Source organism: Xenopus laevis, chromosome 6L (assembly GCF_017654675.1).
Source record: "Xenopus laevis strain J_2021 chromosome 6L, Xenopus_laevis_v10.1, whole genome shotgun sequence".
In the NCBI taxonomy this organism is placed as follows: Eukaryota; Metazoa; Chordata; class Amphibia; order Anura; family Pipidae; genus Xenopus; species Xenopus laevis.
Genome location: NC_054381.1, coordinates 95,973,153 through 96,117,331, shown reverse-complemented (window position 1 = coordinate 96,117,331; position 144,179 = coordinate 95,973,153). Strand labels below are relative to the sequence as shown.

At 38.3% G+C, this 144,179-nt stretch overlaps 1 protein-coding gene across 2 annotated transcripts; it reads left to right on the top strand.

Annotated features, from left to right (window-relative positions):
- The first annotated feature begins 57,604 nt into the window (after nt 1-57,604).
- On the top strand, nt 57,605-142,422 carry nedd9.L (neural precursor cell expressed, developmentally down-regulated 9 L homeolog). 2 transcript variants are annotated; one of them, XM_041566294.1, is made up of 8 exons: nt 57,605-57,692; nt 91,524-91,713; nt 126,923-127,339; nt 136,182-136,286; nt 137,442-137,534; nt 137,693-138,817; nt 141,264-141,353; nt 141,434-142,422. In XM_041566294.1, exons 2-8 carry the CDS (start codon nt 91,711-91,713, stop codon nt 141,941-141,943), a joined length of 2,343 nt encoding a protein of 780 aa, XP_041422228.1. In that variant the 5' UTR covers nt 57,605-57,692; nt 91,524-91,710; the 3' UTR covers nt 141,944-142,422. The 2 variants fall into 2 exon arrangements, with proteins under 2 accessions (XP_041422228.1, XP_018123281.1); XM_018267792.2 differs by lacking the exons at nt 57,605-57,692; nt 91,524-91,713 and adding an exon at nt 118,677-118,965.
- Nucleotides 142,423-144,179: the final 1,757 nt, after the last annotated feature.

Here is a 144,179-nt window from a genome sequence, read left to right as displayed (position 1 = left end):
CAACATAGTCATTCATTCAAAAATATTCCCTGCCCCAGTTTTGTTTACAATTTAGATTACCTATCACCTGCTTATTAACCCTTTAAGTGCCAGAAGAATTGACCATTTTGGTTACGCGAAATGCCAGACGTTTTTGAAACATTTTGTGCTCTCTCACTTTAGGGGCATTTTCTGAGGGGAAACCTATAGTTTACCTAGGAAAACTATACATTGTTTTTTTCGGGAGAAACTGAGCTTTCTAAATCTGTCTGAGTTTTCATGTATTTCCAGCTCTGTAAAAAGATTTATAGTACTAAATACAAAAAAAAAAATGAAAAATTACTGTTTTTCACAATATATGAACTTATACCAGAAAAATCTTTCATTTTACGCATGTAAATCCAACTGATTTGGAAAGCCTCATGTCTCTCGAACGTGCCAATACCAGATATGTATAGTTTTACGCAGATTTAGGACATCTGTTCAGTAAAAACTCCCAGCAGTATATTACCGAATTTTGAAAGCTGAAGGCAGAAAATGGCATACTTTAGATTCCAAGGCCACAAAATCCTGAAACAGTCGGTTTACCCCAGAAAACCATATATTTTTGGAAAGTACACATTCTGCCGATTTCAAAATGGGTAACTATGGGGCAAATTCACTATGATTCGTAGTTGCGCCAGGCGTAACTTCGCCGCACTTCGCCACACTTCGCCAGGCGTAGTTTCGCCAGCGCTTCGCAAATTCACTAAAATCCGAAGTTGCGCTCAGGGGTAGTGTAAGGTTGCGAAGTTGCGCTAGCATTGATTCGCTAAGCGAAGCGAAGTTACGCTAGCGATGGTTAATTTGCATACGGCGCCAAATTCAAATTTCAATGGAGGAATACGTAGAATCACTACAAATGCCTGGGAAACCTTCAAAACATCAAATAAAAATTTTATTTTGCCCTACACATGTGCCCACTGTATAGGTAAGTTGCCATGAGTCAGGATATGTAGTTTCGATCTTTTTCAGCCTATCACCCATAATGTAGAAAACACGCCAGCGTTTTTTGGGACTTAGAAAAAATTTTAACTTTTTATGAAGCAATCCCTATCTACTCTATTGCGCTTCGCCTGGTCTGAGGTGGCGAAGGAAGTCTAGCGTAAAAGGTAGTGTTCAGTACACTGCGCGCGTTAGTGAATTTGCGTAGTTACGTCCCTAGCGAAAATTCGCCAGGCGTAAGGGTGCGAAGTAACACTAGCGAATCTACGCCAGCATTCGTTAGTGAATTTGCGCAGTAACAAAAATGCCAAACACAAGCAAAGTAACGGCGCTTCAGCGCTTAGTGAATTTGCCCCATGTCTCTCTACTCCTAACTACCAAACATCAAAGCTTGTCTGAACGTAGCGGTTTTTATATAAATTTTTCAAAATGTTGAAAAATCATTTCAAATGTTTTATTTTGCTGCTCCGCATATCACACACTATATAAGATACCAAGAAAAAGCACCCTGAATATGATTGCCAGGGGTCCACTGAACAGTTTGATCCCTATTGTGCATAGGTTTACCAAAGCACCTGGCATTTAGAGACCAAAATATGAAGTTAGCACATCCAAATTGTCCAGGACTTTACTTCAGCTACTGAAAAATCAACACATTGACTGCATTTTTTGTGGGGTAAAAACACAGAAAAATAGATTTACCCACCAAAACCATATATTTTTGGAAAGTACACATTCTACCAAATCTAAAATGGGTACCCATACCTTTCTGCTCCAAACTACTGAGTCGCAAGGCTTTCCCAAAATTGTCTGAAAATTGCCTCAAAGCTTCAACTTCCCAGCGCCATATCACCCATGTATCATTATGTACCAAGAAAAAGCACCCTAAATATTATTGCCAGGGTTCCTCCAAACAGTTTGGTGCCCATTGTTCATAGGTTTACCAAAGTATCTGGCATTTAGATGCCCCAAATTGAAGTTAGCGCATACAAATAGTCCTGTGGGTAACTTCAGCTACTGAAAAATCAACACATTGGCTGCATTTTTTATGGGGTAAAAACACAGAAATATATGTTTACCCCGCAAAACAATATATTTTTGGAATATACACATTCTACCGAATCTAAAATGGGTACCCATGCCTTTCTACTCCAAACTACTGAGTCGCAAGGCTTTCCCAAAATTGTCAGTTTTGGTGAAATATCTGAAAATTGCCTCAAAGCTTCAACTTCCCAGCGCCATATCACCCATGTATCATTACGTACCAAGAAAAAGCACCCTAAATATTATTGCCAGGGTTCATCCAAACAGTTTGGTGCCCATTGTTTATAGGTTTACCAAAGTATCTGGCATTTAGATGCCCCAAATTGAAGTTAGCGCATACAAATAGTCCTGTGGGTAACTTTAGCTACTGAAAAATCAACACATTGACTGCATTTTTTATGGGGTAAAAACACAGAAATATATGTTTACCCCGCAAAACAATATATTTTTGGAATATACACATTCTACCGAATCTAAAATGGGTACCCATGCCTTTCTGCTCCAAACTACTGAGTCGCAAGGCTTTCCCAAAATTGTCAGTTTTGGTGAAATATCTGAAAATTGCCTCAAAGCTTCAACTTCCCAGCGCCATATCACCCATGTATCATTACGTACCAAGAAAAAGCACCCTAAATATTATTGCCAGGGTTCCTCCAAACAGTTTGGTGCCCATTGTTTATAGGTTTACCAAAGTATCTGGCATTTAGATGCCCCAAATTGAAGTTAGCGCATACAAATAGTCCTGTGGGTAACTTTAGCTACTGAAAAATCAACACATTGACTGCATTTTTTATGGGGTAAAAACACAGAAATATATGTTTACCCCGCAAAACAATATATTTTTGGAAAGTACACATTCTACCGAATCTAAAATGGGTACCCATGCCTTTCTGCTCCAAACTACTGAGTCGCAAGGCTTTCCCAAAATTGTCGGTTTTGGTGAAATAGCTCAAAATCGCTTCTAGAGAATTCACTTTTACCAGCTTGTCTCCCTCATAGCATAAGGTACCAAGAAAATACATCCTAAATATAAATGTCAAGGCTCCACTGAACAGTTTGATGTGTATTTTGCAAAGGATTACCAAAGTATCTGGTGTTTAGAGGCCCCAAAATGAAGTTAACGCATACAAATTGTCCTGGAGGTCAGTTGAAAAAAAGCAACACATTTACTACAGTTTTTGCAGGGTAAAAAACACAAAAAAATACATTGACCCCCCAAAACCATATATTTTTGGTACACATTCAGACGAATCCAAAGTGGGTAACCATGTATTTCTACTCCAAACTACTGAGTCGCAATGCCTTCCCAAAATTGTCGGTTTTGATGAAATAGGTGAAAATCGCTTCAAATCTTTCACTTTCTGGTATCTTATGTCTCGCATAGAATAAGGTACCAAGAGAGAACATCCTAAATCTGATTGGCAGGGGCCTACTGAACACTTTGATGCCCAATATGCATAGATTTACCAAACTATGTGGCATACAGAGGCACCCAAATGACAGTAGTGTATATACAGTACATTTTTATGGCTTACGCTCTGGCTGCTGCAATATAAGCACCCAGTATGTGTATTTGCACCATAAGACCCCCTAACAGTATGGAGACCCTAGAAAACCATATATTTTTAGAAAGTACACATTCTGATGAATCTAAAGCAGGTAATTACATCTTTCTACTGCAAACTAGCAAACTGTAAAGCTATGCTGAACGTAGCGGTTTTTTTTTTTCAAATTTCTGAAAATCTTCACAAAGCTTGATTTTAGCCCAATATATGCCCCACATTTCGTAACGTATCAGCATAAAACATCCTAAATATGAATGTCAGGGGACTACTGAACACTTTGATGCCCAATATGCATAGATTTAACAAACCATGTGGTGTACAGAGGCACCCAAATGACAGTAGTGTATATAAGTTTTCATTCCTGACGCTCTGGCTGCTGCAATATAAGCACCCAGTATGTGTATTTGCACCATGAGACCCCTAACAGTATGGGAGACCCTAGAAAACCATATATTTCTAGAAAGTACATATTCAGACGAATCTAAAGCAGGTAATTGCATCTTTCTACTGCAAACTACCAAACTGTAAAGCTTTGCTGAACGTAGTGGTGTTTATCAAATTTCTGAAAATCGCCACAAAGCTTGCATTTGCCCCATTATATGCCCCATATTTCATAACGTATCAGAATAAAACATCCCACATATGAATGTCAGGGGTCTACTGAACACTTTGATGCCCACTATGCATAGATTTACCAAACTATGTGGTGTACAGAGGCACCCAAATGACAGTATTGTATATAAATTTTCATGGCTGACGCTCTGGCTGCTGCAATATAAGCACCCAGTATGTGTATTTGCATCATAAGACCCCCTAACAGCATGGAGACCCTAGAAAACCATATATTTTTAGAAAGTACACATTCTGATGAAACTAAAGCATGTAAAAACATCTTTCTACTGCAAACTAGCAAACTGCCAAGCTATGCTGAACGTATCGGTTTTTATCAAATCTTTGAAAATCGTCACAAAGCTTGCATTTTACACCATTATATGCTCCACATTTCGTAACGTATCAGCATAAAACATCCCAAATATGAATCTCAGGGGCCTACTGAACACTTTGATGCCCAATATGCATAGATTTACCAAACTATGTGGTGTACAGAGGCGCCCAAATGACAGTAGTGTATATAAATTTTCATGGCTGACGCTCTGGCTGCTGCAATATAAGCACCCAGTATGTGTATTTGCACCATAAGACCCCCTAACAGTATGGAGACCCTAGAAAACCATATATTTTTTAGAAAGTACACATTCTGATGAATCTAAAACAGGTAATTACATCTTTCTACTGCAAACTACCAAACTGCAAAGCTATGCTGAATGTAGCGGTTTTTATCAAATTTCTGAAAATCGTCACAAAGCTTTATTTTACCCCATTATGTGCCCCACATTTCGTAACGTATCAGCATAAAACATCCTAAATATGAACGACAGGGGTCTACTGAACACTTTGATGCCCAATATGCATAGATTTACCAGACTATGTGGCGCACAGAGACCCACAAATGGATATATAGTAGATACAATTTACATAGGCAAAACAAAATAACACAGAACAGTGTGAAATGCAAATAAATCACTAAAATCTAATAAAACCACAAAAATCAATGCTTTTTTTTTCACACTAGTGTAATCGGCCGCCAGAATTACCGTTTGAATATTTTAGCTGGGCCAAATCGATTATACGGACAGAAACAAGTGAACAACACAAATGCAGAGCTGAAAATGCAATAAAATGGCTAAAAATTCAATAAAATGGCTAAAAATGCACCAAAATACCCAAAATTGCAATATAACCACCAAAATAACATACAAAAGTTATTGCACAGTACGGTTAGCGAATACGCTATTCGGAACGGCAATAAAACATTTTTTTAGCCAAAAAAGAGACGATGCGATAAGAAAAAAAAAAAAAAAAGCCACAAAGCCATATATGTACATATGCGTGTGCACAACGGGTAAATTGCATGTTATTCGGCGTGTGCGCTTGTGCAAGTGTACATGGGTGCTGTGAGTGTGTGTGACCCCCCCAATCCCCAAAAATCTATGTGTGAGTGTGTGTAAGTGTGAATGTAAGTGTATATTACTGTAATAAGTGTGTGTTGGTGTGTTTGTGTGTTTTTGTGTGTGTAAATGTTACACTTACCTGGGGTAGATGCATCAGATCGATGATAAAGGGCTCCACGCAGCAGATCTCCAGCTCCAACGGTCATCAGGCGGGGGGGGGCGGAGCTGGGCGGAAGTGAAGTGCAGGCAGCAGCAGGACGCATAGGAAACGCGTCCCTGCTGCTGCTTTGGGGCCCCTGGGCTATCGCGCCCCAGGGGCCACTCGATCCCCTGCTCTACTCGTTGCCTAGGGGCAGGGGATTGTGAAGGAACGGAGCGAGCGGCTCTAATAGCCGCTCCTCCGCTCGCAAACCCGGAAGTGCTGCAGAACGTAGAATCTACGATCTGTGGCACTTTGGTCCTTTGATCCACAGAACGTAGATTCTACGAAATTGCACATTTCTCACAGTCAATTGCAAAATAACAATCCCATTCATTAAAGGTATTTTCGTCAAAGGACACTCTTTGCAGTTCCATATAGTTGTGATCGGCACTGGTCAGTTCTTTCTGCTGCCCATTCAGAATCGAGGACAGGTTATACGGTTGCCAAATGCCGGAAAATACAGATTTAGAAAATATCTAGTGCAATTGCATCTAATGTATGACAAATTGTGGACGCAGCTTAGTTAATCTTAACTTAATTACGTTAGATGCAGCTTCTGTGTCAAGTGCAGTGGTGCTCGAATTGTGGACAAAAATGATGATGCTGATTGTGGTGGAAAATGGCCCTTTGTTGTGTGTGGTAAGTAAATAATGAACCCTAAAGTCTTTTGGTTGCTCTATTAAGATATAAAACATTGGGTCAAAAGTCAGTATTAGTTCAGTAGGTGAGGGTATATTGGTTCTAAGAAAAAGTACAAAGAACAAGGAGTTCATTCAGACCCTGCTGCAGCTGAAACTAATCCCAACACAATGCTCTGAACAGCTTAGAATTTCAGAAATATCATCTCTGTTGCCCCAGAAAAATTGCTATAATTTATATCCTTGTGTAAAGTAACCCTTATGTACAGGACTTGGAAAAGCTGTGTTTAAAATATCATGTTCCCACTTTACTCCTTCTACTACAATGATGTATTGTACCATATGTCTGAAATGTGGTGACAACCTACTCACATATTAAAGCCAAAAAAATATACATGTTAGCAATTTACATGTTATTGAACCTATTGCAGGAGGCATGAAAAATACTAACAAGCAAAGACAAAATAACTAATAGCAACCTGTTGTTTATGGTCTGGTGTAATAACAATCATTCAAGCAAACCTATAAAGGAACAGTAACACTACAAAATGAAAGCATTTTGAAGTAATTCAAATATAGTGCACTGGTAAAAGCTGTGTGTGTTTGCTTCAAGACTACAATAGTTTAAATACAATGGTGTTTTATTTGTTATCTTCTATGTGACGTGTGCCTTTTCTCCTTTTTAAGCTTGGATGGCTGCCCCCATGGCTACACAGCAGCTTGTTTAAATAAACTATAGTAGTTTTTCTGAAGCAAACACACCGGTTTTACCAGTGCAGGGCAGCTGTACATTATATTTAATTACTTTGTGTGTTACTGTTCCTTTAATTGGCTAATATGGGCTACTGGACTGGTGCAAAGAGTATATCACTGTGTGAGATATTTATAAATAACTGCTGAAAAACTCCCTTATACTAGAGAAGCTTTGCACCTCAGTATATGTCAGTGTGAATGAATGTTATGAAGGCAGTCAGCTGTGGCAAGAGCTAGGTGTCCTTGTTGGCTGTGGTGCCGCAGGCAAAGAACTGTCCATTCCTCTAATGGAGCTTCCTTAGTTCTAGTTCACAGTGTCTGAATGTGCTTCATTACATTAGTTGCTAAAATTGTTATTAGTTTATGTCTATTGACACATGGCATTTTTCTGTGTGTGTGTGTCAGTATCACTGTAACTCATGTTTCAAAATTGATTTCAGTCCAATAATGGCAGACCCCATTTTCACGTTTAAAATATTTTTATTTGATTTTCACAATAAACGATAAAATCAATAAGACAACATATCATAAAAACATCATAAAAAAAGAAAGAAAAAAAAAGGCCCATTGTCCTCGGGAGTGTCATATTACCCAACAAACAATCTTTTTACAATTGAAGGAACTGAGATATTTGACTTCTAGTACTGGAGTCACAGATCTCAATGTAAGGAGACCATATACGTTTAAATGACTCTTTGGTATTATTTCCTTTTGAGACCCCATTTTAAACAGAATAAAAATTCTACGTATCTATTCATAAAAAGAGATACAACATCTTTACTTGCCCCTTCTCTATTCATCCTTATCCAAAGCATGTATTACTGTATGTTGCCTTTGGAACTGCAGTTCGCTTCCATTGCTTTGACTTAAAGGAACAGTTCAGTGTAAAAATAAAAACTGGGTAAATAGATAGGCTGGGTAAATAGATAGGCTGGGTAAATAGATAGGCTGTGCAAAATAGATAGGCTGTGCAAAATAAAAAATGTTTCTAATATAGTTAGTTAGCCACAAATGTAATGTATAAAGACTGGAGTGACTGGATGTCTAACATAACAGAACAGAATACTACTTTTCAGCTCTCTAACTCTGAGTTAGCAGGGACTTTAAAGGAGAATTCAACCCGTAACTAAAAAATACCCTACCCTCCTACCCTACGTACACCCCTCCCTCCTCCCCACCAGCCAAGCTGCGCCCTTCCAAGGGGAAATGCCGCTAACATTTTACTTACCCCTTGGTGCAGATTCAGGGATCGCAGTTCACCATCTTCCGGGTCTTCGGTAAGCTGAGACTGAGAGCGCAGTTGGACCAATTTACCAGTTTTTGACAACTGCGCATGTGCCGAAATGGACGAAAACTGCTGAAGTACCGGAAGAAGACATGAAGACCCAGAAGATGGCTGCGGTGAACTGCGATCCATGAATCTGCACCAAGGGGAAAGTAAAAAGTTAGCATGCATTTTCCCGGGAGGGGGGGGCAGCTAGGTTGGGGGGTAGGGATTTTTTAGTTACGGGTTGAATTCTCCTTTAAGGGGGGCCATAACTGTTCAGAGAGCTGAAAAGCAGGAAGTAGTGTTCTGGCTATTATGTTACACACCCACTCACTCCAGCCTTTATACATTACATTTTTGGCTAACTAACTATATTAGAAACATTTTTTTTAATTTTGCACAGCCTATTTACCCAGTTTTTATTTTTATACTGAACAATTCTTTTAACATTTGCATTAACATTGCAATAGGAGCGGTACCTTCTAGTAATACTAATGCTCATGTACAGAGGGCCTCACTCAGGGTAGCAAGATCCAGCCTCCCCATTACAGTACTGCTTCTTGTCACTTTAATTCACATTTGTTCTGACATAGATCTTATCTTAAATATATGGAAAGCCATAAACATACACTTTACAGAGTTTGTTAAAGCTTTTATCAGCTCTTTTAATGTAAAACAAGACATTAATCTGTTAAGTGCTTAAGGTTAGTGGTTGTCAGGGTTTTATCTAGTAGATGCATGCAATCCATTTTATAAACATGCTTGCTAACTGAAAAAATACAATTTTGGCCCATAAAACATTAATGATAATGCTACATATCATGTATATACCACTAATAAAATACCCACTATAGTAATCAATGTTTCATTACTGCAGTTTTGTGCCATGTTTTAAAATAGCTTTATTTGTATATTTTCTATATACATTATGTCAGAGATTGTAAAGTCAATTACAGGTTATGGAAAGGCCATCTCCCATAGACTCCATTTTATCCAAATAATCCAAAGTTTTAAAAATGATTCCCTTTTCTCTGTAATAATAAAATAGTATATTGTACTTGATCCAAACTAAGATATAATTAATCCTTAATGGAAGCAAAACCAGCTGATTGGGTTTATTTAATGTTTACATGATTTTCTCGTAAGGTATGAAGCCATCCAGTAATTTGGAGCTTTCTGGATAACGGGTTTCGGGATAACAGATGTAATATCACAAAGTGCAAATGAAATGCATATTTCCTGGACACTGACCAGAGTGTTGTTATGCCAGGAGAAAAGCTGTAATGGGCACAGGCAATTTGTTTCAATTCAAGAATACACAGAGTTATATATTAGAGCATTTCTTTTCAGTGACTACAGTATAATAAACCACAAGACTTGGTTTGGAGGCACGTGGATATGTTGTAAATTTAGACGTCACTCCAAGCCACAGATACAGCTTAAATGAACAATACATTAATTATTAAATATTGCTTGTTTCCTTGATATTAATCTCATCTGACAAATATTTGCTGGTCTCGTGCAAAACTCCTAGCAAAGCTAAGGTAGCCTTATTATTTATTATATTTAAGCCACAAAGATCTGGATTGCTCTTACTAAACACTTCCAAACCCTCTAAATTTCCAGTGGCTGGTTTGGTGGAATAATATTGTGAAGTTGTTGCTGAAAAGCCTAATTTTTAAAAATAACTAACAGATGTATATTGACAGATTGGTCTGAAGCTGTTGACTCACAGATTTATACGTGCATCAAAAATCAGAGCCCATGTCGTAACGTTGCTGATTTTGATTCTCATTACAGCTTCCCAGAATTGGTTAACGTCATCTTTCCTAATATGTATTCCCTGTATCAATTTAAAACATGTTCTTTTAACTAAAGTTAAAATTACCTGGAAATGTGACATTGTCCATCGTCACATTCAATACCATTAATATGTCCCTGCAGATTTCATATCTACAAACCTATTGACCTTTTTCATATATCCTCTCGTTTATGAGCATGGGTCACCCTTTCAAGTTTGCACATACAGAATGTGAATAATCTTCTCACTAAATGACAAATACACATAGCATTGCCAATGTCTGCAGTTTTGCCACTCCAGCAACTCTTATAATGGAGTGTAGGCCAAAGAGTGACAGCCCTCAAGACTGTAGGAGGTTCAAGGAGTTGTAGTTCATATACATTTGGAAAACCTCACTAAAGGAGAACATTTTCCCTAGTCCAGTAAACCATAGCAGCTATCATTCCAGCCACACTATGCAATTACAAATAGTAACTGTGGTTACTGAAGAAAGGCAAATATTGCCCCTATTACTACATTATCCCCACAACTAGCACAGTACAAACTAATGGTGCTCTATAACAGGGGTCCCCAACCTTTTTTGGACCGGGGGTGGGGTTGGCAGGTTGTGGGTGGGGTCAGGGAAGGGGTCGGCGGGGGGCCGAGTGGGTCGGCGTGGACAGAGGGGGTCAGCAGCAAATTTGGATGCACCAGCATCCAATTTTGTTGCGCCGGCGTCCAATTTGGTGCGCACCGGCGTCCAATTCGTCGCGCCACGTTTTTGTGCACTGGGCTCGGCGGCCCAGTGCAGGAGTGTCCACAGCCTGCTTCTGGGCTGCGGCCTGGCGGTTGGGGACCCCTGCTGTATAACATATGATAGTTATATACAATGTTTATCTACAAAATAATTACATTTTTTGTGACAATATTTTTTATCAACTAACTGTGAGTTAGAACAATGACTGTAGCTTTTTATTTCCTGTATGTTTTGGCAAACTAGAGAAAATACTTGTGAACAATCCACATATTACATGTTAGATACAGAAAATGACATGACCCTGAAATGTCTTTGTTCAAACTCTGACCAGTTTAAGGGTTATTGTTCTACATGTATGTCGTATTAGCATGATTTGGTGTATTTGTGACTCATTCTTTCTTTAAACCAACATATCCCTTACATTTTGTACTGTTCACTTCTGCATTTTCTTGGTGGTTTGTGGCCTATTTTCTGTTTCCAGATATTTGCTTTTGTTCACAGTGGCTGCATTCCCTTCCTTGCGAAATTATATAGCACAGCAACACAGTGGTGTTGTGGAGAAGACTGGAATGTAATAGGTCATGCTCTGGAATTAAGCTGTGGCAGTTTTTTTAGATGGGATGTGTATAGATGTTTTCTCTTTTTAATGACAAGGCTGAAAATGCAGGATTGGAATATATACTGTATATCTTTTGTGACGTAAATAGAAAACAACTGAAATCTCTACAAAAAATTCCCAAGGGAATAAAAATGTTTTACTTTTTCTCAGTCATTTCCACTGTATTTCTATCATTCGGTCTGTTTTTTTGAACCTTTGCTACCTATCAAAATAGGATATTCTCTGCTTTTCAATGCATACTTTCTGGCAAAAAATATAGCTCAAATATATTAGAATGGTTGCAGTAACTGAATGGTTGAAACATTAGATCATAGAGGGCCTCCACTCCTCATGCATCACTACATCACATTATTTACCCACCATGTCATTTCATGGTATCCTCTGGAACCTGAAATACTTTACAAAGACTTTCATATAGTCAGCAGACAGTTTTCAGGCCAAATCTGAGGATCCAGAACAAGGAGGAAAGCCATATATTTAGCAGACCTGGATTTGTGATGAGGCCACAGAGGACCAAGCCTAGTGTGGCACACATTTGGAGGCAGCTTGAATTTTGGTCTAGGTGCAGGAACAGTAACAACAAAAAAATTAAAGGTGCCCTGTATTGAAATCCGTCACTGGAAAGATACAGTATCTGCTATATGAACCCTGCTACTCCTTGTTACCACAATTGAATTATTCTACTGATCAGGATACTGAAAAATAACTATATTTTCAAATGAAGAATGTAGCTGGCAGTGCAAGAATTGCATATATCCAATGGATAATCATTTTGGTACTATGATAGAAATTTTACAACACTGGTCCATTTCAGCAGTGGTATTACTAGAAGTTATTGTGCCACATGTTGAATTGTTTGTAGGCCCTTCCAGACATCGGGAAAGATTATCTGTTTTCACAAATGTATATTCAAAGAGGGCATCAGTCAGGGAGTCACTGGAATCTCATATTCCTTGGCCATCCAGCAGCCATGGGGTCTGTGTGTCCATATTGTTACATCTCTGGTACTAGCTCTTTGCTCTCGTTGTGTCTCTGCAAAGCAGCCATTGTACACATGGGGGGGGGGGTATAATGTGTTAACAGAATTTTCTCCAAGCCTAGTAAGCCATAGCAAGCAAAGAATTATTTTCTTTCAGACAGTAGACCACTAAATGCTTCCCACTGATTGCTTGTTATGGGTTAGTATAAAGTTAGTTAGTAAGCCTGGAGCTATTATATAATCTCCTTCTCCAACAGCTTCTTGTATCGGACATAAAACATGAAATTCTTCTAACCATCATGAACAAACACTAAATAAATCTTATTCAGTTAGCTTAGTATCATCTTAACAGAGAATGTTGACTATGGTTGACATCATTTCTGGAAAAAAAAATTCCAGTCTTCCTATATTTTTATCTCTTTGCTTGCCCTATTAATAACACTGGGATCATGCGTTATTTAAATACTGACAGGTGGCAACCCAAAGTTTCACTTCTGCCCTACAGTGACATCACTTCCGGAGTTGCGGGTCTCTCGGTTGTGTTAAATGCACATGTAGTGTAGGTAGGGTCAGGTAGCAGGGAAGGGGCAGGGAGCATAGTGGGTCAGTGGTCTAGGATTTTTTTACAAATAAAAATAGGTAGAAGGTCTATTATACCATTTTAGCTACAAAAGCAGTTGCTTTTTTTTTTAACGCATTATTATTTCTGGACATTCCAAATACAAATTAGAAAGCCAAGAGCTATTAAACAATTAAGTCCCAGCTTCTCATTCACTGGAAAAAAAAGGTTCATTATACTTTTTGCACAAATGTATTCCCGGATTTTCTTAGACCAAATACAGTGCAGTAAACCCCAGACTGGTTTGTTAAATCATTTGTCAAACTGAAGAATGAAATGGCCTGGAAACTGCCAAAATTAGAACTGCATGTTCTCTGCCCTGGAACATTGCTTGGCTGTCTATTTATGTCTGAAATGTTTTAGTGTGGAGAATTCTTTAAATTAAATCCTGAAAGTAATGTGTGCAGTGTAGGGAAAACAGAAACCTGTATGGATATTTAGTGAAATATATTTAAATACATATTGTAATACAAGATCTGTTTTCTACAGATTCTGTCATCATAAATTTTTGAATTGCTCTATATAGATGCTGCTTCTTAAATGAAAATACAGTCTTGGACCATTTAGTCACCTTCTTCTTTATGAAACATTGCAGTATTATTAAATACAAATATATTTGTCTATTAGAGTTAGGTAAATAACATTATGAAAATAGCAAACCATGATTATGAGGTTGGGTTTGGAGCCTAACTCCCAAATTCTTTATAGGAAGTTTTTTCTAGCTGCAAACATTTTATGCTTGAATCCTAAATGTATTGTATGAAATTAGGGCCTCCTACCTCTATTTTTTTTATATCTATTTATGCATTCCAAATTAAGATGTTCATGGAACAAATACAACATTTCCTTGTGAAATGTAATTCCTTTAACCTCTTTCTGTGAAATGTTTCATCATAGAGTTCCCTAAGAAGTAAATAAAATAATAAAGTAGTATTTATAGACACTAATGAATTCAATTTGTAAATACATGTTTAGTTCAGAAGAGTAAGTCCCCACAGACCCTTTTCTAACTGATTGCAATGAACATGCTTTTAAAATTAAAAACAGAATCTTATCAAACCTTTTTCAGTCAAAATGCACATAGCGTAACATATATACAAAATAGCTAGCAATAACAAAGTAACCAGAGCAGACTTGTCCTGGCAGTTTAGCTGTTTCCTAATGCATTACACCATACATCTGCAAATATTGCCACAGGGGCCAAATACTGTAAGGACTGTACTTTCCCAGACACAGGAATTGTAATGCACAATTGAGAAAAATAAATATTAATTTGATTGAAATCTAAAAAATACATGACTGGCAAGAAGAAAACACATATTCAATCAAATACTGGCTACTATCCACCTGGCTTACTCTATGGTTGTACTTACGACGTACACAATATATATTGTAATATTAGATGGTTATTATTACATTCCTTGTTCCCTTTCAAATTGCATGTGTTAGCTAAAAATCATCAGAAAATGGGCCATTTGCCAAGAAGAATTGATCTCATGTTTTGATTATGTCCAGTCACACCATGACCTGAAGCCTATTGATATAAAATAAGTGCTTTCCTTTCAGATATTAAACTAATGGGCCAAATTCTATCCAGGCATCATGGTTCAGATGATGAGGTTTAGTATAACGTATGCCAAAATAAAGGTCATCCTAGGGTTTTGCAAACTTTTTATCAGTATTGTGTGGCCACTAGTGACTGATGTAGGGTGTCATGGAAAGTTCAACAGCATGGTATGCTGCTTCTTGTAATGGAAAAGTATTTTTTTTGGTAATATTTTAATGTATTAGTATACTGATATCTATTTAGTTAAGAGAAACATTTGTATATCTGTATGCAAGTTTTAGTATTGTAACTCTATTGCTTCATTGCCGTTTAAAAGACAGTAACATATTTATTTATGGATGCAGTAGTTGTTTATAACAAGATGGTTAACAGCCCCTATGTCTTTAATTCTCTACAAGTTCCTCACTCCCCTAGTTGCTGGGCAAAAGCCCACATATCTAGCTATACTTATTTACATGTATCTTTCTTTGGCTCTTAGGTTGATGACTGCCTCCAGCCACCCTTAAATATAGTGTTTGGCAAGGGATAACTTTTGCATTCATAAGTTTATCTGGGTGGATGTTCTGTTGAGCCTGGGATCAATAAGGTCCCAGAAGTGTTAGGCCATATAGGGGCAACCCATTTAGAAAAGTCAAGGGTCTAGCTGTGAATGGGGTCCAGCTAGTTTACAGGATAGAAACTGTTATTTCACTCTCTAGGAGAGTGAGACAGTCTGCTTTAGTTATAAAAAGCAGCCTTGTGCTCCACCCAGGAGGATAGAAGGAGTAGCTCTCCCCTAGGCTCTGCTTGCCTAAGTGAAGGGAATCAGGCTATATCTTATCACTGTTTCATGTCTACTGTAGGACCATATGAGGTATTGACAACCTAGACGGTGAACCTTGCAACTCCCCAAGCTATTGCTTTAGTGGTGCCACGTTTGCTCTATCTACTAATACTTGTTACTGTACCTGGCATCTATCTGAAAAACCTCAAAGCTTGTGAGTATTGAACCCTGTGGTGCTTTAAAATGAAATAAATAATTTGTTATTTGTTTGCAAAGAACCTCTGGCATCCTCTATTCTATTGAATGTACATTTGTTACAGTGTAGAAGTGTAGTTCAACAATATCCTGACGTGTTTTTTCCACTTAGCGAAGGCCCATCCTGCTGAAATGGGGTCTAATGTAACCCATGCTCTACCCTACTAGTAGGTTTTAGCTTGTGTAAGCCAAAACACCTTTCACCTGATGATTCTGAACATTATCTATTTAGAAAGGATAATTACTAACAAAATGGCCCCTAGATCTTTACATTTTCATATTTACTTTGAAGTATTTGCTTCTGTCTTGAAAGAAAGGTAATTATTATGGATAGTTAGGGATCCTTCAGTCTTTGAGGTGAAAAACAACAAAGCATTTTTTTAAAAAATTGCTTTAAAAGATGATGATACATTATTATCCAAACCTTATGGAGGCATAAATGAATACCCAGTTGCCTGACTTATACGACCATGGACAAATGTTTTTTTTGTGATTAAACAATAGGCAAAAAGTATTTTCAGCACAAGCACTATTCATTGAACTCCTGTTGAACAAAGGGGTATACTGCCACATACTGTATAAGGGTCAGGCCACACAAGCAGATTCAGGGAGTTCAGTCGCCCCATCGACAAATCACCTCTACTTCGGGGCGACAATTTCCCCAACTGCCTTCCCCCTGCCCTCCGCTGGCTAAAATGAAAATTGTCTGTGGTAATGCACACGCGGTGCTTCGCTTTCTGAAGTCAGCCGAAGTTGCCTCACGAGGAAACTTTGGGCGACTTCGGAAAGCGAAGCGCCACGTGTGAATTGCCGCAGTCGATTTTGATTTTAGCTGGCAGAGGGCAGGGGAAGGCAGTTCGGGGAGATTGTAACATAGTAAAATAGTAACATAGTAAGTAAGGTTGAAAAAAAGACACACCATCAAGTTCAACCTTTTAGTTTTTTTTTTGTTTTTTTTAATCTGCCTAACTGCTAGTTGATCCAGAGGAAGGCAAAAAAAAAAAACCCATCTGAAGCCTCTGCAATTTGCCTCAGAGGGGGAAAAAATTCCAATCTGACTAGTCCCTGGATTAACTTGTACTATGAGCTATTTCCCATAACCCTGTATTCCCTCACTTGCTAAAAAGCCATCCGACCCCTCCTTAAAGATATCTAATGTATCAGCCTGTACAACTGATTCAGGGAGAGAATTCCACATCTTTACAGCTCTCACTGTAAAAAAACCCTTCCAAATATTTAGACGGAACCTCTTTTCTTCTAATCGGAATGGGTGACCTCGTGTCAGCTGGAAAGACCTACTGGTAAATAAAGTATTAGCTCATAGCTAAGATTTTCCCTACCGTTTACCAGCTTAGTTGCCTTTCTCTTTATACCCTCTCTAATACAATAATGTCCTGGTTGAGTGATGGAGACCAAAACTGTACGGCATATTCTAGATGGGGCCTTACAAGTGCTCTATACAGTGGAAGAATGACCCCTCCTCCCGTGACTCTATGCCCCTTTTAATACAGCTCAAGACCTTATTTGCCCTTGATGCTGCTGACTGGCATTGCTTGCTACAGCCAAGTTTATCATCTACAAGGACTCCAAGATCCTTTTCCATAATGGATTTGCCCAGTGCAGTCCCATTAAGGGTATAAGTGGCTTGGATATTTTTACATCCCAGGTGCATGACTTTACATTTATCAACATTGAATCCACTGATACATTACTTACAACACCCTCCCCTAAGTCATTAATGAACAAGTTAAATAAAAGTGGACCCAATAATGAGCCCTGAGGGACCCCACTAAGAACCTTACTCCAAGTAGAGAATGTACCATTAACAACCACCCTCTGTACCCAATCCTGTAGCCAGTTTCCTATCCATGTGCAAATGACTTCATTAAGCCCAACCTTAGTTTAGAAAGCAGTCGTTTGTGGGGCACAATATCAAACCCTTTGGCAAAATCCAAATAGATCACATCTACTGCCCCCCCACTGTCCAGCATCTTACTTACCTCATCATAAAAAGCAATCAAATTTGTCTGACATGACCTATCCTTCATAAAGCCATGCTGATTGTTGCTCATAATGCCATTCACTTGGACAAAGTTTTGAATGTGATCCCTTAACAAACCTTCAAATAATTTGCCCACCACAGATGTCAAATTTACTGGCCTATAATTGCCAAGTTGAGAATGTAATCCCTTTTTAAATATTGGAATAACATCAGCTTTTCTCCAATCCATAGGCAACATACCAGATGAAAGTGAATCTGAGAGAATCAGAAATAGGGGCTTGTCTAAAACTGAACTAAGCTCTCTTAGAACCCGGGGGTGTATGCCATCAGGCCCTAGAGCCTTGTTTATATTAATTTTTATTAAAGCTTTATGAATCATATCCTGAGTCAGCCACTGACTAGATTGAGCTGAGCCATCAGTGCAGCTATGAAGAACTCAGACTCCTCTATTGTATAGCACATTTGCCTTTTCTGTATCTGTTACAACCATACTGGTACCATTATTTAATGGAGCAACACTCTCAACCTGCATCTTTTTACTATTAATAATATTTTAAAAAAAAATTTTTAGGGTTAGTTTTCACCTCCACCGCAATTAACTCTTCATTTCCTTTCTTTGCCTTCCGGATTGCTGATTTAAAACATTTATTACAGTGTTTATATTCATTAAATGCAGCTTCTGTTGCAACAGATTTGTAGTTTTTAAATGCCTTTCTCTTCTTTCCTATTAACTTATTTACTTCTGTATTAAGCCACATAGGATGATTCTTAGAGCTTCTACATTTACTCCTTAAGGGAATAAATTGTTGCCCTGAAGAAGAGGCGATTTGTCGCTGGGGCAACTAATCTCCCCGAATCTGCTCATGTGGCCTGACCCTAAGAAAGCATGAACAAATCTACCCAATTTATCTGAATTGTGTGAAAGTTAGATAACAAAAGTATAACACATTAACTCATCTTAAAAAGATGGTTAAAGTTTTGTTGGTGGAATCTCCTTAAGTGCAAGCAGTGATCATCTCTGGCGTTGGAGGATTCATTTATGATTAATGTTAGCTTTTGCTCGGTTTTGATAAATCAAAAGTATCCTCAGGTACTATGGAAGGAGGGGGGGAACGTGATTTACAGTATTTTACCAAACAAGAAAGGGCTTGCCTGCACAGACCTGACATAAAATGATTGTATGATACCTTGACATTAATGAATCATGGCGAATCTTGCTATTTTACAGGATTAACTGGAGTTGCCTTAATTACATATATAAAATCAATGGAGTCATATTAGCATTTTAGTTTTATATAATAACAAGGTACTAGAATCTTTACAAAATGAATCACTCTCCCTATATATAAAGGATAATGTGCTCCCTACTGTAATCTATAAAGATATTATAAGCCATGAGGAGTTACGTGACCATATAAAAGTACACAGGTCCTTCATTATAATCTGCAGTTAAATGTATATTCAGTAGGTTAGTCAAGAACTTTCTCTCTTTGCTGGTAAAAATGTGGCATAGGGTATGATTTTCCAGTGCCTTTTTAAAAATTGTGCTTATGTTAGGCTTTTAGACAAGTGACAGGCATTGTGCAAAGGGAGAAAGTTCTAGAAGAGATCACCATACCTGTATGGGGTGGTGAGAGCCCCTTAAAATGGCTTGAGTTTGTTTATATTGTTGCTATTCAGGCAATGGAAGAACTAATATAAGGATTTCATACTAATATCAAATTAGCTAATTTCACTTACAAAGACAACAACTAGTAAGTGTTTTGTTTTCAACTTTGTGATGTAATGCAGACTTTTTATCAAATAAGCTTGGAGAGTTGTAGCCAAAGCCAAGAATTACAAGTATAAACAAATACAAATTCATTTTTAAAGACCAAATACAGTATAATAAAATAACCACAATGGCCTGAAGGCTCCTGGTTGAACTTCATCTAAAAATAATATTCTGCTACCCTGTTACAATGAGTGTTTTACTGGAGTATTACTGGCCCTGTTCCAGCTTTAGGTCTGCCTGCGTACAGCATAAACAAGTGGTAGCACAACTGTAAAGTAACGTGCTAAAAATGACAGCTTTACAGACGCATATTTATGGACCCCTCAGTGGTGACATTTAGCACAAATTGGTTTGTGTTGTATTAACCCACCTTCCCTCTAATCCACTCAAGCTTGAGGTCCAGCTGGTATAATTGAGACCAGGGATAAACAAACGTTTTCAGTCCAGCAAACTACAAACTTCCACAATTATCATTATCCCTGTGAGGAGAGACATGATGGGAAATGTATTTAACAGTGCTTCATTAAGGAAGTTTGTCTATGACAATTTGCCTGGGACTCCTTTTCATGCTACTTAAGAGGTAGCAAATGTGCTTTTCACTAGAGAGCTGTTTCTCAGCCTAACACATTTCGTGCTGTTTTCCAGAAGTTACTTTTCACTGCATCACTTGTAACCGACTAGCAGTAGAGCATTATTGTTTTCCATAGAGCAAACTATATGGTCTGCAAACAATTGTATAGGTTGTCTCATAAGAAAAACAAAACATAACTGTAACCATGAACAATCAGTTTGCCAACACATTTCTTGTGGTGTTAAACAACGCCCTAAACAAACAACAAATTCACTGTACAAAGTATTACAAGGAAGTCAATAGATCGTAAAAACCAAGTGTTCAAAACAATATACAATTTCCAGAAATGTAAATGCTCAGTGAGATGGTTAGTTGGGGGGTAGCTCAATTTCTATGAACTTTGAGATCTTTGGCTTGGAACAGCGGTTAGTGACAAGTGATGTCCCCAGTTATGTCAGGCTGTCCTCCTACCTGGCAAGGTCACTGCTGCTTTGACACAGAAGAGGCTCATTTGTTGATGTTTAATCAGGTGCCACAATTGACGTAGAAAAGTTCCCTCCTTATTCTTTAATTATTTGGAGGGTTCATTTAGGAATGCAAGTGCAATTACAGGGAAAACTAATGCAAATGTTGCCCTTCTATTCATTAAAGGTGGTTTTGTGGTACTTTGTTGCACTGACCCACCTGTCATGAAGAGTCACATGCAAGTATATCTAATGACACAACAGAAAACTGGAGCTACAGCCACCCTCAATATGGAGCTAATTCCTGGGTTCCCACAATGGGCTACGCACAAAGAATCGCATGCTAAGGACTATTTAACCTGGAGTGCTGGCGGTGATGGCATTCCCACTACAAAAGTTTTATCCACAACATGGGCAGCATAATGTGCAACATCCACAATGTTGTGCTTGACTGCAGTGGGGCTGAAACTGTGGGAAAAATACTTTGAACGTTGCACTTGTAGGCGTATAGAAACCACGAAATGTTATTTGGAGGGTGGGACCATCTTTTGAGAAATATCTAGGGCCCAAGTGGCTCTTAATCTACCCCTTATTAATGACCATTCCCAGAAAATAAATATAGATTTATACTTATAGATCTAATAGCTAAAGTTTTATTTTTAACTGTGATGGTGATGTATGTTGTGTCTCCCAGAGATTAATGGATATGCAGGATTAAGTGTCATAAATTAAAAATGGAACAGGATATTAGCCAAGGAATTGCAGAGCTGTAATGGGAAAAATCACTTGAGTTTAACTTCCTTCCTAAGAAGAAGAAGGTTAAGTGTTCATGGTATCCAAATCATGAATAGAGCTGTAAGGGCAGAAAACTGTTTGGCTATAAACTGACTATAAACAGTTGTTTTTAATATCACATTTTCCATTGGCTCAAAAGTTGACAAGGGATTTCCTCAGGCTTCTTATTAATAACAAATTTAAAAAAGCAAATTAGCAATTAGAAGCTATATTAATAAACCACAAACCGCAGACAGAATTTTTCATGTACCTGCTTGTCTTAACTGACGTTGTTTTCATGAAGACACAGACAGTGTCGGACTGGGATACCAGGGGCCCTCCAGAAAACCGTGAGCCCACCAGAAAACCTTAGACAGTGGACCTTTCCAAGCTATCTATCTATCATCTATATATCTATCTATCTAAAAAGAGAATATTGTTTATTAACAATTTTTATTAACAATTGTTGATTAACACCTGTCTCAATGAAAATTATGGTACCGTTGTGACTGGATCACACTTTCACACATCTGTGAGTTTCAGCCTTACTGAAGTTCAACAGAACCATTGTGATTGGATATGTGTGACTTCACTACTCTCAAGGGTTTAAATGCAGTGGAATTCCCTACTACTTCAGCTGAACTGAAGAAGCCACTTGGATGAGTGGTGATACGTTTTCAAGAAAAACTCTAATGGGGCAAAACTCAAAAAAAATCAGAATCCAAAAATCTGCCATCTCAGACCTGCCGAGGTTGTATATGTCAATGGGAGTGGTCCTTATCCTATTCGGAAGTTTCTGCAGTCCGCGCTGGACCAAATATTTCAGGCTTTTCAAGCAAAAATCCAAAAAAATTGATCTTTTCGGGAAACAGCCTGTATAAATCGAGCAATTCAGGAAAAAACTCAGAAAAAAATAGTACGATTCGAATTTTCAATCAGTTTTATCGAGTTTGTCCCTGATTTCATTAAATCATGCTTTTTTAATAATAAATAAGGCCAAATCATGGATTCTAGTTTGGTCGGACTTTTTTATTTTACTTAATTTACTTATTTTACTTTAACTTAATACTACTAGATTCTATATATTTTCAGGTATATCTCTATTCACAATGTTAGTTTTTTTATACAATGAGCTTACAACTAAAGAAATAAATTGGCTTTAGGGCATGAAATCCTGATGTGATGATATTTGGAAAATATTGCTATTCAATGTCAACTGCACCTTTCGGCTATTATATAAATATATGCTGCATCTGCAAAAATCAGCATTTTTTTCAGGCATGAAGGGATATGTCTTTTACTTGCTTCTTTTGTAATGTGAAATTTGAGTGACAGAGACGTACACATTAAACACATTCCACAAGGCACATTATTTTCATAAGTTTGCAGATAGATTTGTTTTTAGATGACACTAGATCCTTCAAGGTTTTTGCATCAGATGGAGAAAGCTTTGGCGAACGGAACAGTGACCGATTCCGTCAGGAACTGCAGGAGATCCTGACTGGCGCTCGGAATGGAGACGCAGCAGCCGGTGGAGGAGCAGAGGCGGGAACGTCGGCGAGGCGGACAAGGCCGCCAGAGCGGCTGAGCCCCAGTTCACCCCGCAATGGCCGGCGGGCGAGGAGTCCATCCGCTGAGAGGCAGCGGAATTCAACAGGGGCGGTGATGCCGGAGGAAGTGCGCCCAGTGAACAGGTCAGGGGCTATGACAAGGGCTGCGGCTAAGAGGGCTGCATCCGGGCCCTGCAGACAGGCTAGGGTCCCGGGTAGGAGGGAACCACAGGCAGCAGCTGGGGAGCAGAACTTGGCAGCAGGGGGAGAGATGGATGGGACCAGGAGCTCAGGAGGGGGAGGAGATGGAGAAGGGGTTGCAGGCCAGAGCCAGTTGGAGGCACAACCACCAGGGCCTAGTTTGGACCAAGGCAGGCCCATGGAGAGCGCCCCAGGCAGGCTGTCACGGGGAAGGGAGTATGAGAGGACACAGCAGGCCAGGTCAAGACAGAGCAGGTCCAGAGGAAGGTCTGGCAGCAGAAGCAGGGACACGAGGAGGGTGGCTCAAGGACATGGCATCTGGAGGGACAGGGGTAGCCCAAGGAGGCAGGGTCGGCCACAGAACAGCGGCAGGGAGCCAAGGTCTGAGCTCTCTCGGAATGTATGGAGAGATGGCGACAGGAGTAGATCTGAGCACAGAAGGGCGGGCACGAGCCCACAAAGGAACTTCTCAAGGGAGAGGATGGGACATGTCAATGCATGCTGCCGCTGTGCTTCTTTATGCAGATCGCAGGACACGACACGGGAAAGTCGGAACACACCGAGTAGGGCAATGGTAGCCCATGGCGTTGGGAGGGACCAGTGTGACCATCCGGAGGAGAGTGGGAATCGGCCATCCAGGACAGTTGACACGCCGGAGGTATCAGGACATCCTCATGGATCGCCCAACACGGCCCGGGGGGGCCAGGACCAGGTAAATTGGGACAGAATGGGGAAACTCTGTTGGCCTGGTTGAGGGTTTTTTTGGCCAGCTGGGAGGATAGAATGGGGTCTCAGCAAGGTGTGGAGAGAGTTTGGGGAGGAGATCAAAGGGAAGCAGGAGCCGGACAAGGGACAGTAGCCGGGGAAGCGTCTGGGCCGTTGGTAGCAAGCGGGAGTACGGTGACGGCGGTTGGGGGCACCTCGGGTAAGTCTGCGGGGGAGGCGGACAGCGGCAACGCTGCCGAAAAGGATAAGGAAAAGGAAGTCATATTGGGAGAAGTATCCGATGCGGCACGGTAAAACTCCTATGTCTCATTCGCGGGTCCAGTGGGGGAACACTTGAAATTGGAGACTAAAGAAAAGATATGGAAGGGGGAGTTTGTTGAAATTTTTTCACTGCTCCCGTTAGAAGAGGCGGTGGTGGTGAAGGAGGATGATAAAAAGGAGGGAATAAAGGAGGAGTAAGAGCGGGCGAAAAGATATAGGAAGATTCCCAAGATTTTCGGCAATTGGCTTAGGGCCTTTTGCATATTGGCCGGGGTTATCGGGGAGAAGCACCCCCAGAAGTGTTCGGCACTTTTTTGCTATTTGGACGGTATATGGGAGGCTTTTCGCATTTACGGTGGCCTAGCGCGGTGGCGCTACGACGAACAGTTTAGGCAGCGTCTGGCGGCTAACCCTGGGATGCAGTGGGATCAGCTGGACATGGCATTATGGATGAGATTGATGTTAGCGCAGAAAGTGTCCCCCTTTCCTTGACCCGCCGGTGGGTAACAATCCAGTTCTTAATCGGCGGGTCACAAGCTTGGGTTTTGTTGGATGTACAACGACGGGCATTGCAAGTGGGGAGCGTTGTGTAAATTCAAACATGAGTGCTCAGGATGTAGTGGCACCCATCCTTACAGCAGGTGTAGCAAGAAAGGGAAATGGGGTGCAAAAGGCGCCGATACTAGAAAAGGGGAGGACCCCAGTGAGACTAGGCGCGATGCTTCCTTGGTTAAAAATGTACGCTAAACAAGACGATGCAGACTTCCTGCGGGAGGGTTTCCGGGTAGGGTTTCCGGATACCGTTTCAACCAAGGAAAGGGGGCGAGATGCATACAAATTTAAAATCAGCTTATCAAAACCCTGGGATTGTGCAACTTAAGCTGGATAAGGAGGTTGAGTTGGGCCGGATGGCTGGGCCGTTTGAGGATCCCCCATGGGATAACTTGCAGATTTCCCCTCTTGGGGTGGTTCCCAAGAGAGAAAAAGGCAAGTTCAGGATGATACATCACCTCTCGTTCCCAAAAGGGGGTCAGTAAACGACGATATCGATCCGGAGCTTTCCTCAGTGTCTTACACATCCTTTGATAAGGCCTTGGCGAAGGTGCAAGGGGTCGGCAGGTGGCTAAAATAGACATAGAGGCAGCATTCCGACTATTGCCCATACACCCTGAATGTCATCACTTGTTACGCTGTGCCTTTGATGGGAAGATATACGTTGATTTGTCCTTACCAATGGGTTGCGCGATTTCTTGTGCCTATTTTGAGCGGTTTAGTACCTTCTTAGAATGGGCGGTACGTCGGAGGACCGGCTCCAGCAGAATAGTGCACTACTTGGATGATTTTTTATGTGTCGGTAAGGCAGGCACGGAGGAGTGCGCTTTTCTGCTGGAGGAGTTGCAAGATGTGGCGAGCGAATTCTAGGTCCCTTTAGCCCGGGACAAAACGGTGGGCCCAACGACTCAGCTTAGCTTCCTCGGTTTGGAAATTGATTCGGAGGTGGGGCTGACGAGGCTACCAGAGGATAAGTTGATTGATTTATGCCAGGTGGTCAAGGGGCTGCACAGGAGGAAGAAAGCCACTTTAAAAGAAATACAGTCCTTGTTGGGGAAGCTCAATTTCGCCTGTCGGGTCATCCCAATGGGAAGGATATTTTGCCATTGACTAGGGTTGGCTATGGCAGGAGTACAGGAACAGTGGCATCACATCAGACTGTCCAATGAGGTCCGGAGTGATTTGGAGGTGTGGTAGAAGTTTTTGCAGGATTTCAACGGGACAGTCCTTTTTCAGGGTACTGACATGGCTTGTGAGGACATACAGTTGTTTACGGATGCATCAGGTAGCGGCGGTTTCGGAGCTTACCTGGGTGGAAAGTGGTGCGCGGAAAGGTGGCCGGAGGAGTGGGTGCAGTTGGGATTAGTGAAGAATTTATGTTTCTTGGAACTTTTCCCAATCTTGGCGACAACGTATTTGTGGGGCTTACATTTGGCAAATAAACGAGAAGTCTTTCAATCTGATAACATGAGGGCGGTGCAGGCAATCAATCGGCAGTCGGCCTCCTCTCCTGAGGTGGTGCGATTATTGAGAGCCTTAGTACTGCGCTGTCTGCAGATTAATTTGAGCTTCAAGGCAATACATGTCCCAGGTAAGTTGAACGTGATTGCTGACGCACTCTCACGCTTCCAGTGGGAGCGTTTTTGGCAGGTGGCACCGGGAGCAGATCGGGCTGGAACACCTATGCTAGCTGGTCTGTGGCGGCTTGGGACAAGAGACTTGGTGGGCTGGTGAGAACGTCCGTGTCGGAAAGCACATGGGCTGCTTATCAAAAGGTGTGGGAGGAATGGGATGTCCTGGCGGAGTGGTCGGGTAGTACACTTTCATCAACGTACAGGACGGATGCGTTACTGTGGTGGGTTTTTTGGAAGGTGGAAGCGGGTAAGTCAGTGGCGTGTTTGGAAAAGGGACTAGCGGCTCTAGCATTCCTTTTCAAGCTCCGGGGGTGGGAGGACCTTACTAAGGCTTTCGAACTGAGGCAAGCGCTTAAGGGATTCCGGAAAAAGGGTATAAGGGTACCTGACTCGAGGAGACCGGTTTTGTTTGAACTTTTGCAGGGACTGCAGGAGGAGTTGGAAGGATTGCTGAAATCCTCTTTTGAAGTGCGGCTATTTCAAGCTGCATTTGCGCTGGCATTTCTCGGGGCCTTCCGGATAGGTGAACTGATCAGCCCTAGTAAAACTAAACCAGGGGGCCTGGATATTCAGGATGTCGCATTGGTAGCTCGGGGAGTACGGATTTGGCTGTCAAAAACTGATAAATATGGGAAAGGGAAGCAAATTGAGTTGGGCGAGTTAGATGGGGCGCAGTTTGTCCTCGGGGTTGCCTTCAGCGATATTTGGAAGTGAGGTCAGACATGACTGGCCCCTTGTTAATACACCAAGACGGGGTTCCCTTATCCAGGTACCAATTTTTGAGGGTTTTTCGATGGGGTGTAACAAAGCTAGGAAAAATACCCGGGGAATACGGTACACATTCTTTTCGCATAGGGGCAGCCACGGAAGCGACAAGAGCTGGCCTTACTGAACAAACAATTAAGAAGTTGGGACGGTGGGAGTCCAGACAGTTCAGAAGTTACATTCGACCCCTGTTACTGTAAGGGGAGTCAGATGGGTGAAGTTTGGGGCATGCAATCCGTATGTTAAAAATTTGTTATATATTTGTTGCTGGTTGTTTTCTATCTCTTTGAAGGTCCTAAACGAGTGGTTTGGTTGCTGGGTCATTCGTACATTCAAAGGGGAGCACAGAGAGCCGCAGTTCGGAGAGAAGGAATGCAGTTGGGCTTTTTGTAGGAGAGAGTGTTGATCAAATGGTTTGGTTTCGGTGGGCTTTTATGACCGGGAGTGATGGATAAGGTAATAAGCTTGGCAAGGGCGGAAGGAAAGCCGGATGTTTTAGTACTGCATGCAGGTGGCAATGATATGGGAGCAATGAGCCAACAGGACCTTGTACATGCCATGAAGCAGGATGTGGACAAGATAAGATCACTTTTTGGTGGAGTGGTGATAGTGTGGTCAGAAATGATAGGTCGGATTACATGGAGATGGGCACGGGATATGGCTACCATGGAAAGGAGCAGGCAGAAACTGAATAAGTTGATCGTGCTTTTATTCGGCAATCAGGAGGTATCGTGGTGCGACATAAGAGTTTGGAGTCTAGACTACCTGGGTACTTTGCGGCAGACAAGGAACATCTTTCAGTGGTAGGGACAGATATTTTCAACCTGGATTTGGCTGATGGGATTGAAAGGGCCTTGATTTTACAGGTGGGGGGGGCATGTAGGGCATAAGGTTCATGCCCAAATGCCCGTGGCGGAAGTTGGGTAGGTCTGAGGCTAGGGGTGATGGTGACTGGACACTGTTAAAAGGAGAGGGAAAGGACAAAAGGAATAGCCTCAGGATTTGGACAGGTGCTTGGCAAGTGGATCTCCACAAGAGCAGCCTTTAGCTGCTAATGGGATCGGGGAGATTCCACTGAATAGTTGTTGAAGATTATTTGGTTAGGAAATGTTAGGAGATTTAAAGTTAACTTATATGTTAATAAAATGTCTGCGGCCTTTTCAATCCACAAAGGAAATGTGTAAGTGTGTTTATTGAAGGTTGTGGGTAAATGGAGGGAGGGTCCAGAAATTGACAATGCCCATGTCATGGCCTAAGCCTGTTGCAAGATGGGAATATTTGCAGAGGAAAGTGTTTCTGCACAGAAGATGGTCACTTATGCGAAATCTTATGTATTATTCTGATGCTAAATGTATATACACATTAGTGCATGAAATGGCACCCCTGCTGGCAATAGTAGACCTGAGCCTCTGCGTATTATGCAAGATCTAAATCTTCCTGCATTCAACAGTGATCGTTTTCCTCTTTCAGATCACCATCTTATCTCTCGCACACTCCCCCCTCTGCCAACCCTCAGCCAAAAATTCTGATTTTTAACACCCGTGCTGTTTATATAACTGCTCTATTTTCTCAGTTCTAGCCTCTCCTCCATCAGTGCTTCTTTTGATCCTGATTCACTTGAAAATAACTACAACTCAGTTCTGACTGCTGCTATCAATACCCATACCCCTCTGCAGCTACAACAAAGTCAGACCCGCAATCCCCGTCCCTGGATGAACTCTCAGATGTGATTTCTGCATTCCTGTATGCAAACGGCAGAGTGCATGCGGCAAAAATCCCGTACAAAAGTGGCCTTTCTCCACTATAAATTTCTTATGGCCTGCCTTGGTACTGCCCTATCCCAGGCTAAACAGGAATACTATAGTACACTCATAAATAATACTAAATCCAACCCACAAGGATCCTTCTGTTCTCTCCTGCTCTCTACATCTCTTCCCTTTTCTCACTGCACTTTCCTGGCTGTCTCCTCCACTCCTCTCAGAGCCACCTTCTTTTCACACAATCCACAACCACTGTCCACATCCACTCGTCTCAAACCCTTCTTGCTGCTTCTTACCTCTGAATTCTCTGTAAGGAGCACTAGAACATTAGTCTAGTCTTGGTACATATTGGACACACAGTATGGGGGAATGTAATAAAAGTTGTAAAGAGCAAAACAATTAGCACAAATAAGAATAAAATGTCTAATTTTGCAACATAATAGTTCCTTCCTTAAACTGTTATTACATTGTGAATTTTAATTGCGCATTGCAAATTTTAATTGCCCACTTTTAAGAAGTGCTTGAAGGTGTCTTAATCTTTTGGAGCAAATATAACAACTTTTTAAGTAAGACGTTTTATTACATTCACTGTGCACTGGCACTAACTTTAAAATTCGCAACCCTTCTTTCACTGTCGGAAGTGGTCACAAAACAGTTTCCAGGTTTACAAAAGCTAAATTAAATTCGCTCAAAGGAAAATTTGTTCGCACAATGGCACAACTTTTCGTATTGCAAATATTTTTTTCCGTTACCGACTTTTATTACATTCCACCGTCCGTATGTTAGCCACCCTACTTGTGTATATTTATTGTCTGACTTGTTCTCCCTGTGTGTGCTTGTATATATTGTACTTGTATTTATATTGTACTAATGTATTGTACAGTGCAGCTATTTACAATTAAAGTTATACATACATACATCTGTCTGGGTCAAAATTGCCTGCTTGGTTTTCCATATACCAGTCCCTGGTCCCAACATCATTTGCTCCTCCTCCCCACTGCCCCGCTCCTGTCTGGAGTTCCTGCAGCTCCTGCAGTGACAACCCTATACAGCACAAGTTAATATACTAAGTTAAGTATATTTAAGTATTTACCAATCTTAAATTAGTTGGAATATGGACTTTCCAAAACAATATGTTTTTCTGAGGTCAGCATACTGTTAGAAATCTATTTGAACTTGCTTTTTTAGATATGCTTATTTCTAGCGCAGAGCTTTGTAAATCCAGTATTGCACTATAATCGATTTTTTTACCTACACAAGTCAGGAATCTAAACAAAACGACAGATATTGTTATTGGTGTTCTTTGCGTATCAGTTTTATGTTTGAACATGTAAAATTATATTTAAAACAGATCACTACAGGTATATAGTTTTCCTAGGTAAGGATGCTCCCCCAGAAAATGCCCCTAAAGTAAAAAGTATGACAAATTGGCTGGCAGCCTGGCACTACATGCAAAGGAAGTATAAAAAGCCTTGAAGGGTTAAGAAGAGCAAATGCACGTTATTTGACCGAGGTGAACGGTCATGTAGATTTAATTAGGCAGCTTTTGCTTGAGACACATTTTTAAACCAAGTGCATCATCGGCTTACACTGTGGATTTCAGTAACTTCATTAGTGAACACAATGAGCCTAAATATAGGCGCCATGTGTTTGACATTGCCAATGTCACTTAGCTGTTATTCAGGCAACCCATTATAAACCAGCGAGTGGAAAACGCTATGACGTCCTGTGACAGGAGTGAAATGTGCAGATGTCTGGTTTCATCAAAGTTTCCTTTATCCTATTTCAGATTGCCTGCTTTATTTTCCTGCAATAGTATATGGAATCTAAAGAGGCAGGAAAAGGTTTCGTGAGGACAGGTATATTGTGTTACTTATGCAATGGAAAAATGAACAATTAACGGATATTGCAAACCATCTATGCATTTCATCTGATAGTCTTCAGAAATAAAGTATACCCCAATTTCTGAAATGATTCATTCATTCAGTTTGTTTATGTGGTGGGGAGTGTCTGGGATCAGCAAATCTGTGTGTCCAGTTATCTGAGGACATGCCGTATTGGGAGAGTTCGGTGGATCACATGACAAATCAAACTTTTCAGAAATCCATAGACCATCTTGTTTAGTCTTGGAGAGCCTGGTTTCCTGAATTATAGCTGTTCCCTTCTTAGCTCTACACACTTTAGCAATACATGTTCTTTTGTTCAGGCAAATATTTTATCAGTCTGGCACATTCTAGTCTAACATTTCACATGGCCAGTGCATGAACTGACCCAGTGCAGCATTCCATGTATAATACTTGCTTTTTAGACTTGAAAGCTAACACTTATATAGGGCTGATTATATGTATCACCCATCGTTATTTATTTACAAGTGGTAATGCTGAGAGACACTTGTAAAATTATATCAATGTTTTCATATTTAAGAATTGAAATCCTAACTGAAATCAATCAACTTTCTTAATCATGCATCTGGAATTGATAAACCACATAGGGGTTGATGTTCCAGATAGGTGTTAGAGCTCAGCTCTGCTGCTAAACTGCGCTGCACCCTAACTTTCAAAAATGCTCAGTGTAGTTTATCCACATTAAGGGGGTTATTTATGAAAGTCCAAATTTGTCTCAATATTTTCTACTACAAACTCAGATCAAATCCTTTGATTTGACTTATATGCAACCTCGACAGGTCTGAGATGACGGATTTTCTGATTTGGACTTTTCCATCCTCGGGGTTTAATAAATTCCTGAAAAATTTGTGTTTTTTATAAGTCGGATTTTATAAAAAAAAAAATGCATTTGGAGTTTAGTAAATAACCAATCACATCAATTATCCAGCACACTTGGCACATTCAAAAGCTTTTCCTCATAAGGTGCCCGCAATAAAATGTGTTCACCTCCACATACCTTCAGTTGCGAATGTATAAGAATTGCAGCACTCCAAATATGCGTTAAAACCGCCTCTGTTCCAAGTATAGCATAGCGACATTTCGGACACACAAGGTCCTTTTTCAAGCTTTTAGTAAATAACCCCTAAGATACCTTGACACATCTACAGGATCTTCTTTGATAAATGTGATAAATTGTTAATTAACAATTTCCTGCAGGGCCACCATCAGAAATCACGAGGCCCGGAAAACAAATTTTTCTGGGCCCCCTGGTTCCCAGACCCCAAGCCCCACCTCACAGTAAAAAGGCCACACAGACAACGCTAAAAACGGTAACCCCCTCCCCATAAGTTATAAAAAGCCATTGGTGGTCAGGACCCCATTATAAGTTTTTAAAAAAAAAAAAAAAAGCATTGGTGACCATGGCCCCCCTTTACAAGTTAAAAAGAAACAGTGGTGGTTAGGGGCCCCATAGAATATTTAAAAAAAGCATTGGTGGCCAGGGGCCTATATAGTATTAAAATAATACATTGGTGGCCAGGGGTTTAATAAAATAAAAAAAAACACAATGGTGTTCAGTGGAACTCACCTTAGGTTCTTCTTCAGCTTCTTCAGTTTTCTTCGACTCCTTTTGTGGTTTTGGGTCTTTTCGTGACTTTGGGGCTTCAGCATCCGCTCCTTTTGTGGCTTTGGGTCTTTTCGCGGCTTCATGACTTCAACTTCGGTTCTGCTCGTGGCTTCAGTATTTTCATGACTACGGGATCTTTCTGTGTCTTGGGCTCTGTTTGCGGCTTCGGTGCTTCAGATCTTTGGGACTTCAGCCCTTCAGCGGTACAGAGTTGTCAAGGGGGGCCCAGCTAATTCGAAAACTGCAGCACAGCCGGGTCCCCCTTTAGACCCAGGCCAGGTACAAATATACCCCCTGTGCCCCCCTGATGGCGGCCCTGATTTCCTGATTATTAGGAACATGTTCTAACAGTATGGGGCATATTTATTAAAGAGTGAAAGTAGTGCTCACATTAGTTCACTTTATTTCTGTGGGATTTTCAGGGGTATTTTTTGAACTCATACGCCTCTGAAAATCCCGTAGAAATGAATAGAGAGTAGTGGACCTTTACTGTAACTGTAAGGAGCTCTACTTTCACTACAACCTTATAAATAATAATTAGTGATGTTATGAGTTGTAAAATGTGCTTCATGATATCAACTACATCACAATATCCAGCTCGTTCAAGAACCTACTAGGAATAACTCTCTTTTGGACCTTGCAATAACTAACAATACTGAACTCATCTCTAACATTTGTGTGGGTGAGCATTTAGGGAATAGTGATCATAACATGGTCTCCTTTGAGATTCTGTTGCAGAAGCAATTCTATAAGGGAGTAACTAAAACACTAAATTTCAGACGTGCAAACTTTGACAGTATAAGGGCATCTCTGCAACATATTAAGTGGGAAATGCTTTTCACAGGGTTAAACACAGAACAAAAATGGGAAGTCTTTAAAATGCTGCTTAATAAATATACTTGTCAGTATATTCCACTTGTAAGCAAGGAATGTCGTTGCAAAGCAAAACCTTTTTGGTTCAATAGAAGCGTTGGTGTTGAGGTGGGTAAGAAAAGCCTTTTAAGGCTTTCAAGTTAGCTGGTACAGCCGAAACATTTATAAGGTACAAGGAGGCCAATAAATCATGCAAAGAAGCTATAAGGCAAGCTAAAATTGCTATAGAAAAGGATATTGCAGCAAGCAGTAAAAAAAATCCATAATTATTTTTTAAATATGTTAATAGTAAAAAAATGAAGCAGGAAGGGGTGGGACCCTTACTATCAGAGGGGGGTCAGCTGGTTGATGAAAACAAAATAAAAGCGCAGATTCTGAACTCATATTTTTCATCTGTCTACACAAATGAGGAACCAGTAAGTGAAGGTTTCCTTCTTAACAGTCCCAATTCTAGTAATACAACTAATGATGCATGGTTCACACATGAAGAAATTCAAAAGAGACTTGAACATGTTAAGATTAACAAAGGTCCAGGGCCAGATGGTATTCATCCCAGGGTAATTAGCGAGCTTAGCTCTGTGATTGCCAAACCTCTTTACTTAATTTTTCAGGATTCATTGAGATATGGCATAGTGCCGAGAGACTGGCGAATTGCTAATGTGGTGCCTCTATTCAAAAAAGGATCCCGTTCTCAGCCTCAAAACTATAGGCCAGTTAGTCTGACGTCAGTGGTAGGAAAGCTTTTCGAAGGGTTAATAAAGGATAAGATACTGGACTTCATAGCAAATCATAATACTATGAGTTTGTGCCAGCATGGTTTTATGCGTAATAGATCTTGCCAGACTAACTTAATTTCTTTTTATGAGAATGTAAGTAGAGACCTCGATTCTGGGATGGCAGTGGATGTGATTTACTTAGACTTTGCTAAAGCATTTGATACAGTGCCACACAAAAGGTTACTGGTTAAATTAAGGAATGTTGGCCTGGAACATAGTATTTGTACCTGGATAGAGAACTGGCTAAAAGATAGACTACAAAGAGTGGTGGTAAATGGAACATTTTCTAATTGAACCAGTGTTGTTAGTGGAGTACCGCAGGGCTCTGTACTAGGTCCCTTGCTTTTCAACTTGTTTATTAATGACCTGGAGGTGGGCATTGAAAGTACTGTTTCTATTTTTGCAGATGATACTAAATTGTGCAGAACTATAGGTTCCATGCAGGATGCTGCCACTTTGCAAAGTGATTTGTCTAAACTGGAAAACTGGGCAGCAAACTGGAAAATGAGGTTCAATGTTGATAAATGCAAGGTTATGCACTTTGGCAAAAATAATATAAATGCAAGTTATACACTAAATGGCAATGTGTTGGGAGTTTCCTTAAATGAAAAGGATCTAGGGGTCTTTGTAGATAACACGTTGTCTAATTCTGGGCAGTGTCATTCTGTGGCTACTAAAGCAAATAAAGTTCTGTCTTGCATAAAAAAGGGCATTATCTCAAGGGATGAAAACATAATTATGCCTCTTTATAGGTCCCTGGTAAGGCCTCATCTGGAGTATGCAGTTCAGTTTTGGACTCCAGTCCTTAAGAGGGATATAAATGAGCTGGAGAGAGTGCAGAGACGCGCAACTGAATTGTTTAGAGGGACGGAAGACTTAAATTATGAGGGTAGACTGTCAAGGTTGGGGTTGTTTTCTCTGGAAAAAAGCCGCTTGCGAGGGGACATGATTACACTTTACAAGCACATTAGAGGACATTATAGACAAATAGCAGGGGACCTTTTTACCCATAAAGAGGATCACCGTACCAGAGGCCACCCCTTTAGACTAGAAGAAAATAACTTTCATTTGAAGCAACGTAGGGGGTTCTTCACAGTCAGGACAGTGAGGTTGTGGAATGCACTGCCGGGTGATGTTGTGATGGCTGATTCAGTTAATGCCTTTAAGAATGGCTTGGATGATTTTTTGGACAGACATAATATCAAAGGCTATTGTGATAATAAGCTCTATAGTTAGTATAGGTATGGGTATATAGAATTTTAATTAAAAGTAGGGAGGGGTGTGTGTATGGATGCTGGGTTTTCATTTGGAGGGGTTGAACTTGATGGACTTTGTCTTTTTTCAACCCAATTTAACTATGTAACTATGTAACTATGTAACATGACTCTGCAAGCTTGCACTTTCAAGACTTACTTTTGGTACTTTATTCCACATACATACATATATATATATACAAATAACCATGAATATACAATGAATATCTTGTAAATTATATCCTTATAAACAGTGAGTACTGATGTCATCAGTTATAAATGGTGAGTAGTGATGTCATTTCTGTCACATGACTCACTGAAACATGTGTATTATAATAAATAAAGTACCCCCAGTTGTAAAATATGAGGATATTAGAAGTTACCTCAGAGTTCCATGACCTGTATAAAAACACTTTTTATATGGTCATGAAACTCCTCGGTAACTTATAATATCCTTATAATTCACAAGAGGGGGTACTTTATTCAATATTTATATATATATATATGTATATATGACCCTCTTCAACTGTTCAGAATCGGTTGTTTTTGTATGTCACTCTGTATGTTTAATGTATATGTCCCTTTATTGTATAGCACTGTGAAGTAAGTTGGCATTTTATAAATAAGTGGTGATAACAGTAATACTACTGGTGTTCATGCAAACATATTATTTGTATCTCTGGGTTGTTTGCAATATAAATATATGCAGAAGTCTGTGAACAAGTGGGTGAGACATGGCTCACACATGGTTTAGAACAGATCCAATTACATGCGTCATTGTGCAGATGAGGATATCAGAATATTCCACAGAGAAGCCAGTGTGTGTGTATCCTCCTTTATAGCATGACATCCCTCTATAGTGTATAGTCCCTTCTATGAATCATTGCTGCCTGTAAATCTTGAACTCACAATGGATATATCCTTCCCTGGACATGAGTCAACATACTGATGTTTTGTCTGACTCCTCCATATAATGTTTAGGGACTTAAGTGTAAAAATAGTAATTCTTCTACCCTGTCACAGCTGAAAAAAGAAAAACTTTGCAAGCATCTAAACTTCAGTTTAGAAAGTACGGTACATGTCAAACAAAATCATCACATTATATATCCATGTATTTAATTTAATTTAGGGCATTCTATAGTTAAAGGGGAGGTTTATATTTAAATTAACTTTTAGGGGGTTATTTATCAAAGGTTGAGTTGTTTTTACCACGAAAAATTTAGTTTTTGAGGGTATTTATTTATTTTTTATAATTTTTTTTTTCAATTTTTTGAGATTTATTACACCCCAAAACATAAGCTTGAATCCAAAAATACACCATCTAAAACCAGGTCATGTAGAAAGATGTTAATAACCTTTGGTGGGTTTCACTCCAAAGCTCGATCAGTTTGAGTGAATCAAGTTTTTTTCCATGAAAATTCAATAAATTTGAGTTTTCGAGTTGTTATTAACCCCGAATTCACTGATTTGAGTTTTTTTACATTCAAGCTTTTTCTTAAATTAGAAACCATTCCAGTTGTGAGTTCATTCGAGGTCTAAAAAAGCTGACAAAGCTCTAAAATTCGACCTTTGATAAATAACCCCCCAAGTATGTTATAGATAGAATGTCCTATTCCTAGCAATTTTTGAGTTGGTCTCCATTATTTATTTATTTAGTTTTAATTGTTTCCTTTTTCTTCTAACTATTTACAGCTTTTAAATGGGGGTCAATGACCCATCTAAAAACAAATGCTCTGTAAGACTACATATTTAGGGGCAGATTTATTAAAGGTCGAGTTGTATTTAACCCAAAAAATGCAAGTTTTCAAGGATATTTTTCAGTCAAAACTCGAATTTTTTGTGTTTTTGTAAAAAACTAATTTTTTAAGATTTATTATATTTATTGCTACTTTTTATTACTCTTCTTTCTATTCATGCCCTCTCATATTCATATTCCAGTCATTCGTTCAAACCAGAGAATGGTTTCTAAGGTTATTTGGACCCTAGTAACCAGATTGCTGAAACTGCAAACAATAGAGTGGCTTTATAAAAAGCTAAATAACTCAAAAACTACAAATAATATAAATTGAAAACCAATTGCAAATTGTCCCAGAATATCACTCTCTACATCATGCTATAAGTTAACTCAAAGGTGAACAACACATTCAATACTACAGGCATTACATGTATGTGAAATCTTTTCATGGTACATAATAAAAGTAAACCAATGTTTAAATGCCATTGAATTTAAAACAACAGGGATAAAACAATCAATAATTTCTGGATTTAGCCAGATACAGAATCCTCAACAAAAGATTGCTTTGCAAATTGATATTTGAGAATAATCAAAAAAACAATCACCTGTGAACAACAAATTGTTGCATTTCAGTTGTCCAGAGCTTTATTGTCTCCTGACTTTAAGGTTTGGATTTAGATCTGAATCTTCGAAATAGCCCTGGGATCCTGGCAAATGCCCAAGCTGTATTCTTGGTTTGTTGCATTGCTACATGGCAGCAGTACACAACTGAAAATTGAGCAGGATATTTCCTCTTACCACAGGACTGGAATAGTTATGTCAGGCATGTCCAAACTCCAGTCCACGTGCCAATTGCGGCCCGTTTTCAATTTTAGACTGGCCCGCAGCTTTAAACAAGGATTCACCCATTCAAGGGCAGACCCGGATAAAAATAGGCACGCAACTGACCAGCCCAAGCCAGGAGTCGTCGATGAGAAGTGCCATCTATCTTCTTGCCACACTAGCTGCGCGCAGTGATGTAATCGCACGTTAGCTCTTGACGTCACTGTATTCACAGGATTAGGCGCTAGTTCTCACCGGAGGTTGCGATTCCACCCATGTGCATTCTAATTATTCTTGCGAATGCACATCAGCATGGTCACCGACTCATCCCCCCAGGTAAAATGTTTATATAATATGCTTCAACATATCAATTAGAAAATATAATCAAATTAATTGGAGGGCTCCCTTCTGAATGGACCGTCAGACTGGATTTCACCGAGTATCATTAAGGTCAGAAAAATGGAATATAGAAATGAAAGGAATAAGAAAATAAAATATAGCCTAAATGAGAAAACAATAAAAGTTTTAAACAAGTAAATAGAAGAAAAAACAGAAAAGAAGAAAAAACAGAAAAAAGATGAAAATGGAAAAAAATGGAAAAATGGAAAAAAAGAGGAGGGACAAGAAAATAATTTTATAGTGTAGCAAGTTCACTTCACTTGACATCATACATGTGCAATCAACCTGCTTTATTTACAAAAAAGTTCCAAAGTGCTACAGTGCATTCAGAATACAGGAATGGGACCTGCTATAAAGGATGCTCAGTAACAGGGGGTTTCCAGATAAGGGATCTTTCTGTAAATTGGATCTTCATACCTAATGGTTCAAAGAATGTCAGGCTGAATGGTCGACCCCCAAACATTTTCACCTCACCAAATCTGGCCCTTGTTGCAAAAAGTTTGGATACGCCTGGGTTATGTCATTTGAAATTCAACATTTATGGGATAAGATAAAAAATTATTTGGGGCAGAGCCACTACCAGCAATGCCAACCCTAGCTTGGGGAAACATTGGAATCAGCATGGAACAGCATGATGTAATTGATGGCTATTCTGAGTGCAAACGTTAATGCTACAGATTTCCTTATTTTCTCGATAAGACCAATGCAATGGCAATAGATAATGTATCATATGACTTGCACATTAATGAACAATATAAAAATGTCCTCATGGCTAGTGATGGGCGAATTTATTCACCAGGTGCGAATTTGCGGCCAATTCCCGCGATTCACCGCCGGTGAATAAATTTGCGAAACTGCAGCGAAAATTCGTCTGCGTCAAAAAAAATGGACGCGACATCCGTTTTTTTGGACGCCAGCGCATTTCCGCCAGCGAATGTGCGCCGGCGTCAAAAACAAGACGCCAGCACCGTTTTGCGAATTCGCTAATTTTTCAGCGAATCGGAACGGTCCGAATCGTGGCTAATATGTGTATATGAATGCATATAAATAACTAAAAACAGATTACAAGCAAGCAGTGAGTTCACAAATAATGAGAAATGTCAGCTAGCAAATGCCATCTGAGATGGCTACTGGTTGAGGTTTACACAGTCCTATTCCATAAGATTTGAATCTCTGCACTTGTGCAAATCTCTAGAACTAAACCAGGGGCAAGAACACAGCCTGCCATCATTTATGGCACTGCCACAGTTGTGGAAATTTTGTTGTGGGAATCATGAGAAGGACTGGCAAACTGGCAAATTGTTTATTGTGGACTGGTATTTCTTTTGTTAGGGGGATTGAAAGGGAAGAAATGCTGGTACGTATGAGTACCAGAGAGTCCTTGAGTGTTACAAACAAGTTCTTCAGATAACTCATTAGCCAGATGAAAATAAGTGAATGGAATGATGGTTTATTGTAATGTAATTTTAATTATAACAATATGTACTGTATTTGACTCTCAGTTTAGTGAGATGAAGCATCATGGTTCCCCCAGAGCAACTGATGTGGTAAATCTTAATGGGGAAACTTTAACAAAATTACATAAAACTCTTCCATATGTTTCAGTCTGGCGTCATACCGAAGTCACACCACCATATCAGTTTCTCATTCTGGTGATTTCTACTTTCTTCCCATTCTTTTAGCGTTTCAGTTACTGAGTACCTGTCCCCCTGACCTTTTTCAATCAGGGGTACTTGGCAGCCTTCACAAAATTGCTAAAGATTTGAACTAATTTTGTTCTGCCATACTCATTAATGTCAATCAAATTACTACTGCTGTGGTTCAAAGTAATAAAGTCCCCCACATGTTAGATATATGGTTGAACTTAGGTTTATGCTGCATGCACAGCTACTTACTTAAAGGGAGCAAGTTCTCCCTTCTGATGCATGCAGCATAACTGCCACTACAAGAATTTTTGGGGAAAAATAGTATTGTTTACCCCAACTAGTGTTGCAACCTGTCTGGCCGGCTACCCACAGGCCCACACATTTCTCTGCCCAGACTGACCTTCTTCCTGCCCAACCCACCCTATTTCCTGCCCCAAACATCATAGCCCTGTCCCAAGTGATGTCACAGGCTGCCCTCTGACACAAAGGCAGGAATAAGGTTAAAGAAACCGCACCTGTACCCCCAACCAGAACGCAGGCTCTATTAGCCCCCCAATCGGGGAAAAGATGTTCCTATTAAAAGTAAGCTATACTCTTCATCCCCTTACACATTATACCTAAACAGCACAAGAGAACAAAAACATTGTAGTGTTCAAAAGATTGTTTTTGTTTGTGTAGAACATTTGGGGTTAACAGTTCCACAACACTGATTAAAACTAATTTTTATAATTAAAACCTTAAAAACAACAAGTAGTTTTGTCTAAAGTAAATGAGACACACTATGCCCTGTGCCCTGTCCTTTAAATTTATAGGCTGATAACACTATGGGGTATATTTATCAAAAAGTGAAGTAAGAGATTGCCACAGTCCTCTAGAGTGAAATTTCACCACACTCTATTCATTCCTATGGGATTTTGAAAGGCATATCTATCAAAGCATGAACTTTCACTTTCACCCATTTATAAATATTCTTTTAAAAATCCCATAGAAATGATTTTAGAGTGGCAGAATTTCACTCTAGAGCATCGGACCCCAACCTTTTTTGGCCGAGGGACCGGTGTAAAGGAGATTTTTTTTTGCAAGGACCGGGGGGGGGGGGGTCTGGTGGTCGGGGGGGGGGTTGGGAGGCATCGGGGGGGTCGGGAAGCCAACGACAACTGCGCGTCCAATTTGTAGCGCTGGCGTTAATTGCGGGCTAGGCTTGGTGGCCCAGTTCAGGACCATGGTTGGGGACCCCTGCTCTAGAAGACTGTGGTGATCTCTAACTCCACTCTTTGATACATATACCCCTATGTCTCTATCTAGTGCACCAGAACCTCATTAGAAAAGATGAGACAATGGGAGACACAAGACATAACTTGAGACATTGTTGATGTGTTAAGACATGACAAATACAGAAATTGATTTCACACTGCAAAATCTAAAAAAATACAAAAACTACTGTGTTATAACATCATTTAAAATGTACAAACCCCATAGCCTTTGGCCTTACGCATTTCATATTCATATTTCATATTTATACAAGTGCTTATTAACTAAAGCACAGGATATTCCACAGCTTTTTTGTAATATATGAGGGTAATGGCACCCATGCTATTCTGGATCAGCCTACTTTCTTAAGGAAAAAAAATCTAATTGCTTCCCATTAAGGTGAATCAAAATTACTGGTGGTATGGGACAATTGCACAACTATCACTCACAAGCATATAAGCGCTGGCCTTCAAAAACACAGAAAAACACAACTGGTACTGTACTGTATGTTCACCATTTATAGGCTGAACCTGCAATTAATTAAATCTTATGTTTGTTTTAAATCCCTTCTGCTTACAGTTTCTATCTGCCAAACTGGAAACCAAGGCTTCATTCTTGGAATGAAAACAGGAAGAAAATGATCATCTCACATTGCATTTAACTTGCACAATCTATAATTAGAATCATTACTGTAAATGTAAGTATGTTGCTTTCTTGGTAAGTTCTTATTTTGAGAGCCCACAGACCACAGGGCATGCCTCAGTAACTGTTCTGTGTGGCTACAAAGATGATGGAAACCATTACCTTTGGTCAATACTGCATATCTCTATATCCTCTGTACCTCTGTAGTTACCTGACGCACACTTTCAGCATTTTTCCTTTAAAAATACAGCTGTGTAAGCAAGATGCTGCTTGAATAGCTAGAGTTTAGAATAAAACAGCACATTTAATTGCCAGAAAAAAGGTAAGCAGAAAAAAATGGTCTGACACTCCATCATGTACCTCCAGTTACTGCTTTTAGCATTTCTCGCTTGTTACAATAACCTCCTAACAGATACTGCATGGATGTTTAAATGATGGTAATGCTGGCCACCCATAGGAAAGAAGATTAAATAAATCACACACATATGATAAAAATGGACTGAAAGGTTTAATAAGGTAACACTCTCACTAGTATTGATTCATTGGGCCCATCTCTATTTGATAATTAGCTGTATTCAATTAAAAGATAATCTCTCCAGAGGTTCCCAAGATAATACAATGGTTTAATGAAACCCATTTATTGTACTAAAGTTAGATTTCCTTATATTCAAGGTCACTTCAAATCAGGTCATTTTAGAATTTCAGTACAACAAAATGAAACTAGAATACAGCACTGTCCAACTGCCACTGTTCAACAAGCTACCTCCTGTGGCATGAGCTTTAATTACATAAGACTTGTGTGGTTTTCTTTTTATTAGGTTAGCAGCTAGCATTCATTTTCTGCCTGGTCCAGATGCAAAAGATATAATAGAGTCATACAGTAATATGTTGTTTTCTAAAATAAAGCAAAGACTCACTGAAATGTCCTAATGTGAACAATGGAAAGCATACATGCGTTCACGGAGAGATAATTTGTAGGTCTGTGTATATATATATATATATATATATATATATATATATATATATATATATATATATATATATACAACATACAATTGTAGGTTGAAGTAATAGAAAGAGGTTATTTGTTAAAGAGACTGATGGTTTAGGTTGGTCAATTGCAGGTCTGGACTGAGAATTAAAATAGGCCCTGGCATTTCAGGTACTCAGAGGCCCAAGTAGCCCACACAGAGGCCCAAACAACCCCCACCAGCCCACTAAATACTGATTTTCTATGGCACCTTATAGCAGCCCCTCTGGCATTTGCCAGAATTCACAGATTGCCCGTCCGTGCCTGGTCAATTGGTAAGGCATGGTGGCACTCCAACAGGGTGAGCAAAAATCCACCCACAGAATACCTATGCTCTCATAGTGCTCCAAAAAGTTTGCCTTTATTAATGTAAGAGAGTAAAGCAGTGCCCTCTATACTAATGATTGTAATGTCTGGGTTCAAACCAAGAGTAGAGGTGCCATGAAAGGAGTGCAATGTGCATGGCTAGGTTCTGTTATTCATAATGGTGACATTTTTACCTAATAGACAGGAGCAAGCTATGTGTATATAGGAAAAAATGTATTTGTGAATATTACAATAGCTGATAAATTCATGGATTACTGTGGGAAGCCATCACACTGTAACCTAATAATAACGCCTGACTGAGCATTTCACTAGTGTGACTGATGTAACCATAGCTGTCCTAACAAATTAAATTAAGTTTTAGACATTCTCAACTTGTCCTTCCAGAATTTGTCAAGGGCCATATTGTTTTTCTGAGGATATTTTGTTTACTGTAGCTTACTTGTAATCCTCCTTCTGCCTCTACATCCCCCCACATAATTTCAGCCTCAAACCATTTAGTTGTATGTCAGTCATTAACTTCCCTGCTAACTTAATATTCTGCTTTAAGTAATCTGTTCTCACAACAGATGTAGATCTAAACAAACAAAAATATATCCCATATTCAGAAAAAGAATTAGGAAAAACAATGACATATGACAGTTTCAGAAGGTATGACATAAGGGTGTGAAAAATTGCCAGTGGCAGTAATAATAATCACAGCCCCTCCCCCAACCTCATGTGTCAGTTTTTGCTTGCCCCATTGTTTGTTCTTCCCAGCACATTCTGGAATATATAGGCACTTTACAAATAATATATATATGTTGTCAGAAATTAAAACAAAAATAATTTCATCATTATTCATTGTTCAAAAGAAAATGAATTGTATTAAACATATTTTATTGTGTTTTACATAAACAAGCAAGATTTTAACAGTAGTCCAGTGTTGGACTCTTATGCAAATTTATACAGTTTAGGGCGTATTGACATGAAAAAATAGCGCGTTACAAATAATTGATGGCAACACCATCTAAACTGTTTTTAGACTAAGGTAAGAAAATTAAATTAAACCAAACCTAACAACACTCAGCAAATATTAAGTACTAACTGTCATACATTGCTTTGTGGGAACAGTTAGATAATTGTAGACGCAATTCATGTGGAATTAACCATTACAGTACGATTTATAATTGTAACAATCCAAGTGAACGGGATTTGCAACTGGAGTCAATCAAGTCCCAATATATAGACAAAATGTCAATAAATGCTTTCTTAAATTAAGGACACACTTGTCGATTCGGGGAGATTTAGTTGCCTGGCGACTAATTGCCTCTTCTTTGGGGTGACTAATCTCTCTAACGGCTTCCCCCTGTCTTCCGCCGGCTATAATGAAAAAACGCCTGCGGCATGGCACATGCGACGCTTCGTATTCCGAAGTCGCCTGAAGTTTCCTCATGAGGAAAAAAATAATCTTTAGAACAAAATATGTTAGTGTATTTTTAAACACTAAAGGGGTATATTTGCATTGTGCCTTTGCACGCTCTGTTCTGGCAACATGAACTCATGGGAGCTTTAGGGTAAGGCCACACTGGGCATTTTTCCCCAAACGCCTTCCTCATGAGTTTCCTTGTGAGACAACTTCGGGCGTCTTCGGAAAACGAACCGCCGCGAGTGATTAGCGTCTGCGGTTTTTCATTTTAGCCGTCACAGAGTGAGGGAAGGCGTTTGATGAGATTGGTCACTGTAAAGACGAGGCAATTAGTCGCCAGGCGACCAAATCTCCCCAAAATGCCCATTGTGGCTTTACCCTTAAGGAGGAAAAATTAGGCCAGAATAGTAAATAAATACTGATGCAAGCACTTTCCTCTTGGCAACACAAATAGAAGAAGTAAAATCAAGAGAGTGTTATTATTTTAAAGGAACAGGGGTGTCATTGATAAGCTACTCGCAAATCTGTAAATTATTTGGAAAGCTAATATAAGATCCGAACAATTGGTTTCTAAGGAATGCAGTGTTTATCAAAACTCGTATATCAATAGTTGAAAAAAAACAACTGAAATGAAAGAAGCCTATTGAGCAGAGGGAGGAGAATACAACTGGGTAAGGAAGTAACTGACATTTTAAACACCTTTTCTTCAGAGGTTACTAAAGCAGCAAATGTCAGGAAATCACTGCATAGATCTTAACAATTACAGCCAATAAACCACTTGTAAAACACAGGGGAATGTAGAAAAACAACCAAATAAAATTACGACAGATAACACATTGGATAGAATCCACCAACACCAGGGATAAGTATTTCTAATATTTATTGACACCTAAGTCAGTGCTACAAACCCACAACCCCCATTAGAACATTGCCTTGCTTGATAGGGAGTAGAAGGGCCACTGTTAAAAATAACATTGCTGTCTCCTACAAACCTACAGTAAAGCCCATGCACCACCACAAAAATGCAAATATTATTGACATTATCTAGTTATAGGAAGGGAAGTCAGTGTGGTTTTATGAAGTGTTGATTGTGCCAGAATAATATAAATTGTAACTTCAGGACAGGGCAATGTTCCACTAGATCAGGGATCCCCAACCTTTTGAACCTGAGAGCAACATTCAAATGTAAAAAGGGTAGGGGAGCAACACTAGCATGAAAAATGTTCTTGGGGTGCCAAATACCGTATATACTCGTGTATAAGCCGACCCGCGTATAAGCAGAGGTACCTAATTTTACCTAGAAAAACTGGGTAAACTTATTGACTCGTGTATAAGCCTAGACACAACTAAGACCCTTTATGCTACAATCACTACAGCGCAAACTAAATCACTGAAAATTTGTCCCCACCCCCAGTGGATTTATATTACAGATATTTTTCAGCTGAGACAAAATATACTTTCCACTAGCAATTATACACACATAGACACACATATACTTTACACACACACTCTTCCCACAAAATAATCACACACACATACTATACACACAAACTCCCCACACATATACTATATACACACACAAACTCTCTACCCACACCATCATACAAAGACACACACATATACTATATACACACACTCCCCACACAATAATGACAAGGCTGATAACATATATTAATGCAGAGCCAGGGTGTCCAACCTGTAGACTTCCAGCTGCACTATAGGAACTGCACAACATAGGGAAGCAGGTACAAGCGCAACAATAACTGGCACATGCACGGGTTGAGTGACAGGGAACACCTGGAGGGTTGCTCAGGCCTGCAAGTGAGGGAGGATCCCCGGCCTGTAGTGGTTGTTGCTACCACCGCACTCTTTTAAGCCGCTCCCTGTACTGTTAGCTTGTTTAGAAAGAAAAGGCCCCAGTCGTAGGACTTTGCTGTGCGCCTGCTCTTACCTGGGTCCCGGCGGCGCTCCGTTCATAGGCCCAGGCTGCGGGGAACGCAGGAACCAGTGGGTCGGTAAAGGTGGCGGGAGGGTAGCTGTCCATCTTCCTGGAAACTGGGAGCCTGCAATTTCCTCGCTTTCTCGCCTCCTGCCAGCCCCTTACCTCATCCCTGGGAGGCGGCAGTGGTGTTGACGCAGGCTGAGGGAGGGACGGACTGCAGGGAGAGGGGTTACCTCAGACTTTCACACTCCGTCGGATCTTGAAATTCAAGCTGCGCCCCCATGTCGCTTTATTTCCCAGCATGCATCGCTCATGGCGGCGCCTCCTCTCCTCTCTCCCCCTTGTGCTGAGAAAGTTTCTAATACCGGTAGTTCTCTGCAAATTTACCCGTGAGGCAGCTGTCTTCTGCCTTCTACCGTATTTCATCTACAATAGGTTTTTCTATCATTGTACCATACTTACCCGAGTATAAGCCGAGGTCAATTTTTTCAGCACATTTTGGGTGCTGAAAAACTCGGCTTATACACGAGTATATACGGTAAGTGCTGTTATTGGCCATTTGGTAGCCCCTATGTGGATTGTCAACCGACATTGAGACTCTGTTTGGCAGTGCACCTGGTTTTTATACAACCAAAACTTGCCTCCAAGCCTGGAATTCAAAAATAAGCACCTGCTTTGAGGCCACTGGGAGCAACATCCAAGGGGTCGGACAGCAACATGTTACTCACGAGCTACTGGCTGGGGGATCACTGCACTAGATTATTGCTTAAAATTAGGTACCTGGTTTAGAGAAAAAAGTTCCTTTTTTTATATATATAAAACTGACTAGATGACTGAGAGTAAACAGTTAACTATAGCCACACATATTCATATATGTATATATATATATATATATGACACTACACCATGCACCATACACCACTTTATATGTACCATGACTATGTTAGAAACACATTTTTGTCTGATTATTGGCACATATATGAAGACCTGCTAATCCTAGCAAAATGGGAGTATCAAGGTACTATGGATATTGGTTGGTTTGGGGATTGGTCAGGTTTGAAAATTGAATCTGGTGATTGCACCATGTCGTACTTCCTGATGTTCTGAAAATTCTGTTGTTTGTCCTATGATTGGAACAACAGAAAGGCAGCTATCCCATAAATGGCCCTTTGGATGCTCTCCATTCAATCAGCCCATGGGCGGCTTGGTAGAAGCCTGAATCTAACTACTAGTACTGACAATATTCTACATACTCTACTTTTGAAAAATAAAAGACCATTAATAACCTCAGGTGACATGCTGTCTGGAATCTGTTTGCTGTAGTACAAAATTCATGATAGTAACAATGTCTACATAAGGTGCAAAATACCTCTGAAAATCCTTACCCTTCTTATGTACATGTAAGACCAGCAAGATAGAAGACAAAAGTTTGCTGTTTGTCTTGACCTTCCCACACAATATTTTTTCTTGTAAAGGATACCTATTCCTGCGTAGTTTCTTGGGAGTTTCCAATGACACACACATGTCTGTTCCACCATTCACTTCACTTACGGTATATTATTATAGTAAATATTGCAACTACCCATCGTCTGCTTCCAACTAAGCGGCAAAGTGCACTGTCTGTGAGCTTTAGGAAAAATGAATACAAAATGCATACCATTTTTTTCTATATTTATGTAAACCATCAAAATGCCTTAAACCATAGTTGTCTAAAGAATTTTCATTACCATGTACAAATTAAAGACAAACAATGCCAAAAGAAGAGTAATGAGAAAGTCAGATTAAATTAATGGCAGTTATGGCATCTGAAGGACCTTTGTACAAGCCTTGGGCAATAAAGGCAGACAGATAGACAGAGTGAAAATAGCAATGTATGTTAGTAGAAATGACATATTCATATTTATCATATTCTGTTGAGTTTCTATGACTAGTATTTACAAGGCATAGATTCATAGCCCCCAGCAACACATTCTAAGCATGGTTTGGAATGTAACCCTTCAGGCTCAGTAAGTTTAGTATGTGTGTACTGCAGCTGTGTTCTGTGCGGACACAAAAACTGGGAGACAGTTCATCCCAAAGCATGTTTGAAAGACTGTCTTGCTTTGCACTCGCCCAGGACAGGTCAATATTATTGCAAGCGTCTATGCTCTATTTTATAGATGTTTGGGTGGAAAGATAAACATTTTCAAACGTTGACAAAAAAACACCACTGTTGTTCTCTAACAAGTGTATTGCAAATATTTAAATACAACCACCTAAGATAGACTAAACTTATTTCATAAGGCAGCATCAGCAGATATTTTTATGGATTCCACAGTTAACAACAAGAAACCTATAATATGGCATAGGTCTGTTTCAGTTAAAATGATCTGATTATTGTAAACTGATGTTCTACGAGAAATATATGCAAACTACATCCTGTAAATTATGTATTATAATGAAACCATTGTTCTAAATAAAGAATTGGTTTCCATTGTGCGTTAAAAGCATGACACAATCCAGATACTGCATATTAACAAAATATATTGATGTTTGATGCATCAGCTGTTTTTTTGGGTTGTTCTGCTATTCTAAGAGCAAGCTCTGACCTTACCTCCTGTTGTAGAACTAAGCCTGTGCAGCTCAGCACTGTCCTTAGCCGTAGGGCTGTATCATGTGCTGCTGCTACTGTTTCTATCTCAGGTAATACTTTGAAATATCCCCTTCTGGGACAGCCACTACCAGGGATCATGTAGCTACCATTGTCCAAGCACTTCTCATGTGTTATTCACCCTAGACACTATGGGGCAAATTTACTTATGGTCGAATATTGAGGGTTAATTAACCCTCGATATTCTACTGCCGATTTGAAATCCTTCTATTTCGAATATCGAAGTCGAAGGATTTACCGCAATTCGTTCGATCGAACGAAAAATCCTTAGATCGAACGATTAAATCCTTCGAATCGTTCGATTCGAAGGATTTTAATCCATCGATCAGACGATTTTTCTGCGACAAAAAAAAGATAGAAAAGCCTATGGGGACCTTCCCTATAGGCTAACATTGACATCGGTAGGTTTTAGGTGGCGAATTAGGGGGTTCGAAGTTTTTTTTTAAAGAGACAGTACTTCGACTATCGAATGGTCGAATAGTCGAGCGATTTTTAGTTAGAATCGTTCGATTTGAAATCAAAGTCGTAGTCGAAGGTCGAAGTAGCCCATTCGATGGTCAAAGTAGCCAAAAAAAACATTCGAAATTCAACGTTTTTTTTTATTCTATTCCTTCACTCAAGCTAAGTAAATGGGCCCCTATATATAAGCCGCCCAAAGTCCCCAGCATTCTCCTGGGCTTCCTTCTCTTTTCTGATGTGGTTGGTTGCTTAATATGAAAAAGTCAGATTTCAGGCAGAGCCCTCTGAACTGCTTGGAGGAACTTTGGAAGGGGATAATAAAGAATGAATAAAAAAATAATAAAGCCATTGACAGACATAACTGCCAACCCTCAAGCTTTTATTTTTATAACTGAAATCAACTAGCACAAAGGAACATGCTAAATATGCTGATATTGTTGATGTGCTAACCAAAGACATGTCGATAATTAATAATATTTAGGTGGCCAAAAAGGTTTGAATACAGACAATAGTTATATCATTATGTACAATGTGTAGTTGACCTCTACCAGTAAATTAGATCTTCATTTCATCTGCTTCTAAACTGCTGCAAAAAGATTTGAATACAATCTTCCATCTTCAAAGCATGTCAAATCAGCCATTTATACAGCTTTTGTCTTATTACAAAGGCTGTGTAATAATGGCTATCCCCAAGTGCTATCACATTACCACATGTTTGCGGTTGCTGCAGAAATAATTGCATTAAGCTTAAACTATATTTTGACAACTTCATTACCGTCTTTTGTTGAAAGTAGACAATGAAAGTTGGTCATTTTGTACTGTGTATGTAGCTGAAATGTAAAATTTAGTTGATGGGGAAGCATTAAGTATATGTATGTGGGTAGCTGGAAAAATTTAATTAAGGTGGCTCCCAAAGTAGTTTCCTAACCAGTTCTCAGACTTCTTCTTATTCAGAGCACATTAAGGTTGTTCAAATTAAATAAGATGGGTTGTGGCATCTTTGCAGTAGGATCTTGACAAACTGGCAATCTGGGTGGCTAGGTGGCAAATGAGATTCAATGTTGATAAATGTAAAGTCATGCACCTGGGATGTAAAAATATCCAAGCCACTAATACCCTTTATGGGACTGCACTAGGCAAATCGATAATGGAAAAGGACCTTGGAGCCCTTGTAGATAATAAACTTGGCTGTAGCAAGCAATGCCAGTCGGCAGCATTGAGGGCAAACAAGGTCTTGAGTTGTATTAAAAGAGGCATAGATTTGAGGGAGGAGGGAGTATTCGTCCACTGTACAGAGTGCTAATAAGGCCCCATCTGGAATATGACGTGCAGATTTGGTCTCCTGAGCTGAAACGGAACGTTAATGAATTAGAGAGGGTCCAGAGAAGGGCAACTAAGCTGGTAAAAGATATGGGAAATCTCAGCTATGAGGAAAGACTGGCCAAGTTGGGGATGTTCACGGTGGAGAAGAGGCGCTTAAGAGGGATATGATAACTACTAGACATTAAGCCCGTTAAATTAACGGGCGCTAGAACATATGTAGTCAAACATTTATAAAAACAGAATTGTTCTAGTCTAAAAAGAATTCGCCAGAGACGGTCCGTGGGGCACATGCGCAGTAGCGCAATCCCATGGACACAGAGACACTTCAACTTTATTATATAGGATGTATAAATATATAAGGGGATCATATAATAATCTCTCTAATGCTTTATTTACCATTAGGTCTTTCCAGCTGACACAAGGTCACCCATTCCGAATAGTAGAAAGGAGGTTCCAGCTAAATATTCGGAAGGGTTTTTTTTTACAGTGAGAGCTGTGAAGAAGTGGAATTCTCTCCCTGAATCAGTCATACTGGCTGATACATTAGATAGCTTTAAGAAGGGGTTGGATGGTTTTTAGCAAGTAAGGAACTATAGGGTTATGAATGATAGCTCATAGTACAAGTTGATCCAGGGACTGGCACTAATTGCCATCTTGGAGTTAGAAAGGTATTTATTCCCCTTTTGACGCAAATTAGAGATGCTTCAAAAGGGGTTTTTGCCTTTCCCTGGGCAGTTAGGCAGGTTTTATATAGACTTAAAAGGTTGTACTTGATGGACATGTGTCTTTTTTTCAATTAACTTACTTTGTAATCATGCTGATTGTACATGTGCTCCTGATTGATTATCCTGTATGATTCAGTAAGCATATTCTAAAGACATATTGTTGGGGAAACAAGGATAGGTTTGAAAAGCACTGCTTAAGTATGGTATAAACCAAAGATTGATTACATAAATAATAAGGAGTAACCTAAAGTGTAAGCAAAAAAAAGGGGCATGCATATAAAAAGTAAGCAAACATTTTGGAATTAATGTACTGTACAAAACCAGTCTATTCTACCAAGTGAGGTTTTCCATGCCTGCCTCTACATATTTTAAACAAAGGAAACCTTATTGGCTTGAGTGTTTGTTTCCTTCACTGAAGAGTGCTATTAGATATATTCTGGTGTTAGATGTAAGTGCTTGACATGCAGCAAGATTAATGCCACATACAGGCTGTCAACATTTGGATCCTGATAGGACAGGAATGCTCCATGCTGACAGTGCTGCAATCCATTTGGGTGGTGGTATGTTCAATAGCCATAGAATAGCCATATGAGTGTGATTAAATTGTTAAATAAACAGGTTTGGCTGCAACAGTTTAAAAGGGGACCCGTCACCCAAAAAAATTATTCAGAATCCTATTTTATCACATTAGCCCGACCCTCGTGGGCCCCCGCCAGGCCAGACCCTATCTACCAGTATAAAAATGTTGAGAAAAGTTTACGGCGATGCGCATGCGCACCGAGAAGCGCCGCTCGCGCATGCGCATGGCGGCATTCGAGCGGCGCATACGCACAGTGTGGCGCGTCGCAGTAGGGGGGCGGGGGGCCCTGGACCAGCAGTCCCGGTGGGCCCCGGGCCCCCCAGTCCGACCCTGCTTTAATTACACTGTATAAATTATTTGAATCGTGGTTCCTTCAGTCTGGGAATTCAAAATGATAGCAAGCATACAGCAGCCATTTTGTGGACACTGTTTTTAAGGAAAGCCTTGCATCATCTCAGAATCTTGTTTGTGCACCAGAATGGGGGACCTGATGTCCATCCCCATGCCCTGGCTACACAATTAAATGGTAAAGAGAACGGGGGAATGTGTGGAGAGCAGTGACATCTAGGAAGTTCTGAATGAAAAGTGAAAGTAATTGTCTGCCCCGCCTCTATGCCCATGGCATAGAGGAGGGGCAGACAATATTTGATTGACATCTGAGATTTTTAAATGAGCTTACAGCAGCTATGAATGCTTTAATAAAAAATATAAATTGGATTTCATGTTTAATTTGAAAAGGACTTTTACTATACAGATTTTTGTGTCTGGGTGACAGGTCCACTTTAAATTATTGAAGAACTTATTGAAATAAAATAGAATACCTAGGAGACTAAGGTTTTTATAGCACAGATGGAAAATTGTAAGTGGCTGATGATGAGGAGGTAGTTGGGATGGAAGCTGCCACTGGTTAAAACCCAAATCAGTCAAGCAGCATTCAGAATTTAGAGAGGTTATTGTATGATTACCTTATATATTTATACATAGTTATCATATCACCCCTTAAGCGCCTCTTCTCCAGCGTCAACAACCTCAGCTTGGCCAGTCTTTCCTCATAGCTAAGATTTCCATACCTTTTAGCAGCTTAATTGTCCTTCTCTGTACCCTCTCTAATTCAATAATGTCCTGTTTGAGTGATTGAGATAAAAAATGCACTTAGATGAATACTTCAAATATTTTAATTCAATATGTATCTTACACATTAGTAATATTTTATCTATAATATATGTATGCTTCAGAAAAGCACGGTGGCATTGGAAATACAGAGGTGGCCTGCATTTACTTCTTCTGCTGGTGGGTGGGTCAGGCAGGGGACTGCTAGTGCAACCTGAGGTAAGGTTCTAATGGCATAAGCACTCCTATTTATAGAGTTATACAGGGAATGCACCTCTGCAGGTGAATTCAGTGGATCAGTATGTAGAATGTGCTGGAGGTTGTTTCATCGCACTCCCTCAGGGTATGGACAAATGTTGGCTAGAATCAAAGAACATATCTCAACAGATTCATGACAAAATGCTATGCTCTCTGTTGTGAATCTGTTGGAAGGCACCCCTTCCAGTGCACCCTGTGAAAGGATGTCTTTTAACCCTTTCAAGACACTAAATTGGAGACATTTATATTGTTGTATATATATATATATATATATATATATATATATATCCAACAAAGAGGTCCGCACTCTCAGGTCTTAAAAAATCAAAAATGGTTTATTAGCTAACGGACTAACGTTTCGGCCTCTCCGAGGCCTTTCTCAAAGTACAGATAGATACAAAATGAAAGCAATAAATACCCTTGGTGGCAAGAAAGGTTAATTGGCTGACATCATCATCATCATCACTGTGCGTCAAGTACTAAAGTTTTTAAATAACACATATAAAACATATTTTGATATCACATTAAAAATTTGAGACACATTTGTATTAAAAACCCCCATTTTAACCAAATAAGGAGTAAAATCATATTATGTAACAATGTAGCAAACTGAGTTGCAAATACTTCTTTAACAACGCACAGACAAACTGGCTGTCTTGTTTATGTTACATAATATTGTAATATGAGTATAGATGAAAGGTCTAGTGTTTATAGTCCCCCAGATGCATTAACTATAAATATAGCAGAAACCTAAGAAATAAATATATACATAGTGGATGCAGTCCCGAAAACAGGTCAGGTGTCCTTGCTATGTGCTAGTTTATGCAGCACCAACCTCCCCTTCCCAGTGTGTCAATATACTTCTAACATTAACCCATCGATAGTATGTCAATAATGTATTAAATAGATAAGTGCCTGTAAGATCACCCATCATCCCACAAGTGAAAGTGTGTACTAACTCTCTCATATGCCACCAATACGTGTAAATAACCCCTTAGATTAAAGATATTACCGCTGCCCGTGTTTTCAGTATATCACAATGAGCATAATGAGCGGCTATATATACTCAAAGAAATGTGCATATAAATTTTCATATCCAGATCCTCAATCGAGATATGTATGTCATTCAAAATATAAATAACAATAAATGCATGAAAAAATGGAGAATGTGAAAGAAAAAAATAATAAAAAATGAAAAAAAATGCAAAATATATATAAAAAACCCCAAAGTCCGTAAAGTAATGTGAAGAAATCCCCAAGTCTTGTGGGCCATATTATTCAGTCCAAATATCCATAACGTACAAAACAACCATATGGTAGCCGTAGGTATAATCATCTGGGTTAATGGGGTGGCTTACACTTCTGGGCAACGGGACTTTACTTATTTCAACAGCAAACATTAACTTATTACACCTTAGCTGCTTAAGTGGTTAACACTTGTCGAATCCTGTGCAGAGGAAGAAAAAATACAATTCCCGTAGTGTAGGGGTAATTTCGTCCCAGTACACACGCACCACAAAGGTGGACGACCGGATCCCCACCGGGAGACAGCTGTCAGATGCAGCTCCACCGCACAACAAAAGCCGGGGCCCGGTAAGTGTAATATATCACAGGGCTCACCACTGAACGCCGGCTTCAGGATTTCAAATACTCACGCGCCTTTGTATAGACGCAGCACTGTAGCGAGTCATACAGACCCGTATATGTGGAGCAGTTTTCTTAGCTTGTAACACGTTGTGTGCGGTAGCCATCAATTTAGTTGTAGCGCCATCCATACAGCGGGTCATACCGGTCTATATCCAAGGTTCAGTAGCTTGAATCAATGTCTGTATATGTATATATATATATATATATATATATATATATATATATATATATATATATATATATATATATATATATAATATATATATATATATATAGATAGATATTGCTTGATGATAAGACTACCATGGTATTTTTGTTTATTAATGAGAGCCTGTTTTCATTTATTCCTTGGCTTTCTCATGGTGTGCGGCACATAATTATTTCAAGACATCAGTGGCAGACAAGTAGATCTACTCAAATAAAAAAGCAAATATATAAATGTTCCAGAATCCATGTTGAAATTCTACATTCCTACAAAGCATTTAACATATTATCTGTGATTACACCATTAGAGTCAATAAGCAAGACATATTATTTATTTATATTTTCTTCCTTTTTAAATAAAGTTACCTGTGTTCTTCTTTCCCATATCATTAATGATGTTTTAACGAGCACAGGACTGAATTAAAATGGTAATGTCATAAAAAGAAGCACATAAACCCTCTAGGCAGGATGTGGTCAACATATCCAGTTGGGCAGCAGTGCTATCAGAGATACACATGTAGTGACATAGATCTTGTTTACTTTTTTCTTAACTGAGGACATGCTGGGAATAACAGGTCGGGAATAGCAGATAGAGCCACAGACTGAAGATTGTGTATAAGCAGCTTGCTTTACTAAAAAACAAAATATATATGCAGCCATACTAACATTATGTTTAATTGTATCCAGCATTAGGCATGTAAGCTAGGAGCGATGAGTTGTATATGCAGCATAGTGAAGCAAAAATGTAACTTGCACATGTATTATTATTATGTACAGATGGTTTTGTAGGGCTGGGATTTTTAACAGAGTAACTTCCTTGGCAATTACATTAGAATAACTCTTCAAATCTAATTGTCCCTGATGTGTAAGGGTAGGGACACACTGGGCGATTTGGGGAGTTTTAGTCGCCTGGCGACTAATCGCCGCGACTTTTCTCCCCGAATGCCTCCCCTCGCTCTGCGCCTGGCTAAAATGAAAAATCGCCTGCGCTAATCACACGCGGCGATTCGTTTTCCGAAGTCGCCCGAAGTTTCCTCGTGAGGCAACTTCGGGCGATTTCGGAAAACGAATCGCCGCGTGTGATTAGCGCAGGCGATTTTTCATTTTAGCCAGGCGCAGAGCGAGGGGAGGCATTCGGGGAGAAAAGTCGCGGCGATTAGTCGCCAGGCGACTAAAACTCCCCAAATCGCCCAGTGTGTCCCTACCCTTAAGGTATGTACTAATCCTTAAAGACGTCAGTCATTAGCAACCACATAAACACATATTCTACCTACTTAATTACTAGCAAATTGGTGGATACAGCAGGCCCCACGAAAACCTTTTGGACTTTATATCAACTTCTCTTTCTCCATTGAAATTATTTCACATTGGAAAATGAATGGGAACAGCAGGCATGTGTAGAATATGAAGCAAAAGAGGAATTGGAAAACAGAAAAAAAAGTAAAAATGTTAGGTGGAACACGTAAAGTTAACAACAAGAAGCAGAATATTCCTGCAGAAGAATATGCACTCACTTGCTACTGAACTAAACTGACTATATACTGAACATTGTTATTGGCAAGGTATTTTGACTTGGACTTTCCTCACAGTTTTGCCAATATTTTTATTTTATCTTTTGCTGCAGATGTAGATGGTTAAATTATCCACTTACTTGAGGGGCACATATGAATGTAAGTGGAAGGCTTCTGCATCCTGGATGCATGGATGGCATATATATATACATATATATATATACAAAGTTCAAAGGTGCACTCCGTTTACATATATATATATATATATATATATTAGCCTATCTCTGCTAATGGTAAATGTGTCCCTTGTTCATAGCAGGAGGAGCTGTTTTGTATTTTGCACTGCAATGCCAACTTGTTATATATATATATATATATATATATATATATATATATATATATATATATATATATATATATATATATATATATATATATATTTATAAGCAAGTGCCTAGGGCATTTTAACCCTAGAACCCAACTGATAAAACTGGACCTGTATTAGAGTGAAACAAAAATCCCCCTACTAACACCATGTCATTTCAGCTGAAAAAACTCAACTGTCAACAACTTCAGAAAAATCAACTGAGTGTGAAGTTAGCTTGAGTTTTTACCGGAAGGAAAATGCTTGTGGTTAAGAGTAGACAGTTTTTTTCCCTCTAACATTCTGAGTAAATCAGCACTGGTGAGCATTACTTCTGAAGGCAAGGTGCACATGTTGTGTCTTGCTGTTAATGACTACAAAGCTGAAACCTGTATGCCACTTACAGTTTAAGTCAAAGAAAGACGTATAGATGGTAAGTGCCCCTTTGCTTCGCTTTGTGCACATTTCGAAACTGATATTTAATCACCTACTCGTTTCACTATACTGCCTCTGTCTCAGTTTCAGATAATTCATCTCCTTGCTGTTAAAGAGTCTCTTTCTCTGAAAACATTTCAGGTTGCCGACATATTGATAGGGAACGCTTCCTGGCTTTCACGAACCCTGCCTGTATTTTTATTTAAATCCTGCTGTAAAAATATGCTTCTTGTGTGGGCTTTATACAAAATCATAACAGGTTATAGGGTATTACAAAGTGTAGAGCACATAAAAGTAAAAAATTTATTTTCTGCACACACAGCCAACCTTAAGCAGAAATATACAATAATTTTTATTTTGTAAGTGTAATGGTTGCATTTTCTTTTCTACCCAATATCACCATATTGCCTGAATTTTAGCTACAATGAAAAACAAGACAAAGTCCATGAAATATGTTAAATGTTGCAGAATGTGCTTTTTGTATGTAGCAAGGGAAATTATGTTTCATATGTTTATGTGACCCACCTCCACTTTAAGGGCCTCGGTATACTAAGGGGGTTATTTATTAAAGCTAGAGTTTTACGAGTATAGTTTCACTAAAAAACTTGAATTTTTCATGATAAAAACTCAAACTTGTCAAGATTTATGCCCAGAAGCTGCTATAAGCCTGAATCCGAAAATACTCCAGATAAAACTTGTCACGGTCACGTAGAAGTCAATGGCAGACCATTTAACCATTTGAAGATGTTTTTTTGCCTTATGCCTTATGATTTCAGTATTTTTAGCCTATAACTCGATAAATTTGAGGTATTAGAGTTTTTTTCCCCAGTTGCATTCAAGCATTTTACATTCGGGTATTTTCATAAATAAGCAAAAATTTGAGTTGTGATTTCATACCTCCCAACATTTTGGACATAAAAAGAGGGACAAAAAAGTTGGTGCGCCTAGCGTGGCACAACTTTGACCATGCCCATTTTTGTGGCCACACCCCCTAATTACCACGTTCATTTTACAAAATTTGGCAGGTTATGAAAGTTTGAACATATTTCTTTGGCTTTTTCAGTTATTCACAATATCATATATCAGGTTTGCACACTCAAAAAAACCTTTTATATAAGACTCGGGTGGTATCACAAAAAATGTTTTTACTGTTTAAAAGAATCAATTTGGCAATTACAACAATGTTTACAAAGACAGTCCAGCATATATAACAGTAACATACATACAACCCAATGGTGTGTACACGACAAAAGGAAAGCAACAAGGAGCGGATACACCTGCCAAAAATGAGAATAACCCCAACGTTTCGGCACACAGCCTTTGTCAAGGGGATTCTGATGTGCAAGAAGAACGCCAAACAAATAAATACCCTATTCAATTATGCGTCAATTCTTTTTTTGAGTGCTGACTGAACTTCCGGGTTGGTGATATCACATACGCCGTCAGTTCCGCGGATGTTTTTTTCAGTAATTACAGTTTTACTAATGAAGGTGAATTGCCCTTTAAGCTGTGAGTCATTTCCCAAGGGACCTGTTTTTTTTTTTATCTTGTTACAATTACTTATTTCCTTATCTCGAAATTGTTACAATTTCTTATTTGCTTATCTTGAAATTGTTACAACAGTGGCTGTTCTGGGCTCTCTGCCAAAAGCCAATTAAGTTAGAAACTGTGTTTCTGCCTGTTCAGTGCAGAGAAAAACTGGACTTTCCAGTACAAATGGGCGACTGAGGGTTGATCTGTCAAAAGAGGGACTGTCCCTCTAAAAATGGGACAGTTGGGAGGCATGTGAGTTTATTTGAGGTAGAAAAAACCTCACAAGCTAGTCCTTTGATAAATAACCCCCTAAGATTTTCCTGAAGATTTGTGCTTAGTTCAGGGAAACATCTAGGCTGACAGATTTATATTGCTTTGTTTGCTTCGGCTGTGACTAGGCCTGAATCATGTCATTTTCTGCTATTTCCAAGTGACCAGGCCACCAAAGATCTCATATCATGTAGACTAGTCAACAAGAGTACATCACACTTTATGGCTTTGTTTTGACTTTACAGGGCTATAAGTGCACAGGTGTATGCATTACATACAAGCTATTACTGGAAAATCAGTGGCCTGTGCAAAAAATGTGTATCCAACTTTTTATAAGCTGAAGTCTCTTTACCTCTGGGCTACACTGCAGCCTGATTCTTACGCCTTCCTTTTCTATCTGCTTATGATGGTCAGGTGTAGCTCATTGTCTGCAGATCTGAACATGTCCTTCTGCAGGTGTTGATAGGTAGATACTTTCTTGCTGATCCTCCTGCCATTAAAGTTGTGGAGCAGTTTGGTGCATGGGAGGTTAATTTGTGGCTATGTTCCAGATCAATCCATTTACCCATATTCCCATTTTCTCATCTTAATAAATAGGTCATTTTGTTAGTGAAACAACAAAAACATGCATGTTTCATACTTTTATAAACATGCCCAGGCCAGATCTGTATCTGTCACCTTAATACTATACTCATGTTCCTAAATACAAAGTACATTTCTTGGGGTGTACTACAGGTATGGGATCCATTATTCATAAACCTGTTATCCAGAAAGTTCTGAATTATGGAAAGGTTGTCTCCCATAGACTCCATTTGATCCAATTTTTTTAAAACTATTTCCCTTTTCTCTGTAATAATAAAACAGTATTACATTGTAATTGATCCAAACTAAGATAGAATTAATTCTTATTGGAAGCAAAATCAGCCTATTTAATGTTTAGATGATTTTCTAGTAGACTTAAAGTATGAAGATCCAAATTACAGAAATATATGTTATGCAGAAAATCCCAGGTCCTGAGCATTATGGATAACAGGTCCCATACATGTATCTCCTTACAAATACATTGGTGACTTGAGCACTATTTACAATATCATCCTGAAAAGGTTTTGCACTTGGCCATAAGTAGGCTTTGAACACACGTAAAACTGCACTTTTTTATAAAACATTTACTGTTAAAAGTTTGATTATCAGTGGGTAAGAAATATACACATGGGAAAACTCTAGGCCTAGCTTCTATCTCAGTGTCAATTCCCTGCTAAATAAGTTAAATATGCCTTTAATCAAGGTAAAAAGTTGAAAGGCACATCTCTATGGACTGCCTCTTCTTTACCTCCATTGCTATGCATATTTGTTTGTATGCAAGTTATGGGGGGTTGTATAGTGTTCTAACAGAGTTTTAGGGTGGTCGTGTATGGAAAGAACTGCTCATTTAGTCAAGTTGTCAAAGGCTTCTAGCTACCTACCTTTGGATTTTACCTGCATATGATATGTCTGTGAAGGTTGTTATTCATCCAGGTCATGGTATCTCTATAGTAATTAGTCAAATCAACTGGATTTACTGGATTTTTCCTTGAAGATGTTTCGCTAGTCATCCAAATGGCTTTCTCAATTCAGAATGCACATGATCTCCTTTATATGAAGTATTCATGTAGAACCTAGCATACATGTAGTTCAGGACCAGACTGGTAATCTGTGGGTTTAGGCAGATGCCAGAAGGACTGCTGTAAATTGCCATGGACAGTCACTTTTTATTCATCTGGTAGGGGGCTGTTAAGGCCTCTGTGTGGGCTATCTTGATTCTCAATCCAGACCTGATGTAGTTAGACATGCAGAATTCCTATTGTGCATACGCTGATTGAAACATGGATTGCAAACCCCGCTTCTCTGTATTGTTTGTTACAAAACGCAGTTACAATGAAAGGAAATGTTTATTACTTAAAAAATCCAGCTATCCAAATTTGGATAAAAAAACAACTGGGGAAGCTGTAATGTTTTACTAAGCTGCCAATTTAATTATGATGACTAAATATGTTTAGAGTTTCATTATGTGTTGGAATTATGTGTTGTTATTAAGAAATTATGAAATTTTAACAATTGTATTCCAAGTAATTTTTAGACCTACAAAAGCCTGCTGCATTTATCAAAGTAACTAGACACGAGCCAGTATATTGTAACACTGGAAAACACTTTTTATACATTTGATTCATCATTTTCTTGGAAAAAACTTTTAGCACACAAGTGGTAAGGAACAGAACTTTCATTCAAGCCCATCTTCCTATATTTTACCAATCAGAAGTGACCCCAAGGCAATTTGATAACTTAAAGGGGTTGCTCACCTTTAAGTTACCTTTTAGTATGACGTAGAGAGTGATATTCTGAGACAATATGCAATATGTTTTTATTTAATTGGTGGTTTTTTTTTAGTTATTCAGCAACTCTCTAGTTTGCAGTTTCAGCAGTCTCATTGCTAGGGTCCAAATTACCCTAGCAACCATGCATTGATTTAAATATATGAATAGAAGAGGGCCTGGATAGGAAGTAATATAAAGTATAAATAACAAAACATTTGTAGCCTTGGAAAGCATTTGTTTTTAGATGGGGTCAGTGACACCCATTTGAAAGCTGGAAACAGTCATAAGAAGAAAGCAAATAATTAAAAAACTTAAAAATAAATAACGGAGACCAATTGAAAGGATGTTTGGCATTGTCCATGCTATAACATACTAAAAGTTAACTTAAAGGTGAACCACCCTTTTAATGGCCAGCCGTAGGACCATTTTCTTGTAGCACTTAAATCCAAAACATGGCCTGTAGAGTCTTGAGAACACATGAGAGGAGCAGGGGTGCTTCGCCAATGAGGTGAGTTGAGGCTGTCGCCTCAGGCGGCAGCGCCCCACTAGGTACCAGGGGCAGCAAAAATGCTGCTCCTGGTACTTTAAGAGCGAATTTCCGGGGGAGGGGGGGCAGCAGCAACTGCTGCTGCCTCAGGCGGTGAAGGGACCAGGATCACCCCTGGAGAGGAGTATACTGAAAGCATCAAAAATGTGCATGGTTTTGACTCCACAATGGTAATCTGAACAGTCCCTTATCAGCATTGTACTAAGATTATTAGTACGATTAACCTTGCATTTTCTCACTCAATAAAAAAAAGGATTTCAACCCTTTCTTAAAACTACCTACTGCAGTGGTCCCCAAAATTTTTTTACCTGTGAGCCACATTCGGGCCCGGACTGGCCATCTGTGGGTTCTGGCAAATGCCAGAAGGGCTGCTGTATTGTTCATAGAAAGTTACCATAGAGTGGGCTGGTTGGGGGCTATTTGGGCTGGTAGGGGGCTGTTTGGGCCTCTGCGTACTTGGAATGGCAGGGCCTATTTTGACTCCCAGTCTAGGCCTGCCCCACATTCAAAAGTACACAAGCCAAGTCCCTGGGGATGCAAAAGAAGGGCTGTGATTGGCTATTTGGTAACCCCTATATGGTCTGGCAGCCTACAGGAGGCTCTGCTTGACTTACACCTAGTTTTTATGCAACCAAAACTTACCTCCAAACCTGAAATTCAAAAATAAGCACCTACTTTGAGGCCACTGGGAGCAACATCCATGTGGTTAGTGAACAAAGTGTAGCTCGAAAGCTACTGGTTGGGGATCACTGACCTACTGTATCAGATGCTTCAAGTATCAAGTGCTTCAGTGAAATAATTCCATGTTAACACATGTTAAAATGAAAACACCTCTCTCTCTCTCTCTCTCTCTCTCTCTCTCTCTCTCTCTCTCTCTCTCTCCCTCCCTCTCTAATCTCAAGGCATGCCCTCTTGATTGATAATGGCCTAATGCAATAATGTTTCCTGTATATGTTTATCTGTAGTATCAGATGCGTCTATAAAATGCTATTTAGTTTGAGGAAGGTTTTGCATACCAACTAATCTATTTTAGTCCCATCAACTGAATTTGATGGATGTGTCCCTGACCTTTCAAATAAGCTGATCACCTTTACTTTTCCTGGAGCTTTCCCGATCCTGCAGGAAATATGCAACAGAGGTCATATTGTACAAAGTGTATGTGAAGTTTTTAAAGGGTGTGGTAACATTTAGGAGTCTTGTGCAAATGTGCTACAGTACTGAAATGTTTGGGAATGTCTAAATATGTCACTCTGATGTATTGGGCTTGTCTCTCAGGCTGAGTGTGTGAGCCCTTTCTTTCTAAAACAATGATGTACTTATAAAGTTTACCCATGCTAAATAAAGATCTCACTGCAGGTTTTGGCATCTAAATATCCTAGTTTTACTGAACACCAGTAGCGTTCGTTGAGGGGGGGGCAGGCCCTGGTGCGTGATGCGCAGCTGGGCCCCGCCCCCCTCTGTAACGCCGCATTAGCCCGCATTTCTCATTGGTGCACGGACTGCCGGGGGGCCCTGAGGGGGTGCGGGACCGCTCGCACCCCCTGCTCCCCCGGTAGTTCCGCCACTGCTGAACACATCAAGAAATTACTGGATAATTTGTAAAAAAAAAAAAAAAAAAAAAAGAAAGAATTTTAAAATTTGCAAGAGGAAAGGGTAGTAAGGCAAATAAGGTTAAGCAAATGGAAGAGAGGGGGAAAAATTATTTTTGATAAAGTAAAAAACTGTACCAAAGAGTAAATCCATTTTAATGGCTGACTGGAGGGTATTTGAAAGGCCAAGCTGTATTTCTGACAAATAATTTCAGGGTCCTGCTGAGATTCATTATTTTTCAAAAGTGTAAGTGAATTATAATTCATTAATGCATGTGTTTATGACAAGTGAGTCCAATGGCCCTGCAGCTACTATTCAGCTGTAACACTAAGCGACCAACAGTGTGACAGTTTAAACATTTATTTTGCTATTTCTCCAATAAAGACCCTACTATTTGTATAGTTCTGAGCACCTTCTGTTTTATTTGTGCCAGTGTTTAATGTGGAATGGTATGACATAATTTGGGGTTATGACTATTTCAGAGAAATAAAGGGGGGGCATTTATGATGAGCACATCCCTTAGTACTCATACATAATGTCCTTTTTCCATGGGAATAGCTGGACTCTGCACCTTGTGCCAGCTAGAATGTCTATAGCACAAACACTGCTTAAATGACCCCTAAAGTCTTAGAGATAAGCAAAACATATATATCAAGAACAATGTAAGTGCAGCCCAAATGAAAGTTTCTGGTCATGCGTGTAAAAGATGCAGGTGTCTTGAATCAAGAGAGTCCATGTTGATGGCGTGGGTAATGATTTATTTCCACTATTATTGCAAGGAGGGATAACGTGATCCCTATATTAAGCTCTCACCTCCTCCAGTTTGGTAACTGTTCATTGAGGCATAATAAATGAAAGCAGTTCAATATACAGAGAAGGAGAGAATTATAAACAGGAGGCAGTGAAACACAGTTATTTAATTACAATTATCAACAGTCCTCATTTTCTGTTATAAAGGCATTTGTATATGTATTTTATATAAGCGAGTGTATTGATAGGACTATATTTATATAAATTATAAATAATCCCAATTTTTGAAAATGATTTCCTTTTTCTCTGTAATAATAAAACAGTACCTTGATTGAAACTAAGATATAATTAATCCTTATTGGAGTCAAAAATAGCCTATTGTTTTTTTTTTTAATGATTACATGATTTTCTAGTAGACTTAAGGAATGAAGATCCAAATTACAGAAAGATCCATTATACAGAAACACCCAGGTCCAGAGCATTCTGGATAACAGATCCCATACCTGTATAATACATAAATATATATATAAATAAAAATATATGTACAGTATATATACTGTATATATATATATATACTATATATATTAACAAACTGACTATATATATATATATATATACACACACACACACACACACACTGGTGGTTGAACTTGATGCTTGATGGACTTTTGCCTTTTTTAGACCCAAATTAAATGCCTATGTCGAATATAGTTCTATATATAGTTCTGCGTTATTATCATACCTCAATAAATATATTTATAAAAAGCAAAAGTAAGATAGATAAGGACTGTGTGCAATCTGGGGATGTGCTGATGGGCAAGTTACTCTTTTTCTAATAGTTTAGTATCTTAGCTAGTAGATGTGGCTGTGGGATTACTTCCTGATGACAGGGTCAGTTTAAGGTAAAATACAAAATGTTGTAATACTAACTCGAGTTACTCCTTACAGACTAATACTGCTAACATCAGGGGAAGCAGAATATTTTAAGATTGTCTACTAGAAAAAACAGGTGTTAACTGTGACTAGTATTGATCCATCAAAATAACCTACATGTTTGTGTAGGTTACTTGTAAGAGCACTGGTTTCTTCCACTGGTTCAAAAACACAATGGCAGGTTTATTTATTTGTGTGCCTATACAATGGAACAGGGAATAAGATGCATGATTAGACAAATGAACTATATAAAGTGTTAGGTAATTAATTGGCACTACATAAATAAAGGACAGTAATAGGACTAGGATGAACTGAAACACTTTCTAATGAGGAGTCAATATGCTGAATGTACTTATACTTTTTAAGTACACATATATATATATATATATATATATATATATATATATATATATATATATATATATATATATATATATATATATATCTATATTGTAAGCTAGTGGGCCCACTTCTGTATTAGTATTTGCATGTTATGTGTATGTTTGAAGCATACATCCATTTATTTTACAGCTCTGTGCAATATGATGGTGCACTATAAACCAATGATTTCAATAATAATAAAGTGATTTTTTTCAACTATTTACCTTATACTTAAAATAACTGCAGCCAGAAACATGCATTAATATGGTTGTGCTCTGAGAATGAATGCCCTAGATGAATAACAGTATATGCATTTATAATATATGTTTGTAGGCAAGGACAGGGCCACATTTATTTATGGCTGGAAGGAATTTATATGCAGGCTGTAATAACTATGTCAGCAATTATCTCTGATTTAATAGCCCCATATATTGAAATGTTACTCATATAAATCATACAGCAGATATATATGAAGAAAACTGATAGAGATGATGGAATAAACAAGTGTTTATTAGGTATACATCATTCAACCATTTTACTTAGCCAATACTAAATCACAGAACAGTGACAAGCTTGAGTGCTGTATATTCAGTAAAACTATAATAAACATACTAATTACAATTATGAACTGAGAATAGAAGTGTGATAGGAAAACTTGCAGCTGTGGCTTATCTACCAAAGTTCACTAGTGACGTTCTAGAAATAGATAGGTGCCCTAAATGATGACCTTGTGTAAAAATTTCCCCTATAATAGGTCTCTGCTCGCTCCAGTGTAGGTCACTGGTTCTCAAGAAATGGTCAGGGGTTGTCATGATCGGATTTCTTCTTCTCACAAATCCCTTTACACACCTTTCAGAACATATTTGAAAAACAATGTTTGACATTCTCAGCATAAAGTTGTGTACAAAAAAGGCGGAATTATAATTGCTTCCTACTTTAGTTAATAGGAAGCATCATGGCACATGCATATGATTATTTCCCCAATGGCAACATTTCGCAATTGGCAGTGCAGTTTGACTAAACTGGAAGCATCTACAGTTTCTCAGCATTTTATCCTTGGAGTTTTCCCAAAAATGTCTTTATAGGCAATATTCAAAAGGAAATTAATTTCTTAGCTTCATTTTATCATTATTATGATTATTAATACATATTCATAAAGCACCAACATATTCCGCAGCACTATACAGTAAATAGGTGTATGCATTGAACATAAAGATTATATTCAAAAATACAATCGGTAACTGTAAGAGATTACAGTCCAAATATTTAATCAAAGGCTCCATAACTGGGTGTAACAGCTTCTTTGGCAACTGGATTAATCAACTGTTATATCAAATAGAGAGAATATAACAATAATATAAAAACTGACTCCATACTGCAGGATGAAACATATTTACTCCCTCTAGAGTTCCTGGCTGTTGAATTTCCTGACCCAGGTCATGCATCTGTGTACAGATCAGTTGTAATGGTGCCACGATTATCTGAAACCTCTGAATAATACTGAGACTGTTAGATAACTTGAAGTGTCTTAATATAGACCAGTTTTCAGTTAATCAGTAAGGCAACTTCACAGAAGTGTTTCTCGCACACTGATAGCGCAACCCTTTGGTACTTTTACACTTCAATATTTAAACTGATTTTTTTTTACAGCCATCTGTCTGCCTTTTAATCTGGAGCATTAGTCTTAATCAGGGGGTGCAGTGAGTGTTAGGGCTTGCTGAATTATACAAAAAACAGAGCAGAAAGCCACAACAGTCTTGCAGGTTGATAAGTGGCACATGGCACTATTAAAATTCAACCTTTTAAATAGAAATAATGATCTGTGCCACTTCCTTGGTGCTCCAGATTTTAACTCATTCAATTGCAAAACTGCAATAATAATGCAAAGGCTCATATATAGTATTTAATTACTGCATATTGTGTACCAGTGTCGATGCATATTGTTTGCTCTGATGAGGGTGGAAATGGTGTAATTTTTAGCATGCAATTCATTAGGTGCACATTACTTGTGTATGTAACATGGAACCCTGGAAGACAAACATCCTCAAACCATAGTGTTAATTTGCAGGATTTTGTGCATTTATGCCTCCTGTCATGTGCGCCATGCAGCTTATTCTAAAATCAGACACAACAAGGAGAAAACATAGAGGGGGCATGGATTGATGGCTAGGCCACAAAGTCCCGGGCCTAGGGTGGCAAATTATTAGGGGTGGAATGTTGCCCGGCCTCTTGCTGAGGAGCTCCACAGTGCTGCGGCGTGTACGCTTGTGCGTGTGGGGGGTGGGCAGCAAACACTAGGACCGCGAGGCCTAGTAGCGCCCGCGATCCGAATCCAGTCCTGTGCAAGTACTTTTGTCAGTACCACTTGGATGGACACACTTCTGCACTTTCTAATGCAACTTTTTGGTTTAAATAAGCCCTTCACTTCACATGTGAAGTGTTATAAAATATGGACTTATTATGTCTAGATTTATTAGCACTTGTATACTTAGACTCAGGGAAGAAGTGCAAAAGCAATAAGAGTCGTAATATTTTGTCCCTTTTGTGCTCATGCAGACAGCACTTCTTCCCTGGATCAATCGGGGCTCATCACCTCATGCCGGATAATAATCAAGCACAAAATGCAGGCCATCCCTGTCCTTATTGACTGCCATGCCTGTATGGTATTCACCCACTAGATTATAAACTCTACAGGACAGGAGCTTTTTCCTACTGTTTCTCTGATCACATGGCACATAATCAGTTTTATTTAGGCGCTAAGTAACTGATTCTCCTGGCCTGTGATTGCATACTTACCCGCCCCACTGCTGAGGAGCTGTGCCCACCTCATTCTCCCCATAACCTGCATATTGGCCTCTAGGAGCTGCACTGGGGATAGGAAATTTAAAAGCTGGCAAGTCCCGCTGTGCAGCATGTAGCCCCTAAAACTTTGCTGCTCTAGGCCGGGGCAAGTTTTGTTTGTAGGGAGTTCAGAAAAGTCTAAAGTACAATGTTATCTTGGGCCAGACACTGAGAAGTGTACTGTAGGATTGCTTTCCTTTTTATGTGCAGATCAAAGCAAAGCAGTTAAAAGAGTGTGCAGTTACTGTCTTGTGACAGCAGCCATATAAACCTTATCTACTAAGCTTGTCAACAGGACCTTAAGAAACTCAAATTGTTTGACACAGAGAGGTATAGCCTCCTTTAGGGCATGGTGCTCGGTTTCCTCGTGAGGCAACTTCTGGCACCTTTGGAAAACAAAACGATCCGAGTGCCATCCCGTCGTTGATTCACATTCTTGCTGGCGGGAAGGCATTTCGGGGAGATTAGTCACCCGAAGAAGAGGAGATTTGCCGTTGGGCGACTAATCTCCCCGGAATGCTACATGTGCCGCCACCCTTAATATAGTATATAATGTATGTATGGTCCTGATATAGGATACTACAATATGTTGGGACACTACAAGTTTCAGAAATTTAAAAAAATGAAATATGTATCAATGAGTCAATATAAACGTAGTGGAATTTTACATTTTCAGATTTTCAATTACACAGTTTGCTGTGAATGCAAATAGTCCTTTCTCTTCCATTATTGCCATCATCAACCATAAATAGTTTGCAGGTTGTTTTGAACTTATTTCCAGTTCATTACCTGAGAATTAAAATGAACAATGGTGGGATAGTTTAGTTTAATTTCTCTTAGCATGAGATCATTTTTCAGAAGACTGCTGAACCCAAGCAGATTTCCCAGCAAGTCTGAATGAAGCTTGTTTCTAAAGTGTTGTGTGACCAGTTCATTCAGACCTCATTTAGCAATCAAGTTATTTTTAAACCCTGAGGTTTCCTTCTCCAAGTAGTGTAAATAAAGCTTATGCAGTGACATGAAGAGAAGTTTATATACTGGGTATTAAAATGAAAGATTTGTACTTTGCTCCATTAAAAACTGTTATGGCTCCTTCTAAACCATAATACCATACCATAATTACTTAGGATTTTTAGAAATGGGCTCCACTAAGCCTTGTTAACCTGGGTCTTGCCCACTTTTTAATAGGAGGATAAGTCTAAGAATGGTTTCCAGTGTTTTTTTAATACAGTATATTATTGTCTGATGTAAGCTTTAATAATGAATTAAATGTATGCTTTATTCTAAATCAATTATGTTAAAAGGTGTGTATTTTGCAAGAATATGCTTCTCCCCATTTTCTTTATTTATTTTTATATCATTGTCTATTATTATTATTATAATTATTATGTATTTTTGGAGCGCCAACATATTGCTCAATGTAACATCATGTTTTTAAAATTCTTTATTATTATTATCATGTATTCATAAAGTGCCAACATATGCATCAAAACTGTACAAAAATGGGATTATACATTAAATATACAGATTTACATACAAAGCAACCAATAACTGATACCACATAGCTAATAACCAATAACAGAAGAGGTAAAGCCTGGTCAGGTGGAAAACAGGGGTGTTCAGAATGCCCGATTGTCACCGCTTCTATAGTAGAGGATCAACGGGGTCACACTGGCAGTGATGGGTCTACACTTAAACAAAATATGTAGCTTGATATATAATTTTTGTATGATCTACTGGTGTATTTAAATATACACTGAAAAAATACATTCAGCTCACTCAAAGATTATCATAAATATGGTTACATATCCGCATAGCACTAGTAAAGTACATTTCCTGTTTTCTCTTGCAGATTTTAGCAAAGTCATAATTGTCAGCCTAATCTCTTGCCTTTCAAGTCCCTTTTCAACTCTTAAATCATTTGTCTGTGGCACCAACTGATTATAAATACCCCTATAGAACATGGAGAAAAAGCATCCAGCTAGGGAAACTATATTGCAAGGCTTCCACCATGTTCCATGCCTGATATAAAATAGTGCTAAGGGAGCATAATGCCAATAGTTTCTACAAGTATTTAGTGCTCCTTTTCTACAGTGGGCATCATACATACAGTATAAGGCATAATTACCTAAAATAAGCTAGCATGTCACTGATTGTGTTAAATATCACATGAACACGATTCGTCAGATACCTTTTGCAAAGTAATAAAATATTTACATATGTTTGTTGTGCTGCAACTGCTGTCCATGTGACAATATGATAGACTTGTAGAGTAGGATATAAAAACAATGTATGAAGACAAGCCCATACCTCACAACATTTTGGAAACACAATTTTTTTGACCACACCCTAATTACCATTTCAATTTTACAAAATTTGCCAGGTTGAAAAGTTTGAACACATTTCTGTGGTTTTTATGTGTTATTACAGTTTTGCTAATGAAGGTGAATTGCCCTTATTGTCCTTATCTATTCTGGGCTCTCTGCCAAAAGCCAATTAAGTTAGAAACTTTGTATATTTTTATGGCTGTTAGGAGATCAAATAGAAAGTAGGGACATTTCAGTACAAATGTGGGTCTGCTGGGTTGAGCTGTTAAAAGTGGACTGAGCCGCTCAAAACGGGACAGTTGGGAGGTATGCAAGCCTGGCTTCAAAGGCTGACATTAAATATACTACACAGTCATGAATAACCTTCAGCCTGGATCATAGCTAAAATCTGATTAATGCTCAGTTGCAAGCAAGAGCTCTAGGGGCACAAGAAAGGGTTCCTTATTGCACATTTAACAGAACTTGTGCCCCCTGGGGATGTTGCTTTCTGTACAGAGCTCCGGATTGAAACTCTGTGCAGAGAGCAGCATCAGTAGACAAAGCCCAGCCCTCTTACAGGACCTGATGCAGGCTGCACCTCCTTCCGCTCCCTAACTTGCATGTGCAAAGCTAGTAGAAAGGGGGGGGGCCTTATGCACCTCTGCCTGCCCATGTTGAATCTAGCCACACTAGAATCAAACAGAAGTCTGCAGATCTCTGCAGACTAGAGGCCAACAACTATCTGCACAATGCCCCGCACTGCATGTAAATTACCCCTTGTGTTTTTTTTACCCAAAATGCAGCCCTTTCTTCCAGCATTCCAGTGCACCTCGGGCAAAGCGTCCTTTTACTTTTATTTTATACAGTAGCATATGTGAGTTGTAGTTCCATTACACCCTTCCTTCATTACTTGTACCAAGCGAAGGCCCTGCCTTAAGTGTTAGCGTCAAGTGTAACCCTTGCTCTACTATTTAGCTGGACACCTTTTGTGGCCTAATATAGCCCAAAATAGCATTACGCTTGCAAACAAAGTGGTCTATTTTATCCTGACTAGTGATGATCGAATCTATTCGCCAGCCATGGATTTGCAGCAAAATTCCCCATTTCGCCATGTGCAATTTTTTTTACGAAACTGCGGCAAAACTCCGTTGTGGGAAAATTCACAGAAAAAAACACCCATTGACTTTAATGCATTTGGACAAAAAAGTCACCATAAGAAAAACACCCATTGACTTTAATGCATTATGACAAAAGTCTGCCATAAAAAAACATTATCTTTAATGCATTAGGACAAAAAAGTCGCCATAAGAAAAAACGGCCATTGACATTGTAGCAAGCATTAAAATTGTCACGTATAAAAATGCCCATTGAAATTTTTCGCCATTTTGGGGCAGATTCGCTCATCACTAAGCCTGACATGAAAGTTTTTGCTTTATGGGTAAGGAGTCACTGCCTATATGCCATTTTACTGATTTGAATACTAGTTATCAACTAACACATGGAACCAAGACCAAGGGGTAGGGCCAGATAAACCACGTTGATAAAGATTTTTCAGCCTGTGCAAAGGCCCTGAAGTGTCCCTCTATAGATGCTATCAAAAGGGACATGTCTTCAGGCAGTGTTTTCAGAACGGCACTCATTTGTCAGAAAGGAAATGCCAAGTCTCCATGTATCCACACTAGTAAATCGTGCACAAGCTGCAGCACGTTACTTTGTGGGCACAAACTTTTATGTTGGGATTCTAGGAAAAATATTGCATCGAGGGGAAAAAACATAGGGTATTGCATGCAGATTTTGATCCTTCAAACAACATCCCAGCAACTGGCTGCATGCAAGATAATTAACTAATAATATTAAAAGTGTTTAACAAATTCCTTTCTAAAGTTTGGAACCGTTCTAATTAATTGCAGTCTAGATAAGATTGCTACACATTTCCCAGGAACCTCGGAGACGGGTACTGAAAGGTTCCTTGATATCTAACCTTAGTGCTTCTCTCACCACCCTTGGATTTAGTTTCTCACAAATCTTAATGTTGCACATCAACTCCTTCCGTCTCCTGGTACAAGAAAGACTATTATTGTGACAAATTCTATCTCCTCTGTCAAAGCTGTGAGTTGATTGAATCTTTTCTGAAACAGTCTTTTCCTTTTAACTTTTGTACAGCCCTTTCATCCTCTCTTTCATCCTTTTCTTAGCATTGTACTGATTTCCCATTTATTGTTACACTGAACAGGCCTGTATGCCTAATACTTGTAGATGGAAATGTAGCTTAACAGTCAGTGGGTCCTAAAAGTTTATAGTCAACACCATTTTTATTCCCATTATTAATTCTGCTTATTTATTGGCTCCATGGGCACTTTAAAAGGTCAAGTAAGAAATGATAGTTGCCTGCCTTATACAAGATATTGGCAAAAGAAACATCATTTCAGATTGTTTGATGTAGTATTTAGTCACACCCCACAGCATGGGGACTCAGACTCAAAACACAGCTGGCAGCCTATATTTGTCAAGACCTTGTTAAAAATTATGTAAGATCATTTGTGAGCCTAAAGCAGCAGCCTCCAGTATGTAGGCTCATAGAATAGGGCCAAAGTAGTGTATGACAGAGCTGACAAATGGGGGCATTCAAACCTAAAAAGGTAAAAAAAATCCTCTGGCACTTGCATTACTTCACTGGTCAGTGGAAGAGAGTATAATGTGTTTGTAACAAAGCCTGGGTCTTAGCACTGGGGTTAAAACAGTAAATTAAATAAAGATCTTCAAATAATCAGTTGCCAGTTGACCAAAGTCTCAGATTATAAATCAAAAACAATGTGCAAACAGCACCCCCCTGCACCCTTGGCAGGCACTGTCAATGCTAAATTTTTGTCAGTTTAATAGCTGGCATCCCACGAAATAGCAAGAGAGTGATTTTCCAAAGCAAACGCAAATTAGCATTCAGATGACTGAAGTATCTTCCCTGTAGAAAAGTACTGGCATTAGTTAAAGCAGCTCTGCACCTACTGAAAGGGATCCTGTGCTCAAGAGGTACATGTTAATATTTGTGTAATATTTCTACTATTATCCTTTATTGTTTTATGTATTTACTCTGCCGAGTGCTGAAATATTTTATATCTCTAAAGAGCACTAAACAAGCCTAATTGAAATATTCACAATAGTGCTTTTCATAGTGTAGGACAATAAGACAATACATTGGAAACTGGTTCCTTCGACCATTGCATAACATTATAACATAACGTTAACTCTGACAGGTACCAATTTATACCACTTCTAAAAGACAGTTTGGAAACTTTTATCTGTAACACAGTTCTGGCACAGAAAATCATCATCCATACAATATGCTTTTTCTCGCTTGGGTGCTAACGATTTGGCTGAGTGATACTGTAGCAATCAGAGCTCCTGCTAAACAACACTAAGCACTAGCACCCTATTAGACAGAATGGTGTTTCACTGGTCAAAGCAGTCTAACACATTCTATCAAACAAACACAGGTACTATCAACAACAAAAATAAGTTAAGTTGTTAAAATTGAGCTGTTCGGTATTTTTGTAAATTCCCAAAGTTTGCATCTGATATTGATGCACATGAAAAAAACCCAAACTGAGTATTTTTGTACTTGCTCGTCCCATCATATGAGCCACTCTGTGCCTGTTTGACTATTTATCTACAGTAAAGCATTAAAAAGTCCAGCCCTGATTACCAGGCTGTTACAGGATACTCTTTGTGTAATATTATCTGAGATGTGGAGGGATGAGGCCGATTTGGTCCAGGGCAGTGACCTCCTGCTGTTTGCTTGCATGGATCAATTTTCACCTTGGTGACAAGAGTGTTAGGCCAATTCTCACCCTGCCAGGCCAGTCAATATCCCTCTTGATATTTATTACTCATAGTATGCTTCAACATCCCAACAAGGCATTTGGTTGATACAAGATTTAAGTATACAGTGCTGAATGTTATTTCACAATACATTTTACAGGGAAATATAAGAATGTTTATACCATAGTATAACCATTTTCTAGATGCAGAAACCATAAATCTTTCAGAGCTTGCACTTTTTTTTTATATATCTAACATGTTAAAGGTACATTTTCATATTACAAAGGTGATATACAGTCTTTGGATTTACATGTCAATATGTCATATTGAAGGTAACAGTTAGCAATGAATTTCTTAGTTTCTGATCAATGTTGCAATTAAAACCTAATTTACTTGGATTTGTTGCACACAGAAGCAAGCAAGTTAGATTATTTTTTAAATTTGTGCTGTAATTCTCACAGTGATAGTATGAGATGGCCACCTGAGAAATATGCCACCAGTTTCTACATAAGAGTGACATTTATGAGGGCAAAAGATCATTTTAAGCACCAATAATTGAGTCAAAGCAACTTGATGCAGGTTAGGCAGCATATCACTGAGTTTATCCTACATACTTGGGTGTTAGTAGTGTTAGTTATTGGACTTAGTATGGCATGACTTACTGTTAGGGGCCTATTAATCAAGCTGTGTTAAATAGGTGATGTTGCCCATAACAACCAATCAGATCTCTGGGGGTTTTTTTTTTAACTTGTAGGTGACTTTTGAAATCTAATTGCTGATTGGTTGTTATGGGCAACATCACTGGTGATGGTTTTTCTCCAATGTTTTACACAGCATGATAAATAGGCCCCTTACCGGGGAATGTAATAAAAGTCGGTAACTGAAAAAATATTTGCAATGCGAAAAGTTATGCCTCTTTGCGAACAAATCTTCCTTTGCACGAATTTAATATAGATTTTGCAAACCTGTTTAGCAACCACTTCCGACAGTGGAAGTAGATTTGCGAATCGTATAGTTTGCGCCAATGCGCAGTAAATGTAATAAAACTTCTTACTGAAAAAGTTGTTACAAACTTTTGCTCCAAAAGATTATGACACCTTCAAGCACTTCTTAAAAGTGGGCAATGTGCAATGAAAATTTGCAATGTGATAGTTTAAATAAGAGTATTACATTGCAAAATGCGAATTTTAATTCTTATTTGTGCAAATTGTTTTGCTCTTTGCGACTTTTATTACATTCTCCCAATAGTGTATTAGCCACTAGGCTATTGGGAAGAACAAGATAGGTGACCCAAAGAAACTGTGGAAAGAATATCTTGCCCCCTACTAAAATGGGATCCCTGCAATTTTGTGTCATTTTATATTTTCGTATTGAATAAGATATTATAGAAGTTGATTTTTTTATTATACATGCCAAAGATACCCAATCCACAAACCTACAGCTAAACAACTTCCAACAGATGATGCATTACTGATTTAATTCTTTATTTATCTCTTTTCTTAAAGTGAAGGCTATGGCCTTCCCATGTTGCACTGGGCTTGTTTATCTCTAACTCTAGCATTGTGCTACAATTGCCAGATATGTGCAGTTACGTGCTGTGTTATCTTAGGGTGGTGGCACACGTGACGATTCTTCGAGTGACTAATCTCCCCGAGATGCCTTCCTGCCGGCAAGAATGTAGGCGATGGGCGACTAATCTCCCCTAACCTTCACGTGTGCCATCAACCTTAAGGAAACTCGAAACAAGAGAAGAAGAAAATAAGGAACAAAAGTGATTGCAAATAGACAGCTCTCAATTAATAAATTAGAATGTGTATATAGTGATTGCCCTAGTTGCTTGTATCAGTGTAAAATACTGTATGTTAAACAAACCATTTAGAGATGATAACACTCGATCCTCCTGGTTTGAACTCTGGTCTCTGGTCTTTATCTCATCCAACATAATAATGGTCAAAAGAGAAAGAAGAAATGTATAGTAATCATTTATCCACACCCACTTTAATATGGTGGGGGGGGGGCAATAATTCGCTAGTACTGCACTGTAACTTTTACAATTGGAATGTAAAGTAGGAGGTAGGTGGGCTGGACTGGAATAGCATTAGCAGATGAACCTATAGAATTTCCCAGGTGAGATTAGAGAGGTTTATCACAAAGTCTATTAGTGGGAAACTACTTTCAGACAGCTTTGTGACTCTGTCTCCACTTTCAGTAGCAAGGGTTGATAGGAGGGTCTGTTATCTGCATATTGGCTCTTTTGTACAGTGAGAAACAATAAACAACCCTGGAACCATTAGTCTTCTGAAAGTTAGTTCAGTGACTGTGTACAGTAAAGCTTTGACTGCCTTGTAGAGCAATTTACTAAGGATGCTTCTCTAATCTCATCCTTGTGGATTTGTCCTGCATTTTATACTGCTGACTATTTCCGCTTAATACAAATTCTCATTTGTTAACAAAACACCATCAAATTGGTTCTGGGGGCCTCAAGGTTCTATACTGAACCCTATGGTATTCTATATTGAGCCCTATTTCCTTTGAACAGAATTAAGTGCATCTGGCATTGTAGATCTTTTGATCAGCCACACAGAAGTTACAAAATGATTTAACAGATGAATTTGTTTTGCATGCGTCTATGTAACATGTCTACTTTCAGCAATGCCTGTAATCTATGCGGAATTCTCAATGTCTGACTACAAATATTATTTACACAAGTCATTTTCTAACCCAATAAATGTCCTTACTATAGCACTCGGCTAACTTCACTCACAAAAGGATTTTTTGTCATTGGGTATATGTCTCATTTGATATAACACATTCCCATATTTTATCGTCATTTAAAAATTATTCAAAAATTGTCATAACTGAGGATACTCAAAATTAAAACATTTCCCTGAAATTTTATGATTCAGTTATTTTTCATATAAAAAAAAATGCAGAAACCTTTTATGCAGAAGCAATGAACTTTACAATCTTTATTCCTCCCTAAATGCCAGTTCCGATTTAGCCAGCATCCAAGAGCCTAGATTCATGCTCTGTCCGTTTGTGTAGAACCTTCATTAGTTGATTGCAGTTGTACGGAAACAAATAATAACATTACCCCATTACCCAAACATGAAAAAGGAATATAAAATGACATTTGCACAAAGCTAGGTTCAATCAGAGGTAAGGCAGTTAATGTAATAAACCGCATGCAGCATTTACAAAAACTGAATTAGGGCATGGAAAAGAAAAATTATTATTCTGCCCAAGCGAGGAGGCTGGAACATATTGTCCTACTTTAAGCATTTCTGTTGAAGCAAATAACTTAAGATTGCTTTATATTGTACCACATTTATTCACAGCCAATAACTTAATGAAACATTGATATAATTACTGTAAAACAAAAAAGTATAAAAATACGATATACAATAAAACTGTAGGTTTTATATTTCATATATTTCCCTTAAACACATGAAATCAAATTAGCATAGCATACTCTTACAAAAAACAGGCATATCTCTATTTATATACATATATACTTTTATTTTTGATGTTACTGTTCTTTTAAGCATTCTCTATCCAGGTATGGGATCCTTTATCCAGAAAGCTCTAAATTGTAGGAACTTAGAAAGGCTATTCCCCACATTCCATTTAATTAAATAATTAAAAATTTTAAAACTAATTTTCTGTTTCTCTGAAATAATAAAACAGTACCTTGTGCATGATCCCAACTAAGATATAAATCATCTGTATTGGAGGCAAAATACCCCTACTGGGTTTATTTAAGTCATAAAATATGGAGATCACTCATCTAGAAAACTCTCCTGGATAACAGATACATGTTTATATTATATCAGAATGAGAAACATATCAGTTAATATACAGTATGTTGACATATAGACAACTGTCTATAATGTGGGTCTCTTATTCTGACACAGCACCAAGGAATCAGGCCAACTGTGGGTGCTGTAATTTTCTCCAGCGGTTTGTATTCCCACCATTGTAATCCGATCTTTTGGCCATAGGGACAATGATCAAATTCAAGTATCACCCACCTAAAAAGAGTGGATCTTATAGTGTAGTTAAGGTTGCCAACTGCCTGGTATGTTACCGGGCCTGGCCAGTAAAAATGATGGTTGATCCCAATGTTATAAATAGAGAAAAAGGATAAACATACAGGAAGGCCGGTATTTTTTTCCAGAAAAGGTGGCAACCGTAAGGGGCACATTTTAAGGGTCGAATATCGAGGGTTAATAAACCCTCGAATTCGACCCTTGAATTTAAATAGTATCGTAGGATTTGCGCTAAATCCTTCAAATTCGATATTCGAAGGATTTAGCGTAAATCCTACGATCGATCGATCGAAGTAAAAATCGTTCCACTGATCGATAAAATCCTTTGAATTGAACGATTCGAACGATTTTAAACGATCGATCAAAGGATTTTTCTTCGATCGAAAAAAAGATTAGAAAATTGTACCTCGGTAGGTTTAAACTGCTGAAGTATGTAGTCAAAGTTTTTTTTTAAGAGACCATACTTCGACTAACGATTTTTACGGGTTGTTTGTTCGGGTTGAAGTCGAAGGTCGTAGTAGCCTATTCGATGGTCGAAGTACCCAAAAAAATACTTCGAAATTCGAAGTTTTTTTCATTCGAATCCTTCACTCGAGCTTAGTAAATGTGCCCCTAAGTGTAGTGCTAGTTTAAATTGCAGTAAATCTGGTTCTTGTGACTAAAGAATTGTATTGAAGTGGGCTGTATTGAAGCGTATATCAATTACTATTATCTACTATTACTATTATCTACTATACCTCTACTAATTAAACACAGAAGCTGTAGCTGGGCAGTAGGAGATTTGACAGCTATTCAGACAGTGCCCAGTACCAAGTATTATAGATTTTATACTGTTAACAGAATAACAGAAGTGATGTAAAAGTAAATACAGTGAAACCTCAATTTTACATCCCTTGATTTGAAGTTGTTGTTTTATGGTCCCACCTACTGTATATATTTTGCATAATACTTTTTTTCTGATTTTACTTTTTCCTGGATGTTACACCATTTTTCTGGTTTCCTGAAAAGCATAAAATGGGGGTTCTACTGTAGAACAAAATTGCAGGGTTTATTCCAGATCCCTATATTTTACAGTGATGTCTCACGCAACAATGACCTTCAGCCTTTTAAGTATAAAGGCATATTTATGAAAGAGCAATACTCTTTTAACCCTCTATTTATTTCTATTGGATTTGCAGAGACATATTGCAGAGACAATAGAGACTAGTGGAATTTTACCCCATCAAACTGTGGCTAGCTCCACTTTCACTTTTTGATAAATATGACCAGAAGTGACTGAAAGCACCCTGCAGTGTCCCCTGTGGCTGCAGCCGGATAATTGTTGTGCTGCAAATAGTTTTTGCCAAAGGATTGTTGTTTGAAGCTTAGCAAATACTGATGGGGGATTGTTGGCCTCTGGCAAACAGAGCCTCACTATAAACAATGATAATTCTGTCTATCTCTATGGGCCTATTTATTAAATCTTTCATTTTTCTGATCGAGGGGGAAAAATCAAATTTTTAGAGGAAAAAAACCTTCAAAATATCAAGATTTATTATACAAAGTCATGTAGAAGTCAATGACAGATGTCCTCTTTACAATTTGAAGATGTTTTTTGCCATTGTGATCTGTGCTGGTTTTCATTAGATAATCAAATCTATCTCTTCCAATTGCAATTGCAGTGTGATCTATCGGGACAGGAGGAGAACTCCTATACCACTAGGCCAGGTCTGTCAACCTGGGTAATATATGGATGCCTTCACTGCAGTAATAACAACTCCATTGGTTTTCACATCTGTACTAAGCAGCACAATGACCATGAAAATCTATGATTCCCAAAATAAATTATACCTATTATTGATAATATTCATTTCAAATGTTACCCTCTACCCAGACAGATATAGGACTACATCACCCATGGTGCCCTTTAAAAAAAACAAAGAAAATGCCAATGCCCCATGTGTGAAGTCATTGACATTAATGACATTCACCTGTTACTGTGCACAAGGGCCAGATTTTGTTTTGGAAACTCTGCGATTCATTTTTATTCTAAAATATGCCCTATGTGTGCAGTTTCAGGCAGAGCCATTCACTTACTGCACAAACAGGACAGTTCAGAACAGAATTAGTGTTTTCTCCACCAGCTTTTTTCTGCTGGTGGATAAACCCCACATGCAACAAGTGCCTTACTGAAATTCAGAAATGTTCATAAATATCAACTTCTTTTTTTGAGGTAGATAATCTCTTGGACCAACAAGTGAAAGAAATTTGGGGCTAGGGCAGCTCCATTTATTTCCTGACCTAACAATGACCCCACATATGGGCAGTCTGAATTTGCTCATTGGTTTGGTTGGTCCAGTTTTCTGGAGGACTTTATCCAACCACCTATGGTGTGATCAAACCCAAAGGACAGTTTTTGAGGCTAAAAACACACAGGTGCTCATACGGTTCAAAGTGTAAAAAAGTGATGGAATTCTATGCAAAATATGTACATGCGTGGCCAGCTTTTGTCTCTGCATGCACCATCATTTCCATTTCAAATGAGAAACTGTTGTTCATCTCTGTTTTGTTGGTTAAATAGCCAATGTGTTAATTACTTATTTACATTTGTCTTGTTGTATTTCAGGTTTAAATAAACCTGATATTTGCTCATCAGGAAAGAACACTAAGCTCATTAACTTGTGCGTGTGAAAGTGTGTTCCCAGGAGGAACATAATTGCCTCCTTGTGCAATGTACATAGCATGGCCTGCATTCTCTTATCAAGGCTACTGGAACATTTTGTTTTGCTTTAAACAACCTCAAATATACATCTTAATGTTTTGGTTCTAGTAAACAGAAAGTGTAACAGATAGACTTTAGAAATCAGGTTCTAAGAAAAAACAAAACCCATAAATAAGTACAGTACATCCTCATACCATGATTTCATCCTAAATACACAGGGGAGTATGGGGTAAGGTCTTCTGTACAGGTTGTCTTGTACTTATTTTTCTAAAATAGGCAGTAAAGGACAAGGGAGCAGTTAACTGTTTCTACAGAAGGGTCTATTCCTCATGAACAAAAGCAAAAGAAACATCTATTTACAAGTGGAAGGACAATAGGGGAGCAAAACTGACTTTCCTGGTTCAGAGGATGGATGGGGGGGCAATAACTGGTTATGGTTTTTCATACTATGTAGAGTTCCTACGGAACAACAGATATAAAGTGGTCCCTGAGCCTTTGTTCACAAGTAGTGACCAATAGATGACCCTTCCACCCCTCCCCATCCAAATAGATAGCTAAAATGTGTGGGTTAGGGGAACAGTACACACAAAAGCTAAGAATATATACCATGACCCAACACTAAGGGGCCGATTCACTAAGGGTCGAATTTCGAAGTTAAAAATACTTCGAAATTCGACCCTCGGATTGAAATCCTTCGACTTCGAATATCGAAGTCGAAGGATTTAGCGCTGATCCTGCGATCGATCGATCGAAGGATTTTCCGTTCGATCGAACGATTAAATCCTTCGAATCGAACGATTCGAAAGATTTTAATCCAACGATCGAAGGAAAATCCTTCGATCAAAAAATCACAGGCAAGCCTATGGGGACCTTCCCCATAGGCTAACATTGACTTCGGTAGCTTTTAGCTGCCGAAGTAGGGGGTCGAAGTTTTTTTTAAAGGGGAAGTACTTCGACTATCGAATGGTCGAATAGTCGAACGATTTTTCGTTCGATTCGTTCGATTTCGTTCGACTTCGAACGAATTTAACCAATTCGATGGTCGAAGTACCCAAAAAATACTTCGAAATTCGAAGTATTTTTCAATCGAATCCTTCACTCGAGCTTAGTGAATCAGCCCCTAAATCTGGCCATAGATGTAAAGATCTTTAAAAGAGATGAGATCACGATTATCTCGAAACGATAGTTTAAATGTACGATGTGTCCATCAACTAAAAAGACCATTTCAGGCGATATTGCCAGCAAAACTGAAGGGTAGCTGCCTGCTTGGCCCTGCAAACATAGATAGATTGCACTGGGGCCGATAAAAATATTTTAACCTGGCTGATAAATTTTCTGACAGATGTTGGACGAAAAATCGTAAGATGTACAATTGTTCGAATCCCACTAACTTCACGATAATTTGATGGATTGGTCGGATATCGCTAAAATTGGTAGTTCGGCAATGAGAAATCTTTGCGTCTATGGGGACCTTAACTCGACTCCCACCACTTGCAGCATGTACTTCATTTATCAAATCTGAAAAATCTGGTTAACCAGATTGGCCACCTTGCTATCTTATACTCTCTTTGAAATCTGTATCCTTCGGGTAAGGCCACACTGGGCATTTTGGGGAGATTTGGCGACGAGATTGGTCCCTGCAAAGACGAGGCGATTAGTCGCCAAACGAGCAAATCTCCCCAAAACACCCAGTGTGGCCTTACCCTTAGATGACAAAGCAAATTGTATACACATTTTCTATGTAGCACTGATATCTTGCCTTGTGCAAATGAATGAATAACAGATGCCAATTCTTGTGCTGGTATGTTAATGTGCCAGCAAGTACAGCAAGGTACAGAGCTTAATACAAGGCTTAATACAAGGCACAGCACTATAGGGCTCTCACAGAAGGCAATTACTGCTGGCTTGATTTAACTTCCTCCAGATTGTTTCACTTGCCTTTTACGCCAAGGTTTTTATGTTGTGAAAGATCCCATATTGAGTGAAACAGTAACTTCCTTATACTGTATGTAAATTCACTTGTTAAAATTAAGCCAGCAGACAACTTTCATTTAAATGAGAATCAGAATCTATTGTGCCTCCCTGTTTACAGAGAAAAGACAAGAATAGGAAAAGTACTGGAAGCATTTTTGTGCCCAAATGGGGGCATAGTATAGTGCAAAATATTGTACTGGAGGTCTAATTGGTATAGCAGAATTCTTGGGGAAAACACTACACATCAAATTGTTATAATTTTTATTGTACTTTTACCCTGTTAGTACATCAGGACGGGAATTTTCTTTGAAAGAGGATGTTAAAGCTAATACACACAAAAACAAACAGCCAGCCCCACTGCCAAACATTTAACATTGCATGTAATCATTTTCCAGCAGCCTTTCATTCCAATACAATAACTGCAAATGTTAACATTCACTTTTACTTGGCCATGTGTGCTGCACTTTCAATATGAGTGAATTCAAACTCCCTTATCTACAGATGTAGAGTTATCTTTGCCACCGTGATGGAGGAAAACACCTGGCCAGATATGAATCACTTTAAACACAAAGTAGTTATGTCTACTCTTTTGTTGGGCAATTGGCAAATAGAGGACTAAGTAACGGAAAGCCTGTATTATGCCAGTACTGTTATGGAATTTCCTGAAATAGTAATAATTATTTTATGTGAAATATAGAAAAAAAAGAAAAGAAAATTAAATTCCTGCCTTCAATGCTTTCTGTCTGGTGTTTAATCTGCTGGGCATTGCAATACAGGTATGGGACCTGTTATCCAGACTGCTCAGGACCTGGGATTTTCCAGATAAGGGATCTTTTGGTTCTTTGGAACTTCATACCTTAAGTCTTCTAAAAACTATTTAAACATTATATAACCCCAATAGGATTGTTTTCTACCAATAACGATTAATTATATATTAGTTGGGATCAAGTACAAGGTACTGTTTTATTATTACAGATACATTTTTTTTTAATTATTCAATTAAAATGGAGTCTATGGGAGATGACCTTCTTGTCATTCGGAGCTTTCTGGATAACGGGTTCCTGGATAACAGATCCTATACCTGTAGTTAAAAAAACAAATCATAATTAACAATTATTAAAGTGCCATCATATTCCATAGCATTGTACAATAAAAAACAATGTATGCATAGAAATTACAAAGTACACACAAATGCAAGTAGAGGCACTGGAATGGATCTATGGTCTTCCAGTACAAATTCAGTAGATTCAACATTTGGTGGCACTAAAGGGTTATAGGCAATGTTCTCTCTAATTCTGTCTCAGCTATGTGCACAAAAAAGTATTATTATTATATTAATATTAAAATGGAATATATGTTGATATGTATAAGAACCAGACATTCCCCTGGCCCATACTGGACAATAAGCTGAGCATTGTTTTTCTGCACTCTGATGCTAGGTGGTGCACCTAGTCTTTCTAACCTCAACTCTGCCGTGGCTGCTTAAGAAAACTACACCTGATAGAGTCACATAGGGTAACCTAGTTGTCTATGTACCTGTAATCATAGATCACGTGTCCTATCATACTACATTTATAATATATGGCATCAGTCCCTACAGACTAAACCTTATTTACTTTATTATTGAATCAATGTGATGTATCAACAGACTCTTTGCAGCTTTCAAATGGGTGTCGCTGACCCCTCAATAAAGCATACGCTCTATAAGGCTGCAAATCTATAGTTATTGCTAATTTTTATTACTCATCTTTCTATTTAGACCATCTCCTATTCATATTCCAGTCTCTTATTCAAATCAATGCATGGGTGCTAGGGTAATTTGGACCCTAGCTACCAGATTGCTTAAAATGCAAATTTAAGACCTGCTGAATAAAAAGCTAAATAACTCAAAAACCTTACATATTAAAAAATAAAAACCAATTAAAGATTGTCTCAGAATATCACTCTCTACATCATATTAAAAGTTATACCAAAGGTGAACAACTCCTTTAAGTCCTTTTTCCTATTATACAACATTTATAAGAAATGGCATAATTCTCTACAGACTAAACCTTTCAGCAGCAGTAACATATATTATCAAAATATACTTCCAGGGCATAAAAGCTAATTACAGTGTTATAACATGATAATTTATTATACCCTCACTGTGCAAGAATAAGAGGTCATTCCACCCCCTGGCCAAGAATAGGATCACAAAAGGGGCCTATGTAGACACATCTCGCAACGGAATTTTCAAACCTGCCCAACAAATATCTGGCCAATCACTGACCAGATATTTGCATGTTTAGCCTCATAAAATAATGGGCAGATTTGTCATAAATGACAGAAAACAAAATTTGACTAGTATGGATGTGACTACAGTCATGACTTTACCAGAAATTTTTCCTAAAATTTATTTATAAAAATTAACAAAAATGAATCATGACCATGTGTTAGGTGCAGAAAAAAGTTCATAAATCATGAATGGTGCAAAATCACTAAAAACACTAAAAACATCCCACTTTACATTTATTTATATGGCATCTCAATAGGTTTTAAGTGGCATTATTTAATTCTAGATTTTTTTGTAATTTCCACAATGTTGTGGATGCAGTCATAATTTTGCTGCGATATAACACTGTTTTTTAATCAATCATCCCCAAAGCCATTAAACTGCTCACTTGTATGTATTGACCATATTCCGATCATTGTCATTGTAGGGCCAGCTTTAGCAATAGGTTAGTAGTGCTTGTTGCCTCATGGCTTTACTCTGAATAAGAGACGATCATTAATATGCAAACTGGAGTCCTTCTGAATTAATCAAAAAGTATGATAATTAAGGCAGAAGGTAGAGACAGTAGACGCTGTAGACAATGTGTCTCATCCATTCATATTCAAATAATGCTCGTCATAGTACTGTCTGATAAAGCTTCCTTATGCAGCAGATAAGAATGGTATTTTCTATAGACAAATGGAAGTAGAGTGCCATTTTCTTTCTCTTATCACCATATTATAACGGACAGAGGGATATATATATAAGTAAGAAAACCAAGCAATTGCGTTCCCACAGTTTCATAATATGAACATGTGAACTTCCTTCTGCAAGATGTTACGCAGAAATGTTTTCCTTTCCATATATTGGCCAGTGCTGGTTTTCAACCCTCTTGACTATGTCAGAAGCTTACTCTTTTGTGAGCAGGGCAACAACAATGGCCTCCTCAATCTATGTGAATGCAGCTTGATTGGGATGGAATGCTGGAAAACCCTTGGGCATGGACACATTAGTATGCAATAGTTTATAAGCTCTTCTAATGTTTGATAACACCTAAGCACAGATTTATTTATTTATAATATTTTTATAACTGTACCCCTGTTGGTGCTTATGCCTTGTAAAGCACTGCATATAATTGTGGTGCTATATAAATAAATACACACAGTGCATTCCTCTACTGATGGGTGTTCACAGGCCTAACTGGGCAAAGATCCATTCTGGCAATCTTACCAAACTAGTTGATCCACTTCTGTATGACCAGCTAAAGACAAGGGGGCTAATTCCCTAAGCAGCGAAAATGCGATAGCGACGCCTTTGCCGCACTTCGCCAGGCGAAGTTTCGCCACGGCGCCGATAATTAACTAAAATCCGAAGTTGCGCTCAGGGAGGTGAACGGTAGCGAATTTGCGCTATCGTTAACATTTATGATCTTTTTCAGCCTATCAGCCTTAAAAAAGGAAAAGACGCCAGCGTTTTTTGGGACTTAGAAAAAACTTTTTTTGAAGCAATCTACTCTATTGCACTACGCCTGGTCTGAGGTTGCGAAGGCAAGTCTGGCGCAAGAGGTAACGTTCAGTAAAATGCGCAAATTAGCGAATTATCGTAGTTACGTTGACCCTTTGCCATAGCGCAACTTCGCCTGGTATAAGGGTGCGAAGTAGTGCCAGAGTAGGTCCACTTCGCTAGCAAATTTACGTCAGCATAACCAGCAAGTGTAAACCAAGAGAGCTGAAAAGCAGGAAGTAGTGTTCTGGCTATTATGTTAAATATCCAGTCACTCCAGTCTGTTTTTACACTGAACAATTCCTTTAATTTTAAAGGGCCATGAAGCAGTCTGTTAACAAGATTCCCCTAGTAACTGAGTATGTCATCAGAGCAGGAACCTTATTCTAACCATGTATTGAAACTTCTTGCACATATGTATTTATTCTCAGTGTTTATTTTTTAGCTATACAACTGTTTGTGTTTTAGCTTTGCAAAGCACTGTATACACATGTCGTACTATATAAATACAAATACTAATCACATTTATAGTAACCAGTTTGATTAGTTGGCTCTGGAATTCTCAAATTTTGTTTCTCTTTCCCAGCCAAAAGCACTGCCATGTGTTCACATTTGTATGCCAAGTGTGTGATAACATGGACTCCTACAGCAGTGTGTACTGGACTGTGATTGGCCCACATATAGAACTGATTATAATGTATGTATAAAACAATTAAAATGAAGAAATACTTTACACTGCTTATAAAAACACTGATACAGAAGGATAGGAAGCCCATATCAGTACAGCTCACAATCTAAGGGAAAGAATATTACGTTAATGAATGTGTATAGAGTGCTTACAGTTCCTTCCTTTGCTATTTATTTTGTGAGCCCTGCCCTTAAAACTGGACATGGGAGTTGCTTCTTTATTGTGAGATCCATCTGTTGTCTCTGAATCTGGTTATAACAAACAAGGGAAAGTTGTGCTCACCACTATTTTTTAAAACCATTAGGCGGGGGTGCAATGAGGCTGTGACCACAAAATACATATAGTCAAATACAAGAGTCCTCTGCACTCAACCCATTATCAATATATTTAAGACAGCGACATTTTGTGCATACTGCTACTAAAAAATGCCTTACCCTTTAAACAAAACAGGGATTGTTTGTCCATATATTGCAATATATTTAAGCTGGCCAACTACGTCAAAGTCATCCCATATCTGGCCAGTCCTATGCTCAATTTTATCTGATTCATTAAGAATTCTATTGCTTCATTATACATTTTACAAAGGGACTAGGTATTACCTGCAACTTAACTTGCTGCTTTCAAAGTAAACCTCCATACTTGGCTGCCCTTTTATTAGACACCAGTGGGATCACCTGACTATAGCTGGGAAGGGTGGGAGCTACAACATGGAGCTGGTCACTGCTCCTGTATAAACTATAACAAACAAGGGAAAGTTGTGCTCACCACTATTTTTTAAAACCATTAGGCGGGGGTGCAATGAGGCTGTGACCACAAAATACATATAGTCAAATACAAGAGTCCTCTGCACTCAACCCATTATCAATATATTTAAGACAGCGACATTTTGTGCATACTGCTACTAAAAAATGCCTTACCCTTTAAACAAAACAGGGATTGTTTGTCCATATATTGCAATATATTTAAGCTGGCCAACTACGTCAAAGTCATCCCATATCTGGCCAGTCCTATGCTCAATTTTATCTGATTCATTAAGAATTCTATTGCTTCATTATACATTTTACAAAGGGACTAGGTATTACCTGCAACTTAACTTGCTGCTTTCAAAGTAAACCTCCATACTTGGCTGCCCTTTTATTAGACACCAGTGGGATCACCTGACTATAGCTGGGAAGGGTGGGAGCTACAACATGGAGCTGGTCACTGCTCCTGTATAAACTATAACAAACAAGGGAAAGTTGTGCTCACCACTATTTTTTAAAACCATTAGGCGGGGGTGCAATGAGGCTGTGACCACAAAATACATATAGTCAAATACAAGAGTCCTCTGCACTCAACCCATTATCAATATATTTAAGACAGCGACATTTTGTGCATACTGCTACTAAAAAATGCCTTACCCTTTAAACAAAACAGGGATTGTTTGTCCATATATTGCAATATATTTAAGCTGGCCAACTACGTCAAAGTCATCCCATATCTGGCCAGTCCTATGCTCAATTTTATCTGATTCATTAAGAATTCTATTGCTTCATTATACATTTTACAAAGGGACTAGGTATTACCTGCAACTTATCTTGCTGCTTTCAAAGTAAACCTCCATACTTGGCTGCCCTTTTATTAGACACCAGTGGGATCACCTGACTATAGCTGGGAAGGGTGGGAGCTACAACATGGAGCTGAATCTGGTTAGCCTGTTCCACAAGTAAGTTCTCCCCATGCCTCTGAGAGTGTTCTCCCACATACAGGAAGGTTAGTTGGCTCCTGATGAAATTAAGCCATATGCAAGGGTGGTGTAAATGCAATTTTTTAAATTAGACTGCAAGCTCTACTGGGGCAGGGACTGATGTGAATGACAAACAGTCTCTGCAAAGCTCTGCTTAATATGGCATCACTATCTAAATAAAGGATAATAATAACTTTCCTCCTTTAACTGTAAGCATGGTACCTCTATCCAGGCATTCAATGTTATGGATCAGAGTTTTTCCAGTGTGTTGAAAGAATGAGTTTCCTTTTATATTTGCCTTTTATTTTAAGCTCATTAATCATTGAACAACTACTATAACATACAACATAAATACCCCTACACATACTGTAGACCTGTCACCGCTCAGTATTTTTATTTGTCTTCTGTTCTATGCCCTTGAACCTCAGTGAGCATACAGTATATAACAGAAATTGTTGACAGGGATAGGTATGGAGAATAGATTAATAAATAAACATCCCGTTTAAGCACTACTGAATTTCTTAGCTGGGAACACCCAACCATTTACATCCTTGTGTACTTACTAAAAGTAATTGAACATATTGTTTATTATATTACAATTATCTAGCCCTGCAGTATAGAATGCTGCACAGTCAGAGACAGGGCTGCCACCTTTTCTTGAAAAAAATATTAGCTTTCCTATATTTTTGTCTTTCCTGAATAAATTACATTGGCACAAAGCATATTTTTTGCTGTACAATACAAGCAAGGTAACCCAATTATTTTTTTTACTGCAATTCAAGCAGTGTCATCACTCATAATTGCTTTTACATTTTTGTTTGGTTCATAGCATATATCTGCAAAGGGGCCCTGTTAGAAATGGCATCCTACATTTGGCAGCAAATACAAAGTTGTGTGCCCTTGTGAGCTTTCTGGTTGCAGCAGTCCCACACAGCACAGAAGTAGAACACTCCCTTATTTGCCCAAACACCTGCCTCAGTGAACACTGCTTTCATTATAATGACAAATCAGGCAGTTAATTAAGGCCATGCTGATAATTCTGTATGAATATTAGATTCACAACTCTTAGATAAATGAGACCTTGCTCTGCACAGGTAAAAATATACTGTTTAGATATTGAAAAGTGGGAAGGTAAAGTATTCGTAATAATTATTTGGAAGGCGGAGAAATCAAATTTATCCATTGCAGTCTGTTGCTGCTTGCCATTTGTATGCCAAGAAAAGCTAAATTTTTCACTAGCATTTTAAAAAAATTGCTTTTTAAATCAAATGCTATAGAACATTTCCAAGTGGTCAAGATGTCGATTGGCCAATTTTAAATATCCAGTTGGATAGAGCACTCCGTCTGTTTGTTGAAGTGGTCCTTCGGCCTGTATTCTCAGCGTTGTAATTCGATCATTCGGTCCTACTTCCCACAATTGGATCACCCTGATATCGCCCACCTCAAGGTGGGCGTATTGGGGAGAGAAATGCTCATTTGGTGATCTCGCAAATGAGCGGTTCTCTGCATGTATGGCCAGCTTTAGCGCGAAAATTTCCATTACATTAATAATGATGCAATAAAAAAATTAAGCAGTAAATATTGAGCTTTAATATACTCATTTCACTGCATTTTTTCAGATGTACACAGAGCACAAGGAAACAGCGTGGAACAAGGAAATCCAGGAAAGGAATGCCTGGTAAATAATGGTGATAATCTTTGAAATATAGGCAGTTCAGCCCAAGTTGGATTTCCTACAGAGATGTATATCAAGCTTTCACATTGAATAGCCTAACTCCAAGAGGAAGACATTACAAAAGACAAACAATGGTAAGCACAAAATTGATTGCATGCCCCATATATAGGGAGGGAGTATTTACCCCAAAACAATTGTTGATTCATGCTCAAGCGCCTTCAAGTACCATTGCCAAGTGACCCATATCAAAAAAGCAACAGTTTGCTTTAATTATCTCACTTGTACTTGGCTGGTCAGAGTTAATTATTGGTTGCTTGCTATAGGTTACTGTTTTGGTGAAAGCTAAAGCCTATGTTCCATACTGTCTTGTATAGGATTTTATAGATAGAGTCAGCTATTTTACATTAAGGTAATGGTGTTTGGCTACATAAAGAATCCTAGAGCTTAGTGACTTAAGAGACAGATATCTCTCGGAGTCATACCTGAATGAGGATGTCAGTGTCCACAATTTATAATGGCTGCTACACCAGAGACATGCACAATGCATTTTACTGCAAAGAAAAACTAGTTCTAATTTAATAAATAACCCCTTAATACATATATCCCTGCATGATTATATAACATCATTATTATAACAACAGTATTTTTTCATAGTAGAATTATGTAATAATTTGATTTCAAATTATACTTTCTCTTTATAATGACATTACCTCTTTTAAAAATGGTTTACTTTGACTTTATGTATAACTTTGTCATTAATAAATATGCATAGATTATTCTGGAGAGAAATCCACATTTATGTGACTGGGGCTGCTGTGATGGTTGGTCTTATATGGAAATATAAATGCTCTTGAAAAGAAACTTGTCAGGAAAGTCTGTAGAAAGCTTGCTCGCTCTAAAAACTAACATTATAGCTGGTGACAGATGGTCTTGAACCTCCAGGTAGAAAAGCCCTGGCCCGCTCGGGACTCCAAGTGTGCAGAGGGCTTTGACTGATTTGCAGTATTTGTGTTCGAAAGATATGATTTTATTCATGGTTAGAGAGTAGGGGTATCTGTGAAAGATGTATCTGGAACACTATTCTACTACTCCAAATAAATAAATTACTCCTGGGTGTTATCCTTACCTTATACATTTATCCTTGTGTTATAAGACAGTGGGAGAGCTTATTGTTGCCATCTTTATATATGACCGTGTGACATGCCAATGAAGCAGAAGTAGATACCTTTTATGGATTATGGAACAAAAGCAGATGTTAGCCCTTAATTCAGCATAGAAAGGACCCATTAAAAGGTGCAGAAACAAATGCTGCCACATCACATAGTGCTAGTCCTAGGTGGTGTTGTCATTGAGTTTGACTATATGAAATATTGTGAGTACTGTATAGAGTTTAGGTATACTGCAATTGAGTTGTGCGTTTATATGCTCTGTTGTCCTGGTTACTTTATGGTTGTTTTTTTTTAAAATACAAATCATTTTATTCTAATACTCACTACTTTTACAAAGAAGCAAAAAGGAACTGCTTTACTCAAAACATATTTATCCTTAAACCTTAATATCCTTTGGAAGAACTCTCTCTAAAATACTTTAAAATGTTATGAGTTTGGCTGCCTTTCCTGAAAAAATCCAATGTAGCAGCAGTGGCATTACAGTAGACTGCTACTATCTGCAACATAATAAAGCTGGCAGCATATAGGTTGCCTTTGGGGATAGTCAACCAATAAGCCTGCAGGCTGATTGCTCAGATAACATACAACTGGGCCACCTTGGCAGGATAGTCAGTGCCTGTGCAGTTCCAGACAAGGTAATGATGGTCCCCCTCCACAAACATGTCAATGTAGTTAAGCTGGAAATTAAATAATAGATCCTTCTATAGGCAGCTTAAAAGACATTTTAGACAAGTCTAACGCAATTTTTCTTTTTACTCTAAATAAGAGAAACAAGATGAAACATCATTACAGCCTAGCATGCTGCCACACAAGCTCTGTCTAAAACCTGTGAGTTTTCCGCTCCTACCCACAATGAGTTCATACCACCTAATAGTCACATATTCACATCAAAGTTCAAAAGTTAAGTGTGAAAGAAAACCACAAAACACAACCACTCTTAGTCTTACTTTAAAAACACACAAAAGCCACACAAAATGAGGTCAGACAACTTTAACAAAAAATAAATAAAAAGTGTCAGTTAGGGGGTTATTTACTAAACTCGAATTTATCTCATATTTTTATTAAACCAAACTCGATCAAATCAAACTTCCATCCATAATTTCATCTTATTTATCAATAAAATAACTTGAAAAACTCGAGCGATATATCGTATGAATTTTTCAGACTTTACTCCCCAATTGCTCTATTCTTTTGAGTTATTGCCCAAAAACCTCAAAGTTTACAGCTTTCGCACTAAACCCAGGGCAGTATCTTCAAATTGACTTATACATGACCTCGACAGGTTTGAGATGCAGGGTTTTTGGATTCAGGCTTTTTGCAACATCCTGATATAATAAATGTGGAAAAATTTGAGTTTTTGTTTCCACTAAAAATTTGAGTTTTTGCCCCAAAAAGCCAGACCAGAAAAGAAAATCAAGGTTTTGTAAATAACCCCTAAATGTCATAATTAATTAATGACAAAGTTGTGTTACCTACAGCTTGAATGTAAGGGGATGCAGGGGGTTGCAGTGCCAACACTTTTCCTTAAGGGCTAGTCCACATGAGGAGATTCGAGGAGATTTTGTCGCCTGGCGACTAATCGCCTCGTCTTTTGAGCGACTATCTCCCCGAACTGCCTCAGCATTTTTCCCCATAGGCTGCAATGAAAAGTCGCCTGCGCTAATGCACATGTGGCGATGCGCTTTCTATAGTCGCCCGAAGTTGTCTTTTTTAGTCATCTTTGCTATGGATATCCAAACAAGATTGATCCATTCCTTGGCTCAAACGGCTAAATAATAGAATAAAAGGCCTGTGTAAACAGAAATTAGGTGTAGTTGTGGCTTCTATAACTTCCAGTTCTGCTGGTGCTTCAAGAAGAGGTATTGCCATCACATTTTGTGACCAATTTTTGGTGAATGTGAATGTCAACGCAAAAAAATGTAATTTGCCTAATAGAAGAAAACATAATTCTAAGCAACTTTGAAATATACATTCATTACACAGTTTCAGTGTTTTTTTTAAGTTATTAATATATGTAATGCTATTAAAAGCCATGTTTGTTCCCTTGTGGCTCAGACTATTGAAAAATAACTTTAAAAGCACTGAATTGTTTTAAATAGATGCATATTGAATGTTAGACTTTTGTTTTATTAGGCAAATTTTTATTTTTGGGTTGACATGCCATTTAACACCATGATTACAGGATGATCTTTGAAGCCGTCCTTGAGATATCTCCATATCTGCTGATGGTACAATACTAAGATCAACATCAGACAAACTGCCAGAACTAAGTCATATATACTGCTACTAATGTTTTAACTAATAACAGTTTTCAGGGCTATAAAACAAATGTATGTATGCTTGAAATAGGTCAAAAAAATCAGCAAAAAATTACCAATTTTTTTCTTTTATAAACAAATAAAGAACTGATTTAACAGATGTCTTTGCCCCCAGCAGCAAGATAGTTCTATGTCTAATCTTTGCTTCTGCTGGTGAATCTGATTACTAGATGTTTGCTTCAGTACAGGTTTGAGCAACATAGAAACAGTTCTCTTCCTTTACAATTATCTGCAAAACGCTGGTCACACAGGCTTAACTCTCACTGACTGATTCCAGAAAACGACTCTATGTGAAGCAAGAAATTGCTAGTTTGATTTCTTGTCTCAAGACTGACAGGGCCAAGTACTGCAGTATCATTTGCCAGCCTTTACTGCTCCTGATCTTATTAACATAAGCAACATAATTCTAATTTCTACTGCGTTGCATCTTCATATGTCTTCAATACTTCTACTACACCTTAATCTGAAATAAGATACTGTATATGATAAACAGAAGTTTTGTCCTGATACCACTGTAACCATCTTTGAATAAGATTAACATCCCTTTTACATAATTCACATTTTGCTGTATTTTACAGAGAATATGCATCATTTGAATCATATATATTACTCGATTTCAAAAAAATCCTCAGATCAGTAACTTGACTGTTCTATCACGTGGGTTATCCTTATAAGTATTCATGGCTACAATCATAAATCAATACCGGACACATTTAGTTCTGCCACTTCTTCAAAACATATCCTTGTCCTAAAACTACTTTACAGGTATGGGACCTGTTATCCAGAATTCTAGGGACCTGGGGTTTTCTGGATAATGGATCTTTCCATAATTTGGATCCTCATAGCTTAAATCTTTTAGATTTAGATAATTATGTAAATGATAAATAAACCCAAAAGACTGGTTTTGTTTCCAATATGGATTAATTATATCTGATTTTGGATCAAGTTCAAGGTACTGTTTTATTATTACAGAGAAAAAAGAAACAATTTTTAAAAAGTTGGATTATTTGTTTAAAATGTAGTCAATGGGAGATGGACTTTCTGTAATTCTGAGCTTTCTGAATAATGAGTTTCTGGATAACTGATCCCATACATGTGTTATAATTTCCATTGTATCCTAATCTTGCATTTAATGTGTTTTATTATGATTGTGTCTCTGCCTCATATAAAAGGCCCTTCTGAAACATACAACCCATTGGATCCCTAATAATGGTTATGAGGGATTCACTAGCATTAGACAACTGAAGGAGACACATTTTTGTTCACAGATGAAGCAGTTTTTAAAACGGCACATTTGTGCATTATTTGAATATAAAAATGTCAGATTCTTTTGTTTATATGGCAAATGTTGTAAAGCCAAATCCAAACAAAGAAGAAAATGGTCTTTCCTAAGGATTAAAATTTACAGACAGTGATCTTAAATGATAAAAGCAAGGACTAAGAATAACCAAAGCATGTTGCTGTAAGGCCCTTCTGATTACTGGCTGCTCTTTCTTAACCACTGGGTCAGTAGAGTTCCCAGTAGCTGCTTGGTAATTCTGATCCTTTCACCTGCCTTCTCTATTACATCCCTCCAGCTTGACTGGTTACTAAGGGCCAGACAATAAAAGCTGGCTATGTCCTATTTAAGCACTTCCCTAATTTCAGTTCCTTGCCTGATTATTAGCTTGGTCAGTATGTTAACTTAACTTTTTATGAATAACATAAAAGCGATATATGAATATGCAGCGCTGTACAATTTTACAGTGTAGAAAAATGCATACAAGGGGGCAAGAATAATAATAAAAAATAAATAACAAGCATAGTTATAAATAAATATACATTTAAGATTATGAACCATATGCTAAAAGACACAGTAGGAAGGTGGTCCCTGTCCCATAGAGCTTACAATCTAGTATGGCTTGCCGTTTACTTTCACTTTTCTTGCTCTTGACCTGCCCTTCTTGGTCCTGTCTCATTCTGTCCGGCATTGGTCCTGTTCCTGACCTGACTCTTCCTCGCTTCTCTGTCTGCTCTTTCCCATTCTAGTTTGCCCTGCCTTTTTTGTGGAGTCCAGTCTATCCTTCAATGCTCCCTTTATGCTGTGCACACATAACAAGTTTGGCATTTATTCTGGCCTGAGCACATAGAATTTCAAAAAGCACACACAAATTTAAAATGTGCACACAAAATAATGTTTTTGTGCACACAGCCTGTCCGAACTCCTGCTTCTCCTTTCATGCCATCCCAATCCAACCTGTCCAGCTTCTCCAGCTCACTGCATACAGCCCTGTTCCTGACTTTAAAAGGTGGCCATAGACGCAAAGATCTGCTCGTTTGGCAACATCGCCAAACGAGCGGATCTTTCCCCGATATGCCATTAACAGGCATGGCTATATCGGGGGTAATCTGATTATTCGCCCGTATGGCCGAACTATCAGATTACGATGTGCCATGGGCTCCAGCCGGATCGGTCGGGTCAAAATCAAACCTGACCGATCGACCAAACAACCGATCGACCAAACAACCGATCTCCGCCGGAGGAAGATGTCGGCACACGCCGCACACCATCCAAAAATCGTACGAATCCTCGATTCGTACAATAGGATCTGTGTGTCTATGGCCACCATTAGCCTCACCCATTGTCAAGCTCCTTTTTGGCTCCCAGACTGCTTATTGCCTAAGGGCTAATTATATCCCCTTAGATTTACATTATAGGTGCTAAGTACATCTGGTTATAACAGCTCCAATACACTGGTTCACCAAGTAAGGGCCATCCAGTTTGTGAAGGGTAATATCTGGGTCAGATAAGGAAGGATTAATCCTCTCCTTCTCTTTGGATGGAAAAGAGTTGATCTCTTAATTCTAGGGGGTTTAGCTTTCCATATGGTGTCAGATCTCTTTAGATGTATCCCTTTCATCTATTCTTGGTTTTCTCTATAAACTGACTTACCAGCAATATTAAAATTACTCATGTATGATATATAATTCAAAACAAGCTCTTTTCAGACTGTGAGCTTATATTTACCCATTTTTTATTTCACCATTTGGACCAATTAATTACCTTTTATGTTTATAATATATATTGAAGCTTTTACATTTGAATTGTAGCAAACATATTTTATGTTGTTGCACTGGTTCAAAATATTTTCTATGCACTCATTTTGAATTAGCATATGTAACACAACTACATGTAAGTTGCCCTCATTTTTCACTTCCTTTATAAGTGATCCCCATTTTTGCCCTTGTTCGTAAATTAACCAACAATCCTAAAAATCAATACATTATTACTTTTATGGGGGGGGTGAAAAAGTAAGAATGCATTGTGGTGACACAACTACAGTTAACACCACCAAAAAGCACATCAGAATCGGTTCAGGAACTGTGTATAGATTGGAAATTCTTTCTTCTAATTTCTGACTTCCCTTTACCAATTGTGATTATAATTAGTAGTGCCCTTTGTGAGTGAAAATATTGTCTTTTTGTACATTTTCTCAGAATTGCCAGTAGAATAGTTGATAACCCTGGTAAGCATTAAGCAAGAGATTATATCATTCTGAAATTGCCTTAAAACATGCTACAACACAGATAGATTGTGAACAAATTAATACCAGGTTATCTGTCTTATTTGTTCAGCTAGTCATGTATATCCTCCTTAATGTTCTTAAAAGATAGGGTTGTTATTTCTTTTGGAATCTCATTAGGCTCATTAGATGAAGCACATCCAACATCCCCACAGGTAACACATAATTCACACCAGTCTGTCTCCCATGCTTAAATTCTTCTGACTTATAACTACATCAGAGAAAGCTTTTGAAAGTTCTGCTACTGTACTACACATGAAGCTATGATCATGACTGCCACTGTCACAAACATTGGCAGTGACAGGAGAGGAGCACTTGGTGACAATATCTGCCATACGTTATCCCAGTACTGCACTCATAAAAAACAAAGACACCGGCAGTCCGGCACACAAGACCTTTGTTGCAGCCTTGCAGGTATTCCCGTGCAGAAAAATTTGAATGCACAAAATGCATAGTTTCGGGGCACGCCCCTTTCTCGGGTCTTGCAACGGTGTTGTGTGCCGGTATGCTTGATTTTTACAGATATTTGGAGGCTGCCGTTGCCTCTATCACCGAGCACCAAGCTAATTGCCTATTATTTACATTATTCCGGGTGTGCGAGAGCTCTCCCTCTTTTAGTACAGTCCTGCACTCACTCACTCGCTAACTCATTCAGTATCCTTAATATATTGATAATGGATCGAGTGCAGAGGACTTTTGTCTTTGTTTGACCCATGGTAAGCCCTCTAGCTTGCATGCCACTTCAGGCTCGCTCATGCTCTGGATTGCTGGTGGGATCATTAGGGGTTATATAATAAAACGAGTAAAGTTTGGTACAGCTCTAGTCACCTACAGCTGCCAATCAGCAGGTAGCATTTACTGACCACCTGTTTAAAATATAACATTTTATTGGTTCCTTTGTGTTTTTATAACATATGGTGGAAAGTCCTCAAGCTTCTGGGAACTACAACTCCCAGCATACCTAAAAAATATTTACTCAACCTTTAAGTAGGTTGAGGTCTGTGAGAGGAATCCACGAGACAGATCAAGCCCTTCATATAATTCATTATATGCTGCTGTGGCCTATTGTGCTGTGACCTTCAGCAGTTTATGATAATTAGTAACAGGAAACAGATTAAAGAGAAGTCATCAGCAGTACCATTTCTATAAAGGGAAACAAATTGATCTTTCTAAGTATTACACATCGCTAGTTTAATCTTTCCACATGTAGCCCCAATCTTTGTATGAAGATATTTCTAGCTTTTTAAAAGGATATTTAAACCAATTATCCTTCAGAAGAGCGTAGGTCCTTTGCCTCACTATTTTGGCTCCTGTGCGGCATTAGCTTGGAGCTTCCCATTTAGGAATGAGAGATGAGTGACAGCTGTTTCCCCTGTTGAATCACCACAATGTTCCCATAGGGAATCTGCAGAGATCAATCTGCCACTTTCAATACTAGTACGTTTTATCAAAGGAATTTTCCTTTGCCCCCTTTACACTGAATATTCCCTTTATATTTTGACAATTTCTACAAACAATAGGATACTATAAAGATAATGTCACATAATGTGGTTTCACTATCAGCTAAAAAACTCAGATGCCACCCTTTGTGTAGTCAGGCCTGGATGGGATCCATTTGTCACTATGCAGAATTCAGCTGTAAATGAATGTCTGCATTTTATTGTCAAAATCCATCCTATGTGTGCAGTGACAGGCTGATCCCATACATGCATGAACATATTTAAGTCAGGTAGTGATAAGACACTATCTATTAAAGAAAAACACATGTAAGACCCCACATGGTGTATATATCTGCCTTAAAATACTTCTCAGTCATATTAGTGTGATGCTAGGTGATTTTTTTTAATAACATAAGAATAAAAAAATTACATTGTATGAACAAATCATATAGAAGTAAGATTTAAGTTGCTATTCCTATAGTCATTGCATGAAATGTTTTACCTTCTGTGCTATAGTCTCATCAGAGACAATTATATGAAATTCTGCAAATAATCTTCAAGCTACACAATACAAAGGACTCTTCTATATTTATTCTGAAGGAACTATCCAAGTTACTCCCTTCCTATTCAGACTCGGCACTCTCCGGGGGATTTGTAATCAAATGACTTCCTGAGTTTGCTCTTACGTCTTTCATTGATCTTAGTTTGTGTCTTGAGCCAATAATTTCTCTTCATTAGTTCCTCTGTATGTGAATGTGTGTGCGTGGGGCAAATGATGATGGTGGTGGGGGCTCTGCTCTAATTCCACATTGATAATTCTTTCACTGAGAAGCCTTTGCGAAGTCAGTTAGAAAACCTGTATTGTACCCTGACGTCAATAATATGGTCAGAAACTTTACAAGACATTTTCCTCTGTTAGTTGTATTAATTTTTATTTATATAGAGCCAAACCTGTTGTCAGACCCAAAGCTTCAGTAGAAGTGCAAAAACAACAAATTGTTTGCTACTTAAGAACGAAATTGTTCAATCTAAGCTGGTCAAACATGGGCTTATATTGTCTGTCTGCACAACCACATATGACTGTCACTCAATATCTGGTACTGTATATCTGAGGATGACAGATGACTGATAGGGTAGATTGCAAAATCCATTTGGTTGAGGGGGCATTCATGTGGTTCTTTCCCAACTGGATTGTACAAGCCTCTGTGATCGGACCAATGGCCCAGGGCTCTTTGTGAATGGCTAGATAACTTAAAGGGATCCTGTAATCGGAAAACATGTTTTTTTCAAAACGCATCAGTTAATAGTGCTACTCCAGCAGAATTCTGCACTGAAATCCATTTCTCAAAAGAGCAAACAGATTTTTTTATATTCAATTTTGAAATCTGACATGGGGCTAGACATTTTGTCAATTTCCCAGCAGCCCCTGGTCATTTCTGATCTGCCATATTACAGCTGTTTCCTAAACTACAAGCCTTTAGCTTTGGATAGCTGGAAAGCAGCAGGCTGGCTATCCCTGATTCAGACAATAATGCATTACATAGAGCATCCCCTATCATACAAGAACTAAGTTGAGGCAAACCTGGTAAATTTTTGGTTTTACAGAATCACAGAACATAGCTATTGATGAGATTTAATGTCAAAATATACAATAGCTGGAGTATGGAGTGCATGGCATTCACACCTCATTAATTAAAGAGGCTGTTCAACCTTAAATTTATGTTTTATAATCATGCAGGCAGTGCCACTCTAAGCTAGTTGTTAAGGATCAACCTACCATAGAAATAAGGAAGTGGTTTAATTTGGCAGAATGGAAGCTAAATGGAAGAGGATCTGAACAGAGAAGTACATGATAAAAATATTAACAGCTAAAATCTATTCTCAAGATTACTGGTTTCCAGTTTCAGTGACCCACATCAACGAGACAGTAACCTTTTTAAATTTTGGGCTGGAGAGAGGCAACATTGGTGCGTCTTCTCCCGGTGGCGCCGAAGTATCAAAGATGTCGGCACACATGCGGTCCACTTGGACGTCACGGATCGGCACCAGCGCAATGACGTCACGAACCGGCGCCAAATTCAAATAAAAGGATGCCAAGGACACCGGTTCAATGCCCAAGTATAGGACTTGTTTGCTAAACGTTCCTGGGTGCTCTATTATTCCTGTTTGATTGATTATTGGACTTTGACCCCTGCCTGGACTTCGATTCTGTATACTTTCTGCCTGCCTTTGAACTCTTGCCTGAAATTGTATTACGTCTTTGCCTGAACCCTTCTGTACTGCGAATTTGGACTCTTAACCCTAAAGCTTCCTCCTTGGTCCTGACCTCTGCCGGCTGGGAGCTGATAGGTCCCCTGACAAAAATATCACAGTCTACACCATATTTAGTTAACTTTAAAGAGATACTGACACCTGAAATTAAACTTTTTTTAACATCTAGCCATAAAGTATTTGCATGATGCTTTTACATTACCTGTCTGATCCCCCATGTTCCTGTATGAGGAGGCTGCCATATTTGTGCAGCAGGAGTCCGTTAGCATTAGAAACTGTAACTAACAGGCTGAGATGGGACAGTCAGGTTGGCAAAGTCAGAGTGTCAGAGTGTCAGAGAGTCAGGCTTAGGAACTTCAACTAACAATTATATACAAAAACAAACCTCTCAGCAAAAAATGATCAACATGACCTATAGGTAAAAATTAAATTTTTAGTGTCAGTATCACTTTAAAGGCAAGGTCAAACGTGGCGTTTTTATGAGGGTAAATACGACAATGAAACCACACACGCATGATTATATGCGTTTTTCAGCCTGTCGTTTTCTTTTCCTAACATGCATTTCTGTTTTTTCTCATTCAGAAGAATTTTAGTAACGTTTTGCTAAAAAAAGCCAAGTTGAAAACAATTTACATGCAGAATGTAGCCGTACTGCTTGTCAACACACAATGTAATTACACAATGTAAGTCACCAGCATACAGCGCCGTAAATACGTACATATATGTAAATATTACGAAGGGACGTAACTTCGCTAATTCACTAACTTGTGCATTTTACTGAACGTTACCTCTTGCGCCAGACTTGCCTTCACCAGCTCAGACCAGGCGAAGTGCAAGAGTAGATAGGGCTTTCTTCAAAAATAAAATAAATAAATATTTATCAGGGCTCGTCTATGAATGCTGGGCACAAGTGCTATGTGTGGAGGTCAGTTGGAGGGTTGATCTTGATGGACTACTGTCTTTTTTCAAACCCAACATTAATATGTAGCTATTCATGTTAATAGGCAGAATGCAATACACATAGCTCTTGAGCCTGGCGCATGGGTCTTGTGCTGGTTGTGCCTTTTTGTGTATATATAAATATATTTGTGTGTGTGTGTGTATCTATGCAGAATTTTTAATTATTATGTCAATGAAGCAAGAAAATCATGGTTTAAAACACAACCATTAAAATGTATGGTAATACACTCATTGCATAATGTGTTTCATGCAAAAAATATGAAGCAGAAGGTTTCTTATATTTTAGCATGTAGACCACAACGCTATTCATCATTGAATATAAGGTTCATATCACACAGGAAACAGGAAGTGATATGTGAGTGCTATTTGAGAATTTTCAAATAAGAATTTATGCTGTTCTTCTACAAATCCCCATCGAGCCTTTTACTTTTTGTGGTTGGTGTGGTTGTGTGAATAAATATATACATTCACACACTAACACATATATAGAGAGCACAATTGAAAACCAGCACAAAGCAAATCGTAAAGCAACATAAAATACAGTATAGTATGTCCCATATGGTAAAACTCACATTGCATGCATTCAGCCAGGAATCGTGCATTCAGCCAGGGATCTAGATAAATACAGTGGAAAATTAGTAATCAAGTAATACATTTAAAAACAATAATTTATCCATTGATGTAGAAAACACACACAGGGATCTGAATCCACTATTTTAGGAACTTGGCCGAACCTAATACGAATCCAAACATTCATGTTACTTTTCTTCACACAAACAACCTGTGCACTCAGTTCTCTTTCCCCCTTTTCCCCCCAATTTAAATATGCAAATTAGGGTTCGGATTGGATTGGTATTCAGTCTCTTTCCCAACTTGCATAAGTTGTTTGTGTGACAAAAGTAACATGATTTGTTGGATTCGGTAGGCACTTGGATTTGGTAGGCACTTGGATTTGGCCGAATCCTGCTGAAAAAGGCAGAATCCTGGATTCGGTGCATCCCTGCACTTAACACCCCAAAGCTAGCTACCAGTGTCGGCAGAGAAAAGCATAGATCCTGTTGCTTTCATAAGATTCTCAAAGAGCAATGGAAGTCAGTTTAGGGCAGTTTAGCTTTCTGTGTTTAAACATGGCACGCATAACATCCCCAAAATATTCCTATGTGCCTTTGCACATCTATATTATGCAGCTTACTATGTAGTCTATGGCACACTAGGCTTTCTTAGTATTCAGTGATCAAACAACCAATTGCAGTTCCTGCTATGTTGATCCTGCTGAGCAGGAGCAATTAATTATGGCGTACCAAATGTTTTTGAGTTCTGTAGGTTCACTAATACTACCAATAAGAGGATTATTCCATACTATCCATGCCCAGGCGAGTGGCCTGCTGTGTATCACTTTCCCTGTTGTGGTACACAGAAACCAAGTCCCTTTTAGAGCTTTCTAAAGTTCTTAAGATAGAGATATCATTCATTACCTAATACATGATTTTACATTGGCTAGCTCATGATAACGCCCCTGTAGCAGAGCCCTAAGAATTCCCTTGTGTCTAAACTGTGTGGAAGGGAGTATCCAGTTTTGTGTAAATCATGTAATCTATTCACAACAGAAGTTACTTATTTCCTGTTGTGGCCATGGCCTTTTATACTTTTTCCCTTTTTTCAAGCAAACAGGGACCTTTTTTAAAATAAATTATAGTGTCAATGTATAAATATATTATTTCTTGATACCTATTGTAACTATTTTCAAATCCAATTTTATTTTCAGTGGAAAATGTTGAACTTTCTCTACCCTTACATAGCAGAGTGATTACATCTTTTTCCCAAGAACTTTTAGCATAGAATATATTTCATGTCCCATACCTCAATCTTGCCACTGTGGCAACATTCAAAGCATTAGAGAGGTTAAGGGCTAGTCCACACGGGGAGATAGCGACGCGTTTGCGGCGACAAAGCGCCGCGACAGTCGCCGCGACCGGCGCAGGCGACAGTTTTGTATGGGCGCCTATGTAAAAACGCCTGTGCTAACCACACGAGGCGATGCGCTTTTCAACAGTCGCCTGAAAAAGCCTGGCGAGCCATTTTCAGGCGACTGTTGAAAAGCGCATCGCCTCGTGTGGTTAGCACAGGCGTTTTTACATAGGCGCCCATACAAAACTGTCGCCTGCACCGGTCGCGGCGACTGTTGCGGCGCTTTGTCGCCGCGACCGCAAACGTGTCGCTATCTCCCGGTGTGGAATAGCCCTAAAGGAAACAAAACTCTTTTCTTGGGAAGTTTCCATGCCCGTAATTGTTTGAGTCAGCAATCCTTTTTCCCTTAAAGAAATGTAAGATCTAAATTAAAACAAAAGAACAGAAGTGCCTCATATGACCATGGAGTCTATTTAAGGAAAGTGAGATCATAAGAGACGCACACAGCTTACTTCATCCCTGTATTTATCTTTGTAGGTAGTACAATAACAATTTTGACAACATATAAACTGGTGTGAGCAGTAAAAAAAAAAAAGCTATTATATAAGGGTAAAAAACCCTGCAGTGGTTAGCATTTCCTTCATGTTCATTCTTTTCCAGCTTCCAAGTAATTGCAAAACACAATCATATATCAAACTAAGAAAGCCGTTACTCCAACCACAAACTGTGCTCTACCAGTGTGCTCCTTTTCTGTATTTTTGGCTGGTTCGGATGATGTCACTGCTAGATGACATTAGCAAGGCCCTGTACTATTCTACGTTATACTTGGAGCTAAATACAGAACTGCCTTGGCACTGTTTCTGAAGGATTTGCTTCATACGTTCATGCCACCAATACTCCATTCTGCCCACCTTACTGGAAAAAATGTTTCCACTTTACCTTACAGTCCAATCACTATTTGTATAGATTGGTTCACCTTTAAATTTACATTTAGTATGTTATAGAATAGCCAATTCTAAGCAACTTTTTAATTAATTTTCATTTTTTTAATTATTTGCCTTCTTCTTCTGACTCTTTTCAGCTTTCAAATGGGGGTCAATGAACCCCAGCTGTAAAGCTACAAATGTATTGTTATTGCTACTTTGAATGACTCATCTTCCTATTCAGGTCCTCTCCTATTCATATTCCAGCATCTTATTCAAATCAGTGCATGGTTACTAGTGTAATTTGGACCCTAGCGACCAGATTGCTGAAAATGCAAACTGGAAAGATGCTGAATGAATAGCTAAATAACTCAAAAACCTCAAATAGTAAAACATGAAAACCAATTGCTAAATGCCTCAGAATACTGGTGTTACTGAAGTTAACTCAAAGGTGAACAGCCCCTTTAAGCCTGGTATCTTACCACATCTATTTGAAGATGCCAGATGCCAAAGGCAACTTGGAAGAAATATGATGATCTGTCTTTGTCTCCAGATTTATTAACAGAACCTAAACAGAATCTCGCTACAAACACTGGCAACAAGTTATCAATAGGGAGAATAAAGAAATCTGAGTGCTGTGCCATTGCAGTATTAGGTGGTACAGCGTAAGTGGGTGCTGATCAGCTACACAAAACATAATAGCTGCTTTGTGTAACATTTAGAGAAAACAATTGGCATGTGGACAATAGTAACAGGGAAATGATGTGTGTCCTTGAAGACTTTCCTCCAAAAGAACAGAAATCCTGGCCAAGATAAATATTCCATACTATTTATTAAAAGTTTGGTTAACCTACTCTTTCCACTGAAAACAAAGTCTGCTGCAAAAAAAATAAATTTTTCCCAGGAAAAAGATACAGTCTTGGGTGCAGTACACTATAGCAGCAATCTTTCATGAATATGTTTGCTGTCATTGATATAATGCACTAGGTTAATGAAAATAAAATGAATGCTATGGTTTTCTGCGCTGATGTAACATTTACACCAGTGTTAAATATTTACCCCATGTTTACAGTGTTCCTAGGTTTCATACCTTTAAAACTCTTTGTTGCCTATTTTCCAAATCTTTGCTCACTTTTTACTGATCTAAATTAAATCCAAGAATCAATATTTTTCATAGGCAGAGTAAATTCTGAGGTTGTGGCTAATATTTCACTACAATATTCATGAAAATGCAGGAAATGCATTGAATATAGCATGTAGCTTATACTGTATGTTGAGCCTGAATCTCTGGCCCATGACCAGCAATATAGGTAAGTGTCATTTTCAATGCAGCAGTGTTGATGTGCAGATAGATTCACAAGGAATTGTCTAATCAGTCAATCGCTTGGGTTGCAACTAGGGACTGAAAATATACTTTCACAGACTGGCCAAGTAAATTCAACTGTGAGCCTTCCTAAAATCATTATTGAAATGAACCAAGCCAATTAAGGCTGACTATATTTTTAAGTAGATAGGTCACTACAATGAACTTGTAGCACTGAAATTACTACACAAATAGGGGACAGACAAAAACAAAAATCTCTGAAAGCAGATAAAAGGGAATCACTATGTTGAAATACAGTCCACAGGACCGCCATCAGAAATCGCAGGGCCCCATACAACAAAATTTCCTGGCCCCCCTGGGCTGCACCCACCGCAAGCCCCACCTACAGGTCTGCCCTCCCCACCCCACAGGTCCGCCCCCACCACACAGTAAAAAAACAAAAAAATATTGGTGGCTAGGGTTCCCACATGTTAATAAAAAATAAAAGATATTGGTGGTCAGGGCCCCCCATAAAAAAACATTTGTGGCCAGGGCCCCCCCATTAAAAAATATTGGTGGGTAGGAACCCACTTGAGAAAAAAAATTATGAGAAAATTGGTGGCCAGGGCCCCTTAAACATCCATGCCAGGCCCGGACTGGCAATCTGTGGGTTCTGGCAAATGCCAGAGGGGCTGCTGTACGGTTCCATAGAAAGTTACCATATAGTGGGCTGGTAGGGGGCTGTTTGGGCTTGGAATGGCAGGGTCTATTTTGACTCCCAGTCCAGGCCTCGTCCATGCCTTCCCGAAGTCAGTCAAAAGTGTGGCGTGGCCGGGCCCCCCTTACCCTCGGGGCCCCCTACAACTCTCCCCCTGTCCCCCCCTGATGGCTGCCCTGACAGTCCATACAATATCAGGTGGTCATTTGTCACATGGGTCATGATTGAACACTAGTCCTAACGTAGTAAAGAATACCATTATTAAGGCTCTTTTTCAAAGATCTAATTAGTCTCAGTTTTAAGCAATGGTTGTCGGCCTAGTTTTGCTTCCCAACCAAACTGATACTAATATTGCATGCTAGTTTCAAATAATACTATTCAGAATTTGCTATACACAGTGAACCTGGCATTTTGAGAAACAAAAAAATGACCTATACTCTGCCACTCTCCCTATGGTATCTCATAAGCTTTCAAGAAATAATATAGCAAACTCACAAACCGAAGCACTGACATGAGTGTTTTGTGCACAAGTTAGTGCTACAGCTGTTGTTTGTGCAAGCTTTTGACCTATTTGCGAATGTCTGACCTTCTCTGTCAATTGGTTAATGTTTTTATTGCTGTAAGTTTGGCTAAGGATTTTACAAGTCATAAAAATCGCTAAACCAAAAAGAGACCATGCTATTTTAACCAGTGTTTCAAAGGGAAGTATACTGTATACTCCCAGTGAAATACAGATTCTCTCCAAACAGTAGCTTTGGGTCTTTAAGCTAGCCACACATATGCCAAACTGGCAATAGAATTCAATAATATACTAATGAATCCATGTATAGGTCCACATATTAGCTTTTGGAATGATCAAATCCTTATTAGGTCACCATTGTTGGCAAAAAAACTAGGCATGTACAGTAGGTGGGGTCATCCATAATCTGTACATTAGAAAGCATCGTAGTTCACATGCATATGCCAACAGTAATTGTAGTTCATATGCATATGCCAACAATATATACCAGCATGCCTATCATAAATACTTTTGGTAGAAAAATAATAGATATGTATTCTTTTTGAAACCTACTATCCTTATAAACATAAAAACAAAACTTGCAAAGCTTTTGATTATTGAGGTATACTAATATTCTATAAAACCAACCACATTTCTAACTCCTGCCAGCAGTTGTCAGATCCCTTTCTGACTCACCAAGAGCAGCTGGCCAGCCCAGTTCCGGTCGAGACAGAAGGAATTGTTGGAAAGGGATATTTATGTATGCCAAAAGAGTAGGGTTTTATACAATGCCTTACATTAGTTGTTGAGTCTGAGGCTAGTGCTGGATGTGAAGGCTATTTCTATACAATCAACAAAGTGAATTGTTATAGTAATGCCAATTGTATTTGATTAACCACTGACTCAATGTTAATATTTTCCCAACCCAGCCCCCAAAGCTTCCATTATAAGGTACCCAGAGGACTTCCTGAACAATGCACAGTTTAATATTTTCAGGTTTCCTTCCCCAAGGTTTTTGAGGGTGGTGTTTAGGGACTGGTATCTTCTAGTAAAGTCATGGATGTGCTCATAAATTCTCTACAAAGTATGATTTTGCAACTTATCTTGCAGGTAATTTTTGTAGTAATGGTTCTTGCCATTTCTGCAGTGTTGTAGAAATTACAATAAATGGTTGACCAACCATTTGTTCAGTGCTTTACTGTTTTATCTCTCATTGCTTTGTGATTCACTTTTGAACTGTTGACTAGGTTATTATGGTTGTATAGGTGGGAAGTAATAACATATGGATTACCAGACATACATACATATATACACACCCCTTCACCCACACAATAAAACCCTATTTTTAGATACTTGTAATTCTTTGACCATACAGGCAATATTCCAATTTTGATGCACTGTATATCTGATTCCTCTGTATAGAATTCAAACCAATAAAAAAATATGATGCAATAAGAATCTGGAATCTGTAAAATATGAAAATAAAAGCCAAATGTAAAAAGTAATAGAACAAACAGGGCTCATTACAATAATAAATACAACATACGGTTTAGGGGGTTATGCAATAAAAGGGCACTAAGTTTGCAAAGGAGCAGTAACACATAGCAACCAATCAGCAGGCAACATTTACTGGTCACCTGTTACAAGCAAACATCTTATTGGTTGCTATGGGTTACTGCTCCTGGGTAAACTTAGTGCATCTTATTACATATGGGGGTATGTGTCATAGAGACAAGAGTAAGGAGATCCCTGTCCTTCATGAGACTTATATATTATTTGTTCAGATTTTTACTGGTACAAAGGTGCATTTTTAGTCATTTCTTATACAGGTTGAATACACCAATTTGTGCCACTATAGAGGTTTAGAAAAATGGTTATTCACAGGTGGCAAATGAAGTTGGAAACAAAATACTCAATTTGCAATAGCTAATATGGACAATGGAGTATTTTTTTTCATAGGTTGAAAATGACCATATTACCTAAAATGTAGCATTTCACTAGTTAGCAAGAGTTCTTTTATCATTAGCACAACAATAAATTTGGCCATGCACAGACTAATGATAAGGTTCCTCTAGATGAGTCAGTTCAGGCCCTGTGATCATTAGATTGGAGGATCAGATGAGCCTTGATTTTGTCAGTGATTGGCCAGCATTTTCCTGACCTCCTCACATCATGGCTCTCAATGACCAGATGTTGGTTGTTTTCAATTTAGATCTATTGGTTCTTCATGCTTTTGTTGATCTCCTTCCACACCTCTCTTGTTATGTACTATTAAGTCCATTGGTGTTATCTTAGTCAAAATAACCTCAGCCTTTATTGTTTTCATATAGATTAGTAGTTACACATGCTACATATACTGTATACAGTATATGCCATAAGTATTGCAATATAAACATTACAACAAAACAGTATTCTTGAACTCCACATTTATTCTCTCCTTACATCTGAAGAGTCACTTTGCAGAAAGGATGTTTTTGGATAACCCTATTCTTCCTTTCCAGTGAAAGGAGGGATCATGAGCCCCTCACCCAATGTGCTACATGTGTTCTCAGGCAAAACAGGAGCTCTACTCAACAAAAGATTGTAATGAAAGGGAAAGTTAGACTAAATTATAACCTATTCCTCTCACAGTCCCTAAGCAGGTAGCAATTACACCAACCTAGAGTCACTATACATGTGCAGGGTAACTGGCTTCAGTAAAATTATGTTCAAAGGCAAGAAAGAAGGATTGCAAGACTAAAGCCATAGATCTTAACTGTATAGGGCCTATACACCACAGGGCTGACAGCATGTATTGTGAAAAAATTTGTGAAGAATAAATTAATCCTGTACATTAATTCTTTATACCATCAGTGCATGACATCGTAATACAGTTATATTCAGATTATAAGAATAACGTAGTAATAATAATAAGTTGCTCCAATTATGATAATAATGCTTCGCTCCCTCCCTTCTTAAAAATAATTTTGAAGCACAAATGTGCAGAAATCAGATTGTAGTATAGCATAACTACTTCCAGTATGAATGGTAGTTGGATGAAAGACCAAATTATTATAGTGAAAAACTGATCCTGATACTGGGTCTGCTACAGGATGGGCCAAAGTGAGACTACTCTAAAAAATGACACATGCTAAAGAAGAGATAAGATAGTCAGAAGAAAATATAATAAAAGAAAATAACTACTCTCCCAATGTTCTACATGTGTTGTTGAAAGGGAAAGTTAGACTATCTATACGTATAACCTTTTCCTCTCACAGTCCCTTAGCAGGTAGCAATTACAAAAACCCAGGGTCACTATGCATGTGCAGGGTAACTGGCTTTAGTAAAAGAACATTCCAAGGCAAGAAAAAAGGGTTGCAAGACTAAAGCCATAGATCTTAACTGTCTAGGGCTAGTGTACAACAGGGCTGATAGAATACACTGAGAAACAGAAGTATATAAAGAATGCATGAACCCTATATATTAACTTTTTATACCATCAGTGTATGACATCATAAGTCATATTCAGACCAGACTCCCTTTCAGAAAAGACAGTCTGAAAAGATTAAGGGAAGATTCTTTCCAGATACAAGATTCAAGAGAAGAGATGTAGTGAGGAGAAGAGAAATGAAGGGCTTTGAAGGTTATGAAAAGGGGTTTATAACTTATTCTTTGTTTTATGAGAAGCCATGCTAAGGATTTCAGCAGTGGAGTGGCCTGCTTTGTCTTGGATGAGAGGAGGAGAATTCTAGCAGCAGATTTTAATACATACTGTTATGGTGAAAAATGGGAGCTTGAGAGGCAAGTTTGAACAGGTTACAGTAGTCTAAGCTGAATAGGATGAGAGCATGTATTAGCATTTTAGCTGTTGCTTGTGTTAGGACGGGATGTATTTTGGCAATATTGCAATGCATTGACAGCAGTGATAATATGGTCAAAAAAGGAGAGAGAGAGACCCCCAGACATCTGTAGAAAAAAGGGGAAAAGGATCAGTTCAATTTTTGTTAGGTTCAGTTTGAGGTGCAGTTGATGGTAATTAGAGAGACAGAATGGGTCAAGTGTGGCCTTTTTAAGAATAGGCTTGACAAAGGCCTTTTTGAATGGCGAGGGGAAGTTCCAAAAGCCACATGATAGCTTTGAAGGCAGTTACAGGGTTGAAAGAATTAGGGCAGGCAGAAGGGGGCTTAGGAAGGAGGCGATAGTTTGTGTTAGTAGAGGTGGGGATCTGATTCCAAATGGACTTTACTTCTGAATAAGTCAGCAAAGTCCTGAGGGGAGTACATTAGGTTGAGTGAATCAGTAGATGAATTGTTGTTGTTTAATATAGTACCCTCTGTATAGTCCTACCCTTCTGTGTTCCTCTGGTGCAGCCTTGTCCAGGGAAATCAGATCACCATGAGGAACATAATACACCCTTATACCTGATGACTGGTGAAATTGTGCCATATTTATTAAGGGTTCTAGCTGTCTTTTCAAACACAACATGGTAGAAAATGCAAAAGTAATGCTGTCTAACAATTTCCACCAGGTATTCAAAGGATGAACAGACAGATGCAATTGGAAGCGAAGCATTTTACTACACAGAGCTGATAAACTCCCTGCCTTAGGGGACCTAACATAGTATTATGTTTACCTTTATAATTAGAGGTGACTCATTTAAAATGACCGAATCACTAATTACTTCACATGCAGTCAAGCTTTAGTCCAGATAAGGAGATTGGTTTCCTGTTAAGACTTCCTTCCTTTCTTTCATTTTTATCTCTCCTTACCTCTCAAGTATGCGCAGAGAAATAAAAATGCATATTAAAATAAAAATGCGAAATAAAAAATCCCTTATCTAAAGGCACTGATTATTTTTTACTAAATAAGATTTCAAGCTTTTTTCCTACTGTGATTGTTTTCAGCATGTTTGCATTCCTCATCTCTGGCCCACGCATAGCTAAGATTCTTGATTGCTTCACTTCTTTCTCCAAAGTGAGACTGAGCGTGCCAGCAGACTCTAGCAGAGTCCAGGCAGACCAGACATGATCTGCAAAGCAGCCATACCTTACGCTTGAGCTCACTGTCTGTTAGAGTTAGGCTTTTTTTTTTGGCAGTGCTTCATGGTTTGATTCCACGTGCACTGGTAATTTTTCTTTCAGCCTCTATCAGAGATCCCTTTTTGTATAGAGACTGCACTGTGCTGGTGTAGATACAGTTGCTTCTTCTGTTCAGCAACAGGTTCATATATAAAAAAGTACCTGCAACATCTGCATACAATAAATATAAGATTAGTACTGTATTTCCAAGGATGGAACTTAATATTTAAATGTTGTCAATGACATATAATATGAATGTAATTTATAGAAACTGTGGGGCAGTCCACATAAGGGATAGCAAATAGCAGCCCTAATTGGGCGTCCCATATGAACTTTTGTTTTTGTTTGTGTTGCTCCCAAACTTCTGTGTCTCACAGGTAAAAAAAGGTTGGGGACCTGCCTTAGACGATGGAAGAAAATAATCTCTACTGTCATTATCGATCAGTTTTTGTATTTCATTTGTATGTTTCGTGTATACACCCTTTTATTGTACAGGAATATAGTGTCAGGTTATACATACAAAATACTAATAATATATGCAATAATACTTACATCACTTTCGGGGCTGTTGTTTTCTCAAGGTTTCTTTGTGTAGGCTGACTGAAAGAGAGTCCTCTGTGTTCTGATCCAGTTGTATGGAATGTGAGACAGGTGTGCATGTCAGTGTTTATACTCACATGATGAATACCAGATGCTCTTAAAAATGCCTCTTTTTATTGGTAACCAAATTGTAAAATGAGTAGCTTTTCACTTAAACAAATTCCAAATCAGATGTACCTGCCACAATACTGACAACAACAGACTAATTTTAAGCAGTGTATGGGAATGTAACTCTAATGCATAATAATATGATGCTTCTCTTCCCTAAACAACATAATAAAAATGTGTGTACATTTTTGGTCCTTGAAACCTCTTTCCACAAGGGCCACATTGTTTACAGTGTACTGTATATGTTTTATACCCCTTCCTTTATTTTATATTTCTCTGCAGTATTTGCGTCATTATGTAAATGGTTGCCTTCTTACATATCTATCCATTTTACCATTAACTATATTCACAGAATTGCATGAGACAGCTTAATCATTAAGAACTGTCTCCACCCTAAAAGAGATCTCTCATTGGCTCCTATTATTATTCAATGAAGCCTAATTATTATGCTAAAAGACATTTCACGCATTAGTACCTAGGCTGGATAGTGTAACAGTTGAACTGTGGTGGTCTGGAGATTATGATCTCAAACTTAAAAAAGCCAAGGTCCAAGTAGCATTTGAAGAACATGATGTTCTGATTACTATTACATGCAGAGGTCTAGTTAAAGTTGTTGTAATCAGCTTGAAAAAGGAACTAAAATGTTCTGAAAGATTGCTATGATTATCATAGTTAGCCAATAAAGGTATCGCCTTCATACCACTTTGTTATTTTTTATTTCAAAAGGGTTGCCCTGTAATATACAGAGGTCTCTATAGCTCAGCTGATTATAAAGCAAATGTACTGAGGGGCTGATGCCTAATTTGTGGCTTTTACAGGCTACAATATACAGAGTGTTTTGATTGTTGTTACAGAGTACAATCAGAATTCTAGAAATTGCCATGGGTCACTACCCAGTGACTCTAATGGGAAGCACCAGCACCTGCTTTAAATCATAATTATTCCAAAAAACCTGCAACATGTGGAGTAATACATAAGCAATCCTGGTGTGAAAACACCCTGTATACCACATCACAACATTGGTGTTATTACAGTCTTTGCATTGGTGTACTGACATTTAGATATGATGATATTTGTAACCATATTGGCTATGACCATAAAGAAATGTTTAAACGTGAAAAGGGTGTTTATTTTTCATTGGAAAACTGCTGTTTCCCCACTGACAAGAAAAACAATGTTTTAGGAACTTATAATACATATAAATCAGGCTTTTTACTTTCCCCTGCAGGTACATTTTTATCACTCTAAATTCCAGCCATTTAAAAAGGGTGGAGTTCAAGTCAGACAGGTCATTTGCAATGGTAAAGGCAATTGTCATTCAAGATGTTAGTGGATTTGCCCTTTAAGACCTATGCTTCTATCACTCCAAATACTGCAGGTTCCATGAATGGAATGTAAAGCTAGAATGATCAGGCTACTGGATTTCGGGAATTTACATAGTGACTTTATTTAAAGTCTTGTTGTGGGCAGTTTGTATAGTGAATACATCCTGTATTGTTTAAAAGTTGTAGCCCGGGGGTTCATTTTCTAGAAAAATGAACAGCATCAGGTATAAAGTAAATGTGCACATATATTTAGGCTGTGACTGAGGCTTATGCTAATTACTGACTGACACTTTTTGATTGAGTCCTTAATAACAAGAGCCAGTCTATACTAAAGGCAAGATGAATATATTTAAAGTACATGATAGGGGGGGCAAAGCAGGAAGGCAAAAATAACATTACTGAATATCCAAAGATCTGCACTGCAAACTGGACAATATGCAAGCTACAAACTGTGTTTATAAAATATATTTATGTATGTACGACAGGGAAACTTTTTTAGTGAAAATAATGGGAATCATGTTCACTACTGGCAGCAAGGTGATATGCAAATTTGTGAAGCACAGCAATTTATTTATAAGGAAGGCCAATTGAAGTAAAGGGAAAAACAAAATATGCAAAAGGGAATAGGTCAATAATTGACTTACCTTATTCAGCAAATATGCATTTGTAAACACGCTGTGAACTTACAGAATATGTTATACTTTATTTTGTGCCTTTGAATTTTTTAAAATACATTTTCTATTGCAGAAAGTAATTTGTATTTGTAAATACACTTTATTGGATTAAATATTGTTTCAGTACAATCATACCTCACAGGATTCTTCATAAGGGAGAACTGACCCCACACACAATCAGGGTAGGTATACAAGTAATTACATGTGGTCTCAGCATAATATTACCTTAAGGCTAAGCATCCAGTTTTAATGAGGAGTTATCTGATAGCATCACTATCCCTTTTCTCCAGAGAAATAATGTGTAGGTACTCTTTGGTACTGTTTCTCGCAATCACAACACATGTTTACAGTACCACATAACAATGGTTATTCAATTGTTAAGCTGGCCATAGATGTAAAGATTTTTAAAAGATCCGATCGTCATCGTGAGACCATGATTATCTCTAAACGATCATACGAACTGTCCATCAACTAAAAAGACCATTTGCCAGGAAAACAAAGTGTAGCTGCCTGCTTGGCCCTGCAAACATAGATCAAACATGATGTCGGCCGAAAAATCGTAAGATGTACAATCGTTCGAATCCCACTAACTTCACGATAATTTCGAAGGATTGGTCGGACTTCGCTAAAATCGGTCGTTCGGCAAGAAAAATCTTTGCGTCTATGGGGAGCTTTACACCCACATTACTTTAAACAGGAAGGCAAGATACATATCAGACTAGCAAACTGAAGTACAGGGTTTGCAGTTGCTGCTCAGAATACAGAAAATGCAGTAAACTGAGGAGGATACAAATACAATCTCCGTGTCTGTCTTTTTTAAAGACTCTCCATTAGCAGAAAGTCCTTTTTCCCTGGAGGCTTGTGCTGTTCTCTTCTACAGTTACTAGACAACCTTTCACAACTACACATTGCCATTGCTGCTGTTAGAAAAAAGTGAGAACTTTGCCTTAGGTGGCTTTAGTAGTGAAATCGTAGTAGCGTAAAATCGTATGTAGCTGGTTATAACAGGCCATAGCACGAATGCCTACATTTTGCTCACTTTTGTGAGGGCATAACTACAGGTATGATGCAGATGCCGACCCTGTGGCTGCAGGGGGGGGGGGGACAGGGCCCAAATAAAGAGCAATTTCAACATATATTGGTAAAACAGGACAACCTCTTGATATGTTGGGGGCCCTAAAATTAATTTGCTGTCAGGCCCAGTAACATCTAGTTACACCACTGACTTTTGTACTCCAATTTGTGCCTGTTGGAGCCAGAAACACTATAGGACAGACAGGGAACTCATACCTACTTGTCCCTTACCACACGGCATTTACTCTCTGAATATTTTACATATAAATATATATATATTTTATTATAATGCTTGTCCTCTCCTTGTGTACCTTTGTAATCTTGAACACAGCATTTTATAAAGCAGGCCCGGACTGGCAATCTGTGAATTCTGGCAAATGCCAGAGGGGCTGCTGTACGGCTCCATACAAAGTTACCATATAGTGGGCTGGTAGGAGGGTGTTTGGGCCTCTGTGTACTTGGAATGACAGGGCCTATTTTGACTCCCAGTCCAGGCCTGTTATAAAGTAACATGCCTACATGTGCTAAAGATTTGCAATGACAGACGTGACCATGGCTTAGTAAACTGTCTCTGGTGTTTTTTCTACTGTAAACCATTACTTCACTTTAGAAAAGAGACACCACACACTGTTTGTAAATCAAAATGGATGATGTACAGGGCCAGTAACTGAGTGACTGGGGGTCATTTATCAACACTGGGCAAATTTGCCCATGGGCAGTATCCCATGGCAATCAATCAAATTGCTGCATTCAATGTTCTACTGGCAGCTGGCTTCAAAAAGCTAATCCCTGATTGGTTGCTATAGGTAACTGCCCATGAGCAAATTTGCCCAGTGTAGATAAATGAGCCCCAAATACCTTATACCCTATTTATCGCCCTCGCAAAAGAATTGCTTCCTATGATAGTTGATGTTTCTGAAGGCGCGCAAACTACCCAGTCAGAAAGCAGCTCTCTGGCAGAAGAAACACCCCTTTGTCCCCAGCTAAAGTATTTCTGCTGAGATGCTATATTTTCAGGCTTTTAAAATAAAATGTCAAGTTAAGAATCCTGCTAGGTCAAATCAACACAGCTACGTGACGTGAGTCAGTTTCTTTTTTTTACGCGGCATTTTTTGCAAATCAAGGCCAATCCTGATATAGACACATAAGCGCACATAAAAACGCCGCAGCGTGTTGGGCTCAGAGTGCACTAAGGGGGCGGGGACAGGAATGTATTGACACGTTCTCATTTCAGCCTCTTCTGGCCAGTCGGAGGCGGTATGCAAATAGCTGTCCCAGCTTGCGCTCAGCAAACCCAAAGAGCTTTCAGATTGTCCCTGAGTGCGGTCTAGCTGCTGCGTTTGTTTGAAATCCACTCATAGCCGCCACGCACTCTAACACCTTGATCCGGAGTTAGCGCTGGGTTCTGCACTCTCCAATGTGGGTTTTGTAACGATTGAGAGGACCCAGAGGAGATCCAGCAAGCATGAAGTACAAGGTGAGGTCATATATTCCTACTGTATGGGGCTGATTTTGCTTTTTTCCCTGACGTCTGCCAGCTGCAACGTGTATATATGTAAAGTCTGCCTGTTGTGCCACTGTGTATAGTAGGGGACAGTGACCTAAGCAGGCTTCACTACACTACACTAATGGCTTGGTGAAATTAAAGGAAAAAAAGTGTCATTCTCCCACCATATTTTACAGAGTAAATTTACTGTGCAGGGAGGGTGCTTAACTGCTGCTGGAGTCTGCCACACCAGACTGCTTTATATTCTCTTCCAACAGGACACACTAATCCAGACAGTACTGTCTCATTTGAGAGGCTCCAAGCTCTGGTTATTGCTCTTCATTAATGAAGCAGGCTCTGGATGCCTCCCAGCAGTGATTTGGGGAATGAGGGATTGCAGTCTGACTTTTTAATGAGACATAATGGCAAAGGTTAACCCCTCATTGTGTGCCACAGCTCATCCAGCACCAGAGAGGGTCGCTGCAGGCATCAAGCCATTCATGTGAAAGCTGACAAGACCAAGGGTTATCTGTAGTCAGAAGATTTTCATACAGAAAATGGCACAGGATTATAAATAGGTTGATGCTTCAGCACAGTATTCCTATGACATTGTTTTGTGGTTTTTCCTTTCTGCGTTTGATTATTTTTGCTTCCAGTAAAATTGTACTTAGTGCGTGGGATGCAGGATTTCTTTTTTTATACTTGATGATTCTTTTAAAACACTGTACTTGTGAATGTTGAAATTCTAGCAGCCAGCTGTTGCTGAGCCACAACTCACACCATTCTTAAAGAGTAACTGTCAGTATTAAGATAGTTGTAGTCTAGCAGTACCTGAGGAAGCATATATTGCCCATACTCATGTTTGACTTAGGATCAGCAATCATTTCTGGCATGTGAAGTGCACAGCAGTCATTTTTTTCCTTTGCATACCCTGTCCCACGGATTCTTCACATCTAAGATGCCGTAGAATAGCACTGTCCTTCTGGATGTCCATAAACTAGATGTGGCCCTCAGTCTGCTTCAGGGTTACATTCTCTGTGTAAAATATAATTATAATATATATGTATATATATATATATATATATATATATATATATATATATATATATAAATAAATAAACATACATATAATTCAGCCCCCAAACGTGTGGTTTAGTGGACACAGTCTATTACACAGTGAAAACTGCTTTAAAATATAATAGCAATTAGCTGTCACTTCCTACTCATCGCCCAGGGCTGTATTTAGGGCAGAGGGTAACCTCTGACCCCTTGATTAGGAAATTATTAGTGAAAATACAAATTGCATAATGCATTGTATAACTACTTTTTGATATTCCCAAAGCGGTTATGCTACAACACCCAGCTATTATTAGCCTGCCAGAGGTGTAGTTCAGCAAGTGTGTAGGGGTTCCTCCCTGGTTGGTCATCCCCGATATAGATTTTACAACATAGTTTTGAGGGTTCAGCCTATCGTTTTTGACCAGAAGTGCCCTCGTGTTCGACGCCAAAAACTGTAAATGATAAACTGTATGTACCACAGCCCACGAGAAAACATTACTACACTCTCAGTGGAACATTTTTGATTATTAATACACAAACTGCTATTGCCTAGAGACTTGTGGACTGTGGTAGGTCAAACTGCACATGTAGCATCAGGCTGCAGAAAGAGGTATCTGACTTTTTTATGTAGCATGCATAAAACTCATTTGTCCTGACAGTGTTTCTAGTGGGTGTGGGGTGTTGTTAGCATTCTCTGGCAAAGTAACTCAGTTAACTAAACCAATATTTAAATGCGCTTACAATAGGCCTAAAAGGGCTGGTTTAAATAATGCTACACACATTTTTTGGCAACAAGAGGTGCAATGTGAGACTATTACAAAGGCTTTACATCTCCTTTACTGCAAAATGTTTGCATACACTCCACCACAGACCTTGGAGGAAATTTTTTGTACCAATTGTACATAGATATATTAAAGTTGTTAGAAATGTCAGGCTTCCACTGTAACCCCCTACCCTTTTGGGTCCCGATAGATGATGCCCTGATAAATGTGCCTTTCTGCAACAATGCAGTCTCTTTGTGTAATCCTATTGACTGCCAGTCAGCAGCAAACACTTATAGGAACCCACCATGTTGTTGCTCTGAAGTCGATACAATTTTGGTTTGGCTTGAATAGTTAGATTTCTCCCCAGAAAGGGCAACTCTGTAAAACAAACTCATCACTGAACATCTGGTGGAGCTGTGTAGGCAGACTTGGGGTTTTCCAAATTGTTATAATGTAACCAGTTCCTGTAAATTCCAGTTGCTTCTGGGATGTGTGTGAATATTGTACATATGCAGAGAGAGAGAGAAAGAACCACATTCCTAGGTCTGTGGGATTTAATACTAAATCAGTGCTCTCAATTATTAAGACAAGTTACAATAAATGTTATAACTCTTTGATCTAATACTATTGGTTTATCCAGTTACAGGGCAACCCTTTTGAAATAAAAAAATAACAAAAGGGGTATAAAGGTGATACCTTTATTGCATAACTAATATAATCATAGCAAGCTTTCAGAACATTTTAGTCCCTTTTTCAAGTGAACTAAAATGTTCTGAAAGCTTGCTATGATTATATTAGTTAGCCAATAAAGGTTTCCCCTTTATACCACTTTTGTTATTTTTTTATTTCAAAAGGGTTGCCCTGTAACATTTTTACTGGCTAACACAGTACAGCAACTTTACCTTTATCAGGTTAGGGAGAGTAGCACTCAAGGGCCTGTTAAATGGTGACTTTTTAACTAAAGTGCAGAAACCTTTCTTGGAAAACAATTTGCCTTTAAGGGAAAACTATTGCTTAGATCACATCAAGAATATGTTGTGCCATTATTATAGCTGAAAAAGCAAAAAAGATTTGTTTATATAGGACACTATGGGAAAATGCAGTTCTGTATTGTGGTGCTGAATCTGAATAACATATTTCTGATAATAGACCATTATTTTCTACAGATACATTGTTACCATTTTAAAACATATTTTCTTTACCATCCATTTCTGGTGGCACGAAGAAATGTTGCTTTTGTGGTGAACGTCAGAGTATCAGCTGCTGACAAGGAAAGTGAAGTGCCAAGGAAATAGAAATGCTGCCATACAAAAGACTTGTTACCTAGGGAACGGGTGGCTCGATTCATTTTCCCATGCACATGAGAAAAAGAACAGTATGCACTTTGTATTGTTACTTGTGTTACTACTGAGATTCTTGAATGATAAACGTTTGGTAACTTAGGGGATGGGCTGCTAGCAACGATATATAATCAAGCCATTGTATAGTAAATATACAAAGGGAAAACCATATTAATATTAGAAGTCACCAAGAAGGTTATGTTTTTGAATGGGGTGGCATACAATTAAATACAATTTGTTTATTTCATGCTTCTGTCTGTTTCACGTTTTTTTTATTTTATGACACAAAAGAGTCTGCTGAGAATAAAAAGGGATTCATTAAACTTTTGTAGCCCATGATACATTGTTAATCTGGCAGAATTAAGTAAATTGTTGAAAAATGGTCCAAGATGTAAAGGCTTTATCTATACTACGTAATGATTATACTGGCTAAAAGCTGGCCATACATAAGGAGATACACTTGTTTGGCGACATTGCCAAACAAGCAAATCTCTCCCTGATATGCCCACCTCGAGGTGGGCGATATCAGGCTGACCCGATCATGGGCCCTAGGGCCCAACGATCTATTCGCAATGAGAAGAATACGGGCGGTTGGATCGAGGGCCGCATCAACGAACCGATGCGGACAGAATTTTTAAACCCGCCAAATCAACATCCGGCCGACATTCGGCCAGATTTAGATCAGGGAAGCTTTTTGGAGGGCCCCATACACTGCCCAATAAGATGCAGATTTAACCTGCTGGCAGCTTATATTTGCCCATGTATTGGGGCCTGTAAAGTACAGATGTTATCATTATTAGTCCTATCCCTCTGCTGCCAGCCCAGGACTAAATGAACCAAGCCAGCGTTAGCTATAATTTAAAGGTATAATGGTCTATGATAATGGACACCTACTTCAACTTCTAGGACAATTTTTTTCACTGAGATCTGGCTCACTTGGTAGAAAACCTAGAATCTATAAATCAAACAATTTCTTTCACTGAGATCTGGCTTATTTGGTAGAAAACCTAGAATCTATAAATCAAACAGGATTTGTTCCACTGAAAATCATTATATCAAGTTCAACTTAACTGTCCAACTGCTTAGATGTTCCTGTTACACCCACTCCACCTTTTTAAACCAGGAATGTGTTATGGTTTCTGAATAACCACTCAAAAAAAAGTTATGTTCTCATGCATTTCTTTCTGCTTTGTGTAGGTTTAAGATCTCATTCAGAGTAAGTTGAAGTGCAAACAAATGTGGGAGTCTATACAATGGAGCAGGTCTGAAGGCTTGGATCTTGTTACACAAATTTCTGTATAGGTCATACTTGGTTGATGTGAAGGCACTTAATGCCCTGAGGCCACTTTTATTCTAGGCATATAAGTAGGTCATATACAAGTGTAACTTACCGTTGTTACTGTTCATTAGCTTTTGTTTTAGGTATGGATGCACCGAATCCAGGATTCAGTTTGGGATTCTGGCTTTTCCAGCAGGATTCGGATTCAGCCGAATCCTCGTGCCTGGCTGAACCAAATCCTATTTTACATATGCAAATTAGCGTTGTGAAAGGAAATCATGTAACTTTTTGCCACAAAACAAGGAAGTAAAAGTGTTTTTTCCACTTTCTCCCTTCATGTTCCAAAATCTTTCATGAAGGATTTGGGGATTAGGCCGAATCCCAAATGTGTTTATTGGACCCCCTGACAATCAGATTAATAAAGAACAGGTTAATGGGGGAACACATTTTAGGACAGATTTGCATTTGAGAATCCTAAACTAATGTTAGATGTTTTCTATTCTCTACTGCAATTTTTCAGCTAATGGAGAACATCCCTTACAGGCTCCAGTCATCTCCCATTGACTTCAATGATATCTGCCCAGTAGTGAATTTTTAGTGCTTTCCTTCTTGAAAATGTTCTAGTGTGTGTTTTGCAGTTGGAAAAGTACTCCCACCTGGCTAAAGTCAATATGAGCTGCAGAATGGTTGTCAAAGGTGTTTCTCCAATAGCCTTAAGTGGCTCACAGAGCTGAAGAATTTTTTTTTCTTGATGTAACTAAACCATGCCTTCACCCTGATAATATGTTAGAACATGCTGAAAATTGTAGTGCTGGAATGTTCGGGTAACTTATAGCTTATAACTTATAGCTGAGCAATACTGTGATTTTACTGTTATTTATGAATCATAAATAAAATACTTTCAGTTGGTTGGATGCACAAAAGATTGGAATCAAATGGGTAGAATAGGAATGTTGCTGACTATAGGCATATTCTTATTTATGGTGTTTCTAAAGTGAAATTAGCTGAACCAGTTCCTACCAAGTGATAATACAAAATGCTCTGTCAGAGATTTTAAATATACAGTTATTGAGCGATGTTGAAAACTGTAACAAAAGAATATTATTGGCTCATTTTACATCACTTTTGTGGGAGATGGTGTTCAACACTGATTTAATGAAAGTAAGCAATGTTTTCTTTGGGTTGGAGTAAAGAGAGAATGAACTGGCTATGGGAACACAAAGATAACAAATCTGCCCTATTCAATTACTAGATTGAAATGTTACAAGAATGGGCCCATGAACGATACACCAAAGGCCACTGAAAAAATGCAAGTGAGCCTTGGAACTGCAACTCCTTTTCAATGAATGTCACTGTATTCCGGTGACATTTGAAGACCTAGGTCTACAGGAAGGGCTAAACCATGGAACATAAAAGCAAAATCATCCCATTTCATTATTATTACGCAAATGTTTAGCTACTCAAATTTACATCTAAAACAATCCAGTTTTATTCCTTTCTGCCCTACTTAATGAGATGCCTTTTTTTTCTGTGTATGACAGTTAAAAATGCAGAGGTATTTGGAAATTTCCACTGGGGCTTCTCAGTGCTAATTATAAGAAAATTCATTGTGTCAAGAAAAAATGGCTACTAAGATCTCTTACCCTTACAGGTAAAGCGTGTGAATGTGCCTACCTCCACTGATTATGAGCATACACAAATACTGTCCATGCCTCAGTCTTTCATAAAACACTCTGCATTGAATTAAATGAATCATTCTTCCTTTTGGTAAAAGTTCTACACAGACTGCAGCATTTCCAATTAATTTAATGACAGAAGGATTTGATTAGTTGATATTAATCTAGATCAAAATAGTCAGGTATCTTAAATACTTTTTAATCTCGCATGATTAATAACTACTTATGTTCTGTGTTATTTAAGGTAGCCTTTAGCAAAACACCCTGTATTCTGCTTTCACTAAGTACATAATTACACACCTCACCTTGCTATCGCCTGGAGAAATGAACCTACAGTTTCCCACAAGCCTTAGTGTTTTTGTACTTTGGTGTGGTTTGTTTTACTCATTATGAGATAATTTCTAAATCTCCAGATCAGTGTATTGCCCAATATACACAATATATATATTCTAAATGTATGTAGTAGAGCACTCCACTATTCACTATTAGTTGCATAACCACAACACTACCTTCCAAACATAAATAAACCAACATTTTGGACACAGTTTGTCATGCCTGATTTATGATTGCACCCATAGGTGGAGCCCAGCCTTTCTTCTTTAGTGCATCCCTGATAACCAAATGCTTGCTTTACTGTATTAGATCTTTATGGGTGTTTGAGATTTTATCCCAAGAATGGCAAGTGATAGCATGATGTATTAGATCTTTATGGGGGTTTGAGATTTTATCCCAAGAATGACAAGTAATACCATGATGTGTTAATCTTTAATGCAAAGAAAGGATGGCAATGTTTAATATAATGAAAACATAGTTGTGGTTGGTTCCCATTACCTCATCACAGTTGTGTGTTAGGGAAACTCAGCCAAGATTTAAAACAATACTAATTGTAAATGTTTCAGCCTTTGACAACTGTGACAGCCATCAATATTTGGGAAGCATACTGCACCTATCATTATCATTAAATATACCAAGACATGTCAATTACTGTATATGCAAAAGATTCTGTTTTCATGCATGTGAATTCTTGTTAATCTGAGAATTGTATTGCCTCATTGCCTGGCATTCTGTAGTGGCCACTCCACCTATGGCAAATAGCCACACCTCTATTTTTTAAGAAAGAGAAAAGCATGTTCTTGGCATCATAGTAATTAAGTTGATTATTGTCGAGGGCAGAGTAACATAAGGAGATGTTATGCCAGTGTTTTTTGTGATATGAGAAACTGCAAAATTTGTATTTTGGCATCTCACAGTGTATAGGCAGTGTATTTGCTTGCCCATTACATTCTGTGCCGTTTCTTTACAAGATGCTAATTTAGACATAGGAAAACAAGCCATTGACAATCAGGTTTATTTGCTTGCTTATGTGTGAGCTGATAGCAACAATGGAGCTGTGGGGAATATTCATAATGAGATAGTTTTCTATGGTGATCTAGGTTGTTTTAGCAAACTCCCAGATAGGTGGTCAAACACAACTAGGGAAGAGATAATAATTGCCTAGTGAAACTTTCTCGTGGGAAATCTAGTGTTTATCTATTCAGGCTAGTTTAATATGTAGGTAAAATGTGTGTTTTGATAATTTTTTAGAGTTCTCAACACAGGGTTCAGTTTCCTTCAGACGTAATATCTTTGGGACAGCTTCTTGAGACTTTGTAAAAGAACCTGGGACTAAATACAAGCTTTGTTTTTACAAATTTCCTTTAGAGTAGATCATCATATTACATCAATTCTCCGTACATATGCAAAATATTCGTATAACTTTACTAAAATGAATGCTGTATATTTAAACGTTACCTCTTCCTTAATTCATCTTTATTTCTTATTCCTATTTAGAATCTCATGGCAAGGGCCTTGTATGATAATATGCCAGAATGTGCAGAAGAACTGTCTTTCCGGAAAGGTGATATTTTGACAGTGATTGAGCAGAACACTGGAGGACTGGAAGGATGGTGGCTTTGTTCTTTACATGGCCGGCAAGGTATCGCTCCTGGAAATCGTTTAAAGCTTCTCATTGGCCCTGTTTCAGAGAGCTACAAACATGAAAACATGAAACAAGAGGTGCATCCTCAAATTGTTGTACCTCAGCAAATCTACCAAGTGCCACAGGCCTCTCACCAAGACTCTATTTATCAAGTCCCACCATCCCCACACAATCCAGTTGTCTATAAGGTGTCCAGAGGATACGCTTCAGAAAATAAAAAACCTATGACAGCTTTACCTGAAAGCATGGATAGTTCTCCTGGTAACAACGTAAGTATTTATTTTATTCATTCCATTTTAGTGTTTGAAATATTTGCCAAAAAAATATGACACACTTTCTGAAAGACTAATCTTTGTTGTTATGGAATCTGTAAAAATCCATTAATTCTATTTTAACACCACAGACATAAGGACATGTGGAAATTTTAATTTTGAATGTGAATTTACCTGAATAAAAGTTATTGCATCTGAGTATTATAATGCCAGCTTATATTGGCAAGGAGGTCAGATATTTTTCCATGTTGACTTAGGCTGTCGCTTGCAGACCTATTTAATATTTCTTGTGGGACTTGACTGCCTGCCTACATATTTTTAAGCAGTTTAAATGCATTTTTGTAAAAGCAAGACACTGGTGTTTTCCTTTCATAATAGCGTCCTCTCCTTTTCTGAGCAGCAGCTTCTGCTTTTGATCAGAGCCAGGTGTGGAATACTAATCTGACATTATACATTACTCGCAGAATGATTAACTATAAGATCTCTGCTTTTCTCTAGTACTTTTATCTTGACACACCTTTTTTCATGCACATCCTTTTGTTAATGATTTCAAATACAGCTGGGACAAGTCTAATACATAAGAATAAATTATACACAAAGCCCCAAACAGTAGGGCAATTCTGGGTGGTACAGCTGCTACCATTAAAGAATTGGTGGTAATCCAAATAGAACAGCAGTCTTATAAATATTAAAATAATAATTTACATTTTATTTGTAGAAACATCCAGTAAGAAAATAGCATGAGCTAGAGTAAAAAGTTCTTACTTAAAACAGGGTGATTTTAAGTGTCAGTATTAAAGGGGATATAAAGGCAAAAATATATGTAAAGTAAAAGAGTGCTCATTAGAAACATGTTTTCTTGAGGCAGATATGAGCATCAGGTTCATGTCTGATGGATGACATCTTTAATAGTCCCAATATATAGTGGAGTGATGGATCAAGGATTCTGTTTTGAGTTGAAGGAAAGAAATTAATTCCCTCAGGTTGTCAGTAAAACTCTGAAGTCCTTATGGTGGGAGTAATATACAGGGGGCATCTCCTTTAAGATACTGCATGCAAATTAAATTAATTATCGGACTGCTGGCCCAGCATCCCTGAGAGTGCTTCTGACCTATAAGTCTCATGTAGCAGTTTTTATGTTTAAAACTAGAAAACAAGCCCTATAACTATAAAACAAGCTGTAAGATTTACAACAAAAGAGGACGGCAGCAGGGGGGGATCAGTGACATTTGTGGGTAGAAGGAGTGGCAACTTCAGGTTAAACCCCTTGAAGCTGGAACAAAACCTAAACAGATAAAAAAAAATCGGAATTTTGGTATTTTAAAACTCCAAAACACCAAATTTCCACATAATGCCACCTCTTTGCCATTCTAAGAAAAGGTCTTGTAGTTCTAAAACAACTGGAGCATCACAAATTAAGGTGGCCATACACGGGCAGATTAAAGCTGCCGATATCGGTCCTTAAAACCGATTCGCCAGCTTATCTGCCCATGGTCTTCCCAATCAATATCAGGCCAAAAATCGTCCAGATATCGATCGAGCAAGTTAGATTTTTTTTCTGCGATCCTTGACCACATCTAGTTGATGCGGTCCTGTGACCCATCGGCGCCCATTCGCAGCATTGTAATGCGATCAAATTCACACGATATCACCCTGCCGTTAGTGGGCATATCGGGTTAAGATCCGCTCGTTTGGCGCCCTCGTCCAACGAGCCGATCTAATAATGTTTGTCCACCTTCAGTTAAGTATACGTATTTGTTTTTCAGTAGAATGGGTTATTTGACATAATTTGAAAGTAGGTATGTCCCAATGGTACATTTATAGCTTGCAAAAGACCCTATCCTAGTTCCTTAAGATATCTAGGGCTTACTTAGCGTGCCAGTAGTGCATGGGCTAATTAGTGCACTCCTTGTGACAACAATCGACTCTGATGCAGCTAAAGCTATGTGAGAAATACAGTTCACTCAGTGTTTAGCTAAGCAATATACGATGCAAATATTTGAAAGAACAATTTCTGTAAAGTGAATTCACGGACTTTAAGGTTTTTTTTTTTTATTAAAACTCGAATAAGTCAACCTTACTCCCATCCAATAATTTAGCAAATTAGCAAAAAAGTCTCGGTGGGAAAAGTGTAGACAAAATCGCTTCTCAATTCGTATTGTGCAAATTTTTCGAGTTTGACACCCGAATCGTACGATTTTTGATTATCACTCAAACATCAGCACAGATCACAACATCTTCAAATTGTAAAAGGGACATTGACATTGCCATTGATTTCTACATGTCCTCGACAGGTTTTAGCTGAAGTAGGATTTTTAGCAGCTTTAGGATATAATAAATCTCTAAAAATTAATTTTTCCCCTCTAAAAAAGTTACCCTTTAAAAACTCAACCAAAAAAATCAAGGTTTTTTAGGTCCCAAAATATTATAGATTCTCAGTCTGATTCACTGGGTAAAGCTTTCCTGGATAGCACCAATAAACTTCATGATGGGCAAAGAATTTAATTCCTGTGTAATCTAGTTGTTGTGTGCATCGGATCATATGCAGTTGGAACATACACACGTGCGGATAAGCAAAGTGAAGTCATCTTATTACTAATGTTGGAGAGAGCTTGAACCAAACAAATGAATCCAACAGGAAGCAGAAGCAAGCTGCAGTCCCTGTTTCTTTCTGTCAGGCAGTAACTAAGTAACTAATCTCCCCGAACAGCCTCACGCCGACCAGAATGTAAATCGGCAGTTATATGGCACTCTGAGCACTTTGTTTTCTGAAATCGTCCGAAGTTTCCTCTTGAGGCGACTTTCGAAAACAAAGCGCTCGTAGTGCCATCGCGCTGGCGATTTACATTCTAGCCTTCGGGAGGCAGTTTGGGGAGATTAGTCTCCCCGAAGAAGGGGAGATTTGTCGCCGGGCGACTAATCTCCCTGAATCTGAGCTTGTGCCCTGACCCTTAAGCTGATAACTCCAGATTCGGGTTATCATTAGGAATGATGCATGATATACCTCCTGTGAGAGCAAAAACATTGGTTATCAGTGTGTTTGTCCCACAGGCTAATTGATTATGTTTGTGATTAGATCAATCAATCTGATTATACAGGAATCTGTTTAACTGTGGCCATTTAACTGTAATGATATACCTTTGCTAACTTGTCTCCCACGCACTAAAGAGATACGTCAGCAGGACTAGTATTTATGGCACAGTTGTAATGTTATTCTAGTGATTATCGGGATTTGTTATCAGAAATATTGCTGTACTTGGTACCATTATGCAAGTATGAAAAGAGAGGCTAAAGGTCATAGTGGTAACTGCCATGACTAAAAATAAATAAACAAATAAAAACAACTGTGACTAGGCAGTTACAGAACTCTTAGCCACAGCATTACATCAGCAGGTTTTGGCTCAGAAAGCATAACAATTTTCCGAAATTATTCATAATTGGCCTAAATATCTTTTAATTATTTTATACAAACAAGATGACGTGTTGGTTAAAGCATGTCTGGAAATGTTGTAGTTATGCCCAGAATTGCATTCAGACCGAGAAGACAAAGTAACAAACAAATGTTTCTTTCTGTGGGATTTTGATTCATATTATTATTTACAATAATATAATTATATCTAATTTTGATTATTTGTAACTCATTATTTAAAGGATAAGTGAATTGTATACTTTTATATCTGACACAAAGTAGTGTGTAAGGGAACCTTCTTGTTCTTCAAAATTGTATGCTTCCAGGATGTGCAAGGACAACCCAATCTCTTGATTTTATTTAAACTGCCATACATGAGGTGTGACTACCTGCTCGGAGACATATCCACCATCATCACTGTATTGGTTGTGTGGAGTAACACACTTTGCTGTGATCTTCTTGACAGCTCTAAATATATATGTGTTCCATAGTAGCAGTCCCATTTATCTCAATATGGACAAAACAAGAGAGATACAGTGCTACAATATATGTGTGTGTATATATATATATATATATATATATATATATATATATATATATATATATATATATATATATACACATACTATATATTAGAAACATTTTTTTATTTTGCACAGCATTTACCCCATTTTTATTTTTACACAAACTGTTCCTTTAAGCCAAGGTGTAAGTAAGTACTTTGCCCTATATGCTGTCAGGCTGGATAGGAAATGTGGCGTTTGGCATGTTCCAGTATACTCTGGCTGAATGACAATAAAAAGTACATTTGATAACACTGTAAAATGATGGTTGTAGGCAGAAATAATTCAACTTAACTGAGTTAAGAATTAAGGTAATAACTGAAAGCCAGTCTGACATACCGTAATGACTTTTTGTATATTATTTACCTCAACGCCAATTCTCTTCACGAGACGTTACTTTTTAAGTAAACAAATATGAGTGCTACATTGAGTCCAGACTGAGCAGGCTTTTTTTTAGCATGTGTATGGCTGAGAGGGGAAGGCTAGTTTAACACCAATCACTATTGTTTTTGGCCACACGAGAAATATTCAGCCTCAGAACAAACAAACCAAAGGAGCCTGCAGATTCCAGTAAGAAGTAAACACCATATGTTTAATTCTGCCCTTTTGGTTTCAGAGGTAGAGACTCAAACATCCACAGTTAGGGGCAGATTTACATAGGGTCGAATATCGAGGGTTGATTAACCCTCGATATTCGACTGCCGAATGTAAATCCTTCGACTTCGAATATCGAAGTCGAAGGATTTAGCGAAATTCCTATGATCGAAGGAATAATACGATTCAAAGCATTTTAATCCATCGATCGAAGGATTTTCATTGGCCTCAGTAGGTTTTAGGTGGCGAACTAGGGTTTTGAAGTATTTTTTAAAGAGACAGTACTTCGACTGTCGAATGGTCGAATAGTTGAACTATTTTTACTTCCAATCGTTCGAGTCGAAGTCGTAGTCGAAGGTCGAAGTAGCCTATTTGATGGTGGAAGTAGCCATATTCGTCCATTCGAAATTCGAAGTATTTTTTCTCCTATTCCTTCACTCGAGCTAAGTAAATGGGCCCCTTAGTGTATGTAGTGTACAGATCCTTATAGTCCTTTAGTGCGGTAATATGAGAAGAATGAATGTTCCAAGGAAGGTGCAAGATGAGATTATTTCCTCAACTTTCCATTTAATTCATCTTTAATGTTTGGGAAAAAAAATTAGGCCTCCAAACATAATGCCATTAGTAAAGATGGTGGTGCATATTCTGCAGGGAAATGGGAAGTAGTCACTAGGGTGTCTAACACATTGGCATGCCCCAGTTACTTGTGGCTTTCTAGCAAAGAACTCTTTGGAGCCTTGGGCAGTTTAATGGCAATAAAAAATATCTTGTGGGGCAATAAAAAATATCTTGCAACTACAGTTGCTCCTTGGGAACATATATATATCTATATATATATATATATATCCAATTTCATAAAAGATATTGGAGAGCATGGCTTGTTGTGTAGATTAATAATTTTAATTGCTTGGCACTGATAATACCAGCTTCAGTTTTTGAAACTGAAGATTTGACTTTCTGAAGAGACTTAAAAATCTTAAAAAATGTTAAAAATGCATTTTATATGCTTAATGGTTTAACGCTTCCAGACTTTCCTTCAAAGCATTAAATCGGACACATAACTTTTAAAACAAGATGACAGACCATGTGGCTTGTAGAAGCTGAGCACCTGCTGTTGCCATTGCAGGTGTAGCGTTTAAACGCTTTTAATAAAAAAAATGAAAAGGCTTTTAAAATGTTATGAATTCCATCCACACAGTGTTAAATATTTAAGAGTCACTATTGGTTCAATGACAGAGAGATAAACCCTCACAATATCTGCTTTTGTAATTAATAACAATGAACATCCTTATTCAAGCAGAGTGTTTTGTGAACTGTAGTTTACCTTGGCAAGAGAGACATAGCAGCTTTTTCTTTTAGAAGAGGAGATCAGTCATGTGACGCTGAGGATGCTGGGAGTTGCAGCAAGATCTCTTAAACCAAGTGACAGAAAATAAATCCTGCATTGGAAGCTCCCTACAAAATCACAAGCCGACTAATATTAAATAGCATGGTAAACCACAAACATGTTTTGCAAAATGATAAAAATGGAGAATATGCTGGAAGCAGAGGTGAATTTCAAACTGCTACGTTGGTTTTTTTGGCTGTACAAAAAGTTGATCTGTCATTTGAAAAAGCACCTGCCCTAGTCTGTAAGAAGTGACAGCTGATCCAGGGTGAAAGGTCAGGTCTTTCCCTCAGATCTCGGTTCCACTTACAGGCAGAGTCACCTCGTCTCTCTGCTATCTGGAGTCAGTTACAGAAGCTACAGAGAAAATGACTTGTTTCTCTATTGTTTTCTCACACAAGATCCTCTCTTGTTCTCACCCTGTGTGTCCATGGGAAACCAGACTCCCACTAAAAGCTAAAGAAACTGTAATGTGAGTAACAGGAACTGAAGGGGTTTTCTTTATATTAAGATATTGACTGGGTAATGGCACAGTACGCTGCATTTTTTCAATTTTTACATTTAAGTGTTTGATCCACGCCGTTTTAGTCTTGCCGCTCCTGACATCTGTCCTTTCATGTATAAAAGGCTATGTAGTTAATTCAGCACACAGGAACCTGCAAACACTGATATTCCCATGGTTGGAGGGTTTTTTTGCCTGGGGCAAAAGGCCATAAAGTGACAACAAAAGAGAACTGTTGGCACCAATATAGAAAGCTTGTACTTAAGGCTTTAAAAAGCCAGACGATAAAAATACAATATATTGTAATTCAGCAATGGCTTACATTCAACACCCCGCTTCCTCTGATAATTGTAGTTCATCAACTGTTGTTCTCAAGAATATATCTCAGTATATATTTTGAGACTTAAGCCATTTATATCATTTTATATAAACTTCAATTCCTATATGGGTTGTGGGGGGTAAAGTTAATTAGCCAATAGACAGTCCAACTTTCTACTTTTTATGGCATACAAATTCTGCTCAGTTTATAGATTTTCTATCACAGCGGACAATAGGCTGCAAGTTTGAGTGCCAGTGTAGCGTGCAGGAATGTAGGCCAATGTTATCAATGGCTTTGCCATTTGTTACTTATAATGCACAAACAAGAGAGATTACAAGCTTGGAATGCAGTGTTCTGTGCAACCAAGTGACCGAAAGAATCCAGTTAAAATGTAAATAAATGAAATGGCTTAGAGTTCATTAACATGGATGTCAGGAAGTACAGTCCAGAACACAGAGGGAGGTGGCACGTACGTCTTGGAAAAATGGAATTTGAGCTGGAATTGACTTGTTTGTGTCCTTTTGTGTGACTGAAGAATATGTGAACATTCCACTGGTGAACAGGGGGTCTATGTATTGGGAAAATCTAGTAAATGCATTAGTTATATATTTTGGAATTGGCTGTATTGTTCGAGAAACAGATCCTGTTTCTGGGTTTGCATGGGCATCCACTGGCCTGTATTAAAGTTGTGTGTGATTTCTGAAGTGTTTCCATACACACTATCATAAGTTGTGATGCACTGCGATTTGTATTCAAGTCAATTGATGCAATGCCAGGGTACCCCCCCCCCTACACTTTCAGATCTATGCCGCCATGCTAATGAATAGGTGTCCCTGGGGGGAAGGGGTGCATTGACTTATTCATTGATGGTTACTTGCAATAACAGTTATGCAACTGAAGGCTACTACATACATCCTGTATACATGGGGATAGATGGCCATTTGTATTCACAGCATTGAGAATCACTTACATATCTGATTAGTGTTGGCATGTTTTTCCTTTTGGAGACACAGAGATGGCTGAATTGCTTAATAGCTATGCTATAAAACAATATTGCATTTCAGAAAGTATGACTGAACTTTGCTTAAGAATAAATGGCATTGACCTCATCTATACTTACTTGAGTATCTTTTTATGGTTAGTGGTACTTGGCAATGAATAATGCTAAGCCTGTAATGTTTCACACCCATAATTACACAGTGCTGAGTGCTGTGACTTTCTGCCTGCGTCAGTGCTTCCCAGCTGAATACATGCAGACTTCTGTGTGTGACTGCTGAGGCTTCTTAACTCCTCACTTGCCAAGATTAAATTAAAAATGTCAAAGATCTGCAGTGTTTTGTATTTTTTTCCAGATAATGGGTTTTAATGATCATCATTCTTTGTCTACTGAAAAGAAAATTAAATAAACCTTATTGGATTATTTTGCAACCAGTATTGGATTTATGCAGCTTAGTTATCATCAAGTAAAAAAGTACATAGACACTACAGGAGATAGCCTTCCCAGAACTAGGAGCTTTCTGGATATCAGGTTTCCAGATAAGTGGTCCCATACATGTAAAAGATAATTTGACATCTACATCCCAAAAAACATCCTATACAGTCATTTAGAACTTAAAATGGTAGGATTTACTTATTACTGTATTTTAAATTGTCTTTAAATATTTCAAACAACTTTACTATTTTAATAACTGTATTTAGTTAATTGAGATCAGATCATATCAGCCTTATTGGAAATTAATGGAAAATTTTGATATTTTCGCTTGCATGCAACTTTTTTTGTGAACAAAAACACTTCTGCGACAGTCCTAACTTTTTTTTTAAAATATGCTAGTGCTCAAGAATAAAAAACACAATCTCAGAAAAAGTCATGTGAGATTTGTTGTGATTTTATTTCCCACAATCATATTTTTTTTCCTTGAAAAATGATAAATCTGCCTCCGACTATTTTTTTTTAAATTTATGTTTTCTGGCTTCAATACTCTTACTTATGTCAAATCATTTGCATTTTAACCATTGTGTAAGAATAATAATATAAAATTCTGTTTTGTGTATTTGCAATCTTTAGGTCAAATGCCAGCCAAGGATGATGGCACAGGGTTACAGTAGTCCTGATTGTACTTCACGGTGGCAGGCAAACGTCTATGACATTCCTCCTACTCGACCTCAAGGGGTATGTAGACAATTAATATTTTGTGACTGAATTTTACTTGCAGTTGTCCCTAAATATTTTATTGCACGCCTTTAGCACAAAAGCTTAAAACTGAGCTGCAGTTCCCACTCTTTCATTTGCTGGGTCTCAAATTTATATAGGGGTTTTTAATGTGGCCCATTCGCAACATTTTCAGATTGTGAATGCAGAATATTTGTTTTTGGACTAAGCAACAGGCACTCTTCAGACCACAAGTTAGTCAAGAGAAAATGGTTTTCTGTATTTCAGTGGGCTTCTGTAACTCAAAGCTAAAATATAATTTATAAGTGCACAAGCACGTATAAATTATTTGTTAGAAAATTAGAGCATTTCCTGTGACCTGACAGCTAAAGCAGAAAAAAACTATAAATTGAATACATACATACATTGCGTACAGGTCCCCATCAATACGATTTAAGATAAGATAAGATTCATTTTAGACATTGGCAAAGATAAATCATGGAAGAAAGAAAGAAAATGAAGAAAAACAGAATTGTAGAGAGAATGTATGCACAACTGATAGGAACCTTGATCACAGGGTGCATAATACATAAAATGGCTGGTTATTTCTATTAAGAGCTAGTACTTGGGTTGGGGCTAATTACTAGGATGTCTTATCAAAATTTGAAGGACAAAATCTATTCCAGTAAACATTCTAAAAAATAATGTTAACAACTATGTTGATTTTACATAGTCTGTTCATTAAGCAAGAACTAGTTAAATGTAGGAAGACAACATAATAAAGGGAAAATAACAATAAACTGACAGTTTCTTAACATTCTCTAATCAGCTATGGTTGGCATGTCACTCGCATATCATCTGTTCAGAAAAAAAGCCATATCAGTCTTCAGTAGAGACACATCACTAACCCCCATATGCAATAAAAGGCACTAAGTTTGCCCGAGAGCCCATAGCAACCAATAGTTTTATTTTAAACAGGTGACCAGTAAAATCCTACCTGCAGATTGGTTGATATGGCTTACTGCTCCTGGGCAAACTTAGTGAATTTTATTACATAACCTCCTAAAACTCTTAAGCACCAATGATGAAAAAATAAATCACTCATTCTTAAATGTCCTCCTTAAAGTCAAATTGTAATAACATTAAGAAACCTAATTTTCATTTGTTTTATTCCAGGTGTATGATGTGCCAGCAACTGTTAAAGGTTCAAAGTATTCAAGCTCACCCCCCAAGGATCAAGGAATCTATGACGTTCCTTCTTCACAAGGGGTAGGTGACAAAGAATCAATAAAGATGCTACCCATTAAGTGGTTGTTTTGCAAATAACTTAGTCATGTTTGATTCAGCTAGCTTTAAGCATTCATAAGCTGGGCTTTTGAGTTAGTATGTAACACGATTGTTCTGATTTGCTGTGCTTTCATTTTTAGGTCTACAATACCTTACCACCCAACAATGGGAAGATGTATGACTTTCCGTCTTCAAGTAAAAAGACAGTAGAACCTACTTATGATATTCTTCCTCCAAGTTCTACAAGCTTTCCTCAGGAGAAAAGCAGCAAACTCAGCATGGTAACTTCACCTCAGCTAGAAGCTACAAGAAAATCAAGTGTTTATGATTTTCCACGTAGCCAGCAGACTCAGTCTCAATCAGATGATTATGACTTTCCACGAGGAGTTCAAAGTGAAAACTTTGTTTCAGATGGCCAAGATGGGGTATATGACTTCCCCCCACAGGCCCCAGTGAGTAGTAAAGTGGTACAAGATGTAACTGATGGTGTAAATCGGTTGTCTTTCTCAAGCACTGGAAGTACGAGAAGTAACATGTCAACATCTTCCACAACATCCAAGGAGTCATCTGTCACTTCATCCCCTTTACAAGAACCAAAGTTACTTTTAGATCCAGACACAGCCATAGAAAAACTTTTAAGGTTACAACATATGGTGGAAGTATCTGTATCTCAATTAACAGCTTTTGTTAATTCAGAATGGCGCTCTTATAAATACATGGAGAGGCATATCAATGAGATTCATAGTGCTGTGGACCATGTTGAGCGGTCTCTGGGTGAGTACCTTCAGCTTGCCAAAGGGGCCACGACAAATGCTTCTTACTTACAGGAAACTGGCCTTTATAATAAAATGAGGAGGGAGTTCCAGCGGTTGGATGATTCTTATCATATTCTCGTGCAGACAAGTCAGGATCTGAACAGTTGTGGTTGGTCTATAAATGTGCTTGCTATCAACAAAGCAAACAACAAATGTGACAGTCTGGAACGTTTTGTCATGGTGGCAAAGACAATCATAGATGACGCCAAGCAGCTTACCACCACCATCACTATTAATGCAGAGCTTTTATTTAAGCAGTCAACTACCATTTGCCATAAAAAGAGACCATCAGATTCCATCAGTTTCAGCACAGACTACATGTGCAACACATCTCAGCCCCAGGTTATACATGATGATATGCAAAGCAAGATGCTTCCTCACATGTTAAAAGAGCAGTCTTCAAAATCCTTAAGAAGCTGGATGGATGACTATGACTATGTGCATCTACAGGTAATTAATTTTATATATTCTTGTGCTTTATGCATGAGCTATTACACTATAGTATACAGTAGTTTGCAGTGATACATTGCTTAAAGGTCCCCATAGACGGGACGATTCTTCTTTGGTTAGTGGGATTCGAACAATCGTACATCTTACGATTTTTCGGCTGACATCTGTCAGAAAATTGATTGACCAGGTTTAAATTCTCTATCGGTCCCAGTGCAATCTATCTATGTTTGCAGGGCCAAGCAGGCAGCTACTCTTCAGTTTTGCTGGCAAATATCGCCTGAAATGGTCTTTTTAGTTGATGGACACATTGTACATTTAAACGATCATTTCGAAATAATCGCGGTCTTGCGATAACGATTGGATCTTTTAAAAATCTTTACATCTATGGCCAGCTTTAGAACAGTATAAATATCCTGCTGTACATATTAAATACTAGTAGAGATGACACGAGCACCAAAATATTAAACAAAACATACAAGTTTATTTAGCATTATGGATAAACTGAAAGAGAAACAATATCCACATGTAATTTTGCACCAAGAAAGCTAAATCCTTCCTGCCTCAGCATTCAAACATTGTTGTGGGATCAGTACGGTACATTCCAGCTGTTTATTTTATCACTGGGTATTCTGAAATAAAGCCTTATATCAGATGTGACTATTGTCAGTAGAATAACAAGCCCAACAGTCAAAAAACATACAGTTTTTTGCTTATAACCGGTAGCCCTGCTGTATATCTAGAGTAGAGATGTTGTTATTCATAAGTACACTGTTTCTGCCATGAGATGAAAACCAAGCCTCAAGTGGTACTCCTTCGGGGGAGACAAATATCAGCCTAAAGCAAATGTAACTTGCACTCAACGGAGCACTTGTAACTTTGACACCCGAACTTGCATCATCAAAGTCCCTTAACCAAAAGGCAGATTGACCCTCAGACTAGCTTATAGTTATTTGTATTGTGCATATATAGCTATATATTCCTCTTCTACCTGTCTTCCAGTCTGACATTCAGTTTGCTGTCTGGTTGCTATGTTAAAGGGATACTGTCATGGGAATAAAAGTTTTTTTCAAAGCATATCAGTTAATATTGCTGCTCCAGCAGACTAATGCACTGAAATCCATTTCTCAAAAGAGCAAATAGATTTTTTTAATATTTTATATTTTATTTTTTTTAAATTGTCAGTTTCCCAGCTGTCCCAGTCTTGTGACTTACGCTCTGATAAACTTCAGTCACTCCTAACTGCTGTACTGCAAGTTGGAGTGCTATTAACCCCCATGCCTCCCCTCCCCAGCAGCCTAACAACAGAACAATAGCTCCCTAACACAAGATAACAGCTCCCTGGTAGATTTAAGAACAGCACTCAATAGTAAAATCCAGGTCCCACTGTGACACATTCAGTTACACTGAGTAGAAGAAACAACAGCCTGCCAGACAGCAGTTCCATCCTAAAGTGCTGGCTCTTTCTGAAAGCACATGACCAGGCAAAATGACCTAAGATGGCTGCCTACACACCAAAACTAAAAAAATACACTTGCTGGTTCAGGAATGAAATTTTATATGGTAGAGTGAATTATTTTCAGTGTTAACAGTGTAATTTAGAAATAAAAACTACATCATAAAAATCATGACAGAATCCTTTAAGGAAAATATACAAAATTTGGGGGTTGTGGAAGCACTCTTAAGACTAAATTAAAGTATATTTAAGCATAGTGGAAGTGCTACTTACAATGCACTTCCCTGGGCCCCTGCCTCATAATTCAGTATATGCAAGTGCATATGTTTACAGACAGGGGTTTTTAGTATTTTTGATCATAAAGTTGAAAAGCCACCATACCACGTCAAGGTAAACCCTTACGGCGCTCCCTAACTTGTTTACCTCTGGTCATAGTGGTATAAAGGAACTGTGCCTCTCTGCATAGTAGCATTAATTGAAGTATATATCTGCTGAGCTTTGGTTTCAATCTGAAGGTTAAATCCTCCCCCGACCGCCACTACCTTGCGACTTTTAAGAGGGAGTAATTGCCCAAACCAACGCCCATATTTTTAAAACAATGTAATGACATACAAGTAGTGAAGGCAAAGTAAAACCAAATGCAGAGGTGCACACTTAAAACATGTGTATATAATTATATGTGTTAGTATGGATGTACTTTAAGTAAAACCCTAACATGTTTTTGAAATGTATATTGTTAGGAGCACTTTAGCCATGAGGCATGCATGAGTCATTTTAGCAGGGGTGGCAAAAAGCCTCCTTTGGTAATTTTTAAGAAAATTCTAGAAATTCGACTTTTCTAGTGCCCAGAGTGCAATTGTGCTCCATGTTGTCCAAGAGAAGCATTGGGGTGAATGGAGGCGGCAGCATTTCCATGGAGCACCTGTGTCTATTGTTAATGTATTCTTATTGATTAAAAGTCACAGAAATGATCCATTACATTTTATTTCTTAGGGGAAAGAGGAGTTTGAAAGGCAGCAAAGGGAACTTTTGGAAAAGGAAAATATCACGAAGCAGGGAAAACCACAACTGGAACAGTATCAGGTAAGGACAAAGCCTTTGTGATTTTGAGTCTTTGTAGAAGGGGATAAACAGTTACTGAGTGTTTATGATGTTTGTTTCAGCTGAACAAGTTCCAGCAGCTGGAGCAAGAGATTACTGCACCTGTGGAAAACGATATGACCAAGTGGAAATCACCACATGGCATCCATGCAGAAAACAGTTCTCTTGTGCCACAAGAAAAAAGACTGCTCTCTTTTTACTCGAACCAGTGTGAATCGCTCTTCATTTCTCTCCTGAATGCAATCGATGCCTTTTTCAACTGCATGAGTTCAGGACAGCCTCCAAGGATATTTGTTGCTCATAGCAAGTTTGTCATCTTGAGCGCCCACAAACTGGTATTTATTGGGGACACGCTGGCCAGGCAGGTGGTCACACAGGATATATGTAAGAGACTAATGAATTCCAGCAACCAGCTTTGCGAACTTCTTAAGACAATTGTAATGGCTACCAAAATGGCTGCTCTAAACTATCCAAGCTCTGCATCTTTGCAAGAAATGGTGGACAGAGTAACTGAACTGTCCAATCAAGCCCAACTCTTTAAACTTTCTTTGGCACAGATGGCTTCCTTATGAAAAGATTGATGTATATTATATGTATATATATTATGGCCAACAGAAAAAGAGACTCATTCAGTGTATGCTTTGTAAATATATTTTTGTAGATATTTTTCTATATTGATAAAAAGCAATTACTTTAGCAGAAGAGTATTTTATTTTGATTATTTTATGATATTAAACTAACATGTATGTTACATGGCAAACATTCCTCATATACTTCCCAAAAAGCACCTTATGTTTTGTTAAAAGCAGTTTTAAGGTTTACTTATATGAATTGCAAAATGTCATTTTTTGGGGGGTGGGATTATTTTCATATGATATGCAGTGTGCCATTTTGGCACCAATTAACTTGGTGCCCTACAAATATTCTTGTTGGCAGCTCCAAGAGGGATATTACAAGATTAGAAATCTCAGTGTGTCTTGTTGAGAGTTGCACTGCAATTTAAATACCGTAGTGTATGTTTACAAAGAAAAATGAACATATTTATACAAAACTATGCTTTGATGTGTCTTTATTCATTATATATTTTTTATAGTGTACATTATTTTTACATTGTACATTTCAATGCCAGAGAACCACTTCATCAGCAGAAAAACATTGTATTAAATATCACTATAACTGCAAAAAATAGATTTATTGGACGTGTTAATATCAGTATTTATGGACCTTGTTAATTGATAGAGAAGTGGTATCAGCTCTATCATGTTGCAGGTAGGTGCTGATTTATTAAAGATCAAACTTAGGAATACAGAATTATTGCAGGAAAGTGTTAACCATAATATATTTAATAAAGTGTAACCAACTGACACATTTATCGATTCATTTAAATGTCTGACTATTTTGAGCAGTCCAACTAGGGATGCACCGAATCCACTATTTGGGATTCGGCCGAATCCACGAATGTTTTGTGAAATATTCGGCCAAACACCGAACCGAATCCGAACCCTAATTTGCATATGTAAATTAGGGGTGGGAAAGGAAAAAGTGGAAAATATTCTTCATTTGTGACGAAAAGTCATGTGATATCCCTACCTGCCCCTAATTTACATATGCAAATTAGGATTCGGATCAGCCTGACACAAGGATTCGGCTGAATCCTGTTGAAAAACGCCGAATCCCGAATCGAATCCTGGATTCGGTGCATCCAACACATACACTTTCAGTGGGGTTTTGCATTGTTCCAGATGTTGGAGACAAAAGAAACTCCAATTTTTGTAATAAATATTTATATATTTTCCTGGTAACAATGTCTCATCCATCCACCAAACAGAAGGTCCTACAAGAGAATCCTTTTGTTGAAGTTGCTTATATCACCCATAGACATTCCAGACCAAATTATGCCAGCTGCAATACTAATAAGAATTAAGTTAGTTAGCCTGTCTATTGGCACTAATATAAGTGTTATATAGGCACTCCAGAGCAATTAATCTGCTCCTGGGCAAAGGTTTTTCAGTTGTTTGTAAAACAGTAATTTTCTCTCTGGATTTAAAGCAAAAAAAAAAAATGAATGAAAATGCACCGAGAAGGAAAATGTTCTCAAAACAATACCTCACTTTCAGCACTCCAGGGTTTAATATAACAAAAGAAAAGGTTTATTGTCAACGTTAAGGATTTTTCTCAAGACCTTTCTAAATGGCACCGAAACTTTGACAGTAAACCTTTTCTTTATTTTCACCACATTATGCAGCCCTGGAGTGCAACTGTTGCTAAGAAACTTTACTTATGGTATAGAAGATGACAACCAGGCATATGCTGATCATATAGTGGAGTGCACCACATTTGGATCCAAGCACTCACATCAAAAAGACCAAATATTGCCTGGGTGCAGTATCAAAATAGAATACTGAACTGATAGAATGGAACAGCGCTCTCAGGTCTTATAGAAAATACAAAACAAAAATGTTTATTCAAAATAAAAATGTTTTCTTTTTCTGTAAGACCTGAGAGTGCAGTTCCATTCTATCAGTTCAGTACCGTGTATTCTAATTTGATACTACACCCAGGCAATATTCGTATTATATATATAGATATATATAGATATATACACTGTATATATACTGTATGTATATATATATATATATATATATATATATATATATATATATATATATATATATATATATATATACACAATATTTTTATAATCTTTTTGGAGTGCTTGGTTCCATTCTCTCAGATATATATATATATATATATATAATATATATATAAGTAAAATCGTAGGAGAGCTAAACAGTAGCAATTGTTTGT

Coding starts and splice junctions, on each gene's coding strand:
- nedd9.L (XM_018267792.2), top strand. Junction 137,535..137,692: donor ACGTTCCTTCTTCACAAGGG/GTAGGTGACAAA, acceptor TTTCATTTTTAG/GTCTACAATACCTTACCACC. Junction 141,354..141,433: donor CACAACTGGAACAGTATCAG/GTAAGGACAAAG, acceptor TGTTTGTTTCAG/CTGAACAAGTTCCAGCAGCT.